General features: G+C 34.2%; 4 protein-coding genes across 4 annotated transcripts; 1 reads left to right on the forward strand and 3 right to left on the reverse strand.

Moving 5' to 3' along the window:
- Positions 1–205: 205 nt before the first annotated feature.
- Positions 206–31,032, reverse strand: LOC149410836 (uncharacterized). The gene is made up of 2 exons (XM_089648442.1): positions 30,544–31,032; positions 206–1,665 (listed from the first exon to the last, which is right to left on the reverse strand). Exons 1-2 carry the CDS (start codon positions 30,592–30,594, stop codon positions 1,546–1,548), a joined length of 171 nt encoding a protein of 56 aa, XP_089504568.1. The 5' UTR covers positions 30,595–31,032; the 3' UTR covers positions 206–1,545.
- A 10,350-nt stretch (positions 31,033–41,382) lies between these two features.
- LOC149410837 (uncharacterized) lies at positions 41,383–49,857 on the reverse strand. The gene is made up of 2 exons (XM_089648371.1): positions 49,656–49,857; positions 41,383–45,698 (listed from the first exon to the last, which is right to left on the reverse strand). Exons 1-2 carry the CDS (start codon positions 49,795–49,797, stop codon positions 44,992–44,994), a joined length of 849 nt encoding a protein of 282 aa, XP_089504497.1. The 5' UTR covers positions 49,798–49,857; the 3' UTR covers positions 41,383–44,991.
- Positions 49,858–71,146: 21,289 nt separating this feature from the next.
- LOC149410838 (uncharacterized) lies at positions 71,147–77,280 on the forward strand. The gene is made up of 4 exons (XM_089648065.1): positions 71,147–71,301; positions 73,632–73,717; positions 74,755–74,902; positions 76,665–77,280. Exons 1-4 carry the CDS (start codon positions 71,203–71,205, stop codon positions 77,046–77,048), a joined length of 717 nt encoding a protein of 238 aa, XP_089504191.1. The 5' UTR covers positions 71,147–71,202; the 3' UTR covers positions 77,049–77,280.
- Positions 77,281–77,823: 543 nt separating this feature from the next.
- On the reverse strand, positions 77,824–84,472 carry LOC149410839 (androgen-dependent TFPI-regulating protein-like). The gene is made up of 4 exons (XM_089648350.1): positions 84,314–84,472; positions 82,957–83,115; positions 81,344–81,567; positions 77,824–78,349 (listed from the first exon to the last, which is right to left on the reverse strand). Exons 1-4 carry the CDS (start codon positions 84,470–84,472, stop codon positions 77,926–77,928), a joined length of 966 nt encoding a protein of 321 aa, XP_089504476.1. The 3' UTR covers positions 77,824–77,925.
- Positions 84,473–121,011: the final 36,539 nt, after the last annotated feature.

Genomic DNA, 121,011 nt, shown 5'->3' on the forward strand with positions numbered 1-121,011 from the left:
GCGGATGGTGTTAAGCGGGAATTTAAACCTTATCGCCATCTACGTAAAGGGTTGTTATTGATAGCGGCTCAATTTAAAATATTACACGACGTAGTGCATCACCTTGAGGGTTAAATGGCAACATGGGCTCTTCAAATATCAAAATGGCATAAATCGACTTTATTCTTACGAGTACATACAATTTAAATAATAAAAAAAACAGCTGTTCACAGTTTCAAGACCGTTTAATTACATTTAGTTAAAACAAACGACAACAATACAATGCCAATCACAGGCGCCACAAAGAGCAACAACATTATTTGTGCACATTTTGGAAAAATCATTTTGAAAAAAATAAAACAATCTACGTACATTTAAATCGAAGCAATATCAGACATTATTTTAAAACCTCAAATTATCAATTAAACTATATTAATATTCATGACACAGCATGTTTGAATTGCCGTACATTTAATTTAATACAATCCTCTCTAATAAGCTTAATCAACTCTCTTTGGCTTTCAATTAAAACTATTCGAAAATCTTTACATTTCACAAACACATGCAAAAACTTATACAATTCAAATTACAAATTTTAAAACTTCTGTTTCACAATATAGAAATGGCCATGTGACTTCAACGGATTGCATGATTTTTAAATAGAATAAAAAATAATATTAATGAGCATTAAAATAAGATATTTACATAAATAAACATGCAAAAATAACTGCATTCCTTCATTTTATTGCTTATTTAAAACTCATGCCTTCCATTTGGTCAAATGGCCTGAAGATTCTAGGAAGAGGTGATTTAAAAAAAACCTAATTTAATCTATTGCATCACGTTTTGCTAAGGTGTCTTATATTGTTTTGAAAGCATCAATTCCAAACGATACCTTTTAAAAAACGCAAACCATGAAAACATTGTGATGGGGTGTTCAAAAATGTTGCATTGTTTTCAAGTCTTGATAAAAAAAAAATACTTAAACTAAAAAAATATCACTTTCTAAAAAACGTGGACGATTTCCAAATAAAATTTTAAAAATATCTTTTATTTGAAGCTTTGTATAAAAGATCGCTTGCAATAATCACGTTAAATTGGTGATTCCTTGTTTCCGCAAAGATAAATCAAAAATTTCTGCACTAAAATTAAGTTACGATGATCTCAAAATCGGAAATTCTTTCTTCTGGTCAGGTCACTTTGAAAATTCCTCTCTTCGAGTTAGGTTAAGTTGAAAATTCCTCTCTTCAATTCAGGTTAAATTAAAAATTCCTTTCTTCAAGTTAGGTTAAGTTGAAAATTCCTCTCTTCAATTCAGGTTAAATTAAAAATTTCTCTCTTCGTGTTAGGTTAAGTTGAAAATTTCTCTCTTTGAGTTAGGTTAAGTTGAAAATTCCTCTCTTCAACCGAGGTGATAGTGAAAATCTCTCTCTCCAAGTTAAGTTAAGTTGAAAATTCCTTTATCCAATGAGCGTAAGTCGAATGAATATTCCCTTTTCAAAAGCTTCCAATGGTGTTTGTGTTTGTTTGCGCCGGTCTGCTGAGTGTTGGATTGTCTGTTAGTTTCTAGAGAATGCGTCTCCGCTGGTTCTCCAGCATCTGCTTGAGGCTGAAGGTGGACAGGGCCAGGCCAGTGAAGGCGAGGAAGGCGGCTGACCTGAACACAACCCTGTCTGGTGACGGGTGCTGAAACAACAAAACACATTCTCGTTACTTGATATATTCAACAAAATAAAGCAAGTAGTGATGAGATAAGACAATTGTCGGCTTCTGTATCGGCAAATCTGGAAAACATTTTAAAGAGGTCTATGTCCAAAGCTGGACACCAGAAGGCTCACCAACAAAAAGAGAGTTGTGGCGGCGAGATGCGATCTCATCTGTGTAGGTCGAAGATAGCAAAACCTAACCTAATCTAGTGTACACATAACTTTTTGTCTGCGCACAGTGAATGTAAGCAAATAGCAAGTATCGTCCTGCCGCTGAGAGCTTGAGTGTTACCTCTCTTTAAGTTTTTTTACACTTTATAATATACTAGCTGACGTGCACATTAAGAAATTCTCTAAATGAAAGTGCAAATACTATCGAAATTCGTGGAATAGTTTAGAAGAACTAAGCGCACAAACAGACAGACGCAGATTGCGACTTTGTTTTATACTATTTAGAAATTTATAACCGATCACGTTTCATAATGTAATATAACACGCACCCGACCTAATAGTAAACCTAGAATAGCAATGAAGCACGACGACGCTCTCTCTACCGACCTTGCCTTCACACATACATGCATAAATATACTACAATAAGATTAATAAATAAGTATTCTTTCTTCATATGAAGCGGTTACTTTGTGATGTGACATTATAATAAGCCTCTAAGTTATCCATTAGGTTGGATAACTTAAGAGGCGCTAGAGTTAAGGAAAGCCAAAAACGTCAATAGCAAAGTCATCAACAACCAAATAAACCTAAATAAAAGCCCTATACTCAGATTGTTCCCTATTGACAAAGAGCACTCGCCTCTCAATCTCCCACCTATCCCTACCTCTTCCACTGTAACTCAGACTGTCCACTTACCGTGATATCAACACATGTTAATTTATATTTTAGATGTTTAGTATTATACCGCCCTGATGAAGCTACGGTTGTAGCGAAACCCGGTCGGCATTAAGTATTTACCTATAAGTGATCTTTACAAAGTTATTGTTTAATTATTAAAAAAGTATTTTTAATTTGGCTTCCTTAACATTTAAAGGGAGTCCATTGAACATTTTGAAACCTTAATAATAAATATTGTTTTGTGTTGCAGATAAATTAGTCTTAGGAAGCATAAAATCGTTGCTGCTTCTCGTAGGATAGCCATGGACTGTACTATTAATACTAACACTTTTTAACACATAGTACTTTGATATGGAATTTTGCGACGCGCTTTTTCACAGATAAAATAAACATATTTGCAAGTGACGAAACAACGAGTTAGATTAATACTAAAAAATTGTATGCTAGGAGCATTTTTAACCGTGCAAGTGCGGTGAACTGCTAGGAAATCCACGGTGGATGTCTTGGCACGTCAAGGGTTAATACGTACAAGTGGCTTGGCAAGAAATATGATGATGTTTGTGATGTTTCACAAAAACGGCGCTCTGTATAAATGATACAAATACTATTTTCATAAAAATATCCTAAATTTCACAATCTAGATTAGATTTTTAGAAGCGAAGTTAGCAAGTCCACAATGGAGTGCTTGTACCTACCCTGATGTATGGAAGTGAGGCATGGAACTGGCAGAGAAAGGATGAAAGTAGACTACATGCTGTTTAAATGAGATCCCTGAGGCGCATGTGTGGTAAAACCATGTATGATCGTGTGAGAAATGTGGAGATCCGCAAATAGTGTAAGGCTGATGTAGGCGTGGTGAGTAAGATTAAGAAATGGACGATTAGATGGTTTGGGCATGTAGAGCGAATGAGCGAAGAAAGGAGTGTAAGGAGGATATATGATGCAAATGCGAATGGTAGCAGAAGTCGGGGACGCCCGAGGAAGACATGGCACGATCAAGTGAATCAGATACTCGAGTCGGGCAATGTCAAGAGTCAGAATAATAGAAGAGTATTCTATACGATGTATGAATGTGAATAAGGCAAGAAATGTGTGCCAAGACTGAATTGTCTGGCGGTCCATCCTCTCTGCCTACCTCAGCGGGAAACGACGTGATGTTAGTTAGTTAGATTATATTCGACATGACTTATCATAGCGGAATCTCAAAACTTGGCAGACTTGTTATCTAAAATTGAAAAAATGAAGTACACACTGACTTGGCAGAACTTTCGATTAATTTACGCATTTGAAAATAAATATTTTCACTAACTGTTATTGGCTGAACAACACTCAGCATTCCACTTTGACCTCCACCACACGAAGAAGAAAACTAGCTTTATTGTATATCAACATTTTAGATGAATAAATTTATAACCAATCTATCGAGGTCTAATATTATTCCGGTTATCTATGTGCAAATCAATTAAATTTTTATAGCGCAATTTAGTGTCTATTTCACCAAAATATTATATATTTTAATAGCTAAATCATTGCATAACCTTGTGAAATAGGGAAAATCTATGTCCGAAATCTGTAATTTTCAATAATATAATTATGACGTACGTAACCCAATACTAATACAATACATCGCACATCAATAAAAAATCGACATAAATATATCCGTTAACTTCGTTCAGACAGTCCACGCAATGCACAACAACATTCCCAACCACAAAGGGCAAAATAAAGAGTATGAAATTATTTTATTTTTATTTTACGACAGTTCTTATATATTAAAAAACAACTCGTAATAAACGTTTTTTAAAACATAAAAAAAGGTTTTTTTGGTTTGACTGGGGATTGAACCTTCCTACCAAGGAACTGGAGTCGACAACTCTACCTACCGAGCCAAATCCCGATTGGATAAGATCGACATTAATTGCGTTTGCTGTGATGTCATCGAATTTCAGAGAAATTCGTATACATCCGCGCGTGTGTGTGCGTGATTGCCACCAAAAAAGCTGATAGAATGCACTGTCATCGACAACGAGTCTATCTGCCGAGTTTCAGCTCGACCGGATATCAGAAAGTGGGTTAATTTACAATTCCGAGGTATGTATCCATTCATTCACGAAAACAATAAAATAAATAAAAAATAAAATAAATAAATCTATTAGAAATTTTATTCAGCCTTTTGTCATGAGCTGTGCTAGAACATCTGTTCTGCTGTGTGGTATCTTGAACAAATCGTGGCGACGACTACGGCGAAAGTTTTTAGGCCCGTATAAGCCATATAGAATTCCAAGAGGAGTGTACTATCAATGGAGTTATAATGTTATGTGACTAGAATAATTAATTTGGACATTTCTATTAGTGCTAATTGTTTATTTAAGCATTAAAATGAATCATCAACATAAAAAAGTCTTTTTTTCAACTTTGAGGATTTAAAAAAAAAAATCACAATTTGCGCCACAATACGAAGTATGTCAAAAAAATACAAATAAATAGTAGTATATCTGTGTGTAAGGATAGAATGGCCAACCTTGTGATTCCAGAGATAGCCTCATTTTTAATGTCAGTCCCATACATTTTTTTCTTTAAAAAATGATAACTCCTTCATTTGTACACGCAATTGCTTCATACGAAATTTTATAGCATAATAATGATCAGCAGAATCCATTTCTAGCCAAAAAAAATACCCTTGAAAATTCAAGTCTCTATGTCTATGAAAGGCGATTTTCAGCCCACTGTGCGTCGCACGCTTCTTGAAGTCAAGACGAAGACATTCAAAAACAAGAATTCGGATGTCATGAACTTGAAGTATCTATTTTAGAGACAAAGAGTGTCGAAAGATAAACCGTGAATAAAATATTTTTTGAGCCGTTTTCGAAATGGCTAAACATTTGCAAAACTTGGCTAAGAATAAGCAGCAATAAACAAAATTTCAAATGATGAGTTTGAAAACGTCTCCGGCGCCATGTTGCATTAAGGTCGTCTAAATCCGTACAGTAAACAAGGAACTCGTCTCGAGCAGATGAGTGGACTGTCCAATGTAATGCTGCGTACAGACACAAGAAAAGAAGCGCGAGCCGAGTCACAAATTACGGGAAAGGTACGAAGCAATCGCAAACGGCGCGAAACGCCGCTACAACAGTTTTTCACGCAAGTAAAGCATTTTTCCGTGGAACCCCGCCAAGGTCAGATCTACGGAGACGCATTGTTTCTGATCCAGAAACCTGCTCGTGTCACTCAACCTACAAAGCAAACATCTGTTTACGTATGCTTCCCTAAAACTTGCGAATGGTGAGCTCTGGTGCAATGAAATTTGTGAAGATTTATAGGCTCAAAAAACCATTTTCAGTTTGCGTTGACAATTGCATCATTAGCTACGGACGGAGCTTTGAAAGAGACCATATTATTGTGCTATATTTAACAAATAAATAAGAAATGTGTGTGAAGAAAAACTCGGGCGAAGTCGGGGTATTAACGTACCCTAGTAAATTACATCACGTTTCCGCATTATACATTGTACAATGCGACTAGAACTTATTGAAATATTTTTCAAAATTCCCGGTTTTCCACAAAGCCCTTTTCATTGGGTATTTTTACCTAATTTTTAAAATATTAACATTCTGACATGCTGGCTTTTGTGTGATCACAAAACAATCATATAATATCAGGAGCAAGTGGGACTATAGCATCCCCAAATCAGGGTATTTTGAATGGCCGAATTGAGAAGGAGAAGTAGATGAGAGTAATGTATTGAGAGAACACGGAGAAAAATGAGTATTGCTAATTTATTAAGAATCTCTTCAAATTACTTGTAATCCGGTTTAAAACGGGATTGCAGACTGTTTTACAAGTAGGGTTTTACAATAATCGGTAACCGTGTAAATTGACCTATTGTTAAAAATCGTGGAGCATTTACGCGGCGGCGCGCGGCCGCCGGTCACCCTCGACTCGTTCGTTGAGTTCGGAAGGTTTCGGGCGACATCGACAGTCGCCACACCCCCTTCCTACTTCCCGCACGGGAACAATATTTTTCACTGATATTGCAAGGGTAGACTCTATTTATATATAACTCAATATCCAGAACATATATTTGACCAAACAAATGGTTTACGAGTTTCCGTGTATACTCGTACTACAAGTAGTATGTACTTAACCTTGTTACAAGTTATAACATCTTTACTTAGGTTCGTGACAAGATTAAAACATAATATATTATTAAACTCGTAAACTTTTTAGAGGTCACCTGCGATAGGAAATCATTAATTCATACGTTCGTTGCACAGATAAATAGGTGCAAAACGGATACTTGCATTTTGTACAGAGAAGACCCTTTCAATTCAATGATCGCTAAATGACTACCGTGAAACTAAGAAGTCATATTAATATTTAACTGATTGTAATCGCACATTAAAAAAATAATGTTACATCATTACAGAAAATATGTTACAATTTACATAGTACTTAATCATTTCACTTAATGTTATAGGTAGGTACCTACCCTATTGCTTATCAGAATTCTTTACACAATCAGTTCCAATTTATAAAATCACACTCACATTCAAAGCAAATTTGAATTCATTGAATCAGATTTCACGCAGGACTAACGCATAGCACAGACAACCGAAATAAGTGCGTTTGATTAAATTATGTTTTAGATAAAAATTATCAAATAATGTTTTGATAGGCTATTTTGTAAGACTGATTATTGTAAGACCAGTAGCAATGAAGTTGTCCTAAAAAATTCCGACAGAAAAGCAGCGAAAATTTTCACGATTTCAGAGCTTATTTTGCTTCTAATGTGTTAAATCCTGTTAAAAAGGTGACAACATTTTCCATTAAACTTTAGTACTTTCATAATGTATCGGAACACGTGTTCACGCAGCTGCGCTTATCCTGTTATTATATAAAGACTTAATGCGAAAATATTTGTGTTTTTATCAACGTATTCCACCGTCGCCAAAACACAACTTTTCTTTACTCTTTATAAATATAATATGCATGCAGCGGCGTAGCTACCTAGGGGCTACGCGGGGCAGTGCCCCGGGGCCCTTAAGCTCAGGGGGCCCTCGAATCCTTACCAGAAATCTCGATCGAACTGAACTTTTGGAATTTTCAAAATAAATATGACAGGTTGCAACTTGCAACCCCACTTTAATCATGACAACTCAGTTGAGAGAAATTCAAAAGTTATGCATAGGGAATTCCCCTAAATTCAGGAAAAAGCATCAAACGTTGATCAATCCGACTAGATACTAGATGGTCCAGTAGCATCCAGTAGGGTCAATACGATATCTGCTATAAAACTTCGTTATTTTGATATTATCAAAGCATTATCAGAAGTAGTTCTAAAGAGTCCTAATAAAGATGAGCGTAGTGAAGCAGAGAGTATTAAAACAAAAATGCTAAATTTCGAGTTCATCTTGCTTTGCGAATGTACAGTGTATTGAACGACATCAATTATGCATCCAAAACTTTACGAAATGCGAGATCAATTTGGGCGAGGCGAGTAAAGTAGCAAGTAAAGTGAGCAGAGACCAAAGCAAAGTTGCAAATTTATAGAAATGATTTCGAATTATTCAAGCGCAAAGCCAGTGAAACTGCAAGAAAATATGGTATTGATACCCATTTTCAAGAAAAAAGGCAACGAAAAGTTAAAAAAACATTTTGATGAATTAGCTGCTGATCACCGATTTCCAAACCGAGAAAAAATATTTAAAATTGAGATTTTCAATAATGTACTAGACACAGTAATATCTCAATTAGATACACGTTTTATTGGTATGAGTGCAGTCTGTCATATATTCGATTTTCTAACACCAACATTTTTATTACATGTTGATGAAGCAACTTTATTACAAAAGTGTGACGAATTCATATTCAGATATAATAGGCCCTAGTTTTTCAATTCAATTTATTAATATTTACCATCAAGTTTTACCTCAACTAACTCAAGCATGGACTGTTCACAAATTATGTAAGGAAATAATGAGCAAATATGGAGTGCTAGAATGCGACCTAACGGAAGTATTTACAGCAATGTTATTATTCTTTACAATTCCTGTCACTTCTGCAGCAGCTGAAAGGTCATTTAGCAAATTAAAAATAATAAAAAATTATTTAAGAAATAAGATGGGCCAAACTCGACTCCGACATTTATACAAATAATAGCAATTGAAAACAAAACCGCACCAAGCCTGGATTTAAACGAAGTCATTGATACTTTTGCGAAAACTAAAGCTACGAAAAAATTGTAAATATAATTGTTATTTAGTCAGTTGGTAGGCCCGACCTTTATATAATAAACCCTTGAATCTTTTCTATTTCGTTTTATTAGCCAAACCTACACCAAGTATTGATTGTAATTTATGTTGTTACTGTTTAATATTTTTATTACCTGCCCTGCAGTCTGCAGTGCACAAAAAAGAGCTTAAGTAGCTTAGCATTTTTAAAGTGTTTGTATATTTCATATTTTTATTTGATAAAACCTTATCAGTATCAGTTTACATAGCAGTGGGGCCCCATTTTTTAATTTGCCCCAGGGCCCTTGGTTACCTAGCTACGCCACTGTATGCATGTATAATATATATAACCTTTCTGAAAAATCTCTAAATGATAGTGAAAACCAAATCAAAATCCTTTCTGTAGTTTAGAAGAACTAAGCGTACAAACAGACAAACGCGGATAGCGACTTTATTTTATACTCTAATCTCTAAATAGAGATTAGAGATCTGTCAATTCACTCGTTCAAGACCTGCAGTCAGAATAGGAATATACAATAAAAATATATAAATTTGTTTTAGACCCCTTTCATTTTAATTACACTCTAAAAACTAAACTAACTTAAAAACTAACGAAACTAAACTTAATATTAAAAGATTTAATATTCTCCTGACGAAGGAAGGGTGCTTCCTAAACCGGTAGAGCAGGGGTGCTCAAACGGTCGATCGCGATCGACCGGTCGATCGCGAGTGCTTTTTGAGTCGATCTCGAAAAAAATCCCATTTTTCATGTCTTCTTTTTTACAATTTATTTGTAGCTTTTAGAATTCAAAATATCGCAATCGACTAACTGACGAACATATGTCATCGTGCTTGCGATTAGCACTCAGTAATTACGTACCATCGTATGAAAAGTATGCTGAGGACATGTAGACACGCAGTGCCACGCTTCAACATCCAAAGTCATTATTTAGTTAAGTTTAGAAACTAGAACTCGTTTGTTTTTTTTAAGGACCAATAAACTTGCAATTTTGAATAAATATCAGTTTTTTCATTGACTTTTTAGTGCAGACCTCCACTACCTTGACTAAAGACATGCATATTGCGAACTAATTTCTGTCGTTCCTCAAAATTCTATGTGGATTCGTGGCCATGCAATTATGCAACGACCCTATATATATACACTTATACCTGCGCCACGATACACCCTACCTACATAGACGACAATCCTGCATCACACATACTTGCAGCCTTTCAGAGTCGATCGATATGAATCTAATAATATTGAGGTAGATCGCCAGCAGTTCAAGTTTGAGCACCCCTGCGGTAGAGTGTAATTAAAATTAAAGTGGTCTGAAACAAATTAATATATTTTTATTGTAAATTATAACGAGCCACAAAGTAAATGCTTATTACTTATTACAAATATAGAATAGGAATAATTTGAGATTTTCAATAAATTAGCAATATTTAATATCACTACGTTTTGTCTGCTACTGGAAACAGATTTACTACTTTATATTTAACTAGCTTACGTGTACCCGGCGTTACTCGACTTTCTCTACTTTCTATAATTATAATATGCATGTCTTATATATATAAACCTTCCGGAACAAATTCTCTAGATGATAGTGAAAACCATATCAAAATCCGTTACGTAGTTTAGAAGAACAAAGCGCGCAAACATACAGAAGCAAATAGTGACTTTATTTTGTACTATTTAGTGATCTTCAAGTATTTTTGATTCTCTTCAACTTTCTTCTCCTAATCTGGTTTTCACTATCGAAAACATTATTATTATCACTCCGTGGGAACTTGCGCCAGGTAAACAATTTTTTTTTTTATAAGTTAACAGTTTGTTATAATAATATGGATGTCAAATGGCGGGCGTCACCGACACCTTGCTGCACACCGCCTCCACGTGACTACCGTATTACGGCTTCACGCGACATCACGTGAGGAGAGGGACATAGAGGCGCCTGGCCTTTTTCCAAAACCACGACGCAAAGAATGTCCTAAAAGAGACCACCAACACTGGGCTGAATCATCAGCTATCGAAGTCTAATTGCAGAAACAAAAAAACTCTCGAACGGTGAACTCTAGCGACATCGAATTCGCACATATTTTTCTATCTAGAATTTCTAGGTCAATCAATGCTGCTTCGCTACAGTGTTTCAGTTTGCACTGAAAAATTTGTCTAGATACCGAAAAATGGTATGATAAATTTTCAACTTTGAAACTAAATAACTATTTTATAACGGAAAATGTTGTCATATTATTTATTCCACACGTTTAAACTATCGAAATTATGTAAAATAAAGGTATCGGGGTAAGACAGGACAATGATAATTAAACACACTCTAAAAAGTGATATAAAGTCGAGAAAAGTTATTAAAAAAATAGGTTACGTTAGGTTATGTTTACAGGCCATATTTCACAACTTTTAAATGACCTGTAGTGTGCTGTATTGTCTCTGCCGTGAGTTGCCATGGAAAAAAATATTTATTTTTATATTATCCATACTACTAAATTTTAATCATATGTAAATGAAATCTTCAGCACGGGAGATCTCAGTGAGGATATCATTCTATCAATTTGTTAAAAAAAGAGATAATAAAACACTTTTTAAATTTTTTTTCGACTTTATGTCCGGGTTAAATCTTCCACACACTTTTCCACAAATGATCATCTAGTCAATCCACATTATGCAAGTGCATTATATAAGCATAATAAATAAAAAACAATACAAGAACAACACGTCAACTCACCAGAGATCAAATGGGAAAATAATTAACCGATTCCAGATATTTTCATATCAGAGGGTTCGGCTCGGTAGAACTCCTAACTGGAACTATAAATCCTACTGATCCCTCAATATAAATATTTAAAAAATCTTTCGTAATCCTACATGTATTTAAAATGATTGATTTTTTTCATTTTTGACAGATCTAATACGCCTAAATTTTGAATGAGAGAGCTAGGTATAATGCCAGTAGCCGAAACAACAAATGGTAAAATTTTTATAGTCTGAGAATTATTATTATTATTGAGGGAGTAAAACATAGATATTAAAAAAAACGGTCGAGGTCAATTCCTAAATGTGACCGAATCTAATAACATCTGCATTGATGTAATTCATAGCAAGCAAGAACGTCTCCAAACTAGTTCCGACTTCAGAGCAAGTTGCTTTTACTACTGTGTATTATTATTATTTGGATAATGGAATGTCATAATTTTGGCTAAGTGCCAAAATCCGAAGAAAAGTATTTTCGCAGATAAATATGTTTTTCACGCACTGAACACGTGAAATTGTAAAAAATGTGTTTTTCAAGAAATACAAATAACATCGTCAAAAACGTGTAGTTTCTTTGCTAATTTTACGCGTAATTTGCGGGAAAAAAATAGTATTGCTAATAATATATTAAGAATATTGGCAATCCGGCTAAAACGGAACTTCAGGCCTTAACGATTGAATTAATTCGTGTTCCGACATCGTGAAAATGCATTTGTAATTTACTAAAAGTTTATCAGGAAGTCTTTTAATTCTGTCAATCTGCAATCCCGTTTCTAATCGGACTAGCAATAACTTGAAGAGGTTCTTAATAAAATAGCAATACTCATTTTTCTCCTTGTTACTGCGTACACCATAAACAAAAGAAATATCTAATCAATCGACTTGTATATTTATCTATCTAACTAAAAATGCAAATGTTCGTTTGTTCAAAATCTTAAATCTCCGAAAGTTCTTCGCGGATTGCTTTGAAATTTTGACACAACTTTGCATTCGAATACACTTGTCTTTTTATATACCTATATTATATAGATTTCACCTGTGACGGGTAAAATCATGTTAAAAACAGCGCCATCTGTTGGACGTAAAAGCAACACGCGCTTTTATTGTTTCTCTATCTGCACAGACAGACTGAGCCATAGCAACGCGTGGCGGGGTACAGCTAGTATGTAATAAAAAAAATCGGTTTTGGCTCTGTTTATAACTTCGGTTCAATCAACTCTAAAACTTGGATTTGCTTTGGATTTAAGTGTCATTATCAAAATTGGAACTGATTGTGGAACAATTCAGAGAACGAAAAATTTTTATCTAAGTACCAAAATTAATTTATCTTAATCAATTAATAATTTAATATAATTTTTCAGGTTAATTAACAGTGCTCATTCGAAATGTAAATTTCCGATCGTCTCTAAAATTGACCATGTTTATTTCTGAAAGGGCAATAATATATTTTTAAATACTTTCAGCTTCACAAATCCTACAATTACAATATCCCGTGATTTTTCACGGGTCCGTTCTAGCATATTGTAAAGAAGAGTGCCTGTGGCCATTTTTAAATACAAATCTAGTTTTATTCCAAGATTGATGAAATCATTCAATCTTGATCTTCAAAACAAGACGAAGTTAACTAAGGTAAATAGGTTACATAATTTAATTATTTAACCTTTGTTTCATCACTTTTCATAACTTGAAATTAACTTGTTGAATTGTCATTTTGAGGAGTTATCATGGATCCCGCAGTCCCACCTGTTCCTACATAATTATACCTGAAGAACTCGTATTTTTCTGCCACAATTTTCCAGGACAAACGCATAATAATTGTCACACACAACTTTCTTCCAACAGGTTTTCTATAAATGAAAATGCTTAGAGACTTAAATTAGCTTGAGCTAAAATGGCTGACACACACACACATACAATATAATCCCACGTCGAAATACACAACACTATGACCTATGATATAAGAGCCAGACTGTACATTGTCAAGGTCCGAGTTACGTAAAACTGACGGAAATAAATACACGTATCTTATCTGCAAATTAAATATAAGGACGATGTTTATTTTAAATATTTACATTCTATGTACACTATTATTTTATTTAGTTACTGTACCACCATTTTGTTTGAAATGGCTTTAGCCGTATTGGAGACTATATCTGAATAGCCAGAGGTACTCCCCATCCTATTTTACTTCCCAATACCTTCAGCATCACAACATACCCCAGTTAAGGCTGACATAGTCTCACTGGCTCCAAACGGTTGAGAGCAGTTGGGACTCTTGTGCGATATAAAAACAACGACATGTACCCGGCGTCGCTGTGGGTTATCCTTAAGAGATAGACATATATCGTCACGTACTTTTCTGTATTCCTTTTTAAGATATATAATTCCGTAGTACATTATTTTGATATATCTCATGTGGTTTAGCCAACATTAGTAATGTAGTGCCCGAAAATATATTTTTACGACATGATTATAAAACATCGATTTTTCTCTACTTTCTATAAATATAATATGCATGTATTATATGTGTAAACCTTCTGGAAGAAATTCTCTAAATGATAGTCAAAACCCTATCAAAATCCGTTTCTTAGTTTAGAAGAACTAAGCGCACAAACAGACAGACGCGGATAGCGTCTTCATTTTATACTATTTAGAGATATTTTACCTACACGTGCCATACAAATGCATGATTCATCTTAGATAATAATATAAACACGTTTTTTCCAGTACTTTGATATTGATTACGTATTGCATTGTCTCGAAGTTCATTTATCACAAAAACTCGCAAAAAAAATCGAACAAAATACGTATAGATATTTCGCCAGCTGTCAAAACTACGATGACATTATTTTGCACTAATCAGGTGATAATGAATAATGACAATGACGATCATTTGAGTGTCGATTAGTTTAATCGTATTTGATGATCATTAACGTGTCAAATAGCGATATTAAAAGGTCAATATACGCTGTATAAATTGAGTGGCTTTATAACAAGATAAAACTGAGTGAAATACGATATATGCATATATTTTATTTATAAATAGAAGACAAAACTCAGTGAAATACGAAATATGTATATGCATATATTTATAAATAGGGTCATTTATTTGAATTTCACTTAGAATTCTTTTTCAGAGCCAGTCCCTGGGAGAAAGAAAACAACAACAAAAAAACTTTGTTTTCTAAGGGTTGATATTTTTCATCACAAAACCATGTGAAAAAATGACTCGTATGGAAAATGGACGAAAAAATCATCGTGTGGAACAAATTATTATAAGCAACAATTAGTCGCCTGAAATATCTATACAAATTGAAAATATCTCCAGAGTAAACATAAATGCCGCCGACGGGAATTGAACCCGCACTTTCTGATGTCCGGTCAGGTGCTGTGGACCAATGAGATACGTCGGCTTATTTCCAACACGCCAAATAATTCAATATATACTAGTACTTCAATCAACAATTACTGCTTATTATATTTTTTCACCTGTAAACAAACACCTTTATTTAAAAAAATCGTGTGGAACGCCCATAAATCATTAATTTCTATTCTTACATGACATTGACATACGCAGTAGGAAGGTTTTTATACATTTATAAGATTTCTTATTATGCATACAGTAACTGAACGCTCACGTGTGGGGACACTGTTTATAAATCCTTACAGCTCGTAACTCATTGATTAAAAATTAAAATACACCAAGAATGCAATAATAAATTTATCCAGAGTGCTCTCGGTATCATTATTCATAGAATGCATCGACAACGAGTCTATCTGTCGAGTTTCAGCTCGATCGGATGTCGGGAAGTGGGTTAATTTCCACTTCAAAGATTTGCATTAATACATTCACGAAAACAAACACAAACAGATGTATTTATATAAAAGGATGCGTTTTATTTTAGTATCGATTGCATAGACTAAATACATCAATGACCGATTGTCTTAAACTTGAAGATGGCACACATTATTTGACATTTATCGTCTGCCATTGTTTCACGTAACTATCTTATGTGGAAATGTTGCGTTTTTATTTCGTTATTGATAAAACAATGTGTTTATTGTGAACGTGTATTACTATTCGGTATTGTGAATTTTTCGTGTATTTTTAACGACTTGTTGACGACAACGGAAAATGACAAATTATGCTGTCAAGAGAACTATGGTTATGCTCAAGGTGTTGCCATTATTTGACAATTTAATACCGTCCATAATTATTATTTCTTCTCTAATGGCAACTATCTGTATGAAATCGTGAATATGAAAATAAAGGTTTTCCAATAAGAGGTATTATTTTGATATTTTTCCCGTAAAAGATCAATGGTTTCGTTGCTTGTGTGGAACGTAGCGCCGTCTTGTTGAAAGTAAACGTTGTCCAGATCAATACCATCCAATTTCGGCCAATCATCTCTCGATAGCGCAATCCATTCACCGTAACTGTTGCTCCAGCCTCATTTTCGAAAAAGTAGGGTCCAATGGCTCCGCCGGACCATAAACCGCACCAAACAGTCACACGTTGAGGATAGAGAGGCTTTTCAACAATAACTCTTGGGTTTTCCGAGCCCCAGATGCGACAATTTTGCTTGTTGACGAAGCCACCGAGTTGGAAATGGGCCTCATCACTCAAGTGAATTTTAATAATTTCAATGCGTTGTTGATGCGTGTATCGTTCCTTTTTTAATAATGGCGTAGTTTCTACTTGTCAAATGTCAAAAAATGACAGCTTCAAAAGTAACATCTACCGAAATAGCGGGCTATTCAAAATAACACCTCCTATTGGAAAACCCTGTAGTAATCGTGTAAAACAAAGATCCCTATATAGTTCCCATATGGGGATCGGTATGAAAAAAGGCATTGTATAATACGCCCTGATAGGTTGAAGTTCATTTACTTTTTTTTAGTTTATGTTTATGTAAACAAAAATTTGTTTAGTAATGTTGATACACTCCATTGGCTCGCATTATGTCAATACTCTGTTATCAACTCCTGACATTGGTAGCATACCTTTATAGCCTGGCAGCATATCAAATAATATCACTCTGAACCATTGATAATAGAAACAATGAAGATGGGCCATGAACCATTATTATTATTAGTATGAAAAATTAAGTCATGGTTCACCCTTACTACTGCAGATTGCATCTGTGCCAAGCGGTGCCTCGCCTTTGTTTCTACCTAAAAAATAAGCGATTAAATTGTATTGCGTAGCTGTTTTGAAACATGGCACGCTTCCATGCCATGTTTCCGCTGTATTTCCATTAGTATTATGCCCTGAACAGAATCCGAAAGTTCTACAAAAATCTACGTATACGTATAGATTCTATACTATGCACGTCTAAGAATCCGGAGACTGTGGGTTCTAATCCCGGTGCGCGCAAGAAAATATTATTTTATTAATTTGTGTTATTTCACAATTTATTTATTTGTTACATACTTTCAGTATCGCCGTGGTAAAATACCACCATTCAGAATTGAAACGTTATTTGAAATAGCTTTAGTCGTGTTTGATGCCAGATCTGAATAGCCAGGTACTTCCCCACCTTCCTCTTCCCCATCTCCATCACCCCTCATCACTACATTTAGCCTCAATATACCCCAATCGGGTGCCATAGTCTAACTGGCTACGAACGACGGTTGGGGGGGCAGTTGATTTTTGTCAATATCAATCACCGTCTAGCCAGAGTAGTCAATAAATATTTATGTTTCCGTATGTATGTGCATTAATCCGAAACATTCGCTTTTGAATTTTAAAGTGCTTTGTTCTCTCAAGATTTATTTCGAAATAATGTGACATTTTTGACCTTTGGAGAAGTGTTAAATTAACCTGACGGTACGTGGCCAACAAGGATATATTAATTATTATGCAGAATTACGTGGAAATCCTTGCCGAAATCAAAAAGGTTTTGTTAAAATATTATCTTCTTGAATTTATTACTTGTTTTATCCGGCTTTGCCCATGAAACTGTTTCTGGTGTATATTATTAATTTCATATTTTCCTTACGTACGGAATTTACGAAATACGTTTCAGTAACAAAAAATGAAAGTACCTTTTTTCTAAAGAATTGAAAAAATTAAACAATATTGTGCGAATTATTTATTTTTGGAAATTAACCCTTCAAACTTTTCAATATTTTTGCCCAGTTTGCAATATTTCCAGTGTTGAAATATATTTCTTATTTTTCAAGACAAAAACTATTTAAAAATATCTTATAGGTGTATGTATTTAAATAAACGTTGGTATTTATTAACTATCCCGCAGCCAAGTGGGGGAGTACGTAGTACCCAAAATTACTATCCTCCTTATAGCTTAAATACTTGACATATCATTTTAGTATTTTACGTATTCCTGCGCAAATACATAAGTAACCATTAATAATTGACCGAATAATTAGGATTTCTATGTTTAAAAGCTCATAGATATAAGACAGAAAAATGCATGGGGTCGTCGGAAGACTCACTTGGTTACAGACGTTTTGTTTGCCATCTTGGCCTGTCAAGAGTTGAAGATATAGACAACATCTACCTTAAAACACATCCCTTTTTTCTTTAGGGAATTCGCAAGAAATTGGTAACCTAATTTTTTTACTAGTTCATAAGATTGAAAAAAATCATTTTAAATCTTGACCGAATGTTATGTCAATGGTGCCAAGTGAAAATTTGTCGCATTTGATTTTTTTAGCATCCAGTGTATCTATCTGAGACAAATTGAGAAGCATTATAATTTCTCTTACTAACGCCGAAAAAATCATGTATTTCCAGCCAGATGAGCGCCCTTGAGGTGATTTTGCACAAAAACGGCGCTATATCTAAAGCTAAATCATCCAAATATTATTATTTTATGACACAAAAAAATATGAAAAATACTTTTATTGTGAATGGACGCCGGGTCATATTTGGCCTTAAGAGGCTGGAGGGGATAATAATAATAATAATTGGATGACTTGTATAGCGCCGTTTTTGTGCAAAATCACCTCAAGGGCGCTGTTCAAACTTATAATACATTTCTACACTACTATGTTATAACTTAACTATTTATGGAGAAAATATACAGTACAATACTTACCTCGTAGGTCACTTGAGATTACCACTTAATTAACATTATCTAATTGTTTTTTGGCGAAATTTAGATACAGGATTTAGGACGAAAAATTGAATATAACTGGACTTTCTCTTAGGAATGGTATATTTAATCTAAGGATACGACACGTTAAGTGGGTATGTTGGAATCTTATCAAAGATACCTATTTGCGTTAATCTAAAAAAAAAACTAACAGTATGCCAGAATTCACAATTCGAGAACGCTTGTTGTTTCAGACGAAGATATTTTCAACTTGATAACTATACATTCCAGACGTAAAAGGCTGCGTAAATTTCATGACGCCAAAGCCCGCCGTTCGATGGGTTTGTAATGCTTTGACTGAACTCGATACATCGAAGTTTGACTGCTTTATGTTAGAAAAGAAAATTTGGAATCTGATTGCGACCTACAATTTATAATTAAGCAGTTGTAACATTTTTGACTCTCTCGTAAAACAACGTATGTAACAGAAATAGACGTTTAAAAAGATACCCTGTGTTGTGATGAGATCATAAATAATGTCCCTCTAGACAACACAATAAGATTGATAACGTACTTGGCTTCATTACCACTGGGAAGTAAATAAGATTTGCAAAAAGTCGGTTTCATCCAGAAACGTTGTCTCGCACAGTACGAGTAAGTCCGGTCTGGTAAACAAATCAATTGATGCACACATTCTTGGGGGAGTCGCTACTACGGAATTACGTTCATTTAAAATGATAATAATATTACACGTTTCTTATCTACAGAACATTCTGACACGCTCTAATAGGTCGGTGGCCAGAACATCCTAAGAAATAATACATAAATTATAAAGATATAGAAATATGAATAATTTTGATCATCGGCTTCTAAAGAAAACGACTATGGTAGATAATATTGGTGTACAGAGAAAACGATTATGGTAGATAATATTGGTGTACAAAGAAAACGACTGTGGTAATTTTGGTGTCCAAAGAAAACGACTATGGTAGATAATTTTGGTGTACAGAGAAAACGATTATGGTAGATCATTTTGGTGTCCAAAGAAAACGACTATGGTAGATAATTTTGGTGTACAGAGAAAACGATTATGGTAGATCATTTTGGTGTCCAAAGAAAACGACTATGGTAGATAATTTTGGTGTACAGAGAAAACGATTATGGTAGATAATTTTGGTGTACAGAGAAAACGATTATGGTAGATAATTTTGGTGTACAAATAAAACGGCTATGGTAGATAATTTTGGTGTACAAAGAAAACGACTATGGTTATTTTGGTGTCTAAACAAAACGACTATGAAAGATAATTTTGGTGTCCAAAGAAAACGACAACGGCAATTTCAGTGCCCAAAATAAAACGAACGCAGTAATCTTGAACAAAAATCAATGTTTCTATTTGAAAAAAAAGACCGTAGTGTAAGCTCAGGTTTTTATAAATAGAATATTCAATTTATTTTGAGACATAAAACAATAGCTACGACGAACTTATATATCGGTTACAAAGCTGGGTTTGTTGTTTTAAGTTTTTTTTGCATTCATTAGAATTAATCACTACTTCTTTCAATTCACACCTGCTCGGATGCATAAAAATACCTTGGTCGTGACGTATAAAATTATTTCGACTTCTAAGCTGAATTGATTATTAATTATTAATTATTACGAAACGGATATTTAGATTATGCCCACCGCTATTACGAAGTGAAAGTCGCGTAATGATGATTGCTGTAGAAAATATATATGCCTATTCCTTCTGCAACATGATTAGATGTGTATACATATCAATTTTGAAATAATTTTAATACGTGTGAAAGTAACAACACTAAAAGAAACGATCGCTAGAATTTATCCAGTTCGCCAAATGCAGTTTTTATTCAACCGTTTTTTTAATTAAATTCCTTCAAGTTTTTTACTGCCACGTCTCATGTTTTGAATTATCGAGGTTTTTTTTATTTTATTCATTTGTACTTTATAAATTTTATTATTATTATAATTCGATATTTGTCTTATGTTATAACAGTCACGTAGATATTTCAATGCTCCATTGCTCACAATGGAAATGATATTCAAAATAGTTGCATTGATCTATAAACTTCAAACAGAAAAAATCTGTGCATATTCCATCACGCCAGAGCTCACTGCTGTTCGAGATTATTTGTGGTTCAGATATTTTAAAAAAAAATATATATTTATCTATAAAACGTAATGCGTAATGTAATACATATGCGCTAACAAAAAAAATACATAATTTACATATAGCAATCAAGTTACAAAAAGTAGAGTATTTAAGATTGCAAATTATGAAAATTGTATGAAGAATTTTCACAAGGATAGAGAAAACCACAGAAAACAAAATAAAATCTTCTATGAATAGAAACATCGTAAAACATAATGTAGGAGTTATAAATGTTAGAGCAGTTGGCATTACCAAGTAAAGTTCCGGTATCAGAGCTCCGTGAAGTAATGATTTGATAGGAAGGCCACCAAAGGTGAGCGGACACCGTTTGTCGACAAACGCATATTATACATAGCGTACGGTAATTCGTGCGCAAACCGGAGCACGACCTTACATGTTAGCATAGAACAAAGAAGAACGGATGAAATTCCATGTGGGAAGCGTTTCGCGATTCAAAAGTCTCAGGATTCTCCGCTTAAAATTTCATAAAATTAATTTTAATTTAGCATTATTCATTTAAATTTCATACAATTCATTTAAATTTCATACAATTCATTTAAATTTCATACAATTCATTTAAATTTCATACAATTCATTTAAATTTCATACAATTCATTTAAATTTCATATAATTCATTTAATGGATGACGATATTAATGGCGCGTATACATTTGCGAGCCGAAACACGAACCAAGCCTCGAATTATGGAAAAGGAACGAAACAACAGCAAATGGCGTGAAACGCCGTTTGCGGTTTGATTCGTTACTTTCCTATAATTCGAGGCTCGGCTCGCAAATGTATATGCAGCATCAGACGTCAGGCAAGTTAAAGGTTAGTTAGTATAAATAAGATAAAGTTACCGCGAGCCGAGCCACGAATTATGAAAAAAGGAACGAAGCAATCGCAAACGGCGCCAAACGCCGCTCGCGGCTCGGCTCGCGGTAAATTGTTCTTTTTTTATACGCAGCACAGGAGACACAAAGCGTATGCTCAACGATTTGTAAACAAGAGGTACCATCAATTCAGTGATGACATTGGACACTAAAGACAGGTTGTTTCAAGAAATTTGAACAATTCATCAAAGTTTAGTTTCAAGTTCAGTGGAAGTTTTATTCCAATTCTTTAATTATTTCAGTTCTATGAAGCATCTCGCCCATAATGATATAATAACAGAACTTTAATAGGACTTGACATTTGATGAATTGTTCAAATTTCAAAGATAATACTCAAGTCCTGTGAAAGCCTATTCAATTTCTGTTATCATCGAAATACTGTTAAAAGGCCGGCCCATGATGAAACAACAACAGAACTTGAATAGAACTTTGACTGAGCTCAAATTTTAACTTTAAATTTTGATGAATTGTTCAGTCTGTGAAACACCCCATTCTCGGATAATCATCTCCAGAATAAAACAAAGTTGAACTTTATCACAATTTGTGCATGGGATCACGAATTTCCAAGCACAATGTATAACAATACACTTGTATGTGCGCATTGTCAGTTCCTGTCATGAACTCGGTTTGGTTTAGCAAGGTCGTCCAGGACACTAGAAAACATAAGTATCATTCAACTCCAATGATGTAAAGGGGTCTTTTACTCGACGGCCAAACAAAATGAGATGGTAATATTTCTAAATAAACACGGTTGTAATGAATGAATCTCCGTTTAGAGTTCAGATGGAGTTTGAATTTTCTATCGGGTACTGAATTCGTTGGTATGAACCACAGACATAGGAATTAATAGACGAGAAGATAATGGCGAGGGGTAAAATCAACTGTTGAAGAACGAAGGGCGTAAGGCTGACTGTGATTCGTCAATAAATCAATCTGACAGTAAATAGGCATCTCGCATTATAATATCACCATTTACTTCTTAAAAGTAAAATCTGCTTTGGAATGAATAGACATTTTTACATGGGAGCGCAAATTACTCGCCACGTTATAAACAAATTTGCGAAGTCCAAATTCGGCAAAAAAATTCGGTTTTATTTTCAGAGTCGAATATTTCGTTTAAGTATTTAGTTAAGACACTTTTATAAATGTTCATAATTTACTTCCCAGCAATCAACCAGCTTTGTGTTTCGCGTCCAGACGTTTCTCGATGTGATAGTATATGTTTCTAAAACTGATCTATATTATACGATGTGAATATGCTTAAAATAAAGTAAAATAATGCTTATATATGGAATGTAATACGACAATTGGGTTTATTCTCTTTTTCACATCTATTTTTACAAGTTTTCATAGTACAAGTCAACATTTTGCCGTGTTATTTCGTAAAATGAACCGATGATGCCTCGACCATAGTTCGCACAAGAATGATGACGTCACGTTTTCAAATTTCACTTGAGGCCATACGCGAGCACAGCCGGCTCCAATGGAACCGGTATGGGGAGTGGGGATAATACGCTTTTAATCACTTAGGGCAGGTCTACTAATATTCATATGTCTATGGTATGAACCATTATTTGAAGCTTCAGTATACTAGTCCCAGAGTGATGTCGTACGTGAAGTCATCGTTCTTGTATCTTTCGTCTTTTTCGTTTTCATAGTGTGAGAAGAAAGAGGACGATCGTCGATGAGCTCTATCGACTACTTATAGATAGGTTAAGAGAAAAAAAATTGTTGAGGGTTATAGTTGTTCTGCTTTTTTATCACCTGAAAATATTAATATGTCAAGCTGTAGATACGAAGAAAATATTTCGTATTTAATAGTATTTTTTATTGTGTGATTAAAGATTTCCGTCACAAAATCACATGTTTGTTCTTTTTAATATAAACTAGCGCGCAGACCCGTGAAAAATCACGGTTTATTATAATCCCAATAGTATTTTGAAAAAAAATCCCAGTAAGTATTTTGAAAAAGATAATTAAAATATAAACTAACCACTTACGCTGAAAACAAACTGTCCTGAAGTTGTGACTTTTAAAATCATTTAAATAATACCATAACAGACTATTTTAGATTGATTAACTAAAGCATTTGTCGGTAGATTTTTGCTCTATTTTAAACGAGTCGTGGTTTCATATCACCCTTTCAAACCATCTTTGAACGCTTACTACGGGTCCTTAAATGTCAGATTTGACATGTGTTAGGGCCCGTTCCCACTTCCGTTTTCAAATCGGGGGCGGGTCCCGTTTTAAAATCGGATGCCCTAGTGGCTGTAGTGGATGTATGGAGCTGTTCACACTTGTCCGACACGATTTGAAAACGGATCCGACATTTTTTGTCGGATGGCTCGCCTACGCAGCGCGTCCGTTTTCAAATCGTGTCGGCACACGCTCGCTCATAGTGTTGTATGGAGCTGTTCACACTTGCCGTCCAGTCGTTCCGGCAGAGTCCCCGCCAAACCCCGACCCCTCCCCGCCCGCTCCCTGTCGCAAGGAAGCAGGCACACTGCGTGCTTGTATTTGGTTATTTTGTTAAGTAAATAAATCAAAACTACAATAATGGATAAGGAAATAAATCCCGAAAATTTAATACCACTGGTCGAAGAAAGAGTATGGTAATATTTTATCTTTAACTAAATAAAAACAAAACACTTGGTGTACACAACTTTTGTACATCAAAATTTTTATGTTATTTTATTTAAGTTTACTTTTTTTTAAATTTTAAAGCTTTAATGAGATGCACGGAAGAGCGTATTAGTTAAATAAACACATAATAAAAAATATTTGAGTGTTTATTGTTTTCTTACTTTAAAATATCGATAGCCTTTCTTCAGGACAAATGCACTTTCTCAATTTTGTATTTTGATATGTTAAGCTCTCTGAAACTCATTCCAGTAGATGGTTAAAGGAAGTGATAGACATTCTCTTAAGCCATTAAGCGCCCTTGAGGTGATTTTTCATGGTGAAAACGGCGCTATATAAATAATCCATTCATTATTATTCTAAAATAATTAAAGAACTTTAGTTCATCACTTCTTAACTCACCAATTAACACTTGGAAAATTCCTACAGAAAATCATTCGGCTATGATTGGGTGTACTCAAAATTTTCTTTTCACTTTTTTCCTTCTATTTAATAAGTACCACATGACAACAAGAGCTTCATCGTCGTCCATTGCGCACCATTACTGAATAATGAGCAAATAACATGTTTTTGGTGAATCGACAATTATTTTTTTTCGTAGAGTATGGTCCGTTTTTAAAACGGTAGTGTGAACAGGGCCATTGGCCGTCCGTTTTGAAAACGGGACCCGCCCCCGATTTGAAAACGGAAGTGGGAACGGGCCCTTACTGTTACTGCTAGCGCCTCGGCGTCTAAAAAAAAGAACTATTCTGCCGCCTATCAAGGCTCGAGCCTGCTTAAATTTGATATGGTTCCTTGATATTTCATCAAAATGAAAATTCAACACACCTTTAAAAAGTAATATGGAGTCATTAAAAATAATGAAAAAAAACAAGGTTTAATAGTTACATATGTAACCTATTTAACCTAGTTTTTGTTTCATCACGTTTCATGACTTTACACCACTTTTTGTAGGTGTGTTGAATTGTCATTTTATTTATTAATTTAAACGCCCTGATGGGCTTTATTTACATTATACATATTTTACATAATTTACTGCATAATACAGTGACAACAGAAGGTTTTATTTTTAAAACATCAACACAAAAAAAAAACAATTTTTTCCAAGCTCACAACAAATCTACAAGAAAACAACAAATATACGCAATCGCTCATTAAATATGCTACATAAAATGTCATTCAGGTATCTCTTGAACACAGACAAACTTATATTAAATAATATGTCGATATTTGAGGTGAATTTGTTTCCAAGTGTATGAAAGCGAGAAATAGGTGCATGTATGTGATAGTAGTTTGCCTAGTTGCTCGAGTAGGTACTCTGAAATATATGAGTTGCAGGAGTTCACAACAGTCTAGTTTGGAGTTAATAATCTTAAATAAAAAAGTTAGGTTATTTATTTTTCTTCTGTTTTCTATGGAATGTATTGTGTATTTAGTAAGAATGTATAGTTTATGTGTTGAATAGGTATGTATAATTTGATGATATACCCAGTCGCCAACTGATATACCGGACAATAATATCATTTTGTACGCATTTCATGTCTCCGACGGCCGGACCGATCCGGTAAAGTTCGGATATAAATATAATTATTTTCATAATTTAAATTACAATACGATGAACTTCACCACGAGTGAAATTATTGATTCGAATAAGCGTTATTAGAATCAAAGTTCACTTGGTCATTGATAAAAAAAAAACCCGTATCACGTTTTCTTTATCGCCAATATGTAACATAATTATCACGTTGGTGGGTCACTTCATACGGGCCAGGAATAATCAAATAAATCTACTTTCATGTGATACATCGGTTTCACCGTTGGATTGGGATTGGAAAAAAAGGAAGGTTGGGAAATACCTGGTTAGATCATGTCACAAAACATAGCTAAAGTCATTTCAATCAAACAAGTTTACAACTTTCATGAAGTACAAAAAATATATCATATTAATATTTTTACATAAAAAAATGTTTGTTTTATTCCATAAGCAGCAAAAACCATTGTTAAACAGTGATCTCTGACGTCATTAAATTTGCACAACTTTTTCTATCTTCATTTTCGAAATCAATGGCACTTTTTCTTTTCACAAAACATTTTTACAAAATTATATTATGCCTGGCCATTCAAACCCAGTCACCAGTAATTAACCCTAGGCCCCTTGCTTGGTAACGACATGTACTTGCACGGGAAGAATAAAAAATGTGTATTTATAAAATTAACAGTGTTACTAGTTTTCGTACCCGGGTTCGCCCGTGGATTTTTCTAGCTATCATCGTATGTTTTAATAGACCATGTTTTTGTTGGACTATTTTCATTTGTCAGTTTTATTTCTTGGATAATTTGTACAGCGCCGCTTTTGTGAGACATCTGTTAGTGCTTGTTATTAAACTAATCTAGTTGTTGGGATCATAGCTCGTAATTGAAACCAGTTCGTTTGACGGCCTCCGTGGTCGAGGGGTAAAGCTCTCGACTAGCAAGCTAAAGGTCGCGGGTTCAAATCCCGGCGTGCGCAAGTAAATTTTATTTGATTGTGTTATTTCACAAATTACTGATATAAAATAAAATATAGTATATTTGCGGCACGTTCTATAGTGGAAGTTACTCTCAGTATCGCCCTGGTGTATGACCACCATTCAGAATTGAGACATTGCTTGAAATTGCTTTGGCCGTGTTTGGTGACCAAATCTGAATAGTCCGGTACTTCTCCACCTTCCTCTCCCCGATCTCCATCCCGACCCTACTGCCTTCAGCCTCACAACGTACCCCACTCACTGAATCCAGACGGTTGGGAGCAGTTGGGACTCCTGTGCAGTTTCATATCACATATACGTATGAACTAAATAACTGCAGCAGAAAGCTCTGTTCAAAAACAACAACAAAAACTCCAACAAAAAATACCTTTATGTTCTAATCTTTATCATTATGTGTATACAATGTATGTACCTACCTAGTACTTTTAAATTAGAATGGTACCCAAGCAGCAGTTAATCTTATGTTTAATTGGATATTTTATTTTATTCTATTTCTTCTCTTTGTTATTCATATTTATACAAAATATGTTAGTAGGCTTAGGCACCAGTTAAAAGTACATATACCTATTATTTCATTATTATTTTAATACTATACTTATCAAACAACTTATCAAAATGTTAATACTCGTCCTAATCTGACTGTCCTAAAACGGGAATCCTCCTAGTTGGGCAGTCAAAACATTTCTTAAATAATGTATAATCTTTTACTAAATAATATATATATATAATCATACATAGTTTGTGTGCTTTTAAAGCGACTTTTTAGCGGAAAAAACGAAAATATAACTTGCATTTAAAGTATCTGTGCTAAATTTTAAACAAATATTTAATCTTATCTCAATGTCGCATAAATTAAATTGACTAGACAGAAAATTGCAAACCGGTGTAAACCAGTAATACGTAGGTATGGGCATACAATGCCTTATCTCTTGTAATGTGACAATATTTGATAAAAGTATTAAAAAATGTTAAGACAAGAGAAAACCTTGAGATAAAAAAATAAATAAAATTATGTTACTAAGGTACAGTGGGCTTGATTGCGACGAATGGCGCATATACGCCAATTGCACTAACAATGCCGAAAGGCTCTTTTGCGTAAAGCGCAGTTACACCAACTGCACAAACAACGCCAATAGCACATTTTTCGTAAAGTAGAGTTACAATTTTGAGCAAGGTGGGCCACGAAAATGACACATTTTCGTGTGGAGTTACACCAACTGCACGAACAAGAACGAATGGCATATTTTGCGTTAAATGGAGTTATAATAATAATAAATTAAAAGAACAACGAAAAGTGGTACATTTCGTGTTACACCAATAGCACTAACAACGACAAAAATGGCACATTTTGCGTAAATTGAATAGAACTAACCAACCATCATGCCGCTTTCGCGCAGGGGTAAGGCATATAGGTTATAACGACACACTAATCCTTGCTTCATTCATATTCATACAAAATCTCCTGTTATTTTGGTTCTAGACGTGAAAAAATATAGTACCTATTTGACAATATGGAACAAACAACATGACTTCGTCTTTTTTTCTAACATGTAAATATGAACGAAAACTGCATTCGACACATTATCAGTGATTGGTAGATGTAAAACTAATACATACACATCTATTCCTGATTTGCTATAATTTCCGTGAAGTAGTATTGTTACCTATATCAATTTTAGATAGTTGCTAACATTATGTTTATTGCAGGACAAATAATTAATTTGGTAATTTGACATAAATCGAACCTTCAAATCTCTCTGCACATAACTCTGTAGCTTTCTAAACACAGCTTAGAGAGATATTTACGTTCGTCAAGTTGCTTGCTCTCTGTCTGGTACCCTGACAAGATAAGCACAGACTAATTACATTCCTGATTATACTGAAATACCGGCCCTAAGTCGGGTTAGCTAACCTGTATAATGGCTGTGAAAGATAAGTCTAGGCATAGATTGCTGATTACACGATAAAACTTGTGATGTTATTGTCAAAATCTACACAATATTTACATAGCGTATTGGGGTATGTCGTGAGGCTGATGGTAGTGGGGAGGGGAAGGAGCTGGAGAAGAGGAAGGTGGGGAAGTACCTGGCTATTGAGATCTCGTCACCAAACAAGGCTAAAGCCAATTCAAGCAAAGTTTCATTTCTGAATGGTGTTCTTACACCAGGGCGATACTGAGAGTATCTTCCACTCTGGAACGTGCCGCAAATATACAGGGTTTTTAAATAAGAGGTGTTATTTTGAATAGCCCGCTATTTCGGTAGATATTACTTTTGAAGCTGTCATTTGTTGACATTTGACAAGTAGAAACTACGCCATTAATAAAAATGGAACGATACACGCTTCAACAACGCATTGAAATTATTAAAATTCACTGGAGTAAATCAAATGCTAATCATCTTGAGTGATGAGGCCCATTTCCACCTCGGTCGCTTCGTCAACAAGCAAAATTGTCGCATCTGGGGCTCGGAAAACCCAAGAGTTATTGTCTCTATCCTCAACGTGTGACTGTTTGGTGCGGTTTATGGTCCGGCGGAGTCATTGGACCTTACTTTTTCGAAAAAGAGGCTGGAGCAAAAGTTATGGTGAATGGGTTGCGCTATCGAGAGATGATTAATGATTTTTTAATGCCGGAATTGGATGGTATTGATCTGGACAACGTTTACTTTCAACAAGACGGCGCTACGTGCCACACAAGCAACGAAACCATTGATATTTTACGGTTGAATATCAAAATAACACCTCTTATTGAAAAATCCTATACTATATGTTATTTTAAATAAGTAAATGGTGAGATAACAAGAATTAATAAAATAAATTTTGCTTGCGCACGCCAGAATTTGAACCCGTGACCACCAGCTTGCTATTCGAGAGCCTTACCCTCGACCACTATTAATTATTTTATGTTCTTTACGAAAGCTTGGTGGTCAAGTTAATCCTTCATAATAAATCAATCACAACATGTAGAACAAAAATTCATGTCAGTGGGTACTGTGGGTAGGTACCATAATTAAATTTAGGTTATATGGTTTTGCAACATAGAATTTACCTTACAAAAAAGGTTTCAAATATGCAGCAATGTTGGCATTGGATAAATAGACTAATCACATTCATTAAATATCAAACATTCTGAAGACACCGATATTGGGAAACATACAAATAAAAATATTGCAAAACGGTTTTATGCAAATGAAATTACCAGCCTGCCTTGTGATAAGTTTATAAAATAATTTTAATTTGAAAATAATCGTTTTAAAGGTCATTATATTTATTATAAAGGACACACTGTTTTTTTTTCTTAAATAATGTAGCATCTATTTTGGCCGCCATTTTCATTTTAGTATGCAGTACTAACCACTACTTGACCACTACTAACAGCTGATGGAGAAAGTTTTCAGTGAATTGCAAAAAGCACAAGCCTAAATTATTAATTCAAACAAATTATTACGATTAATACATTTATCTGGCCATTCTATGACAAATAAACGATTATATCAAATATAATCCTGAATAACACATGTTGAAGAAAGATTATTGTTGTCAAAAAAATGCACATGTAACGAAAAGTATTTAGAAATTGTAGTTTTTCGTTGTTTTTAGTTTTGATAAAACGTAGGTTACTGTAAATAAGATTAAAAAAAACTTTAAGGAAATCATACAGCTAGTAATCGCAGGTTAATGTTAGTTAGAGTAATAGGTTTTGAATATTTACCTGTGAATAGGACAGTCTCAAAGCGAGCAGCGCAACTTGCGAGGTCTTCATATCGCAATTTGTTATAGCCGCGTCTATGCCACCTCCTTCAAAAAGCACAAGAAAGCTCTGTTAAATTAATGGTTTATACAATTGACAAGAGAGATCCTTTTTCTATCAACAAAACACTAAAATCGGACAAAATAAAACTTTGATCAATAATGGCGTTCTGTAAAACGAAGAATCTTTTTGAAAAAGAGAATTGAGAAATCGTTTTATTTATTTAATATAAATTAGTATGGCTGTTGATTTTAAATTGTCAAAACACAATCAAACTCCACGGTAGGTTTTGAAATACTAAAGCACTGAACGAAGACGATTTTATTAGCTGCTCCGTATTTTTTATCTATTTATAGGCGACTAAGTGCAGCAATGACATAACCTACAACAGAACTAAAACTTTACAATGGGAACGAACGCCAACTGGTGAACTAAATTCGCAAATAACTTTTAATATATTTTAGATCGACGGTTATTGATTAGTTAAAAATTCTCGGTTAATGTACACCTTTGTTTGTTTGTAAAACTAAAGGAGTTTAATGTCACAATCAAAGAAAACGACACCCACCTTCAAGGAAGAAATAAAATTAAAAGATACGGTGTTGCCATATATATACCAAATTCAATACCACTCACTCACTCACGGTGTTGCCGCCCAGAGGGAAATATGGTGATGGACACCAAATAATATTAGTTATGAAATAGAACTATGTACGTATTTACGACTGACGGTCAAATACATATTTTTTTACCTATAAAACGACGAACTATTATTAATTATGCCTTAAAACGTAACTAAATAAATTTTACCACAAGTGCGAATACTTTTTCCCACTCTTCAAACTCCACAACACATTGTGAAGAAGTGACAGGGTAATGTAAAGAGTCAGAATACTAAAAGAGTATATGAATATGAAGCAAGGAGCATAGCATATGTGCCAAGAGAGAGTTATGTGATGATCCACCCTCTCTGCCTACCCCTTTGGCCTTCGGTAAATAAGTTACTAATTTTACCATCAAATGAGTCAAAGCATATAAGGAAATAATATGCTGCCGAACGTTTTTACTATGAAGCCTACTGTCGCTTTCAATATTTTTGTAGAGGTGCAACCAATTATTTATTTCCGCAAATGAGGTGACAGATCTCGCTATAAGTTCAAAGCGTTTATAACTCCATATTTCTCGCCATACAGACTTGTCACACCTAAAAAGATGATCGTGGTTGTGGGTTTGGTTACCAGTTATCTGCTAGCAGTGTTGCCAAGTTAGCATATTATATGCTAAATTTGGCATAATTACTCCATGTTTAGCATAACTATTATGCTTTTAGCATATAGCATATTTATTTGGCTTATTTTTACAGAAACATGAAAATAATAAAAACCAATTTAAAAAAAATGACATCGACTGAAAAACTGGTGTCTCAATGGAGAAACATAGTTTACATTAAATGGGAATCCTTGACTTCCACTGTAGAGTTTTGGAATGAAGTCATGCAATATAAAGATGCAGCTAATAATAACCCCTTCGGTGATTTATGTCAGTTTGCAATGTCTATTTTAACATTGCCGCATTCAAATGCGGACATTGAACGTGTATTTAGCCAAATGAGTCTGATCAAAACAAAACTCCGAAATCGTTTGGCGGTGAGAACCCTGAATGCCATTTTGTACGTGAGATTTGGCCTAAAGAGAGCAGGAAAGTGCTGTTATTCTTACACTGTTCCTGACGAAGTACTACGCTGCATTGGGACCAAAGAAAGTTACGACTCTGTCTCTCAGCCTTCCACATCAGCTGCTGTTAATGAAGAAGAAGAATATGAAGATATTGATATTTTATTTCTAAGTTAAATTTATGTTAGCTTTTTTTTGGCATTTTTTAAAGTAATTTAGCATTTTTCTGGCATATTGTTCCCATCACTCTTTTTCTCAATAAATACTAAGTTAAATTTATGTTGGCTGTTTTTTGGCATTTTTTAAAGATTTAGCATATTTCTGGCATATTTTTCCCATCACTCTAGCATATTTTGAAGTAGTTGAGTTGGCAACACTGTCTGCTAGCCAGGTTATATTTGAAAATTACGCGATCCCCTCTCCTACCTACGACAGGAGAATTGGTCAGAACGTGGTTTATTTATGCTTACAACAATTTACAGAGCGCCGTAATTACGCGGCTGTCATCTGCCAAAGTGACAGCTCCCATACAAAGTAATGATATTCGGCGGCAGTTCACCAATTGATCTGACCCCCTCTCCTGAGTAAGATTATAGTGTAGTGTGTCACCCCAACATATAATACGCACATGCCACGCCAAAATTATGCGCTCATAATTTAGCGTAATGTGTCTAAGGCTTAAACGAGTCTCTCCTCAACTCAAATCGAGACGATAATTTACGAATAGACAACCACTAGCGAAGAAAAATAACACTAACGCAGAGATATTTTTGTGTACTGTATTGGCAGTGTAGTTTTGTAAACAGCTGATACTAGCAGTGACATTTATATTTCTAGTTTGTTATTATTACTTCTTTGTTCCTTCCCTGTAAGCTTTATAAAAAAAATAAGCCCCCCCCCCTAGCTTGGAGGCTGGCGACGCCCTTGTACATAATATTGTGAATTTTCAGAAAAATACCACAATACTAGTTGGCAGGTACAAAGAGACTGCGTGGAAGAGAATTGAAGCAGGACAGCAAGGACGGAGGATGGACGGAGGACTGGAGGTAAATGGCAAGCATTTGTGGATGAGACCATTCCCACCCTGGGACAAAGTTCACCATTGTGATGATGATGTACAAATATTATGATCTTTTGCATTTAATAAAACTTTTGAAACTCTCTTCATTCCTTGCTTCAATTACATTCAAACATACTCTTCTGTTGTTCAGACTATAGATGTGACTTAACATTATTAAACTCTCATAATATATTACATTATTCAGATCCTTTCAAATTATAGGCAAGGTACCTACTCCACTTTTCAAAACATCAAAACGTCCCATTCTTTATATTGCTCGTTATGAATACAAACATAAGTTTTAATTTTTTTCTCTTTGGTTTTATCACACATTAACCATTCGCATGCTAAAAAAAAATTATCCAAAGAAGCAAAGCTAACAGTCCACAATGGAGTGCTAGTACCCTGATTTATAGCAGAGAGGCATGGAACTGGCAGAGGAAGGATGAAAGTAGACTGAAGCGAAGCTAGCAGTACACAATGGAGTGCTGGTATCCTGATGTATGGCAGAGAGGCATGGAAGTGGCAGAGGAAGGATGAAACTAGACCAAAGCGAAGCTAGCAGTCTTCAATGGAGTGCTGGTACAGTGAGGCATTTAACTGGCAGAGGAAGGATGGAAGTAGACTGAATAAAACCAAGAATAATCATGTGAGAAACGTGGAGATTCGCAAACAATGCAAGGTTGATGTAAGCGTAATGAATAAGATTAATAAAGGGATATTTATATGGTTTTGGCATTTAAAGCGAATGAACAGAGAAAGGAGCTTAAGGAGAATATAATGATGTGAATGGTAGAAGGCGGTGATGCCTGTGAAATCAAATTCTCGTTTCGAGCAGTGTTAAGAGTCAGAATAACAGAAGGGTATTATGAGACAATGTGTGAATGTGAATTGTAAAAAGATAGAGTTGTTTGACAATCCATCCTCTCTGCCTACCGCTGCAGAGAAACGGCATGATGATTAGTTAGTTAGTTCACCTGAACAATCTCCTTTGTACGGCATTCAGTTACTACTTTCGTCCTTCCTCTGCCAGGTATATTTTTATTTTTTAAAAAGAAAGACAAATATTCCCGGGCTACGGATAACCTGACAATGTTTGAAAATCTCCTACTACCACCATACTAAGAGGAAAATGTTGCTTGTGTTGTGATTGGACTTAGCCAGCCGAGGAATTGAACACTCTACGCCTGGGTGGGACCCAAACGCGATGTCAACTCTGCCAAAGATCGGTCGCCCTATGCCTCACCGCCATTCATCAGAACTCCATTAGAGACTGCTAACATCACTTCCTCTTACGTATTCTTATTAACTACTGCTGCGTTCAGTCCTCCATCGAGTTCCCCGCATTTACGCTTCTTCCAACATCAGCTTCATTCCACTCATTCACTTGTTCCAAGAATTCACTGTTTACAACTATATTATACTGATGAACCAAACTACAATACAAGTAAATAAAAAGCATTCATTATTCAAAGATAATAATTCATTTATTTTTACATGCAATTAAAATATATCAATTCATAACATAAAAATACATTGAAACAATTTCATCATAATTAATTACACAAATAAGAACAAAATTGAAATTCAATTAAGGAACATCATAAATTGCCAAAAAAGGTTGTTTCCTAATCTCTTAAAATTCTAAAAAATAAAATACAAATTGATAAATGTAACATTATTATAATTTTTGAAACCACAACAAATTTATAAATTTAAAACAATACACGCATATCATAAAAATATTCAACGTAAATAAAATCTTTTCTTTTGGTACACATGTTATAAAAAATAATAAATGCAATAATTCCTACGAGTAAAAAGAGCAGTTTTCCTTAGTAGGTACTTACTTAGGTTTCTTCATTTATTTAAGTATATACTTAAGTACTTACTTTATATTCTGCCAATGTGAATAGAAATGGCTGGTTAAAAACTTGTATATTAGCCTATTTCCCTATATATTACCAAAATGTCTTCACATTCACAATGCCATGCTGAGTGGTTTATTTATGAAGCCTGCCAATCTGCTCTGTGCTAGTGATATAAGAATCATACATTCAATCATCAAATACATTGTGTAATACATCATTGTTTAAATATATTAGCGACTTTTAAACGCTGATTGGACAGACTCCCAGAAGCGTGGTGACTATTTTTTTAGTAAACATCCTTATACTCACACCAAGGCTATTGCATCTCTAAGTGGACACAGTTTTACCAACCCTGAACTCGAACTTGAAGAAAACTCAAGTAGGGTTGCTTAAAGCTAATAAACCTACAACAGTTATCATAAAGACTAAAGTCGATTCAAAAGTATTTTAGTTTTTTTGAAAGCGTTGGGCACAAGAATTATTCCTCTTAGCCTGTCGTCCCACGGGTCGATAAGGAATCGACATAAAACAAATGCTGCAAGACCCTGCGCAGAAAAGTTCCACACTGAACTGCGCTGCAGACTGTTACCTTACTATAGTGAACGTAATTTTCTGCGCAGGATCTTGCAGCATTCGATTTACGTCGATAGCTTACCTACCCGTGGGACAACAGGCTTACCTTTATTTATCACATCAATTCATTTTAATTTAGAACATAATGTTTTTCCGTAATTAAGTATTAGAGTTTAAGATCACAGGCCCCTATTACTGCCTTTTTTTGCTTACAAAATATGCCCAGTCCGTACTAGGCCATCATTAATGACTTTCTTACCGAAAAAGCAGCTTATTATAGAGTTTTTAATGTAAATAAGACTTTAGCCTCGTTGTGAACGTTCTTTGTAAAAAAATAAGGTTTATATAAATGTTATTATTTCGAAGCAATCTATCTACATAGGAACATAGCCAAAACAAACTGCAGGATTGGTTAGATTTTTATAAAATTAATCCATTTCTGTGTTTTTAGCAGTTAGAAAATATTAGTAAATTCGTTGTCTGGCCAACGAGATCCTGGTGGTAAAATTAAGAACTACAATCAATTTGGTACTAAGAGTATAAAACATATTAAAATGCAAGTGGATATCAGTTTTTCCTGATTTATTTATTGAACTATAAGTTCATTTGCTGCAAAGCAAAGTGTTGAAAATTGAAAAATGTAAATAGGTATCTGTAGTTCTTGATTTCCTCATCAGTAAGCTCTCATTGGTGGAAGTACACAGTGCTGTTAGCACAAACTTTTCTTAGGCCCAGGCCGCAGAAATTCACGTGGGACAGTCATCAAATGGCCATTTTGTTTTTTGACAGTTGAAAGGTTCCCGTTAAATGCAGATTCTAAGGACAGGTTGTTTCACAGATTTTGAAAAATTCATCACATTTAAGTTAATTTTCAAGTTCTTTGAAAGTTCTACTGTTAAATCTTATGCTGCTAAATCATCATGGGACACAGAACTTGAAAATTAACTAAGAAAGTTGATGAATTGTTCAAATCCTGTGAAACAACCTGTTCTACAGCTTTTGAACAAATTGTGATCCGCAGAAGAAGAGAACTATCATGCTGTTAAGCTCATCAGCTTATTACAATTTGACAGAAAGCTGAAACAAAGCACCTACAATGGTGTTGGCCAAAAAAACAAAATGGCGTTGAATTGGCATTTGGTGATAATGTTATATTTGAATATTTCTGAAACTGAGCCTTATGCTATTAAAGAAATAAATTATTGAATTGTTTCATAAAATACTCATAAATCATGAAGTACCAACTGCTTGATAGTGGAAGACATATGAAACTTTAAAGCAGCCCCTCCGATAATCAAAAAAGAAACCCTTTGAGTCGTTTGGTATAACTTCATCTGGGTTTGTCAAACTAAATAAGTATGTAACTAGTGGATTGTTGTAGAATTCATCATCCATGGCGCTGAAAATCCTGTCTAATTTCTTCAAGTAAGAATTTATATATTCCTGCGGGACCCAATCTATCAGGTTCTGTCTCGGATCCCAAAAGAAGGGAATGCTCCCGTCTCTCAGTCTAGTTTGAAGTCGTCTGAGCATGTGCAAATACAAAAAACTGGTTCTGTTACACGTCCAGAACATGGGTCTCATAAGCTTTATCTCCCACAAAAACAAGGTGTTGATGAAATACGGTTTGATGTAGTGCATCCGGTAAACTTTACATATCTGCCTGATGAAGCGTATGATCACAACCATGTTCTTATGATGGTGAAGTATCTCTCTTTCTTGCCCGTTGAAAACAACTCGCCAAAACCTATCGCTGTTTCTGAAGTTTGGGTTGAGATGTTTCGGCGCGATCACATACCATTCTCTGCCATGGAAAAGAGTGTTTTCAAAATCTTTTTGGACGGTATGCGGCCATTTTGGATATCTGAATGAGAAGCAAGGGAGCACTTCGATTCTAAAGGTTAATTTCTCACCTGAAACTCTTTGCACGTTCAAATAAGCTGTGGCTGGATCGGAGTGAGTGACGTAAAGCTGGTATCGGTTCTCACCGATTGTTAGAATCGGCTCACCGGCTGAAAGTCTTAACTCCGTAAGAACAATATTCATCTTTTCTTCCAACCATTTGGTAATCTTCTTTTGAAGTATGAAGTTTCTTTCGTCGAGCCATGTTTCGATGGACTTGAACTTCTCCCAGCTCGGTTGCGTCTTCAGGACATCCAGACCTTGGACTTGTAGCTTGACGTGACCGGCATAATTACACTGAGCAATGCGTACGTCTATTTCTTCAGGTAGTGTTATACAAAATGACATGTCGGTTTCATTGTGTGCATTAAGCTTTTTTGCAGGTGTTAGCAAGAAATCTGTCTTCTGCAGCTTTCTATTGAATTCATTAAAAACTTCAAAAAAAGCACTTTGCGCCATGATTAATGTTAAATCGTCCTCAAAACTTAAATATGGATTTTGTTTGTTTGTACTTTTATGTTCACAAAACTAACAAAACATTGCAATACAATGTTATTCAGAATAAAAACAGATAAATATAATTTCTGATTGAAAATAATAACATGAGTGCAGTAAATGACTCAGGTGGGTAATTTTCAATTGCGTTTGTTATTGTTGTAATTTTTTTCAATGTAGTCTAAAATCAATGATAAAAGTTTATATGGGGACAGTAGTTTCATAAACATGTTACCAAAATTCTTTTTTTTTTGCTCAGTTATATATTGTACATAATCGAATTACCCAACTTCTTTAAATATTTATTATTATTTTCATTGATATATAATTATTACGATTATGATTGTTAAATATAAAAAAAAACATTTCAACTCAATTTTTATTTACACCTACACATATAAGTGACACTTGAAATCATAAGTATAGGGTATCAGGTGCCTGCATTCCATATAGAGGTATTAAGCCCTGCTCAATTTACCTTTGTACATTAAAATATAAAATAATATTGAACTTCATCCCTTCAGGCTAATTCGTTTGCTATAGGGAACAACTCATATGATTTCACAGAAATCGTTGTATCTCCCTTACTTCTGTGGTGAGAAATATGATCTAAATGGTGTTAGAAAGAGAAAATACCATGCTTTATATTTAAATCTAGAAGTTAACCACAGCAGAATTAAAATGTGCACCTTTCTGTGAAACCAAAGTGTAACGGACGTTGTTGGCCACATTTAAAAAAAATATATGTTTTCATTTATAAAATGTGCCAACTCCACGCCACTGGCAAATTCCTCACTCCCCGCCACTGCTCATTTGTATCCCGTTTCGGCCAAAATTGCCCAAAAATTCTGACCCCGAAAAGCATCGATACCGTATCGTGCACGTACCCGGGCCGAGCGGTACGATGTTCAGTTTTTTGTATACAAATTTTACTAATTTTAACTAAATTATAATTTACAAAATGTTACTAATACCTGTTTTAACTTGTACATCTCCTCAGCGGTAGTCAAATAAAAACTATTTGCGATATGCTACCACTGAGGAGATATTTAAAATGCACAGACATAGGAATTAATAGACGAGAAGATAATGGCGAGGGGTAAAATCAACTGTTGAAGAACGAAGGGAGTAAGGCTGACTGTGATTCGTCAATAAATCAATCTGACAGTAAATAGGCATCTCGCATTATAATATCACCATTTAGTTCTTAAAAGTAAAATCTGCTTTTGAATGAATAGACATTTCTACATGGGAGCGCAAATTACTCGCCACGTTATGAACTAATTTGCGAAGTCCAAATTCGGCAAAGTAAGGCAGCTTCTATTTTCAGAGTCGTAGTTAGTTTCAAAGTATTTAGTTAAGACACTTTTACAAATGTCTCATAATTTACTTACCCCAGTAAACAACGATGAGCACACTTGAGAATCGCTACATTGTGATGTGATAGTATATGTTTCTAAAACTGATCCATATAATACGGTGTGAATAAGCTTAAAATAAAGTAAAATAATGCTTACTTATGGAATGTAATACGACAATTGGGTTTATTCTCTTTTTCACATCTATTTTTACAAGTTTTCATATCACAAGTCAACATTTTGCCGTGTTATTTCGTAAAATGAATCGATGATGCCTCGACCATAGTTCGCACAAGAATGATGACGTCACGTTTTCAAATTTCACTTGAGGCCATATGCGAGCCCAGCCGGCTCAATGGAACCGGTATGGGGAGTGGGGATAATACGCTTTTAATCACTTAGGGCAGGTCTACTAATATTCATATGTCTATGTTAAAATGCCTTTTTTTAACGATTTAATGTAACCATTTTTTTATAATTATTTTACATATTTGTCTCTACAAAAATCCAGGAACCTCGTAGCATAGTGAATCTTTCCTCTTTCGGAGCACTATGTTATTGGGGACTTGCGTAAAATACTGTCATAACCCTTTAACAAATTTGATCGCTTCAAGATCATTTTTACAATTTTATTTTAAAAACACTGCACTGATAACCCATCTGCCCTGATGATGGACACTGCAATGCTGTCCGAAACGTTGGCTGAAGAAGGAGTTAGCGCAACACGGCATAACACCCCAAAAACAAATAACAAAAATACTTTTGGCCGTGAAGATCTTAAATCATATTTCTTATTTTTTGTCGTATCTTGACAAACTAAAAATCTAGTTGTCAAGATACACATTGTTATAACTGCTATGTATTTGTAATACAGGCGAGCTTGCAAAATCTCAAATTCAAGCGTCTGCCTTCAGCTAATCCACCGGCAAAATGAATATGTAACATTTTACAGTGGCTTATGTACGCGTATGTGGCGTGCGTAAAATCCCCAAATGTCAGCCAAATGTCAGCTGGGAGTCAACCTTATAGGATATAAGCAGCGACGAAAATATAATTAAATCAGTTCAACTTTACCATCATAAACGAGTGTTTTTATTTCTACAAGTGACTCCTGCCCACCAACTGCCTCACCTCGCCTAGTCTTCTGCTCCAAATCTTCTGGTGTTACCTCTTCAAGACCAGCCGGCCCTGCCTAGGAAAACCGCCAGAAGCGAGCAGAGACGACAGCACACCCAGTGCCCAACATTCACCGAGCACCGGGTGCGGGAGGCAGATTGCAATAATTTGTACAACTATCATCATCATCGGCCGTAAAGGAGCATTCCCATCGGTTGAAGACACTGTTTGGACCCGGCGCCCAAATCTACAGTCTTGTGCGGACTCCTGTCCAGTACACAAAGGTTCCAACCGCATTTTGAAAAAAACAAATGAGACTTTCTATCTGAGAGATTGCGTCTCCCTTGAAACTTTCAAGGAAGACTCTATGTTTTCACTTACCACCGCAGTAATGTTGTATTCTGGTAAACACCCACAGATATTAACCAACAGCCGCCACTGCTACACAGTATGCATAGGAGAATATCTGTGTTAATTATTAATTTTACCATACCTTTGAGACGTACGCGACATACATTTTGCTATTCCACACGCTTAATTATAAAACAAATGCAGCATCTAATTCGCCAATTAACCGAGCTCTTCATGCTCTAAACGATATTTGTCTAAACTCTAACATTGACATTTTTTTGGATTCACTGCCCAAATTCAAAAGTGGCATTATAAAAATAATATAAACTGTTCAATACACACACGTATATACTACACAAGTCACCTGTTAATTAAGGAATAAACATACCATTTAGCAGACATTACAAGGAAACATATAATAGGTACACAACATGAAATTTCTAATTCCTGTATATTGTTTCATCTCTGTAAATCATGTACTGTTTGTTTCTTTATTGTAAAATAAATAAAAAATTAATAAGATCCGAGGCATTTGTAACTGGTTTTATTTATTTATTTATTTAACGCCTTTTATTTTTAGGGCTTTTACATGTAGGTGGTACAATTTTGATGACAGACAATTTTGAAACATCAGAAAGAAATAATCAAAATAAAATCACATTAAAAAATAATATATGCAAGAAACAAAATTAAAAAGAATAAGAACATAAATTAAAAAATACAGCGATTTAACTGGTATACAAAAATACAACTTCCATTTAAAATAAGTCTTTTACTTGATTCACAAAATTCGCAATTAAATATATCGACATCACCTAAGTATTGGTTTCCCATAGTGTGAAACCGTTGTATTGGAGAGTTCACAGTGTAATTGCGCTTATGTGTGTTGCATTGGAATAGTGTATTTTGTCGTGTTGTTATTGTAGGTATTCGTAAGTTTATGAGTTGAATTCTAAGATGTTTTTTTTTTTTTTTAATATTAACTCCACACAGGAGGCCCTGAAGAAAATAATTTCCCTCAGGGCCTATGAAATCTTTGGGGATGCTGTGTGGAGGGTCTTTTTGTGGAGAGGAAAGAGTGAACATGGGTCTTGAAGAGTTCCATGTTGTAGGAGGGAGGAAACACAGAGGCCGGCAGCTCGTTCCACAGCCGAGCTGTTGAACTTAAGAACGAATCGTAGAAGCGACCCGTTCTCATGTGACAAATGTAAACCGTGTACAAATGTTGGGCGCGTGTTTGGCGTGTATCCCGACTACGCACCGGTGCCAAAGGGATCAATGACGCTAGTTCCTCAGAGCATCTTCCATTGTAATACCGATAGAACAAGGACAGCATACCTACCTGACGCCTGTGCTCTAAAGATTGCAGTCCGTTTGTTAAGATTGGGGAATCTATCAAACGGACCGCCCGTTTCTGTACAGAGTCGAGGGTTTTTTTCAGGTATTTAGGGGCTCCGGACCAGAGATGGCTGCCAAATTCGACAGTAGGGCGCACTTGCGATTTGTACAGGGTCAGCAGTTGTGTACTATTAAAGTATCTGCGGGCCCTGTACAGTACGCCCAGCTTCTGAGAGGCCAACTTTACTCTGGCTTTGATGGAGCCCCCGTACCTGAGCTGGTCACTTATAGTTACACCAAGCATATCAATGGAAGGCCTGTTCGGAAGATTGCTTCCGTTGAAGGAGACTAGATTATCATTTTAAGATGTAGAAAGATTTAGGTCTATGAACAGAATGTCGAAAAGAACTTGTCCAGCTTGGTCCTCCATCTATTTTACAGCAAAATACCAACAAAAGGAAGTGTGGCAGTGTTCAGGAAAATAACTTGATAACACTTAGGCTTATATGATGTAAGAGTTTCACGGCCAAAAGTGTTATACAGATCTGATAACACATCTGCCCTGATGATGGACACTGCAATGCTGTCCGAAACGTTGGCAAAAGAAGGAGTTAGCGCAACACGGCATAACACCCCAAAAACAAATAACAAAAACACTTAGGCATGTAAATATAAAAATTCTTATTATATAGTTAGATAATATTATTGATTTAATGGTAACATAAACTATAACATAAAGTTAGGTAATTTTTAATTTAACCACTTAAGACAATTTTGGAAGATATTCTTCACAGACAAAAAACAATCGTAAAGTCTTTGGGAGATATAGACCCCAGCCTGATACGGACTCATAAAAGTTATGTTGTTTCATTTTGTATTATGGTGAGAAATATGATTTAAACATTGTTAGAAAGACAGAATACATCCAAATTTTTTTTAATAATTCTATGAAACAACATTTAGTATTTGTAAAATATTTTGCAAATCTTTAAATAAATATTTTGATTATTTTTAATGATAACAAGGTTTTTTATGCACAGCACAAAGATAACATATTATTTTTAATCTATATGTTTCAACACTCTTGGGTTTTCTGTAAATCATTCTGTACTCTCTCAATTAGATCTATATGTTTCGATTTAGATTTTTTCTTTCTTTTAATTCCTTTGCCTAGCTAAATATAATTTTTAGTTTCGTGTAAGGTTGTAATTAAAGTTTACATGATAAAAATCATCAGTAAACGACTTTAAAATTTTTATCTTTGTTTGCTTTCAAATTTTTAATTGCATAAATACGTCAATTTGTAGAACTAAAATCTTAAAGTCTTTCATTTGCTTTGAAGAACAGTATTTTATTTAGAAATACTTTCAGACACGGCGAATTTATCAGGAATCAAATGTAATGTGAAAATATTTTCTGCGGAAACTGTATTTTGACAGTTCTCCTAAGAGTAGTACATTTCAAGGGATTGGCTTTAGGGGTTCAGCGAATATGACAAAGGTTCATCAATGGCATATGGCGTAGATCCACCAGAACATGATGAAAATCCTTCGTCGTAGATCTACTGGAACATGATGAAAGTACCATGAAGTTGCTCCACTGAAACGTGATGTAGATCCCACAAGATATCGACCGAAACATAATGAAAATCCCATGATGGAGATCCACCAGAATGTGATGAAAGTCCAATGATGTATAAATCCACCGGAACATGATAAAAGTCCCGTAGATCAACCGGAACATGGTGAAAGTCCAATGATGTAGATCTACTGGAACATGATGAAAGTCCAATGATGTAAATCCACCGGAACATGGTGAAAGTCCAATGATTTAGATCCACCAGAACACGGTGAAAGTCCAATGATGTAGATCCACAGGATCATGATGAAAGTCCCTTAGATCTACCGGAACATGGTGAAAGTCCAATGATGTAGATCCACTGGAACATGGTGAAAGTCCAACGATGTAAATCCACCGGAATATGGCGAAAGTCCAATGATGTAGATCCACTGGAACATGATGAAAGTCCCCTAGGTCTACCATAACATGGTGAAAGTCCAATGATATATAGGTCCACCAGAACATGAAGAAAGTCCAATGATGTAAATCCACCAGAACATGGTGAAAGTCCAATGATGTAGATCCACCGGAACATGATGAAAGTCCCGTAGGTACACCGGAACATTGTGAAAGTCTCATGATGAAGATCCACCAGAATGTGATAAAAACAGAAACCTCTTCCGAGTGGATTGAAGGCCAAGTTTTCACATTACGTAAGTGATTATTTTGCCATTTGTTAAACCAATCAACAATACAGAAAACATTGGCAACCTTCGGGGCGTGGCGCATATGCATCTAAGGAACATGATGGAGATTTTATGGAAAGAGATCCATCAACAGCCACTAGCAACTTAAATAAAAAATTACTAAATAAACACCAAAAAATAAATAATAACATATCACAACGCCCGTGTCCTCTCTCTCTGTGCTCTGTCTCAAGTCCTTGAAAGTCAAATGAGGTATTTCAAAATTAAAATTTTGAAAAAACCATCGACTAGCCTCACTTCACTCTATTTACTTCCGATCAATCGTCTCAACTGATCCTCTCAACATTATTGTTCTTCTCTGTCACAGAAAATCCACATCATTCATGATGAACAATTAGTATGGATTCATTGATGAACATCGTCAATAAAATATTCTTCTTGAGATGGTTTTTCTTCTTTGACTTCTTCATAATAGTATTGCACAGGCTTTGTTTTGATATGCGACAAAGAAGACGAAGACATAGGAGAACAGATATATTGAGAAGGTTGATCAAGCGGAGTGGCCGGTGAGGTTGGACTCTGATTTTTAATTTTGCCGATAAGTTGCAAAATTTTAATTTTAAAATATCTCATTTGACTTTCAGTCATTGTTTCGAATTCACCGGAAAGGCTTTTGAAAAAATGATCCATCTGTGTTAGAGCAGGAGACTGGGGCGTTGTTGTATGTTTTTCTTTATTTTTTTGTTTGCTTCGTAAATAATCTATAAATGATTTGTCTATTTCGGGTATCGGTTTTTTTCTTTTACGGCCGTTTCTATCGATGATGCTTTTGGCGCTCGGTTCTATTTCTATAAGATCTACCTCGGGTTCTGTTGATGGACTTTTGACTATAATTGAATCCATCGATTCTAAGTCAAGTTCCGTAGATGCTTCTGCGCCACTTTCTGTAAGGTTATCATCGTTTCTCATGATTGGTTTAACAAAAGGTAAAATAAATTTTAAATAATTACCTAAATAATAAGGTTTCTTAGACTTCAATCCATTCCTCAGAGGTTTCTTGCTCCGAATAAATGTGGATCTTATGTTCCTCCACTTTTCTTTGCATTCACCAACTGAAAAGAAGATACATAGTTAGTTACGATACGTTAATAATAAAACCGTTTCCTTTAAATCATTGGCAGCTCAAGTGGCTATCATGCGTATTTCAACGGCGGTTTGCACACTACACAACTTATCAAAGACTCGTTTTCAACGGCGGTTTGCACACTACACAACTTATCAAAGACTCGTTTTCAACGGCGGTTTGCACACTACACAACTTATCAAAGACTCGTTTTCAACGGCGGTTTGCACACTACACAACTTATCAAAGACTCGTTTTCAACGGCGGTTTGCACACTACACAACTTATCAAAGACTCGTTTTCAACGGCGGTTTGCACACTACACAACTTATCAAAGACTCGTTTTCAACGGCGGTTTGCACACTACACAACTTATCAAAGACGCCTTTTCAACGGTGATGCGACCAGCCTCTTGTACTCGCCGTGCTATTCGCCGGTGCGTTGCATTTGCCAGTTGCGCCTCACGAGCTGTCAGCTTTTGAGAAATATGTCCAGCAGGAAAACATTGAGTCTGTTCAGGAGGTTGATAAATTACATTGCATTTATGAGACTATAGGCTTCCTAATCATGCACAAAAGACATCATGCATTAAACATTATAATTTATATATATATATATATATATACCTACTATACTTAGTTTGTAACTTTATGACTACATAATATATTGTGATATATTAGTACATAAGTAACCAGTGTATGTACATATAATATGTACTATTTTAAGATAAATAAACGAGTGTTTAGGGGAAGAGCTTGAAACGATGTGGGGAAAACAGTTAATTTACAAGGAATTGTATTCACATAACCTTATGTTTATTTTTAAATTTACTTGTATTTCTTAAAAATTATTTCTATTAACCTATCAATATGTATAAATATATGCAAATACCCTATGATATTAATAATACCTCCAACTTCTGACGTTTCCCTTACATTCTGATGGCAACGTTACAACCTGCTACATTAACGCCTCCTAGTGGCATGAGTTGTGCCCCTTTGGTTTTCTCTCATACATTTTAACAGATTTTATTTGAAATTATATTCTTTATTTTAAATTAATAACTCGAGGGGACCGAATAAATTTGCTCCTTATAGCCATTACTCGTTATATCAAAAATAGGGTTTTGAAAAGTCGTACGTACCTACCTACCTATCAGGCGCGGTCCGTTCATACATGCTGTAGATGCTCCGCATCCCTTGCATTTTAGAGTTAAAAGATTTGGACTTCTAGCCGTAAACAGCAATACTGCAATTTAAATACAGTGGTGCCTCACACAACGAACGCCTCGCACAGCGAATGCTGCACACAACGAACTTCCTTTTCGTTCATTTCACGATTCATACAACGAACTTCGCTTCACACAACGAAGTCGCCCGATCTTCTACGATCACTGCCGATTAATTGCATCCTCCCGCGCAGGCAGTCGTTAGACTCGTTAGTCACTGCGTAGTACGCTTAACTTACGCACGTATCGCAGCAATCGTTCTTCATTACGAATTAAATCGCACACGTATCACGGCAGTCGTCCTTTTAAGATAAACTCAACATTTTTTTTATATGATGGGTTCTAAAAAAAGCAGGAAGGTGATTTCTCTTGAAATGAAACAGGAAATAATTAGAAGGAGTGAATGTGGGGTAAAACAGTGTGACCTCGTCAAAGAGTTTGGCCTCAACAAGACCACCATTTTCACCATTTTGACAAACAAGGATGCAATAAAATCAGCCAAAGTAGCCAAAGGAGTATCAAAACTATTTAATGAAAAACATAGATCTTCAATCCACGAGGAAATGGAGAGGCTATTAGCGATTTGGATTAAGGACAGGCAGGTGAAAGGTGACGTAACAACCCAAGATATTATCTGTTACAAGGCCAAGATAATTTATGAAGATCTAAAGAAAAACATCCCTGGAAGTAGCAGCAATCAAGATAATAAAGAAGATTTCAAAGCCAGCAGGGGGTGGTTTTTTAGATTTAAGAAAAGGTATGGAATCCACAGCGTTAATATGCATGGTGAGGCTGGCAGTGCTGATAAAAAAGAAGCAGAAAAGTTCTCTATTAATTTTCAAAAATTTATTATGGATGAAGGATACTGCCCACAACAAGTGTTCAATGCCGATGAAACGGGTTATTTATTCGGGGTTCGGGTTTCGATTATTTCTTAAAATTAAAAAATGTGTGTTTTTTTCATTATGTTTTTAGATGTATCTAAATAAAAATAATAACAAAAAATTTATCTTTTTTTTATGTCATCTTACCATATTTTATGCTACAGAACGAATTATTTTTTTTAACATGTATTGTTATGGGAAAACGCTTTTCACATAACGAACTTTTCGCATAACGAACTTGCTCCTGGAACGAATTAAGTTCGTTGTGTGAGGCACCACTGTATTTAAATATTTCTACAGTGACCTTAATGTGATTATTTTTTACAAAAACGGCGCTGTAAAAATCATACAAATATTATTATTATAAGACATCGTGCATATTATCATCCCGTTTCTGTGTACGCACAACGAACGACACGATACAAGGGCGAGTCTAAATACACATACATTCTCAAATACTGTGAAACGCGTAAAATACACTGGTGTGGAAGCAATCTGTAAACCGTATCCAAGAATGCTAGAACGTACGTTCTTTCCGCGCATGCGCACTGAGACCCGCAAGCCAATATCTTCATCAACTTTATACGATATTAATGACAGCATCCAACGTGCAAAAATCGTCTTTAATGCTCATATGTATAATGCACAGAATACTTCGCCAACGTGTTCTAAAAGATAACAGTGAATTGTGTGGTTGTATAATTGAATTATTAATGCAAAAAAGTCTTGTCTCAGTCATTTTCAAAAAAAATTTTTTTCTGGATACTGGAAATATTGAGTTATGGAGCTTAATGGATTAATGGAGATAATTTTAGACGGTACCTAATTGTATCTTGTTCGTGGGCTAGCGTCTAAATGTGCATATTTGATATCAAGTACGTAGTAAGTACGAGTATAAACATTTGATGTCCAGCATCCGTTCTACAAAAAGTCACCGACCACCACTGCTACCTATACTATAAATATATTCGCAAAAGTTCAGTATGTTTTCAAAATACGAGTAACTATTGCTTATTAAAAAATTAAATTAGAAAAAATACACTTTTATTAGCCAAATTTATAATCAATGATTTTGCTTTCATGCTTCTCAATTTGCTCTTAAAAACAATCAACGCATATCTATCATCACCTGGTTCAAGGCTTCCAAAAAAATATCACTAAATTATCTAATCTTATTATCACTAGCTTGTGCGTGTCGTACCCCTTGTAAAATCTCACTAGTCATAAACAACTAGCTTGCGGGATTGTTTTGGTTTTCAGCTGTAAGTCACAAAAGAGTGACGCACTACCCGAGGCCTGCATGTCAATTTCATACGGCCCACTTGGCTAAAAGAAAAATCAAAAAGTTTTGCGTAATTGTTGAAAAACCCTGGCAGAGAACATTTTTTCGTGGAGTTTGGTTAATTTACACTGCATGTCCTAAATGGAACTAAATTTGAAGAACCGGTTTGTATAACAACACATTTTAAGAAATCAACAGAAACCTTAAATCTTAAATTTCGCTGTCAACTCTGTCCCTCTCAACGAAAACAAAAAATCCACTTGTAGGTTTATTATACTTTGCATGCAGGAGAATTCGACAAGTTTACCCCAAAATGATATACAGTATTCGACACCAGTAATTGAATGTGAGCAATACAAGAACTTCATGAGGTTATGCCATTGATGTATTATACTTTAGTCAATGAGTTATGCAGATACATGCGAAATCGCCGAGCCAAACAGTTCACAAGTAATTGTAATTGGGTACTTCATAAAACCACTTGCATCACTTCCATGGAAATACAATTACTGTGTACCTTCATAATATTTAAAAAATAAGGATACTGCATACCTGATAATTGTGTTATCACTGCAATTTCACTCCAAGCTTTGTCCGTTGTGGTTTTCATTGAGTACTCAGGTAGCCTGAAATTATACAGAAAAGGATGTTTTTTAACTTCCATAATTAAACGGTAGTTAATGTCTCTCTCCATGGTGAAAAACGGAAACAAATCTAAGCGGTGACAGGTGACAGAAAGAAAACACAAGCAGACGCGGTAATGGCGGTGAAGGTAAATAGCAGTAGGGTTGCCGACGCACTTGTTCTAAAATACCCAAAATAGATGTTAAAATTCCCCACAAGTTCATTCACCTCCAAAATGAAACATAATTCTCTTATTTTTTACAAAAATCATTTTCGGATTATCTTTTTCGTTCATACTTTAAAAATCGTCCTTTTTTTCATACTTGCTTAGAAAGAAAATGAAATATAGTACGATCTCACAATTATTTTCATATTATTTTTCAATTTGGTTGAATAATCAAGAAATGCCCGGAATTCCCGCATGTTCCCCACAACAAAAGTTCTCCCCGCAAAATACAAAATGCTTGAAAAATCTTAAAAACTCCCTACAATTTGGAGAATTCTCCATGATTTGGCAACCCTAAATAGCATTGTAAATACCATAGATACAGTGATGCCATGCAGCGAAAATGAAAATCGGTAAATTTGAGATAAAAAATGTTTCTTACAGTTTGGGATAAAATTAGAAAAAATGTATTTATCTTAATTTTTTCAAAAATAATATTTTGACATTTGTTTAGATATGTTTTAAACATTGAATATATTTAAACTATGCAGGCGAGGAATTGTGCGAGTTTGCCATACAATTTGTTTGTTAACAGTTACAATGAAATAGGTGCTTATGCCTAGTCAAGTAATTCCTCTTAGATTAACTAGACTCAGGAGTTCGCTACAGTCAAGATCCGAATTTAAAATTAAAAAAGGGCCATAAGTCGCTTATCCTTCGTCGATCCTCAAATGTATAAATATATATATTTCTAAGATGTTCATTGGCTGAGGTGCGTTCAGGATACGCCTGCCCTCCAGATGCGAGGCGTGCCAGATCGAGAGAGCCTGGTTTGGGAAGACCCTTTAACCTCTCCCACTGTTCTCTCAATCCATCGCCTTGCGCCGCAGTGGGAGGGATATATTCATATGTGCGTCACTCCTAGACAAACTGACCCCTAGATTACCGAACCATCATTCATTTTACCTTCCAAGAACTTCCTTTCTTTAAAAAATACCCTTCACACAGCATCCCAAAATATGACATAGAACCTGATTGAAATTATTTTCCTCAGGGCCTCATGTGTGGGGTTTGTAGAATAAAAAAGAATCAATCTTACTTTAAATGATTAATAAAATTTTTAATGTTCGTTTGTTAAAAATCTTAAATCTCCGAAATTAGTCACTGATGGCTTTGAAATTTTGACACAACTTATAAAATTTTTTATAAACCTATATTATATGTATAGATGTCACCTGTGACATGAAAGAACATGTTTTTTTGAAAAATAGCGCTATCTGTTGGACGTAAAAGCAACACGCGCTATTTTTTTTATCTATCTGCACAGATAGACTGAGGAGTAGAAAATAAGAAAAAAATTTAAATTCTATTTTTAAAAAATGTTCAATAAAATTACCTACCCACATATTATTAGTAACAACAGCAACTGTTTAACTTTATGACCATATTTGTATTCACGGTGGATTCTAGTAATGGATGGACGCTATTTAAAATAAGTATGTATTCCTATTTTCATGGGAAGATGAATAAATGTAAATTCCGCGATGTACTTCTAATACATGACACATACATATCTTGCAATTTATTTATAAAACTTACACACTTTGTACAGTCATTTTTGCAAGGATTTTCACCTGCATTGGCCTTGACTTGAGTTTGCGGTTTTCATTACCAACAAAGAGTAAAAACTTAAGGCGATGCCATACGTAGTAATGCAAAATCATGTGTTTTTGGTTTGATAATTTGGTCGCCTAGAAATGTTTCAGATGCTTTAATTAAATACTGCGAGTAGAATACATCTTGACCTTTGAAATAATCGAGTATTTTTTATTTAAGTCTTTTTATAAGCCCAGAAAAAATAATGTATAAGGACTATGAAAACTGCTTTAAAGTTCAAAATCTACTACTTACGAACCCATTTTCGGTTATAATTTTATTGTATAATGTGGCAAATTAAGTTATTTATAAAATGATCGAAAAACATTTAAATATTTGTGCCTGAACATCTACAAAATAAAATAAAAGGCACTTTTTGGCCATGTTTTTTTCTTGCATAAATCAAAACAGGCGGATGGTGTTAAGCAAATTAAGGGAATTTAAAAAAGCAATTTAAGGGAATTTAAACCTTATCGCCATCTACGTAAGGGTTGTTATTGATAGCGGCTCAATTTAAAATTTTACACGACGTAGTGCATCGCCTTATCAAATTTTCTGATTTTTAAACTGTGTACCTACAATTTTTTTACATAACCATACAGGAGGCCCCGAGGACAATAATTTCCCTCTGGGTCTATGCCATGTTTAGGAATGCTGTATAAACGGTATTTTTAGGGAAAGAAAAGAGAGGAGATCTTGGGAAAGATCTTGGGTAAGGAATTTAAAAAATATATAAATTTTAGTATATTAGGAAAACCAACAAATATACCTACATATTTTATTGTAATACTTTCATATTACGTGGTTGCATGAACCAGTAAATTTTTCGCATAATATTAATATTATTTACAGAAATAAAAACATAAATAATATAAGAAAAACATAAAGTGTAGTTGGTAGAAAAAACAAAATCTAAAAAAAAACACTGATTAAAAGCATATAGATAAATATTTTTTATTTGGTTTTACGCCCAGCCCGGCTTTTACATGTATTTTATAAACAAAATCTTGTGAGCTATCGAAAATTATTCAAAACATATTTTAAGCATAATATAACAGTAAACTGATAAACTGAATATGGAACAATATTAGTAAGACATTTAACATAACATAAAATAATTTAGATACTATAACAATAATAAATAAGACAAATCACTAAAACTACATTACCAACGCTAATCACTGTTAGAATACGGTATTATCGGATGGGGCAGTGCAAATAAAAATATACTAAATCCACTAATTAAAACTCAAAAAGCCATAATGAAAATTATACTGAAAGTTCCTGTAAGAACTAGCACTGACGAAATCTTCACCAATCTTAACATCGTGTCAATTAAACAACTATATTCTAAAACTATACTCATTTACATTCATAAGTACAAAACCCAAGAAATAACAACAAACACGTACAATAGAAACACTAGATCTCATGGTCAAAAACTTATCCAACAAATAACTACTAATACAACTTTTGGGCAAAAAAGCTTCTTATATCATAGTATTAAACTCTACAATAAAATACCACTCTCACTCAAAAACCTCAACATTATAACATTTAAATCTCAAATAAAAAGCTGGATACTTAATATAGGGAGATCTGAAATAGAAAATATACTGATATCAAACACAGACTAAAACCGAATCTACTAAACTGAACTATACAAAAAAACACTATCTTACTTATTTTAAAATTATTTAAAAAATAATAATTATTATTATTATACTACATGATATATGTTTATAATTAAAATCATACGTTACTTTGTTGTAATATTAATTTCTTATAATTAAATTATAATATGTAAATGAAATCCTCAGCACGGGAGATCCCAGTGAGTATATCATTATCTCTATATGTTACCAATGAAAAGAAGACAATAAATCATTATTATTATTATTAATTTAATTGTAGTATTTAACAAAGTACTGGAATAGATAACGCTTAATTCTATAAATGGAATCAATAAATATATCAATAGTACCCTCAAACATGTTATCTAGATCATGCATCCTAGTGAGTGTGTCTGATATTTGGTTGTGTATGTATTGCAGAAGAATGTTATATTTTGTCTGGTATTCCTAGTTGGCACATGAAATTATGTAAACTAAGTACCCTTCTAAAATAAAACGTAGATTTTTACATATAAAATAATAATTACATATAAAATAATAATAAAATAACAGATCTTACACACATCAGGGGTAGAGGGTTCATAATTAACGAGTTGATATTTTTTTATTTATTAATATTATCTAATATCAACAAAAAATGTGAAACCGCACAAGAGTCCCAACTGCCCCCGACCGTCTGGAGCCAGTGAGACTATGGCATCCCCAATTGGCGTATGTTGTGAGGCTGAAGGCAGTGGGGAGAGGGAGGAGATGAGAAAGAGGAAAGGGAGTACCTGGCTATTCAGATCTGGTCACCAAACACGACCAACGCCATTGCAAGCAACGTTTCAATTCTGAATGTTGGCCTTACACCAGGGAGATACTCAGAATATCTTCTACTCTAAAACGTGCGGCAAATATACTATATATGGTTTCAAATTAGTAATTTGTGAAATAATAAAAATTAATCAATAAAATTTACTTGCGCACGACGGGATTTGAACCCGCGACCTTCAGCTTACATGTCGAGAGCCTTACCCCTCAACCTCGGAGGCCGTCAAAATAAAGTGTTTTTATTTCTTTCAGATTCATGAGATGAGGGAGAAGAAATTATTTGCTCAATATGTTTATTCATAAAATAAGATGTTACAATGTACATTGTAATCATTTCACATAATGTTATTTGGTATATATAAGATGTATCACTATAATAAGTCAAACAATCAAAATTAAAATATATTTTCTATCACGATCAAAATACTTAAACCGTTATTATATTCTGTTAAAATTCACGTAGGCGGCCGCGACGTAGTCATAGAGGGCAAAGTCGTGTAACAGCAAAACAAGGAACTAAAAGCCCCGTAAGGTATATCCGAAATGCCAATATATTTTATTGATTAATAAAAAAAACTTTGTTTCATTCACTTGTTCTATTTAATAATTTCAACTAATCAGTATTTTCATTCATGTAGATGAGAAATAAAAATGGTCCTAAATGGCTACCTTGAGGAATGCCATATTTTAATGAAAGAGGTAAAAATGTATTTTTATCATTTCACGCAAAGTTTCTATTCTGAGAGGTGGTCTATCACCGGGGGGTACTGAGAGTGTATACCACCCTTTACCGAACTGCAATATTTAAATAACTAACACGATTGTTTCGAATCCGCAAACCGCGAAACCAAGAAACTTTCCTCTCTAAGAAGGATATCATAAATCGTATATGCGTATGGAAAGTACTCCCGGATCCAAAGTAGTCTGCCGACAATGTTCCTTACGGTTGTTGACAAAAAAAAAATCGTCGGAACATACTTGATCATGACTCTTCTGAAATATGTACAGTTAACTCCGAGAAAAATTCTACTACGTCTTAGATTTTTATGTATATTTTGAGGATGCAGCGGTAAGAAGAAATAAAGCGGACAGCAAGAACAAAAACACCTTCCTCATTTTACCAAAACGGGTCGTGCAGTCCGTAGAGGTTGTAAAACTATTTAAAATATTCTTTGATTCCTTAATGATAAAGTGTTAAGGCGATGCACTACGTCGTGTAATATTTTGAATTGAGCCGCTATCAATAACAACCCTTACGTAGATGGCGATAAGGTTTAAATTCCCGCTTAACATCATCCGCCTGTTTTGATTTATGCAAGAAAAAAACATGGCCAAAAAGTGCCCTTTATTTTATTTTGGCATAAATATTTTTTTTTCGATCACTTTATAAATAACTTAATTTTCCACATTATACAATAAAATCATAACCGAAAATGGGTTCGTAAGTAGGAGATTTTGAACTTTAAAGCAGTTTTCATAGGCCTTATAATTTTTTTTTTCTGGGCTTATAAAAAGACTTATGTAAAAATACTCGATTATTTCAAAGTTCAAGATGTATTCTACTCGCAGTATTTAATTAAAGCATCTGAAACATTTCTAGGCGACCAAATTTTCAAACCAAAAACACGTGATTTTGCATTACTACGTATGGCATCGCCTTAATTTTTTTTTTGTGTATGGTAGAAATGATAACACTTGACAATTTTTTGGGTAGTTAGAATTGGTGGTTTATTTATTTATTCAAACGCCATATAATGGTTTTTACAATACAGTGATAATCGAATTACAAGAGTACAGTGGTAAACAGGATAATAATAGCAATAAATTAAAGAACAATGTGTAAACAAAAACACTATTGCAAGTGATGCAGTTAAGTATTAATAATAAGTGTAGTAAGACAATGCATAATTCAAAAGAAATATATACCAGTGTAACAATAGTTGAACTACTTTTTACTAGGTTTGTATAAAACCTGTGATAAGTCGAAGTATGATGTGAGGTGAGGTGAGTTATTGTTACCCACTAAATTAATTGTACTTACAATAAAAAAAATTCTGAGATTTTTCTCTCTTTTTCTTCCAAGGTTTCGTGGTATGAGCCGTGTGAATGGAACACGTTGTACTAATATCTTGTTCAATGGCGTATATTATTTTTGACACCGTACTCACTACAAAAACAGCACTTGCAGATGGGTGATTATTTCTTGCTTAGCGTCGACACATCACTCGATGATTTGATAAAATTATATTATGTGTGGTGTTTAGGTTACATTAGAAAAAATAGTACGACATATCCTTTTGTTTTTGTTTTAATCATTCGCTTTGATTCCTGCACGAATTCAGACATAATGCGATTGTAATTCTTGTCACGAAATCACGACGAAAGATATTTTGGCAAGAATTTGCTTTCATTAGAAGTTCAATCATGAGGTCCTCCGTATGATATAACGTGTCGTCTAACAGTACTGTGTACAGTGTGTGGTTGTCTCATTTCTGAGGACTATTATTTAAATCTGCGATATTCTATTTTGTTTTGTGACGCTTATACTTCTAGACTCTTATATATTTTGTTTTATTCCATACCTAGGTTTTGAATTCTGATTATTAAGCAGCCTACGAGAAAAGTATTGTTATTTTCCTGTAATTAATTGTTGATTGTTTTCCATGATTCATTATAAAATGAATAAACCCATTCTTAAGCAATCACATTCTTATTCTGATGGGTATGTAAGTACGTACCTAAAATTCATTATTATTTTCCTCATTTGGTGACTAAAATTTCGTAACAAGAGATAACTTCCCCATACTTATTTTTTTATTATAACACGTGAAAATTATATACATCTAGATAATCCAATTTTTTATAATAAATTAAATAAAATGATTTTTTTTTCCTATATTTCTGATGACTCTGCATAGTAAAAGTAGTTTTTAGGTAAAAAAGATGAATTGTTTGTACAGGAAAATAAATATTCTTATATGGGAAAAATATTTTTGTTTGGGAAAATAAAAAATGGAATTTAGAAAAATGTTATTGTCTTTTTTTACTTCTACCATCACGTAGAACCACCTCCCGAAGTTAGTGCACTATACCCCCGGACACCCTGTATAGTGTGGAAAACGAGAACTGAGCCAGCGAAAGGTAGCAGATAGGCGCATTCGAAATATGGTATTAATAAATCTAAACAAAACATGAAACAGAAGAAGAAAACAGAAAAAAAGATAACCATCTCAACTGGGAATCGAACTTAGGATCTCTGTCTTACGGGGATAACGTCTTTATCCACTCGACCATTGGGACCTAGTTATTAAACGCAGAAGAAGTAGGTAAACAGATTACCAATAATTAGACCCAGATTACCATTTTTGTCCGTGAGTATTTCAGATATATGTGAAATGCCTAGGTGATGCCTGTTAGTATTGTCGGGTTCCTTCCACGACTTCCCAGACACCGTATAAAATAATATAGGTATTGTTTTGCGCAAGGAAGTAGGATGAATATCAATATATTTAGGAGTAATAGTCTGGGAAAATATTTGATTATTGATTATTCCACGCTAATAATATATTAGGTCCCAATGGACGAGTGGTTAAAGACGTTGTCCCGGTAATACAAACATCCTGTGTTCGATTCCCAATTGAGATCATTATCTTTTTACATTTCTGTGTCATGTTCTGTTTCATGTTCCGTTTAGATTTGTTAGTTTTATCTTATTCTACAGAAGTCTTCTAGATATTACAGAAAAGTTGTTCCAATTAAAAAATAGTCAACTGTCTGTCTACAGTATATTCTAAGGTACTCTATCGCTGGTAAAGTGGAAAGAAGATTACCGATGCGTTGAAGCCATCAAATATGTAGTAGGAAACTTCGGTACCTTTGGCTCTTCGTGCAGCACAGGACCAGGAGTGGAGGAGCCTGATTAATCAAGGTTATTGCAGTGAAAACTACCAGAACCGAAGATTTGCAGATCCTGCCAGTCCTACCCTAACTATTTTAATTTGCACAGAGCGTCCTTCATGTGTTAAGACGCTCAAGCTAACCTTGGCCGCCCAAGCAGATGTAACGCCGATAAGCATGGAATAATCAATAATCTGATATTTTCCCTGACTATTACTCCTACATCCATTGGTATTCATCCTACTTCCTCTGCGCAAACAATACTTACATTATTTTATACTCTACACGGTGTCTCGGAAGTTGTGGAAGGAACCCGACAAGACCAACAAGCAACACCTAGGCATTTCACATATATCTGAAATACACAAGGAGAGAAATGGTAATCTGGTTCTAATTATTGGTAATCTGGTTAAAAACCACGTGTTCATGCACCTGCATTTGCCGTGATAATATACAATGACGATTTAATTGTAACAATTCCAGGACTGAGCATTTCAAACACTCGCTTGTACCTAGATTACATGAAGTTATAGGTACGCAGATGTAGCGGATCTGTTTAACTGCACAGAAGGTTATACTATCATATCTTCTAAATCATTACTAATATAACGTAAGTCTCATACTTCTTAATAATATTTTTTTATATATTTTAATATTTTATGTACTTCTATCTACTTTTAATATTTTATGACCGGTCGGTGGCCGAGTTGACATCGCGTTTGGGTCTCAACCAGGCGTAGTGTGTTCAATTCCTCGGCTGGCTAAGTCCTCCATCACAATACAAGCAACATTTTTAGCTTACTGTGGTGGTAGTAGGAGATTTTCAAATATTGTCAGGTTATTCGTAACCCGGGAATGTTTGTCTTTCTTTAAAAAAAAAATCTCCTTGTAGAGCTTCTAATAATTTTATAATTTCTGTTGTCATTTTTTGATCAAATGCCACAGTTAATTGTTATTCTGTGAAATGTAATTATTGCATACGGTATATTTATACCGTTAATATTAAATAAATAAATATTGGGATTTTCATGAACACATGTTCCGCATCGTGCACGGAGAAACTGACTGGTATAAAATATTGCTAATTTATTGAAAATCTGTTCAAATTATTCGTATTCCTGTTGAAAACGGATGTTGATAAAATATCAGTAAACACGAATGTGTTTTTGTAACGTCAGAACACGTGTTCATAAAAATATTCATATTTTCGAATTTCGTCGTTATATAATAACAGAATTAGTGCAGCTGCGTTAACACCTGTTCTGATATATTTTGAGAGTACCTACTGATGTCACCATTTTAACAGCATTTTAATAAATCGTCGGTTCTCAATTTTCTAAAAATGTAAGGAAAGCCATCAATTCATTTGTTAAGGACTTGCTATCCCGTTTATAAAAGGATTATGAATAATTTGAAGAGGTTCTTAATTAGCGATACTCATTTGTACCATTTTGACACTTTTTGAATAACGTCCTTTCTTCTTCTGGTGCCGATATAATCTCTGATGATAATAATATTTTTGGCCATTCGATGAGGAACGCGAGGTTCTAATTGGAAGAATTAGTCACCATGTTTGTAAGTATTTTGTGGATGAATCTATCTAATTTTAAATTCATTTACTATTTTAATAAAAAAGAACGAGAAATTTTATCTGAAATTGGATGACACTTATCAAAATTTACAGCAGTTAATACACGAAATAAATAACAATGTAAATGTTCGTTTGTTCAAAATCGTAAATCTCCGAAAGTTCTTCACGGATTGCTTTGAAATTTTGACACAACTTTGCATTCGAATACCCGTGTTTTTGTATATACCTATATTATATAATTGTCACCTGTGACAGGTAAAAACATGCTTTTTTGAAAATCAGCGCAATCTATTGGACACAAAAGCAACACGCGCTATTGTTTATGCATCTACACAGACAGACTGAGCCAGAGCAACGCGTGGTGCTGTACTGCTAGTACACGAAATAAATTTCCATCCAATAGGATTTGGCTTATTTTTTTATTTCAGTCAGTCCTTTGGGAGAAAGGTTCAATCTTCAGTCAAACCATTTTTTTTCAATATAACTGTTAATAAAATCAAACATTAAAAAAACCGTTCATTTGAAAACGTTCTGCTAAGTAATTATTATTACGCGTGACAGCTGTTTCGCATTTAAAAAAACTTAAAATTCAAAGGAGTTCTATGAAATAAACTTCAGTAATGTGAAATATGAAGTTTAAAATGACTGTATTTAAAATCCTTCATTTTCGCATATCATTGTATTTCACCAAGTATTAGTAAATTGATGTGTAAATTTGTATTATAAAAATTCCAAGATGACCTTGAAATATTAAAATTTGATTTGAGCGATGTTAAAGCATACATATTATGAACCATCCTGTATTTTACGAACTGATAAATTAAAATAAATTCTAACAAGTAATGTCCGAACACCGCAAATTTAAATAATCAAATCATCAACGATAATCAAATGCACCGGTTGCAAGTTGTGGATTGCGGATTGCAGGGTGGTTGCCAAAGCGCATAATAAAAGGAATTATGGAAAATATCATTCGGAGAACTTATAAACATAATCCAGTGACCCTGAAAGTAATGTGGACTGATAACTCTAGGTTCAGCATGTCGTGTAACTTCCACATAATCTGTTCGTTGGTTTCCGAAGCATTAGCAAAAGGTCTCGAACTGCGCCGACAGTTTTGTAGATCAACAAGTCTAGGTGAACTATTTCAACAACGAAAACTCAATAAAATAGGATTTACCTTACAATTTTAAGAGGATTCAATATATTTTTTTAATTATTTTTTGTCAGAAAAAACATTAATCAGCAATATTGTAATTTATATACATCTTCTCTAAATACAGGGTTTTCCAATAAGAGGTGTTATTTTGATATTCAATCGTAAAAGATCAATGGTTTCGTTGCTTGTGTGGCACGTAGCGCCGTCTTGTTGAAAGTAAACGTTGTCCAGATCAATACCATCCAATTCCAGCCATAAAAAATCATTAATCATCTCTCGATAGCGCAATCCATTCACCGTAACTGTTGCTCCAGCCTCATTTTCGAAAAAGTAAGGTCCAATGACTCGGCCGGACCATAAGCTGCACCAAACAGTCACACGTTGAGGATAGAGAGGCTTTTCAACAATAACTCTCGGGTTTTCCGAGCCCCAGATGCAACAATTTTACTTGTTGACGAAGCCACCGAGGTGGAAATGGGCCTCATCACTCAAGATGATTTGCATTTGATTCACTCAAGTGAATTTTAATAATTTCAATGCGTTGTTGAAGCGTGTATCGTTCCATTTTTATTAATGACGTAGTTTCTACTTGTCAAATGTCAAAATATGACAGCTTCAAAAGTAACATCTACCGAAATAGCGGGCTATTCAAAATAACACCTCTTATTGGAAAACCCTGTAGTATAAAATATAGTCGCTATCCGTGTCTGTCTGTTTGTGCGCTTAGTTCTTCTAAAATACGCAACGGATTTTAACAAGGTTTTCACTATCCTTTCGAGAATTTCTTCCGCAAGGTTTAAATATATAATACATGCATATTATATTTATAGAAAGTAGAGAAAAGTCAATGTTTTGTAATCATGTCGGAAAAAATATATTTTCGGGCGCTTACATTACTAACGCTGGCTAAACCTTATGAGATACATCAAAATAATGTACTACGGAATTGTATATCTTAAACAGACCTACAGAAAAGTTTGTGTGGTACATGTCTATCTCCTAAACATAACCCTCAGCAATGCCGGGTACACGCCAGCTAGTAATAAATAAAAATCACGTGTCTCTGTGTTCGTACACGCTAATCTCCGAAACCACCCAACCGATTTCAATGAAATTTTTTGAATGTTTGTTTGGTGAGATAAAAACTTCAACGATTTTTTTCATCATAATTGATATTCTAAAATACATACGACCACAAATTTTAACTTCCCTACATAGAAGGCGGTCTGTGGCAGGACAACAACTTTAAAAAAAAAAAAAAAACCGTAACAAAACCTTTTTTTACTATAAATACATCTACTTTTAATATTTCAGGCCAAGTCTTGGCTAGTAGCCAATTTTATGGACAACGAGTCGATCTGCCGAGTTTCAGCTCCATCGGATGTCAGGAAATAGGTTAATTTATTATTTGTATTTTTTACAATAGAAATTCAATTTTGACTTTTTATGCAGTGTTATTAGTCCAGTCAAGATGTACATCCGTGCTTGCAAAAGGTCCAGTCATTCTGAATTTTTTATATGTTGTTAGGACCTAAACCAGTATTAAAAAAAAAATTTGCAACTTCGAAAGTGCTGTGCGAGCGGCGGTGGACCTAAAAATCCAGGAAATTTTCGGATTTTTTTCAGTTTTTGCTCAATATCTCAGTAAAGGAAGGGTCTGACCAGTGTAATTGTCAAATATACTTTTAAAGTAGACTAAATTTGCTATAATTTGAGACCAAAGCAAGCCATACACAGCCATTAGTTTTCAAGATACAGTTCTTTAAAAATAGGCAATTTTTTCCAAAAAGTGAAATTTTTTCGAAATGGTCACTTATTTTGTAAAATAATTTCTAAAATACGAATCCCACGTCAAATATTATAAGTAATAAAGTTGTTGTAAATTTAATTAGCTTTCATTTAAAACTAGATTAATATCTGTAGACTAAACGGTTCTCTCAAAAATGGCAGATAACCAAAAACAGTCATAAGTGGGTTTTGGGTGAAATGCAAATAAACTGTTCTCGCGTCTTTTTATGGTTTTATTGTGCTGTGAAGTAAATCCATTAATCATCGTGGGTTTATCCTAGGGTTATAATATAATTACGACTATTTCAAATTTCAAGTACCCATTAGTACCTATACCCATGGGTACCCATATGAATGGGCACGCGTATTCACGAGCTGTTCGAGCCCACATTTTGGCAAAACCTCACACTGGCCAGCATTGTTTTTTTATGAGGTTGACATAACTCCTGAGGAGCGAGACGAGACTGAAAAATTGCTGCGAGACACTGAAAGGTCTCTCACTATATCAGCAGAAGAAATTGATACCTACCAAATACCAAAGGCAAAATTTAAAAGTGCCTTGGAGAAAATTAAAGCGAATGGTCCAACATCACAGTTGTGGGTCCAATACTTTCGTATGACCACTTTGATAAAACCATTCATCCAGGCAGAGCGTGCTGGTGATTGGAACCTTCATTTGTACACTGCCCACAAGATGCTCACTTTTTTCCACGCAGCTGGACATTTTTTGTATGCTAAGAGCGCACACCTCTATCTTCAGGATATGATGGCTCTATAAGATCGGATGGATAAAAGTGAATACGACATGTTCACAAAAGGATCCTTCACCATTCGCCGGTCTGACAAGTTTTGGTCTGGGTTGTGGTCAGACCTAACAATTGAGAAGAAGCTTATGCGATACATGAAAACCTACGGTGGGTTGACCCAAGGAAGAGGAATCTCCGAAAGTGTTCTGGCAAGGTGGACAACATGAATGGTGTTTATGTTGAACATTTGTGAAGAACTGGAAAGTTTTTGCAGCTTATCATGTCATACTGGAGAGCAGCATATAGACTGAGACCTTCTCGAATCATCCGAGATAATAGTGATGTGGAAAAACTAAAAAAGTGGTTTGCTCTCCACCCTCCATTTCCCAAAACTGACAGTTTAATTTCCATCAGTAGTGGTTTACTGGCAGGTCCTGAAATTAATTGCCACACAGCCCAGAGAGTTGGAACGGAAGGAGTAATGAAAATTGTGGGGAAAATGTACGACAAGGTAGTAATAAAACGGAAAAATAAAGTTACCACGCTGGCATCGATCACCTCAAACGTTAAACTGCCGGACAAAAACAGAAGAGTGGCTGTAGATCCGCTCACAATTTTTCACCGAGTGTGTATTGCAAAGAAATCTGAACAGGATTTACAGGATGACTTCAAGTATGAGTTGGCCCCGTTCCCGATGTCTCTGTTCATTGAATGAACAAGGGATGCGCAAGGGCACAAAATCTACTCTGTACTCTGCCTTCACTCCTCTTTCCAGCCACACGCCGATAGATGCCAGCACTCACTTCATTTTGGATGTTGGCTACCTCTTGCACAAGGTCGTGTGGCAGCGGAAGAGCACGGTTCGAGCACTTTTGGCGCGTTATACCACCTACGTCCGAAACCACGTTGGGAAGAACATCTCCATCGTTTTTGACGGCTACCCCGAAGATGCTACCAAAAAAAACACCAAAACAGCGGAACGACTCCGGCGCTACGCAGCTCATTCCAGCTACGAATTGACTTTCGATGAATCCACAGTAATTCAAATTGCTCAAGGGCATGTATTGGGCAATGAAAACAATAAGAGACGCCTTATAACTCTTCTCTGTGACGCCTTTCAGAAGGAGGGAGTAGAAGTGGCTGTTGCCGAAGAAGATGCTGATCGAGAGATCGCCATGATGGCGTTATCAAAAAGAGCAGATGCCGATCGGGTCGTCATAGTGGGAGAAGATGTCGACCTGCTCGTTCTTCTCAATGGCTTAGGCGCTGAAGAGACAAACGTCTATCTTCAGAAGAGCACGAAGGGTGAAGCTGGTTGCTGTCACTACTCTACGACCTCCTACAACAACCAGGACTCCCGACAATTACCAGGAACGGTACTATTTACCCACGCGTTTGCCGGGTGCGATACCACCTCAGCACCGTTTGGCCAAGGAAAGACCAAAATCAGCACACTTCTGAGCAAGAGTGAACCACTTGCTGAGCAAGTGGAGGTCTTCCTTCGGCCAGACTCTACCCCACAAGCCGTGAGTGAAGCAGGCATCAAGTGCTTCGTGGCTCTATATGGGGGTGACATCGCGAGGGATACTTTGGATTTCCTGAGGTATAAGACGTTTGTCACTTCAACAAATATAAACCTCGCCCGTTTGCCACCGACGGAAGATGCTGCAGGCCACCATGCAGCAAGGTGCTACCTCCAAGTGCAGAAGTGGCGGGGAGTCAACTTGAATCCCACTGAATGGGGGTGGAAGCTGTCTTCTCAAGGACTCACCCCGACGATGAAGATGACCCGATTACAGACTGGGCGCCTCTCCCAGCTAAGATAAAAAGAAAGACACGATTTGGCAACCAAGACACAATACCTACATGATATATATTAGTTTTATTTTTTGTGTACATGTAATTTGTCCTTATAGTAGGTACCATGATGTTTGTACAAGCATTTTGGTATGTAGGTATATAAAACAATGTTTGAAGATGATGTAGTTCCCGATAGATGTAATATCTTTTCTTTTTTTCATCAAAAATCTGTTAACTGTTTGATAAATAAAACCATAAAAAGACGTGAGAACAGTTTATTTGCATTTCACCCAAAATCCACTTATGACTGTTTTTGGTTATCTGCCATTTTTGAGAGAACCGTTTAGTCTACAGATATTAATCTAGTTTTAAATGAAAGCTAATTAAATTTACAACAACTTTATTACTTATAATATTTGACGTGGGATTCGTATTTTAGAAATTATTTTACAAAATAAGTGACCATTTCGAAAAAATTTCACTTTTTGGAAAAAATTGCCTATTTTTAAAGAACTGTATCTTGAAAACTAATGGCTGTGTATGGCTTGCTTTGGTCTCAAATTATAGCAAATTTAGTCTACTTTAAAAGTATATTTGACAATTACACTGGTCAGACCCTTCCTTTACTGAGATATTGAGCAAAAACTGAAAAAAATCCGAAAATTTCCTGGATTTTTAGGTCCACCGCCGCTCGCACAGCACTTTCGAAGTTGCAAATTTTTTTTTTAATACTGGTTTAGGTCCTAACAACATATAAAAAATTCAGAATGACTGGACCTTTTGCAAGCACAACCCCCTTTTCATGTTTAACTTGACTGGACTATATGTATAGCGTACAATAAAATATAGCCTTTCCTGACCGTAAAGAGACAAGGCTGAGTGAGTGAATTCTACCTCAATTTTGCAGGGTGTCCGGGGGTAAAGTGCACTAACTTCGGGAGGTGATTCTACGTGATGGTAGAAGTAAAAAATATAAATAAATTTTTAGAATTTCCAACTTCTTTTCCAATTCAATAATATTTTTTCATAGAAGAATATTTTTTTTGCCATCCAAATAATTCAACTTTCTTAACTAAAACCTACCTTGAAACGGTGGAATTTCGAAAAACAGTAGTTTATCTCTTTTACTTGTACAATCACCCCTCGAAGATAGCGAACTTTACCCCCGGACACCCTGTATAAAGTTATGTAAATAAGTAAAAAATAAAATATAGAAAAAAAATAATACAATATTTGCCAATAACAGAAAAAAAAGATTTAAAAAATAATAATAACAGATAGTAATTTAGGGTAATTTTTCTAATGAATCTAAAATTCATTAATATTTTTGATAATTTTTAGATTTAAAGGTTATTAAAATAAGTTATTCCAAGATAGCGGAAGTATTTTGAATCTTACAGTAATTAATTCATTAATTGATCAATTCATTCATTCAGTACTTAATTAATTAATTCAATAATTAATTAATTAATTCATTCATTAATTCATTTATCATTAATTCATAAATTAATTTATTGATGTATTTATTTATTAATTCATTCATTCATTCAATTAATACATTAATTCTTTAATTCATTAATTCATTCAATCATTCATTCATGAAAAATTCGAAATTCAAAAACTTTAATCAACTTTTGATGGTTATACCCATCAATGCAATATTTAATAATTGAAGAGAACATAATTCTAATAAATCTAAACAAAATATGAAACAGAACAGAAAAGAAAGTAACGATTGTATTCGGGTAGAACTTTGTACTCATACAAAGAAAGCAGCCATAAATACTAACAGGGATTTGGTAGACAATAATATTGGTAATTCTGAAATTGAGATATGAGGTTAACAAAAATGACCAGCAAATAATCAGGTCCCATTAGCTTAGTGGTTAAAAGCGTTGTCCCAGATGCCACCATTAGCCTTTTTATTTATGTATCTTGTTTCATTTATCTGAGATCAGTATGCATTACATCTCATTTTGACGTGTTTTTTGATGTGAAACTACACAAGAGTCCCAATTGCTTCCAACTGAGATTATTTTATTTTTATTTTTTTATAGTGAATACCTCACAAGAATCCCAACTGCTCCCGTCTGGAGCCAGCGAGACTATGGCATCCCCAATTGGGGGATGTTGTGAGGCTGAAGGTAAGTAGGGGAGGGAAAGAGGAAGGTGGGGAAGTACCTGGCTATTCAGATCTAGTCACTAAACACGGCTAAAGCCATTTGGAGCAACGTTTCAATTCTGAATGGTGGTCTTACACCAGGGCGATACTGGTAGTATCTTCCACTCTGGAACGTGCAGCAAATATACTATATATTATTTTAATTAATTAATTGTGAAATAACACAAATTAATCAAATAAAATTTATTTGCGCACGCCGGGTTCGAACCCGCGACCTTCGGAATGGGAGTCCAATGCGTTACCACTGGACTATGCCGGCCGTCAATGGCATCACAAATCGTGGTATGTTGTGAGGTTGAAGGAAGTGGGGAGGGGAAGGAGATGGGAAAAAGGAAGGTGGAGAAGTGCTTGGCTAATCAAATCTGATCACTAAACCCTGTCAAATCCAAAGCAACTTTTCAATTCTGAATGATGGTCTTACACCAGGGCGATACTAAGAGTATCTTCCAATCTGGAATATATTATTTTAAATGAATGAATTGTGAAATAACACAAATTCATCAAATCATTAAAAATTAATTGTTTTTGTTTTTGATTCGTAGAAATCCATTTTTTTTTAAATTTATATAAATCAAATTTAATAATATTATTATGAAGTTCTGCAAGTATTGCTATACTTGCCTACTTGTATACTTGCTATAGTTCTGCAAGTTCTGCACAGTTCTGCAAAGTATTGCCTTACTTGTATACTTGCAGAATTTAATAATAATATTGTTAAATTTGATTTATATATATATATATTTTTTTTTAATTATCAAATAAATTTATTGCGCACGTTAGGATTTGAACCCGCAACCTTCTATGCAATATGCACTATTTGCTTCATCGCTAACGCAAATATATTATATCTTATTATGGCGTGCTTGAAAAACAATGCTTATATCGTTTTGTTGTGTTAGTCGAATAACAAATTTGTCTAATGTCTCAAAGTCGTTCACCTTTGGCTAACAACCAAACTGTAAAAATCCCGATATTTTATTTCTGCAATGATAAACCGTCGAGAGTATTTGTGTACGTGATTTGGGTTACAAATAAAACACAATACAGGACTATCCCAGATGTTCCGACACCCAGAGGAAATAATAAGCCCCTACTAGACTAAACATTAACTCTAAACAGGAGGCTCTAAGGAAAATAATTTTCCTTCAGGGTCTACGTCATATTTGAGGATGTTTTGTGAAGGGTCTTTTAAAGGGAATGATGGAGATGAAGTTCTGGGAAAGAAAAAGGTACGAATGATAGGTAGGATTCTGTGGGTCAGTGTGTCCAGAAGTGACTGACATATGAATCAATTCCTCCCACTGCGAAGTCGACAGAGTTCGACTGGAGAGGTCGAAGGATTTCCATCAATCAGTCTCTTCCGATCCCGTCCGCCACGCAATTGGTGGACCTAAATATACCTTACACTATATATATTGTTTTATAGAATTACTTCAAATTATATGGGAACATCTATGGTAAGCTTTTAAATGCAAAGAGAAATCTTGGTGTTCTATTTTTTTTTAAATCTGGTATATATATGTGAACATAATATAAGGAGATAGAACGAGTCTTAAGAGGACGTGTCATTTTGTGACAAATATGGCACTACGTGGCCCCGAGTGGTACCTACAAATACAACGTACAAATACAACGTAACAACTATACAACGTAACAACTATACAACGTAACAACTACGGGGCCCCGAGTGGTACCTATAAATACAACATAACAACTAGAAATAGATCTCTTGCTTGAAAATGCTTTGTTTAAATTTTCCTACTGACCACATTACAATAATAATCGTTATTATTGCAGGGCTCTCGAAATCGTGGGTTTATACCGTAGCTATAGCATTCCCGTGGAGGGTGGGTTCGACCCTGGTGGGGGTGGCAAGGGTAAAGTGGGGGGGATTACATCACATTGATAAAAGAGATGGTGCAAATAGCATTGTTGTTTTCCAGGAATTTAATCTATGAGTACTATTCTCTTTTTTCCTACACAATACTGAGGGCGATGGGGTACCTCCTCCCCTTATATACGCCCTTGCCCTCAGTGTAGTAAAATAAAATGATTTAAGCTGAACCTATCCCGCTGAAAGAACCCCACTATCGACATGTCTATGACCTGTGCTTTAAATAAACTGCTTCATAGCAAAACACCGAAAGATTATTCCAAACAACGCGTCGATTTTCATAAAACATAAATTTAATTTACATAACCGGTACCTACCCAGTGGCTACCACTCCCTCGACCCGGCGAAATAGCCGTCAGCCTCAAGTACCTGACTATCTACCCGCCTGAGATCTCGTACATAAAATGACCAATCTACAATCCTTCATTGTCTATGATTATTATTTCAGGGTGGCATTTAGAATGACTCTGCGCGGGAAAATGATAATATTATTACAATGTATTGATGTGTTCCACCTCAACCAATATGAATGCTATGATAACGTATATCGGAAACAGAATCATGCATAATGCCGTTCTTTGCAGCGGGGCAAAAATGGAAGGATTTTTCTCATTTGTTTTTCTTTTTAATTTGACAACCAAATGAGATGCTCATATTCTAATAAAAAATAGAACATGATGTTTTAAAATTGTATTAATAGTTTTATCAACTATCCGAACAAACGTATTAGAAGGTACATACTCTAACTTAAGGCGATGCAATACGCCGTGTAATATTTTAAATTGAGCCGCTATCAATAACAACCCTTACGTAGATGGCGGTAAGGTTTAAATTCCCGCTTCATACCATCCCCCTGTTTTGAAAAAAAACATGGCCAAAAAGTGCCTTTTATTTTATTTTGTGGATGTTCAGGTATAAATATTTGATGTTTTTTTTCGATCATTTTATAAATAACTTAATTTGCCACATTATACAATAAAATCATAACCGAAAATGGGTGGTAAGTAGTAGATTTTGAACTTTAAAGCAGTTTTCATAGGCCTTATACATTATTTTTTTCTGGGCTTATAAAAAGACATATATAAAAAATACTCGATTATTTTAAAGGCCAAGATATATTCTACTCGCAGTATTTAATTAAAGCATCTGAAACATTTCTAGGCGACCAAATTTTCAAACCAAAAACACATGATTTTGTATTACTGCGTATGGCATCGCATTAAAGTTTAAAAAAATCATCTTTCTTTGATAGATATCGATAGTTATGGCTTGTAGTTCATTTTTTGTTATTTTTGTTAAGATCAATCATCTCAATCTTGCATCACTGTCACATGACTGCGCAAAATGTATTTTTTATTGTTTTAAAAATCTTTTTCCTCAATCGTCTTATTAAAATTACATTATAATATCAATAAAATTAACTTAAAAAATCGTGTTTAGGTATATTTTTAATTTTTTATATCTGGCAGCCCTAGTAAGAGAACTTCGGGTGAAAGTTAATTAAAATTACGATTTATTTTTTCTTACTAAAATTCTGTCATTTTTAAGATGTCTCTTTGTTTTTTCGCCGATCAGTGACTGTTCACTTCGCATAATGCAGATCTTGCAGAACGACCGACTTGCATCCTGCATCCTAATCTAACGACCTCGTTAAACGTATTGTAATACAAATCTGCCATTTTCCTGTGAAAGAAATCTCCCACAGATAAGCATTAGGGCCATTTTACATTCAGGACACTAATTCACCGGTGGACATTAATTTTTGCCGCCAGTCGGCCCTGCGTTCATGTCTTGTCCATTTGTATTCAGAGAAGTTCGCAGAGAAGCTTTGAGAATAATCCACGGATAGTATGGAGATTCTTTTCAGAATACTTCTAGCATAGCTGATGCCATCAAATTTGCAATATAAAGATTTGAAACGACCGAGCGCCATCTCATAACGTATTTCGCGCCAGAGAAGAGAACACCATTTGACATTAAAAACCGCGGGAGTTCAGATATTTCTACAATCTTCAAATTACAAATTTTAGGCTGTTCAAACTTAATTTATTCGGCCCAGTTTTCAAATTTAAATTACTTAACCCTTTTTTAAAAAAGTGTTGGAATTATTTTTATTTTGTAGTTGAATTAATTTTAATAAAATTTTAAAATGGCGGACAACGCAGGGGGTGTTTTAAGTTTGTGTATTTTTGTTTTCGTGTTGTTCTCTGATATGAACTGTTCTTCGGAAAGGGGACCAAGGATGAGGGTAAAAAAATATATTTTAACCATTTTTATTTGATACTACACAAGGTTTTTTTCCCATTTGGGGAATGATGGAATACTGAAATAAGTTGGAATAAAAAGAAGATCAAAATAAAGAAAGTTGCGAAGTGCCTGGCTAATCAGATCTAGTCAATAAACAAAGCTAAAGCCATTTAAATCTGCTAGTTAAAAATTAGCTTCGAATACTTTATAAATATAATTTTTTGTTTCAAATACGGAATCCTACTTTCAAAGTAGGTAATAACTACTTAATCATTTCACATTTGAAAAAAGAATATTTACTGGGATTTCAGGACACATTGGCACTATGGGTAATGATATTGCGGATTCCTTGGCAAAACAAGGAGCATCCAACCCGATTGTTACCCTCGTAAACCACATTCCCCTATCCGACATTTTTTCCATCCTCAAAGATAGATCCTACAATGTTTTTTCAGAGTATTGGCACATTGCTAGTCAATCCAAGGGAGTCTGCTATGACTCAATACAAAGGACTATCCCATCAAAACTGTGCTTTCAACAATTTCCCCATTTCTCAAAAAAGAAATTTCCTCATTTATTTGGATTAGGATTGAAATGTACTTGACTCCCCAAATTGTACATTCTGTGGTCTAGAACTTTAGATCACATATTTTTGGTTGTCCCTTATACAAATATTCTCTCTTCCATCAAGCCTTATCTAAAATTGCCTCCCCTTCAATCAACATTTCATCGCAAGTCTGAATTCGACTTCAATTTCCATATAATTTTTGAATTTGCGCATTTAAACAAAATTGATTTATAAATTAACCTTCTCTCTCTCCATAATTTGAAAATATGGCCTAGAACACCCTTGAAGGGTGAAAGCCAGAGACAATTGGAATAAAAAACATCTGGCCACCATCTTGAACAAAATACTTTAAAACAGGACTTCGCTAAAATAAATAACGTTTGTATGTAACGTTATATTTGAAGGTTAATAACATTACATCTTGCATTCGTTTGATTATAAAAAATATCCTTCGTTTCAATACGGTGCAATCTTCGACAACTATTTTTCAGAACGTACACGTGTAATTTATTTTTTTACTAACTGATATGTAATATGTTATCCTTAGAAGATATAACATATACCATCGTGGACTATTTAAGATATACAATTCCGTATTAAGTACATTATTTCGATGTATCTCATAAGGTTTAGTCAGCTTTAGCAATGTAGTGCTTGAAAAAAAATTTTACGGCTTGATTATAAAACATCGATTTTTCTCTACTTTCTACAAATACAATATGCTAGTATTATATAATATGCAAACCTTCTGAAAGAAATTATCTAAATGATGGTGAAAACCCTATCAATATCTGTTGCGTAGTTTGTATTGTATTGTCCCGATGAAAGTAGGAAATTTCGTTTTGAAATTGATTAAGTAGGTACCTAATGCCTTACTCCAGTAGGTACTTTCAAGTGTGGTACGTTCTGTCAGTATTGTCCTAATGAAAGTAGGAAATTTCTTTTTGAAATTGATTAAGTAGGTACCTAATGCCTTACTCCAGTAGGTACTTTCCAGTGTGGTAAATATTGTCAGTATTGTCCTGATGAAAGTAGGCAACTACCATCTTTCGTAAATGCAGAAAGTACAACTAACTAACTGAAAAACTAACGTAAAACAATGTGAAGATGTAATAAGAATGAGATAAACAAGGAAAAGTCACATTCATATGGCATCCACATATCTATGTGTTCAGATATTATTTTAGTAAATATGTTTACGGTTGTCTTTAATTGGTTTTATTAATATGGAGTATAATGTACATTCAGTTTGGGAGGCGGGTTCGGTTACCGCTACCTGGGAACCATTTATAGGATAACCAACACCTCTGTCATAGGTCACCCCAAGTGATATGGGAATCGGGGTATGTTGTGATGCTGAATATAATGAGGAGAGGGAGACGGGGAAGGTGAGGTAGTTCATGGTCATTCTGATCTAGTCACCAAACATGGATAAAGCCATTTCAAGCAAAGTTTCGATTCTGAATGGGTATATTATAAGTATATATTATTTATAATTATTAAATTATTGTGAAAAATAACACAAATTTATCAAATAAAATTTACTTGCGTATGCTAGGATTTGAACCCGCGATCTCCGGATTCTTTGTCAAGGATCATAACCACTCCACCACGGAGGCCATCTTGAACAGACAATTGATTTCATTGGACTATTTGTAGTCCAGAAGTAGAAAGGTCTTATGTGTAAATAATTAGAGATGTCAGCTTCTTTACTAAATCTGTTTTGATCACTTGTAAAACGATGAACGTGGTAACCTTTGCAGATCCTGACGAGGCAGTCCAGCCCCGACACCCTGATGCTACCAAGTAACGCCACCTCTATAAGGGAAGACATCACAGATAATTTTAGGTAAGTCATTTTCATTCGGGACCTTTTTTCCTTTTGATACAGAAAATATGAACACGCATTTACATTTTAAAAACACTGAATCAGTTGGATAAAAATGAGAAGTAAGTATTTTAGTTTCATTGAATGGAAAATAAATCATTTTAGTAGCTATTTCTTTAAAAAAAAATGAATAATTTCACGTCTTTTCTTCACACCATGTCAAAAATTGTGATTTAAAAAAAATCAATACATCCACATTATTTCCACTCCGTAACTAATTCCAGTGTTGAGATAATGCGTTAAGGCGATGCCATACGTAGTAATGCAAAATCATGTGTTTTTGGTTTGAAAATTTGGTCGCCTAGAAATGTTTCAGATGCTTTAATAAATACTGCGAGTAGAATACATCTTGGCCTTTGAAATAATCGAGTTTTTTTTAGATAAGTCTTTTTATAAGCCCAGAAAAAAATAATGTATAAGGCCTATGAAAATTGCTTTAAAGATCAAAATCTCCTACTTACGAACCCATTTTTGGTTATGATTTTATTGTATAATGTGGCAAATTAAATCATCTATAAAATGATCGAAAAAAATTAAATATTTATGCCTGTACATCCACAAAATAAAATAAAAGGCACTTTTTGGCCATGTTTTTTTCTTTCATAAATGAAAACAGGCGGATGGTGTTAAGCGGGAATTTAAACCTTATCGCCATCTACGTAGTGGTTTTTATTGATAGCGGCTCAATTTAAAATATTACACGACGTAGTGCATCGCCTTAAATTCAGCTAAATCGGATGAATTGTGTAGGACAAACAAAGAAACATTCAATTTTATATATATTTATTTGCTATACTTTTCATTGTTTATTTATTTATTTCTATTATTACAGTTTACAGTTTTTGTTGACACCTCACTAGGAAAACCTGTGCTGAGGTGTTTGCATGTCCCCTTTAAAATCTGAAGATCTAAATTATGGATCTTCCTTCTTTGAATTAACCAATTGATTGGACAAAGTACTTATGTGGTTGATTGTTGGATTGATCCCCTGTTGACAGTTGCGAGAACAAGACGTACGGCTACTACGCGGACGTGGACAACGAGTGCCAGGTGTTCCACGTGTGTCTGCCGGTCACCTACGCTGATGGCAAGAACCAGACCTTCCGATGGAGTTTCATCTGCCCTGAGAGCACTGTCTTCAATCAGGTATGTTAACTCATCTCATTCTTCAATTCAATCTTCACTCATAATATGTTTTCAGATCTCAGTTCACTATTCAGTTCATTATTCAATTCACCAATTAGTACACTTTTCAGTTAATTTGTCAGTTCACTCTTCATTTATTATATTTATTCAACTCTCAGTTCTTTCTTCAGTTCATTATTCAGTACACTCTTTACTCGTTATATTTTTTTCATCTCTCGGTCAAAATTAAATTCAGATCAAATTTCAACTCACTATTCAGTTAAGGCGAAATTTAATGCTAAATCACTATTTTCATTAATCTTTATAACGAATTGGTGAACATTATGAATACCAAAAATGTGCTTTAGATAAATGAAAGGTTTTTCTATCGCTTCGCTTGAGTAGAATACAAATAAAAAAATAAATTACTCAATAAAAAATATAAATGCAAACTACTAAAAAAAATATTTTTTCTATAGAAATGTATGAACGCGTAAAGTAAAACGACTTTTAAAAAATACAGTTTTTTAGCCAAGAATATCTTTGACAGTTTCACTTGATTAACTTTTTTGCTTTCTTATAAAATTACGTACAAAATAAATAAAAACCAGTTTTGTACATGAAATCGAACGTATCTAAACTCCGTTTGTCAAGCGATTTTAATGCCTATTACCTGCAATATAAGGTATACCAAGAATATACACATTTTGGGCTTGTAGCTTCCTCTTAACCGTTCAGTACGCTCTATAGTTTATTCGTTAGTTCACTCTGTAGGTTATTATATTTATTCGACTCTCAGTTCACTATTTAGTTAATTTTTCAGTTCATTCTTCACTTTTAAACTTTAATTCCCCTTTAGTTCACCTTTCAGTACACTTTTCAGTTCGTTAGCCAGTTCCCTCTACAATTCACCTTCACTACAAATATTAGTTGGCTTTTTGATAAGATAGCTTATAAGAGAAGGGAGGTAAGTTTATGCAGGGGGTGAAGGTTAAGAAAATGACTCACTAATCAGCAATTTTAATCTCGCGTCAATCCAGAACCGAGACTAATTCATGAGGAAAATTCATTAATATACCGTCGTAAACAGTTATTCGATAAACAAGGAAAAAGAGATGTCATCCGTCTACAAAAGAATGAACGTTTTCATTCGATGACCAACATGTATTTTGGAATGAAATTTCCAAATTTCAAACATGGACATCTTCAGAAAACGATTACCAACCATTTCATAACTAACCCAACGTTTTTTAGCAAAGTTTTACAATTTAAACATCTGAAAATTGTTTACTTGAACTGGCAGAGGAGGGATGGAAGCAAATTGAATGCTGTAGAAATTAGATCCCTGAGGCGTACGAGTGGTAAAACTGTGTTTGATCGTGTTAGAAATGTGGAGATTGGCAAAGAATACAAGGCTGATGTAAGCGTAGTGAGTAAGAATAAGAAATAGAATGAAGGAAATGTAAGGAGATTATATTAATAGAATGTGAATGGTAGAAGATGCCGGGAACGCCCGATGAAGACATAGCACGATCAAGTGAACTAAATATTTGAATCGTGTCATGTCAAGAGTCAGAATAACATAAAGATATGTGTGAGAAGATGTATGAATGAGTGTATGCCAAGACCGAGTTGTTTGGCGGTCCATTCTCTCTGCCTCTACCCCCTGTGGAAAAATGGCATGCTGATCAATTAGTTACTTGGTTATTTAAAATCTTCGATACATCCTACGATTGCATCCTTCATTTTTTATTGTCTAACTTTTTCTTTATCGTTCTTCCAGGAAAACTTCGTGTGTGTTCGAGAAGAAGACATGACCATCAAATGTGAAGAGTCGGAAGAATATTACAATCTGAACGAAAACTTCGGTAACAAGAACCCCGAAGAAGACGAAACCGCGGGAAACGACAGTGAAGATAATAACCAAGATGCGGACCTACCAGATGCCGACAACAACAAGCCAGTCGACGACAACAGCGTGGACAGTGACCAAAGCCCGCTCCAAGAGGACAGCGCACCTCAGGAAGATACCAAGGCGAAGAAAGACGATAAAACCAACAGACCACAAGAAGATGATATGCAAAAGATTGATACAGACAAGAGGAGAAATAATAGGCCCGAGGGCAACAAGAGGCGCAAACAGAATGACAGGAGGAATAATAATTAGATACAAAAAACAATAATAACATTAGCTCTGTGTTATCAGCAGCGTGAACACCGAACAAATCAACTGTCAAATTGCGTAAAAGGCAGAGAATAGTTAATAACTTTTTAAAATTTGTAACTTTCCTCGGAAAATTTGCATCCTGATAATATGTTAAAATGTATAGCTATCTAATATTTTAATGATTGACCTCTACGAAACTAGACAATATATGTATTAATTAATACTAACACGTAATAAATAAGAATACATTATAATGCTTGTACTTACTTAAATAGTGCTCATTGTGCAATAAATCTACTATTTTATAGGCTATTAGCTGGTATGAGTTTTTATTACGACAATTTTGTGATAATACCAGATTTGTGTGCAAAACGATAGTACCTTGTACATAAATTGACACTACTAGTGATTTACAAAAAAGCTGATAGGGGCTAGTAAGTAGGTATCACCTTCAAATGACACAAACATAATACTGTGGTCTGTGAACTAATAATACCGATAATCTAATTGAGCACGAAACCATCGTAAGATTCCGTAAGTATAAAAGTTTGTGATGGACTGGCCATGGAAAAGAATGCCAGATACACTGAAAATAATGACCAATTAAGTGACCCAGTCGAAGCAACCCAGAGGAAAGAGTGGACTGACGGGGAGTTAGAAGAGTGTGGCCGGTTGGGAGGGTTGAGGACTGCAAAAATAAAGCTTGGGGAAAACATTTTTGTAGTAGACCCTGTCCAAAAAATACTAGAAGGAAAGAATTATTACACAACATTTGTAAAAGCATTTTATTGAGAGTGCTAAATCTAGTACAAATGGTAGAACAAAAACATAATTCATATTAATAAATAATTCTAATAAATAACCTAAGCTAATCAGTCTATCTTCCAAACAAATCAGTCTTCTCAAAAATTCTCTTCAACCCCGAATATTTCGCTCCGTTAGAACGTTTCTCAGTCACGCCGTTACTCTCTTGGCAGTTAATTGGGCTGTTTTCTTCAATTTTTGACAGCCCACCAACTTGAAAGTTAGCCATGTTGTTTTCGTTGTTCTTGTTGCTTTCTTCGCTGTTACTGTCGCCTTTTTGTTCACCTTTTGACAGCCCGCCATTTTGAAAGTTGGCCATCTTGTTTTCCTTGATCTTGTGGTATTGTTCGGCTAGTTCCTGAGCGTGTGCACCAACGAAGAATAGTATGTAAAGTCCCACCGCGTTGAGTACGAGGAAGATGGCTCTCTCAGTCCAGTTCCACAGGTTGAAGATGGCGTAGATCCAACGGCCCGTTGAATAGTATGTGCCCAGGAATCTGAAAAGAAGGTTAGAAAAATAATAAGTATTTAGCTTTAAGGCGGAACAAGGCTCTCATGAATTGATAAGTATCCTGATAAATTTAAGTAAAATATATTGTCACGATGTCCGAAAATGTGTTCATAAAAATCCCAACATTTTTGCAATTCGTCACGGTCTTTAAGGCGATGCACTACGTCATGTAATATTTTAAATTGAGCCGCTATCAATAACAACCCTTACGTAGATGGCGATAAGGTTTAAATTCCCGCTTAACACCATCCGCCTGTTTTGATTTATGCAAGAAAAAAACATGGTCGAAAAGTGCCTTTTATTTTATTTTGTGGATTATCAGGCATAAATATTTTTTTTTTCGATCATTTTATAAATAACTTAATTTGCCACATTATAAAATAAAATCATAACCGAAAATGGGTTCGTAAGTAGGAGATTTTTAACTTTAAAGCAGTTTTCATAGGCCTATACATTATTTTTTTCTGGGCTTATAAAAAGACTTATCTAAAAAATACTCGATTATTTCAAAGGCCAAGATGTATTCTACTCGCAGTATTTAATTAAAGCATCTGAAACATTTCTAGGCGACCAAATTTTCAAACCAAAAACACATGATTTTAAATTACTACGTAGTGCATCACCTTAAATGATTTTTTTATTGTTGATACATTATTTTACAATATTTCATATTCTAATTCAGTAATGTTGGCCTCACTGGGTTGTTTACCCGTGCTGAGGCCCCCATTTTATAATATAAGAATTTATACATTTAAAAAAAAAGAAAGAAAAAACAACATTAAAATAAAGATAAATTTAAACTAAAAATAAAGATTAAAAATTAAAATATAATTATCATCCTAAAAGAAAAATATTAAAAGAGAATGTAAATCGGCATTTATAATGATTTATGTGTTTGTGCGTGTTGCGTGTTTTATATATTTTTTTGTGTTGCGTGTATATGTTTTATTCTTTTATGTTATAGATTTTTGGTAATATTGTCTTTTTGTTCTTTAATCTTGAACACATCTTGGCCTTTGAAATAATCCAACATTATTTGAAGGGACCTTTTTTAAGTCTAGAAAAAAAAGTACCTCTCCGGTCAGTAAAAAATGCTTTGAATTGCAAAATCTCTAACTCACGAACCCATTTTCGGGTATGATTTTATTGTATAATGTGGCAAAGTAAGTTCTTGACATTATGATCAGAATTTTAAAAAATCTTTGTGCCTGAACTTCACAAAATAATATTAAACATGTATTGTGGCAATTTTTTGGCTGTTTTAAAACAGGCGGTCGCAGACTTTCTTCATTTTTTTTTATTATTTTTTTTTACACCAGCTAAGATTGCCTATCTGCTAGGCGCTTCTACATTACAGGGGTACAACCACAGACATATGAATATATCATATGTCTATGGGTACAACATACTTGTAGGTACTGGGCCCGGAGCAAGATAGATAAGCTTACATGGCGAAGTACACCACAATGACAGCACCCAGCCAGAAAACACTCGCTATCCTCGAAAAAGATATAGAAGAATATGTAGACGTGTGCCTTAGATAAACATATAGACTGTACATTATATAGTATACCACGATGTCAGCTTCCAGCCAGCAGAGACTAGCCTTGTTGTTGGATGTCTAGGCTCCATCGAAGCTATTTTAATAGTACACAACTGTTGACCCTGCAAAAATCGCAAGTGCGCCCCACTGTTGGATTTGACAGCCACCTCTGGTCTGTAGCCACAAAATACCTGAAGAAATCCTGCACTCTGTGCAGAAACGGGCGGTCTGTTTGAAGGATTCTCCTTTGCAATCTTTAAAGCACAAGTGTCAGATAGGTATGTTGTCCTTGTCCTACCGGTGTTTCAATGGGAGGTGCTCCGAGGAACTAGCGTCATTGATCTCTTCGGAACCGGTACATAGTCGGGAAACAAATACGGTTGAAATTTGACACATGAGAAAGGGTCGTTTCTACGACTTCAAGTTCAACAGCTCGGCTGTGGAACCATTTCCAGCCGGACTCTGTGTCTCCTCCCTCCTACAAAATGGATCACTTCAAGACCTATATTAACTCCTTCCTCTCCTCAAAAAGACCCCTCCACACAGCATCCCCAAAGATGACATGGGCTGAGAGAGAAATTATTTTCCTCAGGGTCTCTTTTGTAGAGTAAATATAAAATTAATATACAGGGTGTATCGGCACGTACCCGACAAACTTTAACCAGCTATTCCTTAGCACATTTGGAGTAAGAAATGTTATGGGCACTTTGCTGTCCGGTAGCATTTTTTTTCAATTAAAAACAAAAAAATTAAAAATTTCCACACTACATCACTGTCATTGGCATTGCTTTTCAGGTTCAACAGCTGTTATAAGCAAGTATGTCGAAAAGCGTCTTCGCTCTTTCGCACACACTAAATAATAATAGTTAATAATGAGACGAATGGTGCCGTGCCATTTCGTTGTGATTGGGCCGCCAAATGTTCATTCGATTGCAAATAAAAGTGCGCCAATATAGGTACACACGTGCGTTATTCAACGGAATTCGAATAAAATATTGCCAGATGGGTTTTCAAACTTTGACAAAGGATAAAACAGTGGTGACATGTGGTGAAAATATGAATAATAAATTTTTTATTAAAAAAAACGTTACCGGATAGCAAAGTGCACATAAGATTTTTTACTCCAAATATGCTAAGGAATAGCTGGTTAAAGTTTGTCGGGTACGTGCCGATACACCCTGTATACATTTATATCCACGCCGATGACAGCTTCAGATAATATACAGATATATTTGTGGATGACTTAGTTAGCTAGCTAAATTAGCTAAGTAAATCCGTGTCGATGGCGGCTTCAGATAGTATACAGATGTCTTTGCGGGTGGCTTTAGTTATCTAGCTAATGTAGCTTAGCTAAGGCAGTTAGATAGCTTTGTGGAAATACTTCAGATAAACAGAAGATTTCCGCTGTATACATAGTAGATAATAAGTATAGCTTACACGGCGTAGTACGTCACGATGACAGCGCCGAGCCAGCAGAGACTAGCTGTCCTTTTGCTGTGTGGTTTCTTTTTGTCTCCCAGCAGTAGTTCGAGGGCCACAACGATCAGGATGTCCGTGTGAATGGCGTGGTTCACAAAGGGCGGCAGAACCAAGTCGCACTCCTCAGGCATGACCAGTTCGCGGTCGTAGTTGAACACAATCCAGAAGAGCGCTGCAACCATCTGCAAAAGAACAATTAGATATCACGTGTTTAGGGATATTAAAGCTATTAATAACAATTATATATACCATCAATCGGGTTGCCCTGGAAGCTACACTCTCTTGTAGAAGGGATCTACTACTGGCCAGCTCGCAAACAAACACTTGTAGCCTGTAGGTAAGTTTTTTTCTTCTATTAATTCTAGCTTTCATCCTTGAAGGGTGTTCTTGGCCATCATTTAAAATTATGGAGAAATGAAAGTTTAAATATTAATTTTATTTAAATAGGCTAATTTCAAAATTATAATGAAAATTGGAGTCGAGTTCAGACTTAGAAGAGATGAGATGTTGAATGGAGGGGACACAATTTTAGATAAGGCTTGATAGAAGAGAGGATATTTGTTTAGAGAGAAACAACCAAAAAATATGTGATCTAAAGTTCCCACTTCTAGACCACAGAATGTACAATCTGGAGAGTCAAGGACGTGAATTTTAAAAAGGTGTGATGGAACGGAACAATGTCCGATCCTCATTTGAATAAGTGAAGAAATTTCTTTTTTGGAAAAATGGGGTAATTGCTGAAACCACGGTTTTGATGGGATAGTCCTTTGTATTGAGGCATAGCAGACTCCCTTGGATTGACTAGCAATGTGTCAATATTCTGCCCAAACATTGCGGGATCTATCTTTGATGATGGAATAAAATGTCAGATAGGGGAATGTCATGTATGTGACAACAGGGTTGGACGCTCCTTGTTTTGTCAAGGCATCCGCAATATCATTACCCATGATACCAACATGTCCAGGAATCCGAATCAGAGTTACAGTTTTTCCAGAGCTTTGAATGGAGAATATCATCTCTCGAATAAGGCATACAAAGTGATCATCAGGATGAAGAGGAGGACTGGATTTAAGTTTTTGGAGGGAACTGAGAGAGTCAGAGAGAACGAGGGATTGTTCAAAATCATTATTGATCATATATTTGAGAGATTCTATTATTGCAATGCACTCCGCTGAGAATATGAAAAATTGATTTGAAATTGAATGAAATATTCAGTCATTAGAATTATTGTGGTAAACGTTAATACCTATACCACAGTTAGGAGAGTCGGGAGATTTGGATCCATCAGTAAATAAAAGAGAAGAGTTGGGACATTTAAATGAAATAATGTCAATGAACATATTATTGACAGTACGGGCCGGAAGATTGGAATGACTTTTAAGGATTCCGATCCCTTCTAAAATTTTTGGGGATAGGGTGACGTGACTATATTTTATTTTTTATAAGGGAAGTAAATCATTTTGGATGGCAGGAAGAGGTTTAGTTTTAGTTTTTAGCTATCATCACTTGAATAAGGCATACAAAGTAATCATCAGGATGAAGGCAATTATGTTTTGTATAGGAATACTTACGATGGAACAGGGGAAGACGATGGTGCTAAATATGAAGTCTCTGGCCGTGGCACACTTCTTCATGAGCTGATGATGAGGCCAAAACCTCTCCACTAAGTCAGGGTTTATCTCACCCACATCGTGTAGTACCGCACAGGTCAGGTAAATCACTTGGAATATCTAAAAACAGACATAAAGTTCAATAATTCAGATGTTGACAGGTGACGAAATTTTTTTTACTTTTGAATCGGGCGGCTAATTTGATCATGGCGATATATATTCAGTACTTCTCGCTATCACTAAATTATGAATTAGAAAGCTGTTTGCTTTAGATATTTTCAGTGACTGAAAAGGTACATTTTATGAATTCCCCAACGATTACAATTGTGTCATATTGTAAAGTATATCAGTGTCTGCCGATATATACAGGTTGTCGGGGGTAAAGTGCCCTAACTTCGGGAGGTGTTTCGATAGGTGATGGTAGAAGTAAAAAAAGTCAAATAACTTTTTTCTAAATTCCAATGTTTATTTTCCCATAAAGATATATTTTTTTTATAAAAGAATATTTATTTTCGCTCACAAACATTTTTTTAAACTTTTTTTACCTAAAAACTTAAAACGTTGAAATTTCGAAAAGAGTTCTTCTTCTTTTTTAATTGTATTATAATATAGAATCGCTTTCTGAAGCTAGCGCCGTTTACCCGCGGACACACTTTTTGGGATTGCCTTATTGGGATTACTTCCGTCACTCCTGGGTAGTGATGGGCATGATCGAAATATTTACATGATCAAAACATTTTAATCGAAACATCATAAGAATCGATGATTAATCGAATTAATCGCAAAGGGAGCAAAAGCTGTAGTCAGAGGCAACATTTTTGTTTCTGTTTCACAGCGATTGTCTCGATCCAATTTTCGAATAATTTCTGACGATTGAAAACAATTGTCTCGGACTATTTTTTCGAATGATTTCCAAGAATTTACTGTTCAAGAATCGATTTGTCTATGACGATGAATCGAAATATTTCGATGGACCTAATAAAATAAATGGATAAAATCATCGATGATTCATCGATTGTGCCCATCGCTACTCCTGGACACTCTTGACTCCCAGATTCCTACTCACATCCCTCATACCTCTTTCCTTCCCAGAATTTAATTTCCTTTAAATTACGTTGTAAGATGCTGTGTCCTCAAAGTTGACATAGGCCGCGACAGAAATTATTTTACTGGGGGTCTTCTGTGTGAAGTTAATGTTAAAAAAATAAGAAGAAAATATTGATTGACGATTTGAAGATAATTTCAGGCCGATGGGTGAGGCACGAAGGATAGGCAAGTCCATTAAAAAGAAGAAGGAGACAAATGTTGGCTAACTTACAAAGTTCCAGGTGGTGAAGAAGCGGTCAGAGAACTCGTCTATCTGCATCAACTTCTCGTTGTTCGATCCCTTCCAGTCCACCCTGGCCAGGGCCGTCAGTGTCACCAGGTGGTGGATGAGGGCCAGCGAGTGGAACCACAGCCGCTTTCCAGCCGCCATCTGAATCACAATACAACATTTAAGTATGCAGTTTTCTAGCTGGATATGTTGTTTCAGCTTTTTAGGATTCCAGGCTTGGAAGTAACAGAGGTTTTAGTGACCTTCCAACATTATCTAGGCTGAGTCATCAATTAATATAATCTTTATCATTGTAATACATAATATTAATAAATCTAATCGAAACATGACACAGAAAAATAATAAGGGACTCCAATAAAAATTGAACATTCATTTAGACTTTTAGAAAAAGTCAATATACCCATATACCTAAATAAAAATCGTATATGTTTATCCGAGACATTATCTAACATACAAACAAATTCTTTAGAACTTTGAAATCATTCAAAAAGATAGCAGCCAAAAATTATGGTAAAATTATTTGAGGATAGTATTTTTAATTCTAAATTTGAAATATGAGATCGACAAAAATGACGTAAAATATTTATTTATTTATTCAAACGCCATATAATGGCTTTTACAATACAGTGAATAATCGAATTACAAGCGTACAGTGATAAATAGGATAATAATGGCAATAAATGAAAGAGCAATTAATGTGTAAACAAAAACACTATTGCAAGTTGCAAGGGATGCAGTTATTAATATAATTGCAGTAAGACTATGTATATTTCAAAAGAAATATATACCAGTGTAACAATAGTTTAACTACTTTATACTAGGTTTGTATAAGACCTGTAACAAGTCGAAGTATATAATATGATAATAGTCAGTAGTGAGTTTATTGTTACCCACAAAATTAATTGTACTTGGAATAGCATTTAAATCGTTTGAAAATGTACGATGTAATTAGATAAAATATTGTCAATTACCTGCTGACTTGAAGCAGATTTGAATAGCAGGTTTGAATGATAAAAAAGCAGATTTGAATAGCAGGTTTAAATGATAAAAAAGCAGATTTGAATAGCAGGTTTGAATGATAAAAAAGCAGATTTGAATAGCAGGTTTGAATGATAAAAAAGCAAATTTGAATAGCAGGTTTGAAAGATAAAAAAGCAGATTTGAATAGCAGGTTTGAATGATAAAAAAGCAGATTTGAATAGCAGGTTTGAATGATAAAAAAGCAAATTTGAATAGCAGGTTTGAATGATAAAAAAGCAGATTTGAATAGCAGGTTTGAATGATAAAAAAGCAGATTTGAATAGCAAGTTTGAATGATAAAAAAGCAGATTTGAATAGCAAGTTTGAATGATAAAAAAGCAGATTTGAATAGCAGGTTTGAATGATAAAAATGCAAATTTGAATAGCAGGTTTAAATGATAAAAAAGCAGATTTGAATAGCAGGTTTGAATGATAAAAAAGCAGATTTGAATAGCAGGTTTGAAAGAAAAAAAAGAGATAAGGTTTAAATTCCCGCTCAACATCAGCCGCCTGTTTTGATTTATGAAAGAAAAACACATCGCCGAATAGTGTTGAAGACAATTTTAGCGATTGTTTAAGGCCCCGTAGTAAGCGTTCAAATATGGTTTGAAAGGGAGAAATGTAAATACGAATGTTAGAGGGAGAGCGCTATTTAAAAAAAAGGGTAATAATTAAGCGAAAATGGTGAAAATATTTAATAAAACATGACTCGTTTGAAATAGAGCAATAATCTTTAGAAAAATGCTTTAGTTGCATTTAAAGATACACTGTGATTTGTTCATGCCTGTAACATATTAAATAACAGAACAAAACGTGTTTTTAATAATTTTCTGAGCTTACTTTGCGATTTTTTTCTATCGAGGGAATTTCATATAATTAAGGTTTTGACAAAACAAATGTTGTTGGAACGAACTCAAAGCCTTGCTATAAATCGGTAGAAATTGGGTATGTCGGGGCTTACGGTCGCATCTAGAACTTGATCTATTATCCCCCAGTGCTAGAACATCTAGAACTGGGTCGCATCTAGAACTTGAACCCAGGACCCTCGCCTATAGATGCGACCATATCTTTTTCTGATTTTTCTGTCTCAAATTTTCGTCGTTTAATTGTCTTCAATGGTTAAATATTACAATTTGAGGTTTTACTCATGAAGTTATTACAAAAATAAATTTTTATTTTTTATTTTGCGAAGTTCATGCACAAATATTTAAACATTTTAAGAGGAAGCCACAAGCCAAAAATGTGTAAATTCTTGGTATACCTTATATTGTGGGTAATAGGCATTAAAATCGCTTGACAAATGGAGTCTAGAAACGTTCGATTTCAAGCCAAAAACTGGTTTTTATTTATTTTGTAAACAATTTTATAAGAAAGCAAAAAAGTTAATCAAGTGAAACTGTCACAAATAATCTTAGCTGTACAAATTTTAAAAATTGTTTCCTTAACGCGTTCATACATTTCTATTGAAAAAATGTCGATGATAGTATAACCTTCAATTTATCTAAAGCGTATTTTTTGGTATTCATAATGTACACAAATTCGTTATAAAGATTAATCAAAATAGTGATTTAGCATTAAGCTTCGCCTTAAGATCATTTTCTAAATTACTTAATTTGCCACATTATACAATAAAACCATAAACGAAAATAATTTCATAAGTAAAAGATTTAGAACTTTAACGCAGTTTTTAATGTTCTGATGTTTTATTTTACCGGGCTTATGAAAAGTCTTCTCAAAAAAATGCTGGAATGTTTCAAAGGCCAAATATATTGTACTCGCACTATTTAATTAAAGCATTTAAAATACAATGTCTAAAAATTTTAAAAACACATTATATTGAATTACTACGCAGTGCGTCGCTTTAACGTTAATATTATTATTTTATATCATATAGCCTGCGTCGGCGCAGGGTAAGGCTCTTGGCTACTAATCCGGGGTCGGAGGTTCGAATCCCCGCGTGCGCAAGTAAAATTCATATAAAATAAAAATATAGTTTACTTGTAGTACGTTCAAGAATGATAAATACTCTCAGTGTCACCCTGTTGATTTTTTAAGTAAGGAGTGTTATTGTTAGCGGCCCGATTCCAAATGTTACACGACGTTAAAGCTAAATCACAGTTTTCGATTAATCTTTATAACGAATTGGTTTACAATATGAATACCAAAAATATACTCTAGTTAAATTGAAGGTTTTCCTATAGCTTTCCTTGAGTAGAATACAAATAAAAATATAATTACTCAGTAAAAAATAATAATAAATTATACAATAAAACACATGCGGAAACTTTGCCTAGCCATCTAGGAATGGATCCTTTTTTAGACCAGTCAAATTGACAAATTTAGTTCATACCATAATTTCATATTAAATTGTTTTATTATAGAACACATTATTTTATATAACGAAAAAAGTTTTAAGATTCAATTCCTGTTAGAAGCTTTAGTTAAATATTTGTACTTAGATTTGTATTCCTGTTAGAATAAGCGAAAAGAAAAAATAATATCTTAAAATACAAAATTAGTATCGAATGCTTATGTTTAACAATAGGCAAATATATGTTTGGTTATATAAATGTAAACTACTTAAAAAAAGACAATATTAATATAATATATAAGATATAAATACAATATTATATCTGTGACAGTTTCCCTTGACTAACTTTTTTTTCTTTCTTATAAAATTGCTTACAAAATAAATAAACACCACTTTAGTGCTTGAAATCGAGCGTTTCTAGACTCTGTTTGACAAGCGATTTTAATATCTATTACCTATATTCGTGACCATATAAGGCACACCAAGAATATACACATTTTTGACTTGTAGCTTCCTCTTAAGATACTCGTATAAAATTTTGTTTTGTTTGTGTTAAATACAAAAAAACATACATAATTACAAACAAACGAGAATAATCTTACCTTTTGCGTTTTTTGTTGAAACTTAACAACGATTTCTTCCGACGAAGGATTTTAAAATAATAATATAACCTCCAAGAACTATAAATTCTTTAATATATTTTAAACAAATTAATTTCAATAAACACTACTCTCATACACACATTGTTCAAAACACGACGTATTGAAAAAGCGCTGAAGCGTATTTTTATCGCAAATTTGCTGAGTTTTAAAATTTCAAAATAATGAATATTTTTTTCTAAGAAATATTATTTGAAATATAATTTGCAAGAAACATTGTTCTGCCAACGCAGTCGAAAGCTAACTGAATCAATATTCTGGTTTTCATAGTTTAGCTTCGGCGGAGAATGATAAAACACTTGTGAATGAAGATAAGCAGAAAAAAATAAGTCAAAGCGTACACGAGCAACTTTAGTTGCAGGAAACAGTTGCGTGTCTAAAAATCTATTACGGTTTATAATAACAATACTTTTTTTATTAAATTTCTTACACATTACAAATTTAGATTTGATTCATATAATATTTACAAAAAAATTATTCACAAATATTAAAAAAAGGAAATTTAAAAAAAAAATCAGGCTGCTGTGAAATCCCGTAATAGAGGAGAGACTTTTTCAACAATCAATAGGATTGAAGGTGTCTGAAAAAATATCAAATTCAAATTTAAAAAAACATGTAACTTAAACATTATTATATGAAATGTATATATTATATGAAATGTATTAACTGTATTAACTGCATTGTATTAACTGTACACGTGACTTTATTTGTACATAATATGTGAAATGTTAACTCTTCTTCCATCCACAAGCTAAGGCTTTTAATGGAAGACCAGTAAAATTATAATATAAAAAATGTAACTAACTAAAAAAATAATAAAAAAAAAAAATAAAAAAAAAAAAAATTAATGACAAAATTGAAAATGGTTGCAAAAATGAATACATTAACTGTATGACTGAACAAAACTTCATATCTTGCATAAATAAAAACACAAGAGAAATAAAAGAACATACTCCATCCTGTTTAGATCATATCTGGACAAACGTAAATATTAAAAATCTTCACAAATTAAAATCAATTGTTTGGAAAACTAACATAACTGACCATCATTCATGCTTACTTCTATATAATAACAATATTAAACAAAAAAAACATAATATAATAACTAAAAAATCCACCATTAATATGACCATTCTCACTGAAAAGCTAAAAAAAGAGGATTGGAACAATGTTTTAAACAGTGATGACACTGAAACATGTTCGACTAACTTTGAAAATACCCTGTCGCAACACATTAAAAATTCAACAAATGAAACAACAACACACATAAAATCTAAATTAAGATGTTTAAAGCCTTGGATTACACAAGGACTTATAATATCTATTAGAAACAAAGAAAAACTTTACAAGACAACTTTAAAAAATCCCCAAAATGAAAATGCATATATTTTATATAAAAAATATAAAAATAAATTAACAGCCTATATTAAAAAAAGTAAAGAAGATTTTTTTTAAATTAAATATTATCCTCAGAAAATAACCAAAAACAAATGTGGAAAACAGTTAATTTGGCTATTGACAATACAAAAAAAACACAAAACGTAAAATATATTGAGCATGATAACAAAATTATAGATGCCAATATGCAACCTAAACAATGTGCAAACATATTTAACTCTTTTTTTGCTAATGTCGGAAAAAATCTTGCGAAAAATATCCAAAAATCTTTTATCCCGGAAAATCATAATAATGAAAACTTACAGGAACGTAATATACTCTCAACGTTTGAAACGACAACAGAATGTGAAATCATAAAAATAATAGATAATATGAAAGTAGGACAGGTAATAATGTTAATAGCGATAAAGAACATTCTGACTTTGGAATCCCGCAAGGTACAGTGCTTGGACCAATTCTTTTCACCATATATGTTAACGACATTTTCTTTCAACCACTACATGGCCAAATTACTTCGTATGCCGACGACACAGTTCTAATAATATGCGAAAAAACTTGGGAAAACGTAATACTTAAAGCCACTGAAGACATAAATACTCTTAAGAATTTCTTCGACATTAATTTGCTATCACTAAATAGCGATAAAACATATGTAATTCCATTTGCAATACACACAAAAGACATCCCTAAAAATTTTAACATCATCATTCATGACAATTCCAAAATACATAATAAAAATTACTGTCTTACTAATAAAATCCAAAACTGCACAATACTAAAAAACACAAACATAATCAAATATCTAGGAGTAATTATCGATAAAAATTTGAATTGGAAGGAACAAATATGTCAAATTGTAAAAAAAATCAGAAAACTGATATATGTATTTTTAAGAATCAGAAATTTTTTATCTTTAAAAAACCTATATTTAATATATTATGCCTTGGTCCAATCAACGCTACAATATGGTATCATTAGTTGGGGATCCACATACAAAACTAACCTTACTCCAATAGAAGTGGTACAAAGGTTAATAATTAAAATAATATTACGAAAACCTTCCGATTACCCAACGGATCGATTATTCGAAGAATTTCAAGTGCCTTCATTTAAAGATCTTTATATTAAAAATGCACTAATTCAAATCATAAAAGAAAAAGACAAGTATCAATTTCTAACTGAAAACCGTACTAGACTTAAATATATTTTTCCATGCCCAAAATTAAACACTTCCTTTGCACAAAATTATTACACTTACCGGGCAAGAATTTTTTTCAATCGACTACCTGAAGAAATTAGAAACATTAATGATAACATCAAAATAATAAACACTGTAAAAAAATATTTTAAAGACAAACTCACAAAAAATAAAAATGTTTCCAATTGAATTAATTAAGATTTAGGAAATGAAATAAAAAGAATTTGGCATTCTCAGACTATAAAAATATTACCATTCGTTATTTCGGCTACTGGCATTATACCTAGCTCTCTAATTAAAAATTTAGGCGTATTAGATCTATCAAAAAAATTATATATAAAGATGCAAAAGTCGGTCATTTTGAATACATGTAGGATAACAAAAGATTTTTTAAATATTTATGTTGAGGGATCAGTAGGATTTATAGGCCCTGTTAGAAGTTCTACCGAGCCGAACCCTCTGATATGAAAATATCTGGAGACGGTGAATTATTTTCCCATTTGATCTCTGGTGATTTGAGGTGTTGTTCTTGTATTGTTTTGTATTTATTTTGCTTATATAATGCACTTACATAATGTTGATTGACTAGATGATCATTTGTGGAAAAGTGAGTGGAAGGGTTAAATTTTTCCTTTGGGGAAGATTTGACCCGGACAACTAAATCAGAAGTTAAAAAAAAAAAAAAAAAACTCACTTCATGAAAAATAACTCACTTCATTTAAATGAGTTTAAAATCATTTTATTTTTAATTACATACTTATTGCAATAAAACAATGTACACTCCTCTTCCAGCCACAAGCTAATGCTTCTATGGAAGAGGAGTCCTGAAATATTTTATCTTATATTGTAACAAATAAACAAAAATGTACTTACATAATAAATGTAATAAATAATAAATAATAAAAAAAAATAATAAAAATGTATTGCACAAAAAAACAGAGTACAAAGGGTATAGCTTATAGGTTTTAATCCTATTTCTTCCAGCTAAGACAAAAAATACAAATTATATTACATAATCCAACAATTACATGTTAACAAATGTATGTAAATAAAAAACACAGGTATTCATTTAAGGTGTAGTGACATTTGTTGAGAAGAAATGTTTTTAGTGATGATTTAAATTTAAGTATGTCGGTTATTTGTTTGATGCTACGTGGAAGGTTGTTATATACAAGATTTTCCAATAAGAGGTGTTATTTTGATATTCAATCGTAAAAGATCAATGGTTTCGTTGCTTGTACGGCACGTAGCGCCGTCTTGTTAAAAGTAAACGTTGTCCAGATCAATACCATCCAATTCCGGCCATACAAAATCATTAATCATCTCTCGATAGCGCAATCCATTCACCGTAACTGTTGCTCCAGCCTCATTTTCGAAAAAGTAAGGTCCAATGACTCCGCCGGACCATAAACCGCACCAAACAGTCACACGTTGAGGATAGAGAGGCTTTTCAACAATAACTCTTGGATTTTCCGAGCCCCAAATGCGACAATTTTCCTTGTTGACGAAGCCACCGAGGTGGAAATGGGCTTCATCACTCAAGATGATTTGCATTTGATTCACTCAAGTGAATTTTAATAATTTCAATGCGTTGTTGAAGCGTGTATCGTTCCATTTTTTATTAAAAGCCTAGTTTTTAATTGTCAAATGTCAAAAAATGACAGCTTCAAAAGTAACATCTACCGAAATAGCGGGCTATTCAAAATAACACCTCTTATTGGAATACCCAGCAACTCAGCAGCGGGCATCCCTCTTGGCTGAGGTTCGACGAACGCATTCGCCAATTTTTGTGAGCATCAGCTTTGCATATGGAGCATTGACCATTGGATTGATGGAATCGGATGGCATCTGCCGATCCTCATTGGTTAAGAGGGACCCTTTTGGAGACCAGCAGCGTGAGGCTGTTTTGCATTGGACTACAAGATTATTTTTTGGATAAATTATAAACTGGGAGTTGCTGTGAAGAACCGGAATCTACTACTTCGCATTAAGAACGAACTGGTATCACACCTTCATTTTACCTATGCAAGTCCTGCGCCAGACAGATTATAAAGTAGGATGCTAATTAATTTCTTTTTTGTGGTAATACATTTTTAGTATTCTTAAATATTTTTTTTATTTCTAGATAATAAACCCATCCTTACTTTTATTTGTTGCCACTTAATCCCACGGTAACAACGGCTAAAGCCATTTAAAGCAACGGTGGTCTTACACCAGTAACTGAGAGAGTATCTCTCACTCTGGAACGTGCCACAAGTGTATCATATCAAAATATAACCGAAGATTCAGAAGAAATATACCTCCCCACTGGGAAAGCCAGGTTGGTCCTGCAGATAGGAAGATAGAATGATCGACAAAATATTATTTGAATTTGTAAAATAGTTGCTAACAATTGCCGCCGCAACTAAAGTTGCCTGTGTGCAGGGGTTTTAAAGTTGCCATGTACAGGGATCCTAAAGTTGTTGGTCCTAAATAGTCAAATTCATTGTTATCAAGTAGGTACACAAGATTGACCTGTTAGGACCTAAATTAACTCCTCTTCTTGTAGAGTATTGTTTTTCAATGTTATTAAAGTGATATTATGTCAGCGCTATTTATTAGCAGCAGACACATACCTGGACGGATGACGAACCTCGTGCTGGGACTGTTGGTGGACGCGGTGGACTCTCTCCCTGCAGCAGCTGGTACAGTTCCTTCACCACCTAGGATTCTTGCAGCAGAGTATCCATCTTCTATCTTCGTCGAACGTCACAGCGGTGCTGCCAAGGTCTGTTATCTATGTGAGGATATTGTGTCAGCGCTTTATTAGCGGCAGACACATACCCGGATCAATTACACAAATTTACGTAAACCACATTGAAGATGTAGAGGCCCTCAAGCTCAAATATCCGGAAGCTAGAATGCTGCTAATCGGCGACTACAATACTCCCAATATAGACTGGATTACCCATAGCGATAACTCAACAACTCATTTTAATACATCTGCTAATGCTCGTGAAATTATAAATATGTCAAATTTCCTAGGTCTTAAACAAATTAATAACGTATACAACTCTAATCACCATTTACTAGATCTTGCATTTAGTAGCGATCCTTCAGTAAAATTATGTAAATCCATAGACCCCCTTCTTCCCGAAGATTCCCACCATCCTCCCTTAAACATCACTATTACTAACAACTTCCTAAACATTTACTCTAATAGTGTTCCTAAATATTCATACAATTTTGCAAGGGCAGATTATCCACTCATAACAAAATACTTAGAAAGTACAGACTGGTCCTTTTTAGACAAAAACACAAATGTTAACCAAAATCTTGAATCTTTTTACTCCATCATCAACACGGCTATTGAAAAATATGTTCCCTTAATTCAATTCAAACCATCAAAGTTCCCCAAATGGTTTAATAATGACTTAAAACACTTAATAATTAACAAAAAAATCTGGCACAAAAATTTCAAAGAGAGCAACTCTATCTCTGACTACAAAATATTTCATAAATATAGAACTGACTGTAAAAAGCTCTCCAAAAAATTATATCAAACATACATACTCAACACAGAAAAGTCTATTCCTTCAAATACCAAAAACTTTTTTACACATGTAAACTCACTAAGAAAAAACAAACCTAGCCTACCAACATACATGTATTTCGAAGGGAAAAGTAGTAGTGATACTAATGACATCGTTAATTTGTTTGCCGACTTCTTCAAAAATGTTTACGATAATGATATCCCAAATGTTCAACTTCCACCCTTTCATCCAAAGGAATCGGTCCACATTCCCGCTTTACATATAAATGTTCCTGATGTTATACGCAAAATAAAAACACTCGACTTAAAGAAAAAAGCGGGTCCTGACAAAATTAGTCCTGCCTTTCTAATTAACTGTGCATCAATAATAGCCAATCCACTATGTCATATATTTAACCAATCATTAAATTCTGGCTGCTTCCCCGACCTATGGAAAAATTGCTATCTAACACCTGTATTTAAAAAAGGCGATATTCATGATGTCACTAATTACCGACCCATCTGCATGCTCTCAACTATCCCCAAACTGTTTGAAAAACTTATCCTCGATAAAATCTCCATACATATTAACAACATCATTGTAACTAATCAACATGGATTTATGCCAGGCAGATCCACACTAACAAATCTCTCCTTATATGAAAATTTTATAGCATGTTCACTCGAAAACAAAACCCAAGTCGACTCAATATATACAGACTTTGTAAAAGCGTTTGACAAAGTTAACCATAAAATTCTTCTCAATAAACTTAGTCAAATCGGAATTGAGGGTAAACTATTGGAATGGATAAAAAGCTACTTAACAAATAGAAATCTACAAGTAAAAAATAATTCTAACCTTTCACACAAATTCATAGCTACTAGCGGTGTACCCCAAGGGTCACATTTAGGCCCAATACTGTTTCTCCTTTTCATAAACGATATTTTTACTGTATTTGATAAAAATGTTGAAGTGCTACTTTTTGCCGATGACCTTAAATTATTTAAAATTATAAAAACAATAAATGACTGTATTCAAATTCAATTAAATTTAAATAAACTTCAAGATTGGTGCAAAACTAACAAACTTTATCTCAATATTAGTAAATGCCACATTATAAGATTTTTTAGAACAACACAACCCCTTAACTATCAATACAAAATTAATAATGTTTCTCTCGCCTCTGTAAGTGAAATTAACGATCTCGGCATTATTTTCGATTCAAAATTTAACTTTCTTTCACATGTAGAAACAGTCATCAACAAAGGATTAAAAATGCTCGGCTTCATTCTCCGAAATGGCAGAGACTTTAAAAATATTTCAACACTAAAAATCTTATATTCCTCACTTGTTCGAAGTCAAATCGAATATAATTCTCCTATTTGGTGTCCTTACTTTAAAATCCACTCCGACTCTATTGAAAAAATTCAGCATAAATTCCTAAGATACATTAACTATAAACTCGGTCTACCTATAGAATCAATAAATTACAATCACTTGATGAAAGAATTAAACTTACTTAAACTCTCAGATAGAAGACTTATTTCCGATTTGACTTTTATTTTTAAAATTGTCAATGGTATTATAGACAGCCCTGATATATTAAGCCTAATTACCTTCCATATACCCACTAGAACCACTCGATCCAAAATTCTTTTTAATTTCAATAACAATATCAGGACTGAGTCATTTAGAAACTCGCTTATACCTAGATTGCATGCAGTTGGCAATGCTTTCTCAGAAGTAGTAGATGTGTTCAACTGCACGGAATATAGTTATAAGAAGGCTATAATAACATACCTCTGTCGTAATTATCAATGTTATTAGGCATAATACCATTCTATTCACAAGTTATCACAGAACCTAAACTATGCACTTACATCAGATATCAGACAGAAGAGTGTTATTTAATAATTTTATATACTTAATCAAAACTATATTTTTTCCCAAAATTGTTATGAGATGTCTTACTGACAGCCCTGTTTCAATAGAGCTAACTCTTAGTTCTCAGCAAATTCAACCAAATTCAATATTGAAGGTAACAATAACCTCAATACTAAACTACTGTACGGATTGAAAATAAAAATGCTATTGTACCTATGTATACCAGATGTTATTCTTGTTTAATTTTCAACATAATTTCTCAGTAATTATTCTGTTTAACATAATACTGTTTCGCTCCTGTGAACCACTGTAAACATAAATCATGTATATTGTAAAAGCCTTTTACGGCGTCTAAATAAATAAATAAATAAATACCTGGATGGATGACGAACCTCGTGTTGGCACTGTTGGTGGACTCTTTCGCTGCAGCAGCTGGTCCAGTTTCTTCACCACCTAGGATTCTTGCTGCAGACTCTCCATCTTCTATCTTCATGTCACCTGTTCCTGTTCTTCATTTTACTTTACTTGACTTCACTTTATTTTGGTAATATTTATATATATTTAATACCTGCATCAACTGTAAAGCGCCCCTGAGGTGATAACTCACAAAAGCGGCGCTATAAAAATTGTCCAATATTTATTTATTTTATTTTATTATTTATTTAAAGACAGGCGTTACAGTTTACGACGAATAATCTGACAATAGACAATAAATTATTATAAGCAATAATTACAAGTCTGAAACACAAATATAAATTTTAAAAATCTTCCGAGTAAAAATAAATGCCGCCGATGGGACTTGAACCCGCACATTCTGATTGCCGGTCAGGTGCACGGAACCACTTTGCTACGTCGGCTTATTTTTACCTGACCGCATTTTTGTATAAAAACCTTGTCCTGTAAACATATTTTTACCTCTGACAATATTTGAAATCTTATTATGGGCAGAAAATGTTGATTAAGCAATCAATGATGGAAGTTAATTGAAAAAATATACCTTATATTTAGTTGTAAATATCAATTTATTTATGACATAAATATTCAGTTAAAGATGAGATTTAACCATACAACATTTTTGATGCGTCCTGCGATAGAACTACAACATCTTTTTAATGTACCCAGGGTTTGTGAAAGTAGTGCTAGTTAATTTAAGAATAATTAGTACTTACAGAAATACAGAAAAGAAAAAATCTAAACAAAGGAAGGATAAGTATACAGAAACATGAATTTAAATTTTTTTATTACAAAAGTGTGTAATCGATATAAATAAAAATGTAAATTTTCGTTTGTTCAAAATCTTAAATCTCTGAAAGATTTTGACAGATTGCTTTGAAATTTTGCATTCTTTGCATTTTGCAACGTTGCATTCGAATACGCGTGTGTTTTCATATACCTAAATTATATAGATGTCACCTGTGACAGGTAAAAACATGATATTTTAAAAAAACAGTGCCATCTTTTGGACATAAAAGCAACACGCGCTATTGTTTCTCTATCTGCACAGACAGACTGAGCCACAGCAATGCGTAGCGGGGTACATATAGTAATAAAATAAGTGTGTTATAAACAACACTATGCATGTAGGTATGCATTTTCAAAAGAAATCTTAAGCGCATAGTTATATTTCATCTTTTTACTGAACGCAGTTGGCGCTATCAAAAAAATGTCCAAAAAAGCGAAGCTAGCAGTCCACAACGGAGTGCTGGTACCTATCCTGATGTATGGAAGTGAGGCATGTATCTGGCAGAGAAAGGATGAAAGTAGACTGAATGCTGTAGAAATGAGATACCTGAGGCGTATGTGTGGTAAAACCATGTATAATCGTGTGAGAAATGTGGAGATCAAGAAAGGGACGCGCAGATGGTTTGGGCATGTAGAGCGAAGAATGGAGTGTAAGGAGAATATATGATGCAAATTTGAATGGTAGCAGAAGTCGGGGACGCCCGAGGAAGACATGGCACGACCAAGTGAATCAGATACTTTAGTCTGGCCATATCAAGAGTCAGAATAATAGAAGAGTATATTTGAATATGAATGAGGCAAGGAGTGTGTTCCAAGACCGAGTTGTTTGGCGGTCCGTCCTCTCTGCCTACGGAGTAATGGTTAGTTAGTTGGTTAGTTAGTAAATAACTACAATAATGTACTGTACACTCCTCTTCCAACCACAAACTAACGATTCCGTTGAAGAGTAGTATTCAAATCTCACAATATTTACAAACGGTTCCATGATAACTCAACACAGTGACAATTCAACACACTTTTAAAAAGTGATATAAAGTCATTAGAAACGATGAAAATTTTTTTTTTAACCTAACCTACTTAACCCAGTTAATAAAGTTTTTGTTTCATCACTTTCCATGACTTTATTTAAATAACTTTTTAAAGATGTGATGAATTGTCACTGTGATGATTTATCCGGTCACCTGTACAAACACAATGTAAATACTATTTTATATGTATAAATAAATAAAATACATATATATTACACCTGTCGATTCTTTTCACTTCTATCAATTGTAGTACTTTAGTGAAAAACGTGCGTTTTGCGAAAAGTGGAAAATGAAAGTGAATGAGATTTAATTATTAATTATTTTACCTGTCGTCTGAAAAAATAAACTTTTTCTTCAAATCTTAAAAATGTTGCATTTAAGGGTTATATGTCCTCCATTCATTTCAAAGACAGTTTGCACTCGCTTCGGCATGGAATCTGTTAATTTTTGACAGTTTTCAATGAACTTGTCATCCCGAAATCAGACATTAATTACTACTTTTATCATCTCTCTCCTGGTCGTAATCCTATTTAAGTATCCATGGTAAAAGGCCCATACATACTCTGCAGGGTTCAGATGAATTACCAGTCTAGTTTAAAAGAGTTATCCTCTTATCGAAGAAATACAGGGTTTTCCAATAAGAGGTGTTATTTTGAATAGCCCGCTATTTCGGTAGATATTACTTATGAAGCTGTCATTTTTTGACATTTGTCAAGTAAAAACTACGCCATTAATAAAAATGGAACGATACACGCTTCAATGACGCATTGAAATTATTAAATTTCACTTCAGTGAATCAAATGCAAATCATCTTGAGTGATGAAGCCCATTTCCACCTCGGTGGCTTCGTCAACAAGCAAAATTTTCGCATCTGGGGCTCGGAAAACCCAAGAGTTATTGTTGAAAAGCCTCTTTATCCTCAACGTGTGACTGTTTGGTGCGGTTTATGGTCTGGCGGAGTCATTGGACTTTACTTTTTCGAAAATGAGGCTCGAGCAACAGTTACGGTGAATGGATTGCGCTATCGAGAGATGATTAATGATTTTTTATGGCCGGAATTGATCTGGACAACGTTTACTTTCAAAAAAACGGCGCTACGTGCCACACAAGCAACGAAACCATTGATCTTTTACGATTGAATACCAAAATAAAACCTCTTATTGGAAAACCCTGTACTTGACGATAACCTTCGGTGCCATGGAAAACCATTCAAAAGTCCCTCCGTTTATCTTGTAAATAAAATATTCTGGGGCTGCTTTTCGTACATGAGGACTAGATATTTGGTCATATTTGGTTTTGAAATGAGAATATGCTTAGTTCCTACCGGGATGTCGTTTAACCAGTTCCTACACATCCCTAATCATCATCTTACTGGAAAAGTATTTGAAATTTGGAACAATGGCAAGAACAAAGTGCAAATAACATAATAAGGATTGGGACTACCTTGGGAGCACGTTGTTGGTGTTTTTCGTCTATACAATCTCATTAAGGCGATGCACTACGTCGTTTAATATTTTAAATTGAGCCGCCATCAATAACAACCCTTACGTAGATGGCGATAAGGTTTAAATTCCCGCTTAACACCATCCGCCTGTTTTGATTTATGCAAGAAAAAAACATGGCCAAAAAGTGCCTTTTATTAAAAGTGCCTTACTAGTGCTTGTACATTAACACGCAGTGATAATGTACAAGCCAACACATATAATATTATAATTGCAAATGTGAAGTGTATTCCCAGCGCCAACATTATTGTTAATTTTATTACTACCTCAAAATGAACGACTTTATAATAAACGCAATAGATAATTCATATAAAATAGACGAAAGGATTTTTGGATTAAATAATACAAACGATTTTATAGATATAAAACCTACAGCCAGCCTAATAATAATACACATGAACGTTAGATCTTTGGAAAAAAATTTCGAAGAATTTCTAATAACTATTAAACAATTAAATAGACTTGACTGTATAATATTATCAGAAACGCATTCATCGAGTGAAATTAATTATAATATACCGGGTTACTCGTACTATGCAACAAAATATAAAATTAACAGAAATAGCGGCGTCGCCATATTTGTATCAAATATTTACGCTGTCACAAGTGTAAATGAAATAATGGTGAATAATGTCAATTTATTAAACTTAGAGATAAATTTTATGAATTATTCATTTAATATCATTGCTATTTATCGGACACACTCTTCTGCTATAACCACATACATAGAAGAATTAAAAAAAATATTACAACAACATAGAAACAAAAAAACAATACTCATCGGAGATATTAACTTAAATATCGCTAATGACTACTCCTCTAACGATAAAGATAACTATTTAAATATGTTAGCAGAATTAAATTACATTTCATTACATTTAATTACAAACGATTCGCCAGAGAAAACAATTTTAAATATGCATGGACATCTTCAGGACGTATCTTACTGAAGAAAATTGACAGCTCAAAAATCATAACAATAAATAATGCCAATGACCTGCAACGTTTAAAAAGTCAATCTATCTGACTTCTATTTCACTCTGTCATTATGGCTGTTAATGAAGATATCATTTCATGTTCTCATATTGTAATATATTGTTATAGAATATTTATATACTCATTTATTTTTATCACAATCAGTAAGATCTCATGCAACCTCATACTTCTAGTAAATCTATATAAATCTGGGAAAAAAATAAATGAATATATCTATATTCCTTTTATGGTCAGATTCTGGAATAGTTCGCAGGTAATTGTAACTTCTTTTTCTATTGCAACACACCCGTCGCACCTACATATTTACAGATTGAGTACTCACCGTGCTCTGATTAAGAATAATAAGTCGGTAATTATGAAATTCATTACTTGTTCATTTAAGACTCATTTCATAATTTTCAATAGGATAATGAATAAGCAATGTGATGTATTCTATATTTACCTACCACCCTTAGCTGTTGTTATCACATATAATTTGTCATTAGGTAATAACATACAAATAACAACTGTGCATATACCTGAAAAAAAAAATTTTCATTGCAAATACCTACGCACTATTTTGGCCACATCGCTGTGTATTTCAAATGTTTTTGTATGTATTTATTTTATGTCAACATATTCTTTGCAACATCTTTACAACTTAAGTACGCTCCATGCTCTGAGCTATATTTTTTTGTTAATATCATTTAATAATTGTTGTTTTGTTAATATCATAAAATCATTGCAAATACCTGCGCACTATTTTAGTCACATTCTGTGTATTTCTAATGTTATTGAATGTATTTGTCATTTTAGTTGCGTTCTTGATGCTAACTTATTTATCTTACCAATCTATTACCACCAAAAGATCTACTACCACTCTATAACCACTTTTATTGCTATTATTCACTTTATTATAAATATTTACTTTAAGATTGATAATTATGTAAACATAATTTCCTTCGTTTGTACCTTCACGGGATATACCTACATTTTCGACAAGTTTTCACGGGCTCAAATTAATATACACCCATTATTATTCTTATTATTATTATTAATTACATCGCATATTATTTGCTTTTGTTTTATGAGTCACACCACCAACAGCAACATGTATAAAAAAGTATTAATATGGATTCTATATTGGATGAAGAACTAAATGACGACAAGGAAATCAATATCAACATAGATGACCCATCAGTATGTAATGAATTTCTTAACCATTCTGCTCTCTCTATATACTGTATGAATATAAGATGCATAAAAAAAAAATTCGATGATACTATAGCTGTTCTCGACGCAATACAACATAGATTTGGCATTATCGTTTTTAGTGAGGCTTGGTTGAAAGATTCAATCTATATCCCAAGTATTACTGGATATTCATCACATAGCACCAAAAAAAAATATTTACAAAATGATGGAGTTGTCGTTTACACTCGGAATGATGTCATAGTTTCTGTTGAAGAAATAACTATTCCACATGCCAACTGTCTTAAATTACAACTACCTTATAATGTATGTGTTTTAGCAGTTTATAGATCTCCTTCTCAAGCACACATTGATACCTTTCTTGACCACCTAAATGACTTACTACGTTCTGTATCAACACATAACCATGAAGTGATTTTATGTGGTGATATAAATATAAATATTCTGGATATGAACAGCATAAAAAGTGAACAATATCTTTCACTTTTGATTTACCACGGTCTAAAACCATTAATTATTTCACCGACTAGAGTAACATCAAGTACTGAGAGTTGTATTGATCACATTATGGTTAAGTCAAAAGACGATCCTCAGAGTGCTGTATTCAGGACCAGTATTACAGACCATTTTGCTACATTATTGAAATATCCTAAATCCAGAGTAACAAAATCAAAAAAAATAGACGTAAAGCTTAGACTAACTGTGGATAATGACCTACTAAATTCGACACTGAAAGAGGAAACATGGGATACAGTCTTATCCACCAGTGATGTCAATACTGCAGCTGATAATTTCATAAGACGTCTAAAATTACATATTGGAAATTGCTCATATACTAAGAGAATCCATTGTAATAAAAAGCACTTGAAACCATGGATAACTTCTGGAATTGTTAACTGCCTCATTAAACGTGACAAATTACACAAGAGTTGTCGTAAAGAACCAAATAATATCGAACTGTTTGCACATTATAAAAGATACAGAAATTGGTGTTCTAAAATTATAAAAACGACCAAACAGACATATTATAAAGGGAAGCTTCACGAGGTAAAAGGAAACATAAAGCAAGAATGGAAAATAATAAAACAAGCATTGGATTTGCAAAAGGAATCAGTGCCCATAAATAAACTGAAAGTAAATAATAACATTGTATCCATAAATGATAATCCAACAGTCATTACTAACCATGTGAATAATTTTTTTAGTGATATAGGTCAAAATTTTGCTAATCTTTTGTGTAGTGCAAATAACACCAGTGAAGAATCTTTAGTAAAAAATTATAATCCAACACAATCTATGCAAAATGCCTGCTTTGAATTCAAACCAACGAATTGTAATGAAGTTTTAAATGTGATTAATGAGCTAAAATCAGGTTTTTCGAGTGGAAATGACAATATAAGTGCAATGGTCTACAAACAAAATGCTTCTGAACTAGTAATACCTATTACACACATTGTAAATGTTAGTTTTGAGAATGGCTTGTTCCCTAATCATTGCAAAAATTCCAAAGTTATTCCTTTATTTAAAGGAGGAGATAACAAAGATGTAAATAACTATCGACCTATCTCCTTGCTAAATACGTTATCAAAAATAATAGAGAAATTAGCTAAAATTAGGTTGATGTCTTATGTAAAAAGATATGAAATTCTCTCAGATAATCAATTTGGCTTCCGAGAGAACATGGGAACAAGTGATGCTGCATTAAAAATGATCCACCACAGTCGTAGAAGCTCTTGATACTGGCAATAAAGCAATGGCCGTCTTTTTAGACTTGTCTAAGGCATTTGATACCGTATCCCACGGTTTACTCTTAAAAAAACTCAGTTCAATGGGTATTGTTAATAAATCTTTAGATTGGTTCAGATCATATCTTGAAAATAGAACACAGAGAGTAATAATTAATGATCACATTAGCTCAAATAAATCAATTGTATATGGTGTTCCTCAAGGTAGTGTTCTGGGTCCAATTCTATTTTTGTTATATATTAACGACCTCTGTAAACTGAAATTTTCTGGATCTTCAATTGTATTTGCAGATGACACTGTCTTGGTGTTTGCTGCTGACACGTGGAACGAAACGTATGCTAAGTGCGAGGCAGGATTAAGGGCAGTCAAAAATTGGCTTGATCAAAACTTGTTAACCTTAAACATGAACAAAACTAAATATATTACTTTTAGCATTTCCTCTGTAAATCAACCATCTTTGGAACGTTCATTAAAAATACATTGTTGTGTGCAGGAGTGTAACTGTCAATCTTTGGAAAGAGTAGACAACATCAAATACCTGGGTTTAATTATTGATAAAAATTTAAAATGGAACAATCACATTACTACATTAAGAAACAAAATAAGAAGGCTAGCCTACATTTTCAAAAATCTAAGAAACATATTGGACAAAGTTACATTAAAAACTGTATATTATGCTTTAGTTCAATCAATGCTTTCATATAATGTTGTCTGTTGGGGTTCTTGTAACAAGACTGCCTTAGAGCCTTTGAATGTTGCGCAAAAATTAATTTTAAAAATAATGTATAAGAGAAATTTTATGTATCCATCAAAGTTATTATATAGTGAAAGCAAAATTATGACAATAAGGCAGTTGTACATAATACAGGCTCTCTGTAAATTTTTCAACAACACTATTACTGCCAAAAGATCTCAACAAGTGCGCAGCACTAGAATGGGTTCTTCTTTAATGTATCAGCCGGTGTATACCAGAACATCCTTCGGACAAAGGAGTTTTTCATATAAAGCTCCGTTGCTATATAATATGCTTGGAGAAAATATAAAAACTATAGGTACGTTAAATTCATTCAAGAAAATGGTCAAAATCTCCGTACTAGCTGAGAATGATGATTTTGGATCACCCATGTTGTCGCTTATATCATAATTCCTTGTGGAAGCTCTGTTTCGATACAATCCTTATTTACTTACTGCGCATGCACTTATTTACTTCTAAAATAACTTTTGGTTATTTATTATTATGTTACTTATTATTATTATTATCTACTTAATTATCGTATTAATATTTACTTTAATTATTGTCTAGCTAAAATATTTACTTACTTACTTTTTATTATAATATTATCTACTTACCTATCGGTTATTATTTACCTTTTTTTATTTAGTTATTTTTTATTTTTTCTTATAATCTATTATTCATACTATCCATGTTGTAATTGTCAGTATGGTTTCCCTATGCTTGTGTCTGATAAGCCAGCACAGGTACCTTGTACTTTAGTTAACAGAAGAATATTATTGTTGCCAACTTACTTAATAATGCTTCTTTTGTTGACTTTTTTGTTTTTATTTTTTTCATACATTTGTTACTAAAATTTTGTTTATTTTTGTCTACCGGTCTCAAAACGTCCGTGTCATAAACTTTTCTTTTTTTGTTTAAATTTAATTTAATGTTGTTATTATTTTAAATTTACATATATGTATTTTTTTAAATGATATTATTGTAAAGCTGCACATCTTGATACAGGAATGCCCTAGTGAGATGTGCAGAGTATGCTTTTTATGTAAAAATTGTTTTTTGAATTAAATAAAAAAAAAAAAAAAAAAAAGATGTATAAATTCATACACCAGAAACATTATCGGACAACGACCATCTTGTATCGATCACATATTCACAAACACCAAAGATATACAAAATATATCATCTGCGGTAATTAAAACATCTGTAACGGATCATTTTGCATGTATATTTAAATATGACTACAAACATCAAAACCTCTCATTACCAACCACAACGGCCGTTAATAATACTGATAAATACAACTATAGTATTAATATAAATTCTCTCACTAAAATATTAAGTAACGAAAAAGAATGGCAAGAAATATATCAATGTAACGATGTAGAAGAATGCTGCAAAATATTTGATAAAAAACTGAGTTTTCACATAAATGCTTGTAGAAATATTAAATCTAACAAAACATCTTCAAAACTAAAGCCAATCAAACCATGGATAACTCACGGATTAATCATCTCAATTAGACACAAAGAAACACTCTACAAACAATACATATACAAAACAACCGGAAAATATAACATTACAAAAACATTTCAAAGCTTATAAAAAAAAACTTACATATCTAATAAAAAACACAAAGGATGACTACTACAAACAAAAACTTGAATTATCTGGAAATGACAGTAAAAGGATTTGGTCCATCATAAATGAAATTGTCGATAAAAAACATTTAAAAAATAAAACAATCAACAATGTAAATCATAATGATTCAAAAATCTGCTGTAAAGATAAACCTCTAGAAGCCGCAAATGTATTTAACAATTTTTTTGCTAATGTAGGAAAAAACCTCGCTAAAAAAATCCAACAAGGCCTTACCCCAAATGACCCAAATACTACAGTAAATAATGAGCATAAATTTGAATTATTTCAACCAACAACACCAGAAGAAATTGAACAAATTATTACAGGTATGAAAGGAGGTTCTGCCCCTGGTTTTGATGGGGTCACAATACAAACACTGAAATGTATAAAATCACAAGTATCAAAACCATTAACTCATATAATCAATACAAGTTTTCAAAGCGGAGTTTTTCCATCCATGTACAAACAATCTGTAATTATACCAATATTTAAAACCGGCAATCCGGAAGAACCAACCAATTACCGCCCTATTTCTTTACTATCAAACATTGCAAAAATATTTGAAAAAATTGCCAAAAAAAGAATAACTCAGTTCATAAAGATTAATAATATAATTCACGAAAATCAGTTTGGATTCATGGAAAACAAAAGCACAAAAGACGCCATTGCTAAATTATCTAGTACCATACAAGACGCTTTAGACAAATCATTAAAATGTGTTGGTATTTTTGTTGATCTCCAAAAAGCCTTCGACAGCATATCTCATGTCAATTTTTTTTTTTTTTTTTTTATAGTCGGAGGCGGTTTACTTACGTTCCCCGCGAGCACTTAGGCCATAGGCCCATTGTACTATCTCCCATTTTACCTCATTCCCTTGCCAGTAACCCGGTCCCTTTTATGAAGTTCACCAGGGCTGTCATTGGATATGTGGCGATGTCTTCTGGTTCCACACTGTGTCTTCCCAGGTATCTGAGCCTTATTCCCAGCAGAGCGGGGCATTGGCACCATAGGTGAATTGGAGTCTCTTCCTCCTCTTCACATTTCCTACAGATGTTGGTGTTTTCCACTCCCAACAGTTGCATGTGTCTCCTGAGATGGCAGTGTCCCGTTAATAGTCCTACCAGTTCCCTCAGTGAGTTTCTGTCCATATCGAGTAGTTGCCTGGTTCGGTTAGGGTCCGGTCCGTTTATGAGTACTTTAGATTGCCTCATTCCGGGTGCCTTCTTCCATTCCTTCCAGTGTTGGGATTTGATCCACCTCTTGATATGTAGTTTCTCTCATGTCAAACTAATACAAAAATTAAAGATCGTAGGTTTTAATGACACAGCATTAAGTTGGCTAAAAAGTTATCTTCACCAAAGAACACAAGTTGTAAAAATTAATCACGCATCTAGTCTACCACTCACAAGTGATTTTGGGATACCACAAGGTACTGTTTTAGGTCCTTTACTTTTTATCATGTACGTAAACGACATTTTTAAACAAAACCTCAGTGGAACAGTTATATCTTACGCAGATGATACAATTATCATAATTAAAGGTAATGACTGGAAAATTGTAAATGAAAATGCAAATAATGACATCCAAATCCTAAAAAACTGGTTCGATACAAATCTACTTACAATTAACGCAAAAAAAACAGTTTATATACCATTCACAATAAATAAATTCAAAACTAACCCCAACATTCATATAATAATACACAACAAAAAATGTAACAAAGATGTTTGTAATAAATCATGTACCATACTAAACCAAACAACTGAAATAAAATACCTCGGTGTAATTGTAGACCAACATATGAAATGGAACAGACACATATGTGAACTTGTTAAACGCATTAGAAAATGTATCTATATATTCATTAGATTAAGAAATGTTCTCAAGATAAACAACCTGAAAAAAGTCTATTACGCACTAGTCCAATCATTACTTCAGTATGGAATCATTGGGTGGGGAGGTGCATATGAAAAAATTTTAAGCTCTGTTAAAGTGGTACAAAAACTAATTATCAAAGTAATTTTGAAAAAAAAACCAACTTTCTCTTCAGCATCATTGTTCAAAATTTTCGAAGTACCAAAAATTGAAGACCTCTTTAAAAAAGATGCAATATTACAAATATATAAAGAAACTGTAGTAAAAAAACCTAAATTTAACTCATCCTTAAGGCATAATTTTAACATCCAAATTCCTCTATTTTCAACACAACAAATGCACAATAACTACATTTACAAAGGCATAAGATATTTTAATAGTCTTCCCGAAGAAGTGAAAAAAATACCAGATTTTATTTTATTCAAAAAGAAGGTCAAATTTATCTTTTAAAAAAATTAATATCACCTATCAAATGTTATAACTTCAATTCATGTTTCAACCAAAATTAACGTCACAATCCTGTTTTAAGTTTATATTTATTGTACTGTAATAATGTTAATTACTGATATAAACATGAAACAATTGTCAAATAACTCCTACGCCAAGCTCAAGAGCTAGCACTCTTCATTGGAGTAGAATTTCAACAACATATGTTTTACACTATTACTTATTATTACCTAATTTTATGTACAATGTAACAATGTTATAAGTTAAACAATAAAAAAAAAATTAAAAAAAAAATTATTTTGTGGATGTTCAGGCATAAATATTTAATTTTTTTCGATCATTTTATAGATAACTTAATTTTCCACATTATACAATAAAATTATAACCGAAAATGGATTCGTAAGTAGGAGATTTTGAACTTTAAAGCAGTTTTCATAGGCCTTATACATTATGTTTTTCTGGACTTATAAAAAGACGTATCTAAAAAATACTCGAATATTTCAAAGGACAAGATGTATTCTACTCGCAGTATTTAATTAAAGCATCTGAAACATTTCTAGGCGACCAAATTTTCAAACCAAAAACACATGATTTTACATTACTACGTATGGCATCGCCTTAAAAATTAAAATGAAGAAAGATGAAAGTGCATAATATCGTTTTAAGTACTCATTCGTTTTGTTTTGGCGATAATTACCTCGAGGTGACGCGGTGGAACTCACTATATTGTGATTGTGTTGTGTGCTCCTTAATACAGTGGTGGTTGAATGGTCATCCTGTTTTCCTTCCTTCCATACACTGTTCATTCCTACACATACCATCACCCAATCCCAGCAAACACCTATTCATTTCATCTCGTTTAAATTATTTGCAATCCACTTCCATGTTAATCTGAAGCTGTAATTCGTAAGCAGTTTCGGATGCAACGGGTAGGTACCAATAGAATGAATGATAAATAGCCAGATATACAAAGTACACAGTTTTGCCGGAGGAGAATTTCGGCACTAAGCTGGAAAAATGTCCTTCAAATGGAGGAACAATTTTTCAACAATATTCTCCGTTAGGTTACAGAGTTCGTTGATAATTCGGTCCCTAGAAATATAAATCCGTTATTAGATATTAAAAGAGTTTCCAGTACACAATTATCATTAGTCGGTGTTATTTAGTATAATCAGCCGGGGTGTGACCCGGAGACAGACCCCGGAACTCATAATCAGTTCGAGTCTTGTGAGAGATATGCCTACAGATACCTATACTTACAACATGGGGCAGGTCAACACTGTCTCATTCTATCACTTATTCGATATGCTGTTTATCTCGTCGAGGAATGTGATATCTTGCACTCAGCGTGAGATAAATCCCCAAAACTTATCAGAAACTGTGCGTCAGTTTACATAATCTTAAAAAAAGCATGATTCCGTCATTTCCCAGGATTAAAAAAACGTGGTTTTGCCAGTTCCCAGGACTTAAACAAGCATCATTCCGCCACTTCCCAGGACTTACAAAAGTATGGTTCCGCCACTTCCCGGGATTTAAAGAGTATGGTTCCGCCACTTCCCAGGACTTACAAAAGTATGGTTCCGCCACTTCCCGGGATTTAAAGAGTATGGTTCCGACACTTCCCAGGACTTACAAAAGTATGGTTCCGCCTCTTCCCAGGATTTAAAAAAAGTATGGTTCCGCCACTTCCCAGGACTTACAAAAACATGGTTCTGCCACTTCCCGGGATTTAAAAAAGTATGGTTCCGCCTCTTCCCAGGATTTAAAAAAAGTATGGTTCCGCCACTTCCCAGGACTTACAAAAGCATGGTTCTGCCACTTCCCGGGATTTAAAAAAGTATGGTTCCGCCCGTAACCGGATAAATCATCACAATGATAATTCATCACATCTTTAAAAAGTTATATAAAGTCATGGAAAGTTATGAAACAAACATTTTATTAACTGGGTTATGTAGGTTAGGTTAGGTTAAAAAAATAAAAATTTTCATCGTTTCTAATGACTCTACATAACTTTTTAAAAGTGTGTTGAATTGTCACTGTGTTGAGTTATCATGGAACCGGTTCCGCCGCTTCCCAGGACCGGACTCCGCTCCCTCTCCTTGCACAGCCTCTGAAGTTTTTTTCCGCCACTTTGTGGCGTCAAAAGCGTCCTCATTTTCCCAAACTTTGTCAATTCTCACACTATTCAAATATTCCTATTTATCGTCATATCAGCCCGATTAAAAAAATTTCTCGACCACTGAAATACGAATTACCCACAGTTTGGCCATTATTACAAAACAAACCAAATATCTATGTGTAGGCATCATGAAATATTTGTATTTTAAATATTTTTATTTTATTTATTTTTATTTTATTTATTTTATTTATTTTATTTATTTTATTTATTTTATTTATTTTATTTATTTTATTTATTTTATTTATTTTTACATTAACCCCCACACAGCAGGCCATGAGGAAAATAATTTCCCTCAGGTCCTATGTCATATATGTATATTATCTACGCAAACGTCTATTAAAGCAAACTATCTACATTTAAATGTACAAGGAAACGCCCTTCAATCCCGTTTTTAATAGGATTACCAATAATTTGAAGAGATTCGCAATACTCATTTTTCTCCGTCTGCTAGTTTTTATACTTAATACTCTTTCTCTTCTCCATAACATCAATTCGTACGCTTATTATCTCTGTATTTATCTCTAATAAAATCAGCGAGAAAGCATTTTGAAAGAGTGATCCAATTTATTAATCTTCCTTAAAATGCTGATGAAGTAGCTACTCGTATCTTTCAGATAGTTAGTCTATCTGGTAGATAAGATATACGCTATTAAATATTTATCTACCGGATTGCGTTGGTCATGATATTGCGGCGTTAAGTTTTAACTACAATGCACCCATCCTACGTCATAATCCAAAAGCATTCATATTGGAATAAAAATAAAATAATCCCAACGCATTCATGTTGGAATAAAGATAAATTAATCCCAACGCATTTATATTGGAATAATGTAAAATAAAGCAATAAAGAAAAGCTTTTGACTTACGAGAAATAAAATATCGAAATAGGTATATTTACTTACTTAAATACTCTCCCTCCCTTACTAATAAACATGTTTTAAAGTTTACACAACTGATAAACCACCATTTAAGTCATCTATTTGGTCACCGCATTATATATAAGGTTCACTTAGATTCTATTAACTAACTATGTAACCATCACGCCGTTTCCCCGCAGGGGTTGGCAGATAGGACGGACCGCCAAACAACTCGGTCTTTGCACACACTTCTTGCCTCATTCATATTCATACATTTTTTTATTTTATTTTATTTTTTTTATTTTTTTTTTTTTTTATTATTTTAATATAGATCATAGTTACATTAATACATACATTTTTTTGCAAAATATAATATTTAGGTACATAATTGGTCATGTATACCTTATCAGAAAAGAGGAGCTCTTGTGCCTGATAAGGGAGCCACGATTCTTACTTAGATTCAATGTTATGTGTAAAATATAAATATAATATATCCATATATTTTTTTAATATAAGTTTTTTTTGAAAAAAAGTTTGATTTTATTGATTTGTTCTTGTTGGTTCGTAATACAGCGCAATTCGGAAGGGAGATTATTGTAGTTTTTTATGGCTTGGTAAATATAATGGTTTTGCATTTGAGTTGTTTTAAAGATTGGCGTAATAAATTGATTTCCATTTCTCATCAGTTTGTAAAATTCTTGATATTCTGTGTTATTTTTTTCTTTACACATTTTTATAATTGAAGTTTGCTTAAATATATCATCAATATTTGGTACTGGAAACATTTTAAAAAGCAATTTTGTTGGGAAAGTAGAGTTTTTTTTAAGTATTACCTTTATAATAATTTTTTACGAGACTTTTACTGAGTTTAGGTTGTTTTTATAAGATCCCCCCCAACCTATGATTCCGTAAATAAGCAGGGAGTGGACAAGAGCATAATATACATTTTTTAGTATTTTCACATTTAAAATATTTCTTAACCTAACAAATATATATATACATTTCCTTATTCTCTTTACTAACTCCGTAATATGGCTTTTCCATTTCAAATTTTCATCGATGATCACACCAAGATATTTAATTTCAGAAGAAGAGTTGATTACAGTACAAATAGGATTAAGTAGTTTACAGTTGACATTGTCACAATTTTCATCATGGATTATGATATTTACTTTGTGTTTAGGTATTTTTTGTAGTGAAAATAATACATATGTTGTTTTTTTGGCATTAAGTGTGAGTAGGTTATTATCAAACCATGATTTTAAGATATTAATACATTCATTTGCAAGTTTGTTAACTAGTTCCCATGTTTGACCTTTTATTAATAAAACAGTATCATCAGCATAAGAGATTAATTCACCTTTGATTTTCTGTTGGAAAATGTCATTTACATACATTAGAAATAGTAATGGTCCAAGGACCGTGCCTTGAGGAATGCCAAATGTACTTGTTAGTGGTGTACTAAAGGTTTGGTTTAATTTTACAATTTGAGGTCTCTCTGTTAAGTAGCTTTCTATCCATTTAAGAGCTAAGTGGTCAATGCCATTTTCTTTTAATTTTAATATAAGTCTTTCATGGGAAATGCTGTCAAATGCTTTCTTTAAGTCAATAAAAATTCCTATACATTTATTTGATTTGTCCAGGGCACTCTGAATACTAGATGAAATTTTTGCAATGGCATCTTGGGTACTTTTTCCCTCTGTGAAACCGAATTGATTTTCATTTATAATCGAGTTTTTTTTTAAACATACTCTGCTATTATTCTGACTCTTGACTCGAGTATCTGATTCACTTGATCGACGATACTTTTCTGGTAGCATTAAGCTTCGCCTTAATCGAGGACAATTCAGTTATTGCTGTTCACGGGGAGCGACAAATACACAATTATGATGCACAATTAATAATGCAGAGAAAGGTCGATAGAATACAGTGTTCTTGGGGTGATTTTTCACAAAAACGGCGCCATATAAGTAATCCAACTATATTCATATTATTAGTATGTAGTTTTTCATGTGCGTACCGCACAAGTCCCAATCGTCTGGAATAAGTGAGACTATGTAGGTTGTGAGGCTAAAGGTAGTAAGGAGGGTAAGGGAATGGAGAAGAGAAAAGTGGGGAAGTACCTGGCTATTCAGATCTGATCACCAATCACGGCTAAAGCCATTTCAAGTAACGCTTCGATTCTGAATCATCGTCTTTTACCAGGAAGATACTGATGGTATTTACCATTCTGAAACGTAACGCAAATGCATGTATACAGGGTGTATCGGCACTAAACCGACAAACTTTAACCAGCTATTCCTTAGCACATTTGGAGTAAAAAATGTTATGGGCACTTTGCTGTCCGGTAGCATTTTTTTTTCAATTAAAAACAAAAAAAATAAAATTTTCACACTACATCACTGTCATTGGCATTGCGTTTCGTGTTCAACAGCTGTTATAAGCAAGTATGTCAAAAAGCGTCTTCGCTCTTTCGCACACACTAAATAATAATAGTTAAAAATGAGACGAATGGTGCCGTGCCATTTCGTTGTGATTGTAAAAGCGCGCCAATATAGGTACACACGTATAGGTACACATTATTCAACGGAATTCGAATAAAATATTGCCAGATGGGTTTTCAAACTTTGACAAAGGATAAAACAGTGGTGACATGTGGTGAAAATATGAATAATAATTTTTTTATTAAAATAAACGTTACCGGACAGCAAAGTGCACATAAGATTTTTTACTCCAAATGTGCTAAGGAATAGCTGGTTAAAGTTTGTCGGGTACGTGCCGATACACCCTGTATTACTTTTTTTATTAATAAATTATTTTCTTCTTTCTTATGGTTGGGGGGGTTAGAGGGGGACATCTAGGTCTGCGAGCCATTCTAGGGCCTCAGGGGTCACCATGTGAACCTCATCAATTCCGCCGGGGAACGAATGGAGCGGGCATTCGTTGACCACATATTCGGTGGTCTGCACCGCACCACATTCACACATCGCCGACTCTTTAAGGCCCCATCTGTGCATCATGTGGGCACAGCGGCTATGGGAGCATCTTAACCTATTGATGGCGGACCAGGTTTTGCGAGGCAATGAGAAGCCAGGCTGTCTCTCGGTGGGGTCCTGTATGAGATGGTCATTTCCCACGTTGGCCGTTTGCCACTCAAGTTTCCACCTATCTTCTGGGGTGAGAGGTAATCGGAGGAGCCTATCTCCTTCCGCCCAGAAGGGCTTTCGGGACTACAAGAGGCATGCCGGGTGGGAGACGACATCTTCGTGCAAAGGTATTGCGCTTTTTTGCAGCGCCTTCCTGTATTCCCTCAGCATTCCCTCAGATGTATAATTGTAGTCTGTCAACACTGCCAACTGCCTGCCACACACAACGGTTGTGTCCGCCGCGCTGTTAGCGGTGTCACCGGCACGTTATTGTTACCGCGCGTGTATGTAGTGCAGTGAGTGAAGCGGATACCAAATTAAGTGGTACTCCAACTACAAACTATGCCACTATTTAAGGGGCCGAAGACCGATAGGTCTCCCGGCCAAGGGGAATCGATAAATTATTTTTAAATGACACAAATCAAATATACAGGGTTTTCCAATAAGAGGTGTAATTTTGATATTCAATCGTAAAAGATCAATGGTTTCGTTGTTTGTGTGGCACGTAGCGCTGTCTTGTTGAAATTAAATGTTGTCCAGATCAATACCATCCAATTCCGGCCATAAAAAATCATTAATCATCTCTCGATAGCGATCCATTCACCGTAACTGTTGCTCCAGCCTTATTTTCGAAAAAGTAAGGTCCATTGACTCCGCCGGACCATAAACCGCACCAAACAGTCACACGTTGAGGATAAAAAGGCTTTTCAACAATAACTCTTGGGTTTTCTGAGCCCCAGATACGACAATTTTGCTTTTTGACGAAGCCACCGAGGTGGAAATGGGCCTCATCACTCAAGATGATTTTCATTTGATTCACTCAAGTGAATTTTAATAATTTCAATGCGTTGTTGAAGCGTGTATCGTTCCATTTTTATTAATGGCGTAGTTTCTACTTGTCAAATGTCAAAAAATGACAGCTTTAAAAGTAACATCTACCGAAATAGCGGGCTACTCAAAATAACACATCTTATTGGAAAACCCTGTACGCTCGCCGGGATAGCCAATGATCATAACCAATCCTCCATAAGGTCGTCAAAGGATAAACGCATCGTATCTCCCATGTACCGGTTGACTTTGTGTTACGTCAATGAGAGTTGACCCGAGGGGCAGGCAGATAATACACCAGAGTACCTACTAGACTAGACTGTTGGTCGGAATAAGTACGTAATCTAATTACTCATTTCGATTAGGTATATCGGTCAGTTAGGTCCGGGTTGGGAAGATCCTTGTTATTCTGTCTATCTACCTACATAGTTAGTCCGTGTTGTATCTACACTTTTGTGGAGTTTGGAGCAGGTATCGTTGATATTTCGTGAGCTTTGGAACATCATTATTTTTAAGTTAAGGCGATGCGCTACGTCGTGTAATATTTTGAATCGAGCCGCTATCAATAACACACCTTAAATAGATGGCGATAAGGCTTAAATGTGATTTATGCAAGAAAAAAACATGGCCAAAAAGTGCCTTTTATTTTATTTTGTGGATGTTCAGGCACAAATATTTAAATGTTTTTCGATCATTTTATAAATAACTTAAGTTGCCATATTATGCAATAAAACCATAACCGAAAATGGGTTCATAAGAAGGAGATTTTGAACTTTAAAGCTGTTTTCATTATTTTTTTCTGAGCTTATAAAAGGACTTATCTAAAAAATACTCGATTATTTCAAAGGCCAGGATGTATTCTATTCGCAGTATTTATTTAAAGCATCGGAAAGATTTTTAGGCGACCAAATTTTCAAACCAAAAACACGATTTTAAATTACTACGTAGTGCATCGTCTTAAGAGGAACGGCTGCGCGACGTTTGCCATAAACGATTAATTAAATTAACGATTATAACTCACGATTGTAGCAAATTCTAACTCACGACTATAACAAATTCTAACTCACGATTATAACAAATTCTAACTCACGATTATAACAAATTCTAACTCACGATTAGGTATAACAAATTCTAACTCACGATTATAGCAAATATTTCTGATAAAAATTTGTTAAAATATAGCAATAAATTGTTAGAGGTGTTATAGTGTTAGATGAAAGCACTGAATAGATAATAAAGACTAGAAATGCTTTCCATGTAGATTTGAATGGAAACCAATGCCACCACTGACTTAGTACAAACTGAGGTTAACGTAATCTTCACTTGTATTATTTGTCATTCACCATAATATTACATAATAATAGAATGATAGAATAAAAGTCGGGTACGCCTGAAGAAGACATGGCGTGATTAAGTAAATAAGGTAACAGAAAGGATATATAAAATTCAAATAGATAAATAGAAGCGGAAATTAACCCACTACCAGAAATTCGATCGAGCTGAACTATGCAGATAGACATATGCATTTGGGTGGAAAGCACATACACACACGCGGACATATATGCAATTCTCTGAAATTGTCTTTTTAAGTTTTGAAAGACTTTGAAGAATGAGTTAATGATGAATGTAAGTAAGTCTAAAGTAATGGTGTTTGAAAGAGAGAGTACGAAGACAGTGTGCAATATAGCTGTGAATGAGGAATACTTGGAGCAGGTGGATGAATTTGTGTATTTAGGAAGCATGTTTACGAGAGATGGGAAGGCTGACAGAGATATTGAAAGAAGGGTAAATGCAGGTAATTCCATTAATGGAGGACTGAACGCAGTTGGCGCTAACAAAAAATTGTCCAAAAAAGCTAAGCTAGCAGTCCACAATGGAGTGCTGGTACCTACCCTGATGTATGGAAGTGAGGCATGGAACTGGCAAAGAAAGGATGAAACTAGATTAAATGCTGTTGAAATGAGATCCCTGAAGCGTTTGTGTGGTAAAACCATGTTTGATCGTGTGAGGAATGTGGAGATCCGCAAAGAGTGCAATGCTGATGTAAGCGTAATGAGTAAGATTAAGAAAGGGACGCTTAGATGGTTTGGGCATGTAGAGCGAATGAGCAGGATTACACATAGGAGTGTAAGGAGGATATATGATGCAAATGCGAATGGTAGCAGAAGTCGGGAACGCCCGAGGAAGACATGGCACGATCAAGTGAATCAGATACTCGAGTCGGGCCATGTCAAGAGTCAGAATAATAGAAGAGTATGTATGAATGTGAATGAGGCAAGAAGTGTGTGCCAAGACCGAGTTGTTTGGCGGTCCGTCCTCTCTGCCTACCCCTGCGGGGAAACGGCGTGATGGTTAGTTAGTTAGTTTTTAAAATAGATGTATTAGAAAAAAAATAATAAATTGTATTTTGTGTGTGGATTTATCATATGGAAATTTTGGAGACAGAGTTGTGTGGTGGTCCATCCTCTCTGCCTACCCCTGCGGAGAAATGGCGTGATGGTTATTTAGTTATAGTTATAGTTATCTTAATATATAAAAATTCATCCTGCGTATGTGTGTGCTCGCAAAACTGGAAAAGTAGTCGACAGACATCGCTGAAAATTTCAAAGTTTGTTGTTATTAGTGCCAGGAGTGTTTAGATAATGATTTTAATGGTACAAGAAGTCGAGGATGCCCTAGGAATACTTAACGCAATATCTCTACACCGTAATGAGATACGGACTCGAAGTAATGTAGTTTTTTAACAGTAACATTGTGGTATACACAGAGAGGTGCTTTATTTCAAATAAATCCATTTTAAATGCTTTTCTAAAAACCATTTTGCATTTTAAATGCTTTTCTCAATGCATTTTCCATTTTAAATGCTTTTTTGCAACATTCTTCTTACTATCTCCACTCATCTTTTTTTCATAAGCCCCAAATATCAGTCGGTCCTCAACTTCGCTATGAGAGATAATTTACATTTGTCAAGTTACTCCCTGGTAGGAGCCCTGGCAATTGAGTGATACCATTACAAAAAATACTGAACATGGCCATGACGCTGTAATATTAAATGTTAGATAGCAGTTTCTATGTTTTTACGTTGGCAACAAATTTTTCCCGCGCAATTTTTTTGTGGTTTCATAATCTATAGTCGTGGTGTTTTTGGATTTACCATCATGTAATATGTTTGTTCTACATTGATGTCCATTATTAAATGACAAAATTGTTTGAAAATTTTATAATTATTTGACCTGAGAAACCATTTTGCATTTTGCATTTGAAATGCGTTTTCTAAAAACCATTTTGCATTTTGCATTTTCAAATGGAAAAGTTTTGACCCATTTCCATTTTGCATTTCAAATGGTTTTGGGTACCCATTTTGCACATCTCTGGGTATACAGTAGTGCAGTGTTCCGCAAAGCGTGTGCCGCTGCACAATGGTGTACCGTGGTGATCAATTGGTGTGCCGCGGAAAAAAATCAAGGTATTGTGAAGATAATAAGAAAGCAAATGGGAGCAGATGAGAGATAATATCAGTCACTCTGTTTCATATAGAAGTATGATGGGTTTCTCGTGGAAAAGTACTATTTCGGATTTACGAGCTACAAAATGAGTTCCAGACGTTTTTAAAAGCCTAAGGTTGAGATTTTGCTTCTGTGTTTAAAAAAGAACAATGGGTAGTAAAACTTGCATATCTGGCGGACATATTCGCTCATTTAAATGAGCTCAACAGAAAAATGTAAGGCAGGAATTCTTGTGTTTTAACGTCTTCGGACAAAATTGAAAGCTTTCGCGCTAAGTTGGTATTATGGATCAGCCACGCTGTCAATGGTAGTAATGAATTGTTTCCAAATATCATAGCTGCCGATTCAGAAACAAAATGCAGGCTTTGATAGTGAAACACTTGGAGCTGTTAGCAGAAAAAATGAACTGTTATTTCCCTAAGTGTGACCTACAACTTACGAACTGGGTACGAAATCCACTCTCGGATAATATTTCCCTTCGACACTTACCGATAACAAGCAATTAGAATTCATAGAGTTAAAAACTGATCGGACATTAAAACTAAAATTTTCCAAAGTAGAGCTAGAACATTTTTAACTGCATATAAAAAATGAGTATCCACCGCCTTCAAGCGTGCTGTTAAAAATATATTACCATTTGCCACAACCTACTTATGCGAATTGGGATTTTCAACTCTCACTACTATTAAATAAAAAAAGAGAACGCCTGAGGACGATCAATGAAGAGATGAGAGCAGCCTTATCAACGATAGCTCCAAATTTCGATCACCTGTGCTCAGTTAAACAGGCTCACTTTTCTCACTAAACATCTTTTCATATTAGGTATATTGATTTTAGTAATAAATAAATATTAAATAAACATTGCTATTTTCTTAAGTGTACCTCTAAAATTTCTTGATTTGATAGGTGTACCTTGAACACAAAAAGTTTGCGGAACACTGCAGTTGTGAATAGTGGAAGAAGTCGGAGACGCCCGAGAAAAACATTAGCAATAGTGAATCATTGCTGGGTCCACTAGTACGAATATAATAATATGACCTATGAAGATTATTTGAGTTTTCTTATTTTTATTATGTAGTCTAATTTATAATTTTTTAACCATTCATTTAACTATGAACTTATTATTGTAAGTCACTACCAATAAGTCTTCAATGTAAGTCACTAGTTATAAGTTTCAGCAGTAAGTTGCTAGCTATAAGTCTTAGTTGTAAGTCACTACATAGTTATAAATCTTAGTTGAATGTTGTAAGTCACTATTTATAAATCTTAGCTATAAGTAGTTATGTTTTAAAGCACCTTTGAGGTGATTTTCGCACAAAAATAGAGCTATATAAATAATCCTATTATTATTATGAGAATATAAGATGCAAATGTGAATGGTAGCAGAAGTCGGGGACGCCCGAGGAAGACATGGCACGACCAAGTGAATCAGATACTTGAGTCGGGTCATGTCAAGAGTATGTATGACTGTGAACGAGGCAAGGAGTGTGAGCGAAGACAGAGTTGTTTGGAGGTCCGTCCTCTCTGTCTACTCCTGCGGAAAACGGCGTGATAGTTAGTTATTATTATTATTGCATATTTTAATTAGGTAACTACCAAATTTTTCCATGCCTGGTTTCGAACCCGAAGCCTCTTAATCCCAAGCCAAAGATTTTTTTTTTGTGAATACCACACAAGAGTCCTAGCTATCCGCAACCAGTGGGACTATGGCATCCTCAATTGGGGTATGTTGCGAAGCTGAACGGAAAAAACCAGGCTATGCTGACTTCGTCACCAATTAC

The sequence above is a fragment of the Hesperophylax consimilis genome, chromosome 27, assembly GCF_061612785.1.
Source record: "Hesperophylax consimilis isolate HC1 chromosome 27, BYU_Hcon_1.0, whole genome shotgun sequence".
Classification (NCBI taxonomy): Eukaryota; Metazoa; Arthropoda; class Insecta; order Trichoptera; family Limnephilidae; genus Hesperophylax; species Hesperophylax consimilis.

Excerpts from the sequence above, each read along its gene's own strand:
- LOC149410837 (XM_089648371.1), bottom strand. The coding sequence starts at position 49,797 with ATGGAGAGAGACATTAACTACCGTTTAATTATGGAAGTTAAAAAACAT. Across the intron at positions 45,699-49,655 it reads AGTGATAACACAATTATCAG|TTGGTGAATGCAAAGAAAAG; the intron begins GTATGCAGTATC and ends TCTTCTTTTCAG.
- LOC149410838 (XM_089648065.1), top strand. The coding sequence starts at position 71,203 with ATGGCGGACAACGCAGGGGGTGTTTTAAGTTTGTGTATTTTTGTTTTC. Across the intron at positions 71,302-73,631 it reads AAAGGGGACCAAGGATGAGG|ATCCTGACGAGGCAGTCCAG; the intron begins GTAAAAAAATAT and ends TAACCTTTGCAG. Across the intron at positions 74,903-76,664 it reads AGAGCACTGTCTTCAATCAG|GAAAACTTCGTGTGTGTTCG; the intron begins GTATGTTAACTC and ends TCGTTCTTCCAG.
- LOC149410836 (XM_089648442.1), bottom strand. The coding sequence starts at position 30,594 with ATGAAGACCTCGCAAGTTGCGCTGCTCGCTTTGAGACTGTCCTATTCA. Across the intron at positions 1,666-30,543 it reads TGAGACTGTCCTATTCACAG|CACCCGTCACCAGACAGGGT; the intron begins GTAAATATTCAA and ends TTGTTGTTTCAG.
- LOC149410839 (XM_089648350.1), bottom strand. The coding sequence starts at position 84,472 with ATGGCGGCTGGAAAGCGGCTGTGGTTCCACTCGCTGGCCCTCATCCAC. Across the intron at positions 81,568-82,956 it reads TCGTCTTCCCCTGTTCCATC|ATGGTTGCAGCGCTCTTCTG; the intron begins GTAAGTATTCCT and ends GTTCTTTTGCAG. Across the intron at positions 78,350-81,343 it reads ATCGTGACGTACTACGCCGT|ATTCCTGGGCACATACTATT; the intron begins GTAAGCTATACT and ends CCTTCTTTTCAG.